Source organism: Sinohyriopsis cumingii, chromosome 1 (genome assembly GCF_028554795.1).
Source record: "Sinohyriopsis cumingii isolate HCF-2022 chromosome 1, ASM2855479v2, whole genome shotgun sequence".
NCBI classification, from domain to species: domain Eukaryota; kingdom Metazoa; phylum Mollusca; class Bivalvia; order Unionida; family Unionidae; genus Sinohyriopsis; species Sinohyriopsis cumingii.
Genome location: NC_142961.1, coordinates 178,889,959 through 179,034,137, shown reverse-complemented (window position 1 = coordinate 179,034,137; position 144,179 = coordinate 178,889,959). Strand labels below are relative to the sequence as shown.

General features: G+C 36.2%; 3 protein-coding genes across 7 annotated transcripts; 2 read left to right on the top strand and 1 right to left on the bottom strand.

Moving 5' to 3' along the window:
• Window positions 1-28,469: 28,469 nt before the first annotated feature.
• LOC149808471 (3-hydroxyanthranilate 3,4-dioxygenase-like) lies at window positions 28,470-83,651 on the top strand. Of its 2 annotated transcripts, none has more exons than XM_089977712.1 (10): window positions 28,470-28,603; window positions 36,097-36,178; window positions 40,747-40,830; window positions 44,695-44,801; window positions 49,731-49,832; window positions 53,618-53,661; window positions 59,693-59,853; window positions 68,592-68,660; window positions 71,450-71,532; window positions 77,496-83,651. In XM_089977712.1, the coding sequence occupies exons 1-10, from the start codon at window positions 28,512-28,514 to the stop codon at window positions 77,572-77,574; spliced, it is 903 nt and encodes a 300-aa protein (XP_089833838.1). In that variant the 5' UTR covers window positions 28,470-28,511; the 3' UTR covers window positions 77,575-83,651. The 2 variants fall into 2 exon arrangements, with proteins under 2 accessions (XP_089833838.1, XP_089833846.1); XM_089977720.1 differs by lacking the exon at window positions 77,496-83,651 and adding an exon at window positions 72,188-73,647.
• Window positions 83,652-86,385: 2,734 nt separating this feature from the next.
• LOC149808470 (transmembrane protein 229B-like) lies at window positions 86,386-100,555 on the bottom strand. Its single transcript, XM_089977733.1, has 3 exons — window positions 100,487-100,555; window positions 94,817-94,943; window positions 86,386-92,697 (listed from the first exon to the last, which is right to left on the bottom strand). The coding sequence occupies exon 3, from the start codon at window positions 92,675-92,677 to the stop codon at window positions 92,156-92,158; it is 522 nt and encodes a 173-aa protein (XP_089833859.1). The 5' UTR covers window positions 92,678-92,697; window positions 94,817-94,943; window positions 100,487-100,555; the 3' UTR covers window positions 86,386-92,155.
• A 33,840-nt stretch (window positions 100,556-134,395) lies between these two features.
• Window positions 134,396-141,318, top strand: LOC149808469 (uncharacterized). Of its 4 annotated transcripts, none has more exons than XM_089977702.1 (3): window positions 134,396-135,044; window positions 136,179-136,581; window positions 140,150-141,318. In XM_089977702.1, the coding sequence occupies exons 1-3, from the start codon at window positions 134,793-134,795 to the stop codon at window positions 140,170-140,172; spliced, it is 678 nt and encodes a 225-aa protein (XP_089833828.1). In that variant the 5' UTR covers window positions 134,396-134,792; the 3' UTR covers window positions 140,173-141,318. The 4 variants fall into 4 exon arrangements, with proteins under 4 accessions (XP_089833828.1, XP_089833813.1, XP_089833820.1 ...); XM_089977687.1 differs by having other exon boundaries at window positions 138,910-141,318; XM_089977694.1 differs by lacking the exon at window positions 140,150-141,318 and having other exon boundaries at window positions 134,396-134,601; window positions 136,179-137,564.
• Window positions 141,319-144,179: the final 2,861 nt, after the last annotated feature.

Below are 144,179 nucleotides of genomic sequence, written 5' to 3'. Positions count from 1 at the left end.
TGTCTTGTCCTTTCACTATTCATTTCACTCTCAAACCGAGGAGAACGATGGAAGAGACTACCCAGATGGAACGTTTCGTCAGAGCTTTGCGAGGGGTCATTAGAAAATTCTCTTCAGACCAGCCGACGGACTACTCTCCTTCCTTTCGAGATAAGAGTCAGGATACTTGCTATATCTGTCAGAAGAAAGGGCATTGGTCTTCAGAGTGTCCAGACCGTCAAAAGAGAAAAAAAACAGGGGCTAAAAAAGACAAAAGTCAAGATACCTGTTATTATTGTAAAGAAAAAGGACATTGGTCTCCAGATTGCCCAAAAAAGAAACAAGAGGAGTCAGAAGAAAAGAAGGATTCTTCAGAAGAAGAGAGGGATTCTTCGGAAGAAGAGAGGGATTCTTCGAAAGAAGAGAGGGATTCTTCAGAGGAAGAAAGAAGACAATTCTATTTAAAAGAAGCAAAGAAACAGGAGAAGAAAAGAAGAAGGGAAGAAAATGAGGAAAAAACGGTGAAGAAATTCAAAAAACAGAGAGACTAAACAAGGAGAAAGAAGAAGTCAATGAACTTTTAATTAAAGTGTTCTGTGGTGAATTGTGAATTGGATTGTAAAAATGGATAAAAGAATACATGAATGATATAAGGTAAGTGTCTTTGAGTTTTGATTTTAAAAAAAGAAGCTACACTCACGCACTCATACACAGACACGTACGATAAGGGTAAAATGGGTGGGGTTTATTTTTGAGTTATTGGCAAATTGAAATTGTATTTCTTTTCGAGAAATGTGGGTGGCCCTGAAAAGGGCCTTTTTATTTTGGTGTAGGGGTGAGTTTAACCAATCAACTTTAACTGCCTTAAGCCTTTGCCACGGCCAAGGCCTACTTCTGATGATTGGGTTGAAATCACTAAGGGTGGTACGACAGGCTTAGTCACAGGGTTGGCGTGTTTAGCTCGGGAAGGTCGTATTCTCTTCGGTCGTGATAAAGAAGTCTGATACATTTGTTTCAGACTTCTTAACTCCGCTAAAATGTCCAACAGTACCGTAGCCGTTTGATTTTCACCCTCTTGTTTCTTTGCTGCTACTTCTTCTTGCTGTTGTTGCTGTTGTTTTTTTCTTACCTCTTCTTGTTGCTGTTGCTGTTGCTGTAGGAGAAAAGCTTGTTCCGCTTCCTTTTGTCGTTGCATAAATTTCTCCAATTCTTCTTTCTGTCTCTGTCTAAAATTCTCCACTTGCGGTAATGAAGAAGGTAACGAAGGTTCCGGAACAAATTCTTGCGAGGTAAGAAAATCCACAAAATCCCAATGTACCTCTTCTGAAAGTAAGTCCGGGTTCCCTTGGGCAGTCTCCCCTGCTGGTGCACCCCAATGGATCGTTTTCTGAGTTTCCGTCATGTTGAATCACTGTCGCATAGATTGACTGCACACAAGCGCTAGCGAATCTATATAGACCAACTGACGTCACAGACTACTCTCTTCGGATTGGATGCGGGCTGACTGAATTTTGTAACGCGTGTTTGGATTGGTGAATGAACTCAATCCGTTTCAATCCTGCCTCTACCTATAAATAAGCGCAGTTCAGTGCATTGATTCACTTGTTCTCGTCGCTTCAAGATGTGGACCGATGTGCAATCTTCTACGCTTGTGTCTTCCATGATGTTCCGGACGGACATACCCATGTATGTCCGATCCAAGTGGACCGTTGTCCACAGGACAAACACCAGCCTGTGGATACGTAGGATCTACGTAGAAAGACAAGGATGCCTGAAAAGAGTGCTGATTTACGGACCAACAGTGAGACGTAGCCTAAGGACAAGAAGAAGACCAATGCGGTACCATTTATGTTAATGAATACATTAACATAAACCCAATGGCCCTTTTCAGGGCCAGCCATATTTCTCGAAAAGAGATAGCCTTTCCATTGCCTACCCCTTTTTTTAATATTTAAATTTAAATTTAAATTTAAATTTTAAAAAATTTAAAAAAAAAAAAAAAAAAAATCCCAAAAGCCCAAACTCTATTCCCCATGTTAATTTCCCTTGTCCCTAGACAGACCCAAACTCTATGTTAAATTCCCATTGTCCCTAAAGTGACCCACGATTTCTCTCCATGTTAAATTTCCATTGTCCCTAATCTGACCCAGGGGTCTTTTTAATGCTAAGTCCCATTGTCCCTAATGTGCCCCACTTAACTACTAATAAATGAATGGCTTCCGGGGAATAGTGGGTGTACTGAATGGTACTTCCCATAGTAAAATAAGAGCACAGAAGGGTTATGCCCAAGCATCTGTGAACAGGGAAAAATATAACGTCATTCCATAAAGCTATAAGCTGTGTGCATTGCTGATATGGTTTTACACACTACTTTTCAGGTTTCCCTGGTAGTTGCCATGATGCAAGAGTGCTTCCAATTCCAGATTTTTGGAACAGTGTTTTACAGGTGTGTAGTAATAATCGCATAATTGCTGATGGTGCCTGCCCATTGCGCAGATGGCTACTGAGACCATATAGAGATAATGGTGGTGTTACTCCAGATCAAAGAAATTTCGACCACTTGCTGTCAGTAAATAGTCGTCATTGAACGAGCATTTGTTCTGCTCAGGGGTAGATTTAGAAGACTCCAAAACCTTGAAACAGTCTTAGTGGAGACAGCTGTTAGTATCATAATGACATGTTGTGTATTATATAATGTGTCTTATGCATCATGATGAAGTAGATGACTTTCTGCAGGTAGATGAAAACTTGGTTTATAAGCTTCAATAATCATTCGTCAAGTAAATAAGCTCTGCAAAACGTACAGTTGAAAATATTAAAACAGTTTCACCTTGATATAGGTCTCAGTTTTCAAATGTGTCCTTGGCCCAAGTAACCCCCAAATTTAGGTTTATAAGCTTCAATAATCATTCGTCAAGTAAATAAGCTCTGAAAAACGTACACGCCATAAAAACTCTGTTTGCAACTCTACAATCAATGCACGGCACATTGTTTTCTTTATCAGTACATTTTAAAAGTAAATTGTACTCACCCCCCCCCCCCTTCTGAGCAATTTAAACAACTAAATTAATGCACATATTATCAAATAATTCAAGCAAAACATTATATTGGTATCAACGAATCTAATGAATTTGACGCATATACTTTTTGTGCTTTCAAGCGTTGTTCGTTCATACAGCCAAAATTGTGTCCGTCGACCTTCCAGACATCCGGTCCCTTGGACAAATGTTTTACGAGAGAATTTCTTCCAAACTGACTCTCGGGGTACCCTGTACATTTACTCTTGCAGCAAAGCTTAGACTAATTAGATTTTTCGATGGGGTAGCATTTACAGCTATGAAATTTCGTGTGGGAAACGCCCCTTATTTAGCGTAACCAATTAGGATGAAATATATTAACCGCCTTTTATAACTAGGCGCCAAAATTGGAGTCAACTTTAGTCTTCGAATAACTGCTTCTGGATTTTTCATGTTTGACAGTTCCACTATGAAAACGAAGTTAGCCGTGTCCCTAATAGTCCGTTTCGCGGATAAGTAAACGTATGCTTAATTTAAAAATCTTTACCTCTACCGACCAGACATTAGAAATCACTGCAGTATAGCGATTTAACAAGCGCCTGTCCCCATAAATCTAATTAATTGTTCTCCGGCCCCAAACTAATGTACTTTTTGTAGATCGACAGAAATTTGCCCACTCACATAGGCCACTCCTTGAAAAGTAAAATCAGGGATTTTACTCTCTAAATGTTTGGAGATCTAATCTAATTCATTAACACGTCCTCAGGTGAACCCTTAACCTCAGACGTCCCTAGTCTACTTAAACAGTCGGCCCCTACATTCTCATTGCCCTTAATATACCGTACCTGGACTTGGTACTGTTGTAGAAATAATGGCCATCTCATTAATCGTCCATTTGATAACTTAGCGTGAGCTAAATAGGCGAGTGGTTGGTGGTGGGTTTCTAAATTAATTTTCGTCCATACAGGTAACGATGGAATTTAGATATCCCAAAGATAATTGCCATAGTTTCTTTCTCAGAGACCGAATCATTGCGTTTTGCAGTTGACAATTTCCTGCTACTTTATGCAACTGGGGATAAGTTTCCGTCTTGCTCTTGTAATAGCACTGCCCCAAAACCTCTATCACAAGTGTCAGTACGTAAGACAAAATCTCGTGTCACATCAGGCAATTTCACTACTGCTTCTGACGCCAGTCTGTCCTTCAACGTCTGAAATGCTCGTCTACATACGTCTGTCTATATAACTTTCGTCAGAGCCTTTTTCCGAGTCAGTCAATGGGCTTGCAATAGTGCTGAAGTTAGCAACATATCGACGATAATACCCTGCCAGTCCCAAGAAAGATCGTGTTTTTGGCTTAGTGGTCGGTCGTACTGCGTACCTAAGTTGGTTGACTTTTGAACTATCTGCGGATAACGTGTCTTCGATGAGGGTATGACCTATGTAGGTTAGTTTCCTACACCCTATATGGAACTTAGATGGTCGTGCGATCAGTCCCGTTTGTCGATATCGCTCTAAGCTTTGTTCGCTTCTACCGTCAAAATTGTGTCCGTTGACTTTCCAGACATCCGGTCCCTTTGACCAATGTTTTACGAGAGAATTTCTTCCGAATTCAGTCTCGGAGTCCCTTATATTTTCACTCTTGCAGGAAAATTGCAGACTGATGAGATGTTTCGAAGGGGGCAGTTTAAAACCCAGATAATCGTATGAGAAACACACCCCTTATTTAGCGTAACCAATCATGATTAAATATATTTACCGCCTTTTATAACTAGACGCCAAAATTGCGGTCAGCATGACTTATAGAATTTCAGACAACAGTTCTGGAAAATTTCAAATCTGACAGTTCCGATATAAAATCGAAGGTACCCTTCCCTTTTCAAATCGTCTAACGGCTAAGTAAACGAAGGCTTCATTAAGAATCACTTCCTATCCCGACACAGACATTATAAATCATTGCAGTAAAGCGATTTAACAAGCACATGTCCCCATAAATCGAAATAATTGTTCTCTGGCCCCAATAAACGTGTTCTTCATGGATCGAGAGAAATTTGCATCCTTACAAAACATACTAGTAGCTCTCTTATAACAAAGTTATGCCCAATGAGTCTTCTGTAGTGATTGGGATCAGGGTCAATACCCATTATTCTGGCAACATGTGACCAATCGGCTATACAATTTACTGGAGCAAATATGGACTTGAATTAAATAGGAACTGCTATCAAAGTAATATTGAAACTTGTGTCTGACTCCCTTTAAACCTGGAAATGGGACCCCAGTTAGTTCTAAAGAACCATTGGGTATCAATTTCATGGAGTTATTTACCTTGCTACCAATGGTAGTGGAAATTTGGTAATGTGATAGAGATGGTTTATTTTCATTCTTATTAACAAATAAAACAAAAATTGTTTAAGGCATAAATTGCATCAATAGAAAGTAAAATACCTTCTGTCCATCTTATGTATGTTTAAAAGCATGTGTTTAAAATAAATATACAAGGTAAAATAATAATAATAATAATAATAATAATAATAATAATATTGAGGATTTTGTATAGCGCCTAATCTTTAGAAGCTCAAGGCGCTTTACAACATAGACAACACCAAAAACATAAAGAAACATATAATGATATGATTACAAAAAAACTGCATGAAATTAGAAAACATAAAACATGCTGAAGATATTTAAGGTAGGAAACATTATTAGGTCTTTAAGTTTGTTCATGCAGTCAAAAATAGGTGAGTTTTAAGAGCACTCTTGACTGGGATCACTGTGTCTTTGTGTCTAAGTTCAGTGTTCAATTCGTTCCACGTTGCTGGGCCTTGGTATGCAAAAGAACGTTGTCCATATAATGGTATCAAGTTTAGTCCCAAATCTAGGTTGTTGTGTCTTTTTATACTGGTAAAGAAATGAGTAAAGTGCGCAAACAGGTACTGTTAGGTCATGTGTGAATTTCGTCGAAGTCCTGTGACACAACTGATAAGTACAAGTATATGCCAACTTATTGGGAAGAAGAAGAAAATAAAATCATTAGTTTTAAATGTTTCTATTCTGGGATATGTCTCTTTAGAAGCCGATGACAGTTCCCTAATCATATCTCGTTTCCTGAAGGTTCCTATCAATAACGTCGGTGGCGTCACTTTCATCGTCTTATAGGGTCGCTAACACCGCTGTTAGGTCTGTCATACTCAAACTTGTTCCGAAACGCTCGAGTCACTAAAAAACAACAACAATGGTACACTTCCGGAACATGTCCGAGACGTTCGTTTCACCGATGTTCTGCCCTTGGTCTAGAACAAGTTCTGGACAGCCAATCGAGCATACCAACTGACCTATCGCCAGTTGTCAATCATTCTGCTCGATTGACCAATCAGCGAGCGCTATTATACACACCTCCAGGCACTGTTTACGTCCGCCATTATCCTCCGACAAGCTGCTTCTGTCGATATCGACTCGGCTATTGTATATCAATATTTTTTTTCAGTTCTTCAGTTGAATGCTTCCAGATCATAATTATATCATCTAAAAATCTGAACCAAAGAGATGGATTAAACTTTTCGTTTTGAATAAAATCCTTTTCTAATTCACCCATGAGTAGTGAATGGGGACACTTTACGTACAATGGGAATTAGCATTAAAAACACCCTTGGGACACTTTACGTACAATGGAAATTTAACATGGAGAAAAATCGTGGGACACTTTACGTACAAGGGGAATTTAACATGGGAATAAATCGTGGGATACTATACGTACAAGGGGAATTTAACATGGGAATAAATCGTGGGATACTATACGTACAAGGGGAATTTAACATGGGAATAAATCGTGGGATACTATACGTACAAGGGGAATTTAACATGGGATTTTTTTTTTTTTTTAAAAGTTTTTTTTTAAATTTAAATTTCAATTTAAATTTAAAAAAGGGGTAGGCAATTCAAAGACTATCTCTTTTCGAGAAATATGGCTGGCCCTGAAAAGGGCCTTTGGGTTTTCTTCTTCTTCTAATTTCTTCTTTTCCTCCACCAACTTCTTATTTTATCTCCAACACTCTTTCTCTTCTTTTTTTTCTCCTTCTCTTCTTTCTTCTCTTCCTCCTCTTCTTCTTTCTTCCTCTTCTCATTTTCCTCTTCTTTTTCAATTTTTTCGTTCCATGTTCTTATTCTTATCTTTTCCTCTTCATCCTCCTTCTCCTCCTTGATCTCTTTCATGACACCACTAATCTTGTCCTTTGCTTTCCTTAAATTGTTAATTTCCATCTTTACACGATGGGGACTATAGGAATAATGGTCTTCAACGAGTCTTATTAGCATCTGTTCCATTATTCCTAAGTTGTCTAAAACGTCTTGCAAGGTTTGTAATTTGTCCATTTGGTTTGACGCCATCTTCTTTTTATTCTTTGCAGAATGGTTTGAACGACGAATACTGTGGGTTCTTATACGAAAAGCGCGTACGTGAAGGAAAACATCCCCCTAAAACATAAAATGGATGCTACCTAGATGATGACCCAACATCGCGCGGACGTGAAGGAAAACATCCCCCTACTTTCTCATTTCATATAATATAACCCTAACTATACTCTCCACATTTGCTAAGAAACCCATAATCTACTATTCACACAAACATACCTGAGCTCTTACAAACACACAAACACATACACTTCCACTATTAATAAAGAGTTAGTCTTTATTTTCACACTACTCTACCTACACACATTGGCAAATTAATAGTTATTTCTTTTCTAGAGTATTGGGTAGCCCTGAAAAGGGCTGTTTTTTTGAACTCCTGATGCACCTATCTAATGGTTGCACCGTCCTGGCCTGGCGCCACACACGCATCTTCTTCCCCAGTCTTCTTTCACCTTTCTTCTGGGGAGCGCAGAGGGAGGATGATTCGCTTCAGCACCCCAATCCTCTGTTTCAGGAATATTAAACGACATCATCTCTTCTCTTTTCTTTTCCTCCTCTTCCCTCTGTCTTCTCTCCTCTTCTTCCTTCTTTATTCTTGCTTCTTCTACGATAGCCTCCGCTGATAGTTCGTTTACTATCCGCCTGGCATATTCCAGGTGCATCTGGAGTTCTAACAGTTTCACTATTCTGCTATTCATTCTTCTGGGCTGTGTTGATCAATCAACAAGGGTAGCTGGACTGCCGAACGAGTTTCAATTTATACTGAAAGCGCGAACGTGAAGGAAAACATCCCCCTAAAAACATAAAATTCATCTTACCTAGATCATGACCTAGAGACAACAACAACGCGCGGACCTAAAAGAAACACTCGCTCACTTTTTTTATGCTACCCATCACTTCAATAGACTATCTACATACGCAAAGCAATCCAATCTAACCCCAAATATACACCTCAAACAGCCCAAAAAAAACAAACATCATTTTAATCTACTATCCACACCAACCTACTTTATCACTTACAAACACAATCACACAAACACATACCCTCAAAATTTTTAAGAAAGAGTTAGTGTTTATTTTCACACTACTCTACCTTCACACATTGGCAAATCGATCGTTATTTCTTTTCTAGAGTATTGGGTAGCCCTGAAAAGGGCTGTTTTTTTTTTTTTTGTTTTGCTATGGCATTCTTTTTAGTTTCTAAGAATGCGATGTCCTCTGAGGATAGACTTTCTGGCGATAGGTCTGCTTCTTCGGAAAGAGAAGAAGAATTCTTTGGTGTCGATACGACAATCCACAAAGCCTCTGTCAGCTTCAGGTTGCTGCTGCTGCTGTTGCTGTTGTTGCTGCTGTTGCTGCTGTCTCTGAAGTCTGTACTTCTCTGTCCATTCTTCTTTCTCCCTGTTCATTTCTTCTCTGAAGAGCTCTTCTATCAGGTCTTCAGTGATTTTTAACATTCTCACATTCTCTATTTCTTCTGGCTTCGGTATCAGACTGTGTCTGACCCTATGCAAATTCACGTAGGCTTCGTTGAGCTTAGCTAGTTTGGAGCACATCTTCTTAGGAGGATGAGTCGACAATGGATGGCTAGACTGGGAACAACCTGGTTCTTAAAGTTAAAGCGCGGACGTGAAGGAAAACATCCCCCACACGGTTTTCGAGCCGCAACGTTCATGAGAGGGATAGTAAGAAATGAAAGAGCATCAATCCAACATTCTTATAGCTAAACAAACCACAAAGGCATTTTTTTTCAAAACACAACATTTTTTATTCAAAAATCACTTAACACTAACTAACAACAACTCTAACAATAATCCAACATTATAACATCAAACAATTTTTTCAAATGACAAACATTTTTTTCTTCAAATACAATCTACTTTAAACAAGGCTGACAACGTTGTGAATGAAATTGTGATTTCCACTGTTGGAAATCATTAGGCCATTGATTGACACTACGTTTCCTAGCTTGAGACAAAAGATAAGCATAATGGTCACAAAACCATCGATCTACTTTCACATCGTTTCTAGCAGAAGAACGAGGATCGAAATGAGTCACTAAATGTTCTAAGGAATAGCCCAGGCTGCGATGATGCAGAAAATACACACAGTACTGTCCACACACTAAGGAATCTGTGCCTTGTAATTTCACGTTATTGAATCGGGTGGTCTGAGCATTTCTTCTCATAAAGTCGATGATATCGTCTTCCAAAGGGGGCAATCCGTACGAATCGAAATATTCCACACATCCTTCTTGAGGAAAGTAGACGGCTACCCAGTGGGTTCCTGGGAGATGACTATCGTCCGTGTTGATCACGTAAGCTTGATGGTCTTTAGGTTTGCGATGAGGGAGTTCATCTTTAGCACAGACGACGGGATTCCAAGAAGACGTATACGAACTGTGGTTCAAAAGGTAATAAAGTTCCCAGGTATCCATTTTTTGTGTTTGTTTTCTTCTTCACAGGTAATAATAAGTCGTCAATTCGATCCTGACTTTTTGCTTGAAAATGTCTGACGAATAAACGGTTATTCGTTCTGTTTCCTCACTCTGATTCAGGAGAGCTTCGATACGATGGATCTCTTGAGTGGTTAATGCTGGACAAGAATGTTCACGCAAGTCTTTATACCACTGGTGCAACACGTCTTTGTTCGAGATGAGACTCCAAGCTTCGTCCAGATACTCGTCCAATTTTTCTTCTTGACTTAACATCAGGCATTTATCGTGTTGAATTTGACTGGGATGATCGTCTTGACATCCATAGCAATTTTTCTTGATCAATTCCGTCATTTTGTCGACCAAGTGTTTGGCAAAACAGGAGACTAAATGGGCTTCTTGTTCTGGCCATCTCGACTTCATCATGATATCTTCTTCGTCTTTGTCTTGAGATTCTTCTCCTTCCACGGTCTCCTCACATTCCATCTCCAAAGTTTCTCCACTAGGTAAAGAGGGATAACAGTCTTCCATGGCTTTCTAATAATCTAGAATGACTTCTCTCAAACTGTTGATTTCTATGGTATTGTCAAATTCTGCATACAGGATGACGTTCACTGTGTGCCCTGCTTCCAGTGGACTCGCAAACTGAATTTCCACACGCATCTGGCCAGATTTTATAGGGTGGAAATGTCCCTCGTCGCTACCTTGGTCTGGAGTGAAATCGAAAGCCCACAAAGCATAGCCTTCTGGATAATCGTCGTACGAAATACCATGACTGGTGTTGGTCCCTAACTGTCCGGTGGCTTCGTACAGGGACAAGTACGATATCAAGTAATTCTTGTCACCAAACTTCGGCTCGAAAGGTCGGGTACACAAGGCCTTGCCATCGCGACTGACTTCGATCTTGGACACATTGTAATGATGAAAGTTGAAAGGATTTTCGTGGTAGGTTCCGTTGATGGCTGAATTCTTGACGATACCAACAATCAAACGTTTGGGTAACTGTCCTTGGAATAGATGATCTTCGATCATGGATCGCTGTCCAGCAGGAATGGTGAAGGTTTTCACTTCCACGCGTCGGATCGGATACTTGGCGGTCGTTCTGCTCAATGTCTGACTGATGTCGTTACCTACTTTAGGTAACACTTCTACGCGACGCACGTAGAGTCTGGCTTCTTCGATTTTGGTTTTGTAAGTGGCATCATGAGCAGCCATCAGATGGAAAGCGACACTGCTACGATTCAGTCTCAAGCGGATATCCACCCCGTTTAGCAAATACTTTTCTTGTAACCACATGTCCAAATGCAAGCGATCCATCAGTTCTAAACTACGACTTCCAGCAATTTTCTTTCGTCGTTCTACAAATCCCGTTGTGTTTTGAGCATCCCCAGCAACTGTAATGCTGTTGAACCTAGTCGTTTGGTCAGGTTTCCATACCACGCAAGCATCCAGATGAGTGTTCTTGGCTTCTTTTCCATACGTCAAGAGATTTTCCAGGTAGGCTCGATAAGGGTAAGTATCCATGCTGCTGCTGACCAGTTTGTTATTCAAGTACAAGTCCACTTCACTGAACAAGGAATGCATGAAATTATTGACGGGAGCTACTACATCATCATCGCCTAGGTCAGTGTTGGGTGGTTCCAACACTTTCACTTTCAAATACAGGTAAAACTGCTATTCAGATCGATGTAATCTTCGGGCTATCCTTTGATTTCAAACTCGATGGGAGCGGAATCGGTCAATGAGGAGATGGGATGAAATTCCACCCATTGGGATTCTTGCATGGTCATCATGGTGGGGGGCATGGCAAACAGATCCAGTTCCGTCTTGGAACAGGCGCAAGACTCTCGGTGCATCATTTTTGTTGTTGCTGTATTTCAATAATCGAAAACGTCTAAGTCTCGAACGGTTCTTCTTTTCTTGGCCTTTCTTGCTTGAAGTCTGGTGAAAGGGTGTTTTCTTCTTCGTCGTCTCTTTCTGCCTTGTCCTTGCTGAATGCTTGACTCGGTAGCGTGCAGGGCATTTATAGGTGTGTCTCGTCGGCCCAAAATGTCTTTGCCCGCTTGCAGCAAGACATTTTTACCTGCCCTCATGAAGGCTTCTTTAGGGTTTTGTTTGTCGATGATGACATTTTGGAGAAATTCTTTGCCTTGTGTCAGTGCCGCATCTTTCAAGGCGTGCAATCCGCGTGTCACCATCGGTTTCAACACCGGGGCCACCGAACGAAAGGCCGATTTTAACATGTCTCCTAAACCGTGTCCTCGCTGTCGAGCCACCCCTTGGTACACTGGATACATGACTTACGATTCGTGAGAGAACCGTTTTCGAAAATGGAGTTTCACCGTGACTTTTCCTTTGGTGAATGGAATATTTTGTCCCAAATCTCCTTTTATAGTAATGTTGACCGTGTCCAAATACGACTTGCTGACCGGCAAATAGTGAGGATGGACAAATTCGCGGTGAACGTGATAAGTGTTTCCACCTTCCTCGTCAGCGTTTGTGGCAGAATCCACTTTGAAAGGAATGACACGCAGTAACGGCACGGAGGTGTGTCCCACCACGTTGTATTCCACCACATCGGAATACACAAAGATCAAATTCAGTCCTTGGTTCAGTTCTACCGGGAAACGAAAATACCTCGCAAAAATATCGTTGTCGGAAATGACTGGCAATTCGTTTTTCTTCATCATGACCATTCTCATCTCCGTGTCACCGCCCAATATGTCAAACAGTTCAGGACAAAAAAAGAAAGACATGAATTTTTTGGACCCCTCAGAAAATTTCATCAGAAAGCGACGAGCTATTTTGTGGTATTCCAGGGTGACACTTTTTTGGACATTACTCAAAGCTTTATGGAACACGCCATTAAACCTGGAGGCTATGGCGCTGACCAAATGATGACCACTGAAATAATAGCCTGGGAGAATGAACAAGTTGTAGGTGGTCGTTTTAGTTTTGTCATCATAGGTTTTATTGGTAGATGTGCCAATCCTATCCAACTCCACTTGCAATTGTTGGTCATGAACTTCCACCTTAAACCAATTTTGCTGGGCAGTGATATTGTGGACTTGGGTCGGGTGAATCATTTCTACTAAAGCCACTTCCCAATGGGCTTCGTGATCTAACTGGATGGCTTGAGGTAATTTGGCCGTGTAACAGCACAACGTGTTCTTGGGAAACACCTCCATGGAACTGTCACTGGGTAAGGTTAAGTAAAATTGGTTTTGGTGACTCATAATTCCAGAGTTCTGTGGCTGTCCGAGGGGTTAGTGGATGTCAGAGGCGTGTCTCCGCCCAAAATGGGGTTCTGGTTGTGGTTGTTGTTGTTGGAGTGGTGACTGGCACTGGCACTGGACACAACGTTCCCGTTCGAGGAGAATTTCAGGGAGGGATTGGGAAGTAGGTAACCGATGCAACTGCTCAATAAAATGGTCCACAATTGTTTGTCTCCTTGTTGCAAACTCAAATTGGCAATGGCTGCCCCGATGACACAATACACCACGAAGATTTGGCAGAAAAAGACGATTTGCGTTTTAGGCACACGTTCTCCGCACCACACCCACAAGGGTTGTTTTTGTAAATCTTGCACAGAAGAACTAGGGGAAGAAGGACTGGTCGACGTAGCTGCGTCTGATGTGTGAAAGGGCATGATGGTCACTTCTTCTTTTTATAGTCGATGACTTGCGAAGCGTCGATCCAAGAATCGAAACTGGGTGGATATCCTTTCCAACGTACTTTGACTTCTTTGACACGTCGTTTGCCCACTTTACGGGTTCTGCGTTCGAGAATGCTTTCGATGTCGTACACGTCGTCTTCTTTTTTGGTGACACGTTGTAACTCGGGCAAATAAAACGTTCCTTTGAGTACTTCTCCGTTCATGTCTTCCAATTTATAGACGGCAGGATGACGGCCATGTACTCGTCCAGTGACGCGAAACAGTTCGGTCGTCCAGTTAGGTAAGTAACCTTTGTCGAAAGTGCGTTTGGTTTTGCCAATGCGCACCCAATCTCCTACGGTCAACTCTCCACTTTTCTTGGGGACAGCCCTCGTCGGGGACGTACCGAACAGGCGCTCGAACACCAGCACTTCGTTGTCGGGAGTCACGTCTTGCGGGGCACGTCCGATGCTTCGATGGTAAGATTGGTTGTACGCTTGCACCAGGTGCGGTAAGATGTCGATGTACTTCAGAGTGTGGTGATGCGTAAAATATTTCCACATGCGTTCTTTCAAAGTGCGTTGAAAACGTTCCACGATGCTGGCTTTGGTTTCGGGATTCTCGGTGGTAAAAAAATGAATGTCACGTTTCTTTAATTCTTTTTGGAAAGCTTGGTTCAGAAATTCGGTGCCTTTGTCCGTTTGCCATCGAAGAGGGCGACGACCACTTTGTTTCAACACCCGTTGCAGGGCTCGCACTAACTCGCTGCTGGATTTGGAAGTCAAGGGTACGACCCAGGCAAATTTGGAAAAGACGTCGATGACACAAAACAAATATTTGTAACCACGATTGTAGCTGGCCAAATGAGAGACATCGGCTAAATCGGCTTGCCATTGATGATCGATGCCTTCCACTCGGGTACGACTTCTGGCAAACTTGCGTCGAATGGGTTTGTGTAAAGTGTAGGTAGCTTGTTCTTGTAACCATCGTTGCACTTGAGGTAAACGGAGACTTTTCAGTCGCGTTTTGGCAGCACGATACAATTTTTGAACTCCTGCGTAACCTGCAGGATGCGAGGGATCGTAGTAAATGCTGGCTAAGACTTTTTCCATTTTTTATTTTGTGTTGATTGGTGTGTTAATAAGTCACCCACTCTTCGGTGATGCTACTTTGGGTGGGTCGAAAGGGTGGTTTGGAAACGGATTTACGTGTCCGATGGGCTACGGGAGTAGAAGTCGAAGGTAGTGGTGGAGGTGGCAATGGAATGGCTTTGGTTTTCTTTTCTTTTTTCGCTTCTGGTTTCCCTTCTTTCTTTTTCACTTCTGTCGAAGGAGGCGTGGACATCATCTTTTTAACCCAAGCTTTCATTTCTTCTCGTTGGGGTGTGGGGGACGGGGTCAATAAGGATGCTGCAATCTTACTCGAAATGGGAGCTGCTGACGGTGTTTGAAACACTTCGCGCGTTTCTTCTTCCTCAGGTCTTTGTGAGGTAGCATCTCTGGTGACGGTTGGGGATGACAGTAGTGGTGGTGGTGGTAATGATGATGATGGTGCTGGACTTTTCATCAAGGTCTTAAAATCTTTTAGAGTGGGTAAAGCTGTTTCGTCTAAAGCTTTCTGGTGAAAGAGTTGCAGTCGTTGCAAGAGTTGACCGTACTTTTGCGATTTTTCTGTTTCGGACAAATCTTGGCGATCCAGCAAGGATTGCAATTCGTGTTGTAACTGGGACATCTCGCTCAAATTGGGATTGGGAGGTAAATGCGGGGTGCGTTGTTCTTGCCACCGATGGTATTCCATCCATCGTTTGTAAGGCACTAAAGCTAGTTTTCGTCCTTCCATGGGGTTGTCAGGGGTGAATTCTGAGATCTTGGGACTTCCGAAGGCCTTTTTATCTTGCTCCCATCAGTCCTCCCAACATGGTTCCCAAGACTCCTTTCAGTATGGGGCCTAACAAGAGAGGTAAAATGCCTCCACGTTGGACCAACATCTTCTTTTTTTGACGAATGGGAATTTTCTTTTGAACCATTTTCCGAAGAACGTGACGATGTTTGCCTAAGCATTGTTTCTGGTGTTTGGACAAAGGGATCGTGCCTTTCAAAACGTTCAAACAACATTCGCACACGGTATCGATGACCTCTTTGGAAGCCGTTTGAATGAGTTTTTTTCGTAGGGGTGGAGAAGCTTTGGACAGGACAGATAACAGGTCCCCATGTTTGGCTAAACGTGGTGGTAGTCCTTTCCTTTTCTTTCCTTGGGGTTTTCTGGAGGGTGACATCTTTGAGTCTTTAGGAGCACCTAAAAACACTGATACCCTACTCGGTCACAGGCCTTTTTTATACTGGAACGCGTCGCCACTGATTGTCTTTACGTTTTATCAGTTTGAGGACAGGCATGACACGTCGTGCAGGGGTACGTAACGGACTAAATCGAGCCAGTTCTTGTTTGGACAAATCCAGTAAACTTTGTAACATGCCCGATCTTTCTTGGACTTTGATTTTGGGAGAAGGTACTTTGTGAGCAGCAGCCACTGCCGCTAAATTGGAAGGTCCTGCCACTGGGGAAGTTCTTTTGGGGGTCATCAACGGAGAAGTTCTTGGTGTGATCAACGTCTCCAAGTACTCTTCAGTTCCTGGTGACATCAACGGAGAAGTGGACAAACGTGAGGCTGCCGGAGACGCAGTCACCGCTGTGGCAGGTCGTGGCTTGCGAGTGTAAGGTTGCGTCCTGGCCGAAGTGCCTCTCTTGCGACTAGTTTTCTTCTTCTGTGGACTTTTCTTTTTCTGGGGACTTTTTCTCTGTTTCTTTTTCTGGGGGCTTCTTTTCTTTTTCTGGAGTGGTGTCTGGTAAGAGGAGGGTCCCGCCACTGGAGAAGTTATTCTTCTTGGGGACCTGGTCTTTTTCTTTTTCTTCTTGGGGCTTCGTTGAACTTTTGTTTTAGGGATAACTTTGGGGGCATTAGGATCCCATCTTAAGAGTGAGCGAATGATGACCCCTCCTAGAGTACCGCTCCCTCCAGGTTTCAAAATGATTTGTTTTTTGGTTTGAGTGTCGATGCGGGGATCGGCCAGTTGGACCAAAGCGACTTTGTTTCGATCGAAAAAGCGTTGGGTTTGATGAGGAATCTGAATGATTCCTTGGAGTATTTGACATGCCGTCACCGTGAACCATCGTAAGACTTCTTTGAGACTAGCTTCTAAGACACGGGCTCGTGTTTGTGGATCTTTTTCTCGACTGATGCCATACAAGGCACGAATCAATTTGACGGGAAGATGCGACTGAAGGGACGTCATGTTCACACTGTGTGAGACAGACGAAAAAGGGTCTGAGGTTTTTATAGATTTTTTTCATGGGGAGTGAAATGAAGTCGAGGACGGAGACGTGTACAGGACAGGCCCTCCGTCTTGGCACCAGTGGTGAAACAAGTGGGTACGAAATCGCAAATCCTCGGGAGTCGTAGGTTTCAAATCGACGAGTAAATAGGCGTGTGGCGTTTGAGTGGCATCGTCGTACGCCTGAGTCAGCCAAGGCGTTCCTAACTGTTTGGCTAAGACTTGCACTTGCGATTTATCTCGAGGGCTTTTAAACAAGACCACGTAATGCGCATTGAGACTGATGGTGCGATGGGCTTTACTTTGTTGAAACAAATTTTGGGTGATGTAAATGACACTGGCATTACGGTGATGCCCTTTGCGCGTGAACCAGTTTAATTTCTTCTTCGTCTTCTCCTAACATGTCGTCGAAAATGACCAAATGGGTTTGACGGGAGTCAGAGACGATGCCGTCGTCTTCTTTAGGAATGCCTTCCACAAACACGATGGAATCGCCTTGACTTTCTCGCAAGAGGCTGTACGCCGATTGCCACTCTTTGTAACACCACACGATCCGTTGAGGGGGCCGATCGATCAAATGATGTTTATGTTCGATCAAACGTTTGACGAATTCGGTTTTGCCTGAACCGCTAGGTCCAGCAATGAGCATGTTAAAGGGATGGCGAAGATACAAAGCCTCCCAACTGGTACGATCTAAGTGTTCGTCGATGACTTTGACAGTAGAGGAAGAGGGAGCAGAGACAGCAGAGGTAGCCATGGTATGAGAAATGTCACTTGTGACACGAAAAACAAACAAGACAAGAGTTTATATACTTTTTTCAGAACACGTTTATTGAATGTTTCAAATATGAACACGAAAGACAAAAATACATACAACCCAAATAGTGATGTACAGGAATATAAAACACAGCAAAGCGATCAAAGTGGAATATAAACAAGTGTCTGTACAACATGTTTTGGTTAACCAAGATGTCCTAGGGACAGTGTGTAATGTTCTTACAGTCTCTACATGAGGTATTGTCACACAAGTGTCCTCCCGGAATGACCTTTCAGGCATGTCCATGACAGTCCTGTCCTGAAGCGAGTGGTTGTTCTCGGTGACGGGTTCTTCTGGCACCGTCACTAACACAGGTTGAAAAGTAACTTTTTTCCTTGAACAACTCTTGTGCATACTGGGCCACTTCTTGGGTCCAAGCCTCAAAACCCCCCTTTTTCCAGTCACGAACATCTGTCCAATGGGGATGTAAGTCACAAGCTACACACACATCGTCATACACGTCTTTGGTCGCTAAAAGTTGACGAATCTTTTTTTCCTGTTGAGGTCGAGAAGTATCCAGATGAAATCGCAAGGCTTTGAGCAAAAGGAGTTTTTCGTGACCATTTAAGGCCATGGAGGTGGTAAGTACTGATCGTAAAGAGTCCACAAAGAATCGGCTGGTAAACGAAATCCCAGAAAACAAGTCACTAAGACACACACCACTTGTCGTCCCAAATTGAATGGATAAAGTTCTTGTAATAATCGATGGTAATGATCCACGGTTTGAATATTGTCATTGAGTTCCTTCCACGGAATCTGTTGGATGACATACGACATAAGTCGTGGCATAACTGCCTGTTTTTATAGTCTCTTTGTTTCGAAAAGAATACACGTACTTTCTAGCCAGTGATGTTCGTTTTCCAGTGGGGAATGTAAATCTTGCATACTGTAACCGAAACGTCAGAGTTCGATTAGAAGTTTCCTCTTCCGCTAAGTAGATTCCACGTAAAATATGTTGGTAATCCTTTACCTCGTCTTCCTCAATGGGTTGCTCTAGGTGAATCTCGAAGTAACCAAAATGATCAACACGTGAATCATCGGGGGCCTGGAAGTATTGAACAAGGTCTGACCACTGAAACAATTTCTGACGAATCAGTTCTCTTATACCCTTCAGGTACCAGTGGTTAAAGATCTGGTGACGTAACGGATGCAATTGTTCTTTACGTTTCACTTGTATTTTCACCAGCTCTCGGTAAATGCGTTCTCTCAACTCCACAGGCAAAGCACGAATGTTCTCTTGTAAAGTATCCATGAATAGGTCATACTAAATCCTCTTTGGTCTGACACAAGAAATGTACTCTTTGCACAAACATGGTTTCACTTCAGTGTCGAATTTAAATCGTTGAGTCACTAATCTACACATTACAATTCGTTCAGAAGTTTCCTCTTTCACCAAGTTGACATTGTGTTCAAGATGTTGGTAATTCGTTAACTCTTCCTCTGGAATTCGATGCAGTACGTTTACAATGATGTAACTACAATCGTCCATACCAAACCAATCCTTTTTAAAACTAGAGGATCGTTGATCAATGTCTGTCCAATGGAACACTTTCAATTGAATCAGTCCTTGTATAGCCTTCAGGTACCAGTGGTTCAAACACCGGTGACGTAACGGATGCAATTGTTCTTTACGTTTCACTTGTATTTTGACCAGCTCTCGGTAAATGCGTTCTCTCAACTCCACAGGCAAAGCACGAATGTTCTCTTGTAAAGTATCCATGAACAGATGATTATGGTAAAAAAGTTACTTCAATGTCTCGGTCCCACTAAAGGTAAGTAATGACAATTCGGTGACCATCGAGCATGTTCTACGTAGGCCGAATCTTGCGGTTCCCAGTGGTGAAGTGACACACCGCAACTGAAGCACTTGACTTTATCTCCTTCGCCCAAGTAGAAAAATCCGGCTCTGGCTAATTCTTCGGGGGTCGGTCCTCCCAGATACTTAGGCCATTTTCCTTTGAACGATTGAAGACGATTTTCAAAGTCGCAGTATTCCGACGAACGCACAGGAAACGAATATTCGTTTTTCACAGGTTCGTTTCGATGAGGGTTGAGTGAAATGGGCAGGAGTTTGCTCAGGGCTGGATGACATCCGTAGGGAGGTAAACGTGAAGGTCGACATTCCCCTTTAAAACGAAACCCAGTAAAATATCCAAGAGGACGAGCAGCATCGCTTTCGCATCCCACAGGTTTGACACGCACAGCATCACTTTCCATGATAGGGGTAGGGGCACTAAAGTTCCCATGATGCTTTACGGCATCACTCAGGTCACAAGGTACAGCATCGTATCCATCGCAAGGCTCACAATCGCATTCCACTTCCGAAGCCTCAGACTTGAATTGTGCCCTTCTAAACAACTTGTTCTGTGTTTCTCTGAAAGTATTCATCTTGTTCGCTCGGTCTTGGTAGTCACAATGAACTATCGATCTTGACCATAGCCCCCTTTTTATACTAGTCGCAATGCAGTCTCCAGCTTGTACATCTTTCCTTTTTTACGTTTTTTATGTCCTGTTCTGGAAGGTACCGTCTCTAAGGTACCGTCAACATTGTACCGTAGTGTGATGGGTGGAAAGGCCATAGAAAGGTAAGGGCAGTGCGGAGACCATCGAGTATGTTCCAGAATAGCTGAATCTTTATAGATACATAGATCCATTCGTAACTTCAGTCCGCAAGCGAAACACTGTACCTCGTATCCCAATCCTGACTCAGGTCCCAAGTAGACAAATCCTGTTCTAGCTAAAACATGCGAAGAAGGTAATCCTTCCCTATCCGTAGGCCATTTCTGAAACGTGTCCAATCGACGGGCACAATCACAATAGTCAGGTAAGAAGACTGGAAAATGGTAGGGTTTGAACTTGGAGTTCTCATCGGGTTTCTCACTCGATTCTTGCTGTGGCGAAGTCATCTTTCTGGTGGGGTAACTATCCTCTTACAACCAATGTTTTATACCAACGTGTCCATACGGTAAGGTGAAATGATTGGGAAGTCGAACTCGCTTCTGGTACACGATTTGATAGACTTTTTCCAGGGGTCGACTGACGATGTGGTGAGTGGGTAAACGTACAATCTTGTTCGGTTGGTGAGTGGTCACTTTAAAGTTTCCATCCTCTCCCGATTGCAAGGCTTCTTTCAATACCCCAAAGTTGACCACTCGACTGGTACGATAATTCAGAGTCAGTCCTTTCACTTTGCACGTCGTGTGCACTTCTCCTTGTTTGTCCCGGTATTCGTAGCCGTAATTTTTGGGACCGCCACTGACGAAACTTAGAATCTTGTCGTCGGGATGCTCGTCTGTCCAGGCTCCTAAACGGTCTCCTTCGATGTTAGGGTGATGTTGAATCGGGTGATGGATGTAAATGCAACTGTCCGTGTCAAAGTACAGGACGCGTTCTTCTAACAGTTCTAAAGCTTCGTACAATTTTAAGCGAGCATGAGCTGTCACGTAAGCCGCAATGATGACATTTCCAAAAGGGTCGTCTTGTACAAAGTCCAGATCTTCTTCGTAATTGACCAAGATCAAATTCTCTCGAACGACGTCCACGTGTTTCATGTATTTGGTTTTGTCGTGAATCATCTGGAAGTAGCGGGAAGGTTCTGTCAAATATTCCGTCTTGGGTAAACACGGTCGTTGTGCCATTTTACCCCACAAGCAATTTAACATCACTTTGGCAAACGATCGCCTGCCTTCGTTTTTCTCGATGTGGTCTAAAGTGATGCCTTCTTGTTCGTAGTATTTCTCTTTGAATTGTATTTGGTCTTCGGGAGTGTGACACCAGGAAGGATAGCCGCTGGCTTCTTGCTTCAGTTTCAAAAAGGCATCCACGTAGTCTGCGAAAATGCCTTTCTGCGTGGGGTCACCCTTGCGGTATTGTTGTGTCTTGGGAAAGTGGCAAATTTCGTACACTTCTAACAGTTGGTATCCCATGTCCAGAGCTTTGAACAATTCTACGCTGACCCAAGTTCCCGTCAAGGCACGTTCTTCCTGGCTGTGATGGCAAGGTTGGTCTTGGTTGCACGTTTCGGCACAAGTACGGCACAAGGGAAACATCAGTTTGCCTTGACAATGGTGAGGTAAGACGGGATAGTATAGGTTCGTGGGAGGCAAAACTTTGCACTTGATCAAGCCTTCGTATTGTCGAATGTTTTTCAGGTCGATGTGTTCCGTCAGCAATCGCGGGTGCCCTACAGGAAAGCGACAATATTTGCACACGTAGGGATACAGCGAACACACATCCAAGTATTTGATTTCTTCTCCTTTCTCTTCGTCGGCTTGGTACAGCAAACAGGTGGCATTGGTCCTTCCTCCGTACAAACTATCCCTCGGGTTCAGCGGGTCCATGAACTGGTAACTTTCCACGAGGCGTTTAAACTCGGGATCGGTTTTCATACGGTGATCGTACTCGTGTTCCCACATTTCCACCACTTGGTATCCTTGCTGTTCTAACTTTAGGCGTCGCTGACAAGTGTCCTGGTACAAGTCTTCCATGGTTCGTTGTAAAAACTGATTTTTAGTGCCACGGTCAGGGTAACAGACGGGACATCCGTGAAATAAGCAACCGTTAAACTCGTACACGATCTTGGGGTTTTCTAAGTCCCAGCCATCTACCGAATACGTTCCGATGGTCTTTTCGCCCCCTCCGTTGCGGGCATGCTGAATCCACTTGTCTTCCTTGTCGCACAAGTAATGTAACCAACGTAGGGCTTTGACCGAGTATTGACGTTTGACAAAGTGGGTCGTTTGAGGGCTGATGACAGCCACGGTGTTTTCAGGCATGAATCGTTGTCGATACACTAGGGAACACGCTTTGGCAATGGTGCAAGCTTCTTTCAAAGGATCGACCCCTCCGTGTTCCATGAACAGTTCTCGAAATTTTCCACAGCAACGTCGTAAAATGTCCACGTCGGAACGACAATACTTTAGCATTTCTTCCTGAAAGTCGAAAGGGTCCGAGGCGTGAGCCTGGTACCAAGCGTAGAAAGCTTCTCGTTGTTCGGTACGCATGTTGTCGGGGTCGTAATAGTGAGCCTCTGGTAAATGGGGTAGAACGGCGTGTTGGTTGGCTTCCGTATTGAAAAAGTGTGGAAAGTACCCTTTAGCCATTTCTGTCATTCCAAACGTTTTAGGCATTCGACTCAAAGGCATGGCCAAATAGCTCATCGAATCTTTAAACTGTACTTGTCCCACTTGCATGAAAATGATTTTGGCTCCGTTCAAAGTGACTTTAGGACGTTCGGTGCCATGTTCCGTATAGTACCTCAAAAGAAACTGTCCATCGTATCCGGAGAAATTGTGAGCCATCACTGTGGCATGACGATGACAATCTCGGTAACGTTCGATGTCCTCTTTGCTCCATGTCTTGTCGATGGGGTCTAAGACCCATTGGGCAAAATCGGCTAACGTGTTGGGTCCCCGAAAGATTTTTTCACGCCCTCCGGGTATCTTGCTGCAGTGAGGGCAATGACTGAAGATAGGTTCTTGAATGCACTTCTCGCACGCTCGATGAGCCACGCAGAAATTAGGAATGTGAATGCCGGTTTCTTGCATGCATTCGAAATCGAAAAAGATGAAATTGCCTTTCTTCTTGTGACCGTCCTCTTTCTCTGGTGGGGGTTGGTATTTTTGCACGTAACATTGGTGTTCCAAGTCCACGATGTGGTGACAAATGTGACATTTTTTCTTTCCTGAACATACGTGTGCCTTGACACTATTGGTACGTATGCCTTGTCCACACGTAGAGCACAATCTCAGCAGTTGACAAGCGCATTTCTTCTGTGAACCTTGCGTTTTCAGATGTTGTTGGTAACAGGTAGGGCTGACAAACGTGCGCAGACAAGTGGAACAAGGCACTGGTTCTTCGCTCAGACAGGGTGAAGAGGCCAAACATCCTGTGCATTTCCATCCACAATGCTTGTGTTGCTCTCGGTTGTTATAACCATGGTCACATTTCTCACAGTAATAACCGTATTTCAGGAATCCGGTGATACTGGTAATGGTATCGAAATGTTCATCGTGATAATAGACATGAATGTATTTTCCGTCCTTAAAGTCTTGGCCTCGAAACAACAGAGGTCCGCGCACTTCTTGAGGGTGCACTTTCAAGGTGTAGCGTGGAGCTAGGGCATCTTGCAATTTTTGCATCTCAGGAATGCCACAGGGTGTGTCTTTGGACAGGCCAGCTTGTTGCAACAGGAGTTCTGCTTCGTTTCGTTGCTTGGCTCGATGGGAACGTTGAATAGTGTTCCAGGTTCTTTTCCATTCTACCGTGTCGTTCTTGTCGACATAGGTTCGTCCCACCACGATGGCACGGGCTAAACACATCTGGTCATGAGAGTTGTTAATTCGGACGAGACTCTTTTTGGTGTTGCGAAGGTCGTCCACCAATAACATCGTTTTGCGTCCTGTCCCTTGAGGAGGAGAGACGTGGGTCATGTCCAGTGTGGCTTTACCATCGGTGATGTCAAACTGATCATTAGATTGTTGTACGTGTTGAATCTTGTCCATGACTTTGGAAGCAGTCAATTCTGCAGGGGTGCTAAACTCGATCCAAACAGGGGATTTCAAACCGTCGTGTTGTATGGAAAGTCTCAAACGATCGTCTTCTTTGGGTTGACATTGTCGCTTGAGTGCAGTGAGCAAAGAATCCCACACCTCAGTGATGAACACTTCTGCTTTCTCTAACGGCACTTCAGCCTTGAAATCTTTAAACTTCACCGTGTATTTGTAAGCCGTGGTTCTAAATTTTCTAGAGGAGCGCTTTTCCGTCTCTCGAATGGAATAGTACTTTTCAGGGTTGACTAAGGGTGGTGAACTTGTTTTAGAGGGTTCGGATTCTGGTTCACTCATGTCCTCTTCAAAATCACTGGCATGAATTTGTGCCAAGATTTCAGCCCTGGTACGAGGCGATAGATCACGTTTCTGCCTCTTACTTTCTTCTTCTTTCTTCTCGAATGAATGGGATCGTTTCATCTTGAAAGCAAAAAGTCAAATGACTCAAGTTCAAACACCATAAACTACTTTATAGTCATAGCAGACCAGCGTATATAAAAGGGTGTGTGTCTTGTCCTTTCACTATTCATTTCACTCTCAAGCCGAACACAACGATGGAAGAGACTGACCAGATGGAACGTTTCGTCAGAGCTTTGCGAGGGGTCATTAGAAAATTCTCTTCAGACCAGCCTACGGACTACTCTCCTTCCTTTAGAGATAAAAGTCAAGATACTTGCTATATCTGTCAGAAGAAAGGGCATTGGTCTTCAGAGTGTCCAGACCGTCAAAAAAGAAAAAAAACAGGGGATAAAAAAGACAAAAGTCAAGATACCTGTTATTATTGTAAAGAAAAAGGACATTGGTCTCCAGATTGCCCAAAAAAGAAACAAGAGGAGTCAGAAGAAAAGAGGAATTCTTCAGAAGAAGAGAGGGATTCTTCAGAGGAAGAGAGGGATTCTTCTGAGGAAGAAAGAAGACAGGTGAAGAAAAAGAAACAGGAGAAAAAAAGAAGGGAAGAAAGCGAGGAGGAAGAAGAGGAAAAGAGTGTGACGGTGAAGAAATTCAAAAAAACAGAGAGACTAAACAAGGAGAAAAGAAGAAATCAATGAACTTATTATTAAAGTGTTGTGTTGTGAATTGTGAATTGGATTGTAAAAATGGAGAAAAGAATAAATGAATGATATAAGGTAAGAGTCTTTGAGTTTTGATTTTAAAATAAGAAGCTACACTCACGCACTCATACACAGACACGTACTATAAGGGTAACATGGGTGAGTTTTTTTGAGTTATTGGCAAATTGAAATTGTATTTCTTTTCGAGAAATGTGGGTGGCCCTGAAAAGGGCCTTTTTTCTTCATGGTGTAGGGGTGAGTTTAAGCAATCAATTTTAACTGCCTTAAGCCTTTGCCACGGCCAAGGCCTACTTCTGGACTGCGTAATGATGATAATGATTGGGTTGAAATCACTAAGGGTGGTACGGTAGGCTTAGTCACAGGGTTGACATGTTTGGCTCGAGAAGGTCGTATTCTCTTCGGTCGTGATAAAGAAGTCTGATACATTTGTTTCAGACTTCTTAACTCCGCTAAAATGTCCAACAGTACCGTGACCGTTTGATTTTCACCCTCTTGTTTCTTTGCTGCTACTTCTTCTTGCTGTTGTTGCTGTTGTTTTTTTCTTACCTCTTCTTCTTGCTGCTGTTGCTGTAGGAGAAAAGCCTGTTCTGCTTCCTTTTGTCGTTGTATAAATTTCTCCAATTCTTCTTTCTGTCTCTGTCTAAAATTCTCCACTTGCGGTAATGAAGAAAGTAACGAAGGTTCCGGAACAAATTCTTGCGAGGAGAGAAAATCCACAAAATCCCAATTCACCTCTTCTGAAAGTAAGTCCGGGTTCCCTTGGGCGGTCTCCCCTGCTGGTGCACCCCACTGGATCGTTTTCTGAGTTTCCGTCATGTTGAATCACTATCGCATAGATTGACTGCACACAAGCGCTAGCGAATCTATATTGACTACGTGACGTCACAGACTGCTCTCTTCGGATTGGATGCGGGCTGACTGAATTCTGTAACGCGTGTTTGGATTGGTGAATGAACTCAATCCGTTTCAATCCTTTCTGTCCCTATAAATAAGCGCCGTTCACTGCATTGATTCACCTATTCTCGGAGCCTCAACATGTGGACCGACGTTGAATCTTCAACCCTTGTGTCAACAATGATGTTCAGGACGGACATGCTCATGTATGTCCGATCCAAGTGGACCGTTGTCTACAGGACCAACAGCAGCCTGTGGATAAGAAGAGTCTATATAGAGAGACAAGGTTGCCTCAAGAGGACTCTGATGTATGGCCCTGCTGTAAGACGAAGTTTGAGGAAAAGAAGATGTCGCAAATGCCCTCTATGTTAAGGGCATATTAACATAAACCCAAAGGCCCTTTTCAGGGCCAGCCATATTTCTCGAAAAGAGATAGTCTTTGAATTGCCTACCCCTTTTTTAAATTTAAATTTAAATTTAAATTTAAAAAAACTTTTAAAAAAAAAAAAAATCCCATGTTAAATTCCCCTTGTACGTATAGTATCCCACGATTTATTCCCATGTTAAATTCCCCTTGTACGTATAGTATCCCACGATTTATTCCCATGTTAAATTCCCCTTGTACGTATAGTATCCCACGATTTATTCCCATGTTAAATTCCCCTTGTACGTAAAGTGTCCCACGATTTTTCTCCATGTTAAATTTCCATTGTACGTAAAGTGTCCCAAGGGTGTTTTTAATGCTAATTCCCATTGTACGTAAAGTGTCCCCATTCACTACTCCCATGAAAGGGAAGATTATATAGCAGCCATATTAATACCCATTATCTGTATGTAATTCGTATTATTAAATTGAAAATAATTATTTTCCAAGATAAGTTTTTATTATTTTACAAATATCTTCGCTAGATAGTGTGCTATTATTAGGATTGTTATCAAGAAAATATTTGCACGCTTCAATACCATCTGCATGCAGAATGTTGGTATATAGTGATGTTACATCTAATGATACAAAGATTGAGTTATCACATAGATGTGGAATAGACTTCGACTTTTTAATGAAAGTAGTTGTATCTTTAATGTATGAAAGAAGTGATTTCATTAAAGGTTGTAAAACACTATCAATAAATTTGGATAGGTTTTCAGTATATGAATTACAACCTGGTATAACGGGTCGTCCTGGAAAATTTAAATGTAAATTATGGTCATGATTTGTATGAGTTTTGGGTAATATGTAGCATTGAGGTGTACGAATGTTAAGAGGGAAAGTATAAAATTCCTCATATACGGAATTATTATTTTTGAGGTGTACGTATGTTAAGAGGGAAAGTATAAAATTCCTCATATACGGAAATTATTATTTTTGAGGTGTACGTATGTTAAGAGGGAAAGTATAAAATTCCTCATATACGGAATTATTATTTTTGAGGTGTACGTATGTTAAGAGGGAAAGTATAAAATTCCTCATATACGGAATTATTATTTTTGAGGTGTACGTATGTTAAGATGGAAAGTATAAAATTCCTCATATACGGAATTATTATTTTTGAGGTGTACGTATGTTAAGAGGGAAAGTATAAAATTCCTCATATACGGAATTATTATTTTTGAGGTGTACGTATGTTAAAAGGGAAAGTATCAAATTTCTCACGTACGAAATTATTATTTTTAGCGATCTCACTAATGCATGTTGAAAGTTTTTGTTTAATTTCTAATTGACGTTCAACTTCTTTAACATAATTATCTTGATTCACAATAATAATATTGTTTGACTTAACATCCTTTTTAATCACTATACTGTCGTCATTCATTAGATTATATACAGACTTAATTTCGTCCTTATAAATATTACTTTGATATTGCTTTAATTTAGTTAATATCTCTTTTGTGATCGCGTATATATATATATATATATATATATATATATATATATATATATATATATATATATATATATCACGTAAAAGATGACTTAATTCTGTTATAAAAGGTTATTTGGGTGACAAGTTTTGGGATGACTTTTCCAACCAATTGGGGCGACTTCTCCAACCACTCTGGGGCGACTTCTCCAGATACGTGGGGGCTAGTTCCCCATGGGGCGAGTTCTCCGCATACCGACGTAACTTAGAGAAGTGCAAGCAATGGATAAATGCTCTCGCTTTCTGTCTCTGTCTCAATGTTGTTTCATATGGCAAATATTGCTCACCAATATCGTCTGGTATGTCTTTTAATGTTATCACGCCCGCCATTTTCACAGAATGTTTGTCGGAGGTTAAGAGGTTGTCAAGTCACGTGTTCGGTAGGCGGAGCGATCTACCTTCTGGCGTAAGGTAGCTTAGACGTATCAGCACTAGATAGAATGGCGTTGACCGAACCAATTATAACGAACATTGACGAATGGCTCGAAGAAAATAGCCAGTATTTTCTTCCACCAGTGTGCAACAAAATGATGTAAGTGTAGATCACCTTCCTGTATGTAGCCATCGTAAGGCCATTATGATTATTTTATTAAAAGGCTAAATCCCAAATTTGTCCTTGAACAAAATGAAAGTAATCCGCAGTGTATAATGGATGAGTGTAATGTAAATAAGACCTGTTTAAGGTCTGTTAGAGTTTTCAAAGTCCAAAACAGACTGATTAATGGGATGGAATACAGCTAGAGAAACTGACATATAATTCAAAGTTTTATTCTTTTTTTTTTTTAAACCCCTCAATCGATAGAGCGCATATATACTATAGACTACATTAATCATGTTGTGGGTTTATGCGTCTGTGCCTATCTGTGGTTAAATAAAGATTTTGTTTAGTTGTTTGTTTTTTATCACTTATATTTCCTTAGTCCTTGACAACATACCCAATTCACTTCATATCTGGAATACTGGAATAGACCAATTTCATTTGATATTCCTGTGCTTCCAAGCTATGCCATAAGGTATGGTCAGATATGGGCCAGTGTTGCAGCCCTTTTAAAGTGTATTTATATCTTCACGTGCAGTTACGCATATATGTATATGGTTTTAAGGAAAGGATCTTAATAGTTCCCCATGCAGGCCCAATATCCCCCCCCCCCCCCCAACTTGTTTCTGCTAATCTGATCAACCCAACTTTTCGACTAAAAAAAAAAATTTAAAAAAGAAAAGTTGCAAGATTGTCAGCAATTATTATTTGGCACATACAAGAAAGTATACATTTTGTTCATGCAGATATGGTGTACTTAAAAAAAATGAATACCCCCACCTACCTACACCTTTTGGTTTGCAAGGTGATAGCAGAAACATTTTTTTATGTGCCTAAGGTATGAGCCAATGGCAAGTCCCCTACTTCAGGGTCATGACTCTTAACCTGTGATGGATACATAGTAAATTTATGTGTCACTACCAGTAAATGTGTGTCTGATGGAGATCCTTAACAGTATACAAGTTATGACCATGGGGCAAGTCCTCTACCCAATGAACATAACCCAAGGCATATGTTTGATGCACATGTAAATTTATCTTTTTATATCCATGAAACATCTGCATGGTTATCAGTTTGAATAACAAGTTTCCAAGTTATGTCTTGGCAGTAAGCCTGATACCCTACCCTTGGAATGACCTAGGATCTGTATTGGATACATTGACTGAAAATACAAACCTGTTGGTATGACTCAAAATACAAACCTGTTGGCATGACTGAAATTACATAGCTGTTGGCATGACTGAAAATACAAAGTAGTTGGTATGACTGAAAATACAAACTTGTTGGAATGACTGAAATTACAAACCTGTTGGTATGACTGGAAATACAAACCTGTTGGAATGACTGAAAATAAAAGCCTATATGTATGACTGGAAATACAAACCTGTTGATATGACTGAAAATACAAACCTCTTGGCATGACTCAGTGCACAAACCTGTTTGTATGATTGAAATTACAAAGCTGTTGGTATGACTGAAAATACAAACCTGTTGGCAAGACTGAAAATATGAATGTTGGCATGACTGAAAATACAAACCTGTTGCATACAAACCTGTTGTCATGACTGAAAATACAAACCTGTTGTCAATACTGAAAATACAAACCTGTTGTCATGACTGAAAATACAAACCTGTTGGCATGACTGAAAATACAAACCTGTTGTCATGACTGAAAATACAAACCTGTTGGCATGACTGAAAATACAAACCTGTTGGCATGACTGAAAATACAAGCCTGTTGGCTTGACTCAATTTTTCAAACCTCTTGGCATGACTGAAAATACAAGCCTGGTGGCATGACTGAAAATACAAACCTGTTGGCATGACTCAAAATACAAACCTGTTGGCATGACTCAAAATACAAACCTGTTGGCATGATTGAAAATACAAACCTGTTGGCATGACTCAATGTTCAAACCTGTTGGCTTGACTCAATTTTTTAAACCTGTTGGCATGACTGAAAATACAAACCTGTTGGCATGACTGAAAATACAAGCCTGTTGGCATGACTGAAAATACAAACCTGTTGGTATGACTGAAAATACAAACCTGTTGGCATGACTGAAAATACAAACCTGTTGTCATGACTGAAAATACAAGCCTGTTGGCTTGACTGAAAATACAAACCTGTTGTCATGACTGAAAATACGAGCCTGTTGGCATGACTGAAAATACAAACCTGTTGGTATGACTCAAAATACAAACCTGTTGGCATGACTGAAAATACAAACCTGTTGGCATGACTCAGTGTACAAACCTGTTGGCATGACTCAATGTACAAACCTGTTGGTATGATTGAGTGTGTGTGATTTGGATTTTTAATGTAGTTTTAACAATTTTTCAGTCATATCGCCACGATGTCTGCAGTATGGCAGTTTATAGTGATGTCTAGCACTGGGGCATCATGCCGCAGACATGTAGCATGATGTCCCACCCAGTCACATTATCCTGACACCAGGCCGACCAGTCCTAACACTAACCTTTTAATGCTGAGCACCAAGTGAGGCAGCTGTTAGTACCATTTTTGTAAGTTTTTGGTATGACTCGGCCGGGGATCGAACCCACGACCTTCTGCATCCGAGGCGGTTGCTTTAACCACTAGGCTACTGGAGTGGTCTGGTATGATTGAAATTACAAAGCCGTTGGTATGACTGAAAATACAAACCTCTTGGTTAGACTCAGTGTACAAGCCTGTTGGAATGACTGAGAAAATACAAACCTGTTGGCATGACTCAGTGTACAGACCTGTTGGTATGATTGAGTGTGTGTGTGTGATTTGGATTTTTAACGTAGCTTTAACAATTTTTCAGTCATATCGCTATGATGTCTGCAGTGTGGCAGTTTATAGTGATGTCTAACACTGAGGCATCATGCCACAGACATGTAGCATGATGTCCCACCCAGTCACATTATCCTGACACCAGGCCAACCAGTCCTAACACTAACCTCTTAATGCTGAGCGCCAAGCGAGGCAGCTGTTAGTACCATCTTTGTAAGTTTTTGGTATGACTTGGCCGGGGATCGAACCCACGACCTCCCGCATCCGAGGCGGACTCTCTAACCATTAAACCTCCAGAGCAGTCTGGTATGATTGAACTTACAAAGCTGGTGGTATGACTGAAAATACAAACCTCTTGGCATGACTGAAAATACAAGCCTGTTGTCATATCTGAAAATACAAACCTGTTGGCATGGCTGAAAATACAAACCTGTTGGCATGACTGAAAATACAAACCTGTTGTCATGACTGAAAATACAAACCTGTTGGCATGACTGAAAATACAAACCTGTTGTCATGACTGAAAATACAAACCTGTTGGTATGATTGAAATTACAAAGCTGTTGGTATGACTGAAAATACAAACCTCTTGGTTAGACTCAATGTACAAACCTTTCGACATGACTGAAAGTCCAAACCTGTTGGTATGACTGAAAATACAAGCCTGTTGGCATGACTGAAAGTACAAACCTGTTGGCATGACTGAAAATAAAACCTGTTGGCATGACTGAAAATACCAACTTCTTGGCATGACTGAAAATACAAACCTGTTGGTATGACTGAAAATACAAGCCTGTTGTCATGACTGAAAATACAAACCTGTTGTCATGACTGAAAATACAAACTTGTTGGCATGACTGAAATTACAAACCTGTTGGTATGACTGAAAATACAAACCTGTTGGCATATGTGAGAAAGCTTGCCAGTAGCTTCTTGTGGGTCGGTGGTTCTCTCCGGGGTTTTCCCAGGTTCTTCCTCCACCATTAATACTGGCCGCCATGTATAGCCTATCGTGTGCTGAAAAATGGCGTTAAACCCTACAACAGCAACTACAACAAACCTGATGGCATGACTAAAAATACAAACCTGTTGGCATGACTGAAAATACAAACCTGTTGGCATGAATGAAAATAAAAGCCTGCTAGTATGACTACAAAGATTATTTAAATATTATTTTAATGTATATTTTTCTTATTTTAAGTAAGATTTTCACATTTTTTCCATGTTATTAGGGGTGGATTTATAAGATCCCAAATCTCCTTTCTCTCATAATTGTACTATTACACCCCAAGTGTATGGGGTCATAGGGTCAAATAGTAGGATGCCTCTTGGTAAATTGTTATGACTCTGTGATCTTAAACTAAAAAAAGCAAAAACCAACAAGTTTTGGAAAATTAAAAGAATAATTCATATCCCATGAATACATAGTGAAAAATGAAAAAATAAAGTTTTGTGAATGAAATCCCAAATAGTCCTAAAAGTTCATTCACAAGTCCAAAAGTATAGAGTATTCCAAATGAGTTCCAGTGGTGTTCTGAATAAAGTCCAGTTTTGAATGTACTGATGTGCCACTAGTCTTGAATAGTGTTGATATGCTAACAGTTTTGATGTATCTCAATGGTATCAGTCCAGAGTGTTTTTAAATGAAATCATAGTAATTCCAAAGTAGTGTTTTAGTGTTAAAGTCTTTGAGCACTTTGTAATTTCAATGAATAATGGGCATAAATAAATCCTCTCAAAAAATAATTGAACCAAACTAAATGATATTTAAGATGGGAATAAATGATTCAATTACTCGCTAACTTATATAAAAAAAAACTAAGACACAATTTCAGAATTTGGATGAGGCTCATAAGTTCATTTCTAGAACATTACAACTTGTCAACAAGGTCAGGCCCTTTCAAAACCAACCAATCAGAAATCAGGTGATCTGGTTTTTCAAAGGGGGAAACCAATGATGGGAACTCAAATCCCATTAAATTCATCAACAAGATCACTTCTGCACCTTCGAAGGTCCTTTTTGACCACATACATATGTTTACCCAAATTACAAGTTCAACCCACTATCCTGAAGCTATATGATGTATTTACAGAAATGACTCTTTACAATCCTCAAACATAAATAAAAAATGAAACACATAACAAAGATGTACATGCCAATATTTTGTTTCCTTATAATAAAAAACTCCTCACACAGTTAATTTCATTAATGGAATACTATATAATTCCACACGTCTCATTATCCCAATACTACTGCTGACCCATGGTTATGGCCCTGAGTTGGGGCATGTGGTCAAGATGTTGTACACATTTTTATGTCCACCATAAGGTGGAGTGCATCATTATACTACGATGCTGTCTGTTTGCCCATCTGTTACCAATTTCATTTATGTACAATAACTTAAATTCTTCAATTTTATGGGGGGCCCCAAGTGGCCGAGTGGGTTAAAGCGCTCACACCTTTTGGATCATTGCCGTCTCACCTCTGTCTGCATGGGCTCTAGTCTAAGATTCGGTCAATGTGGGTATGTGAGCAAACTTGCCAGTAGCTTCTCGTGGGTTGGTTTTTTCCAGGGTTTTTCCGGGTTCTTCCTCCACCATATATACTGGCCACTATGTATAGCCTATCTTGTGCTGAAAATCGGCGTTCAGCCCTACAAGAACATCATCAACTTTACAGTAAAATGGTAAAAAGTCAAGGTCACTGACTCAAAGAAAAGTTGGTTTCTGAACAGTATATTAGTTCTGCAAAACAGACATGGATCAGTATTGGTGGATGGCTTGCAAATGGGTGAAGAAAAATGCCTATTGGTTCTTGGGCACAAAAATCAAAGGTCAAGGACACAGTGGCTGTAAGAAGAAAAATGTTTTTTGCAAAATAATATTTCTTTTAATTTACAGACCAGTCCAAACTTTGTGAATAACATGCACATTTAAGGAAAATGATTTTTGATTTTGGTGTTATAAGTTACAAAGTCAAGGTCGAAGTAACTGAAAAAGAAAAATGGTTTCTGCATAATGACATTAGTTCTGCGTAATTGTTTGGACCAATGTTTGTGGATGGCTGAAGCAAACTATGTTGATAGCTTGCACTTGCCATAAGAAAGTTTGACATTAAATGATACGGTACATTATGACTTGTTATAATATTTCACATACATGTATGATAAACATCAGACTTTTCCTCAGTAGAACTAGAATTGTATCCAATAAGAAATGGTAGAACTGTAATGATTTTTGTATTTTTCGTCAGTTACACTGGGCTAAGTTGGTGTTATGATAATGTTTAGGCCGATTCTTGTACAGTTCATATGTTGAAGTTTTCAATTATCAGTTTTTGCTGCATGTCAGTAATCTTATAGATTTCATAAAATAAATCGGAAGTTTAATGCTTTTGCAAATCTAGTGTTCACAGATTTGTTCATTTGTATATTATGGAAGTTTTCTAGTTCTTTTATTATCAGTGACATCCAGGCTCAATAACAGTAATAGATTCATCTGAGTAAATTACAGTACATAACTTTTGTCATCAACGGATGGTATCTTCTGTGCATTTAAATATTAGATCTGTTGCTATAAATTGGATCTTGTTTACAGAGGTTCATCTAGATGATAATATTACTGGTAATGATCTTAAGTCAGAAGGGTATGAAAGAGCTATTACTTGTAATCGGCCATTCTATGTCTACGTCTTCAGACTTCACGGACGAATTGAATTTCATCGCTGCTTCTTTTATTTTACATAGTCTAAGGTCATAGAGTTGTCAAGATAGAGTGAGATATGGGTGAGATAGGAAGTTGTCTCACAAACAAAAATGCATATTAATAGAAATCCAATATAAAGGAGGTTTATCTAACTCCCATTAATAGGTAATTCATCCATGATTAGGTTGTTAGAATCAGGTCCAAGTTTTGCAAGATGTCTAGATTTGATTGTGAACTCAATTACAAAGTTTGTCCTTTGAAGAAACTTTGATGAAGTTGAATTCATAGTGATTTTCAATTTTAGGACTAAAAATAACTGACATATTTTACTGCAAGGAGTTTTTATCATGTTAATTTTTACATTAAATTTACAGACCACTCCGGTGGCCTACTGGTTAGATCATTCGCCTCGGATGTGGGAGGTTGTGGGTTCAAACCCTGGCCGAGTCATACCAGAGATTTATACAAATGGTACTAACATCTACCTTGCTAGGCACTCAGCATTAAGAAATTAGTATTAGGACTGGTCGACATGGTGTCAGGTTAATATGTCTGGGTGGAACATGATGCTACATGTCTGCAGCATGATGCCCCAGTGCTAGACATCACTATAAACTGTCACATTATGGACACCATAGGGACTGACTGAAAATTTGTTAAAGCTACATTAAAAATCAAAATCACATACAAACTCACATTAAATTTACATCTTATATGATGTAACTGAGACATAAATATTATAATGTTTCTTTTAAGTAATGGGATCTTGGACTAGAAATTGAATTTTCATAAATTAAGTGTTTTTTTGTTGTAGTGTGTTGGATGGGTGTCAATTAAAGAATGAAAAATGAATCTCTGAACATGGTACTCCGATTTAAAGAATTTGCCTGAAAGCATGGCCGGCTTGCTAGCTTTTATAATTATTGTGGATTACACCAATAATTCTGTTAGGATGTATTTTAGATATATGCACAATCCATTGAGACATGTATCATCATTGTAGGCACAAAGATGGTCAAATGAAGTCATTTTTTGTTGGAGGACCAAACCAAAGGAAAGATTACCACATTGAAGAAGGGGAAGAGGTACGATATTATGGTTTACTGTTCATAAATTGTCCTCTTGCAAGATGAACCAAGTTTGTCAATGACTTTGTCTGATGTTACATTTAATACAAAAACATGACGGTAGTAGTAACATCTGTATTTCAATACTTCAGCATCATGTATTGTGATATTGTGATATCCCTTTTTGTCTGTTGACTTGTCTGTCTGTAATTCCATATCCTCTTAAACTGCTGAATGAAAATTCATGAAAATGTAGTGTTATTTAGCAGTATGTGGCCATGTAGGCAATCCTTTAAAAATATGCATCTTAATTTTAATACTTGTTCCATTTTTCTGTATTGCTTTCTGATGATGTTTCATGTAACTACCACAATATGTGACTATGTTATTTAACAACATTGATATAACCATGTTATAAAAATGTTATTAATGTATTGTAATAATTTTGTTGGATTTTTGTATAATAAATTCTTCTTGCGTAAGCAGCCCATGCTCTTAAGTATTTTATCTGTTTTGGCACCCAGCCAAACAAGGTTGGATACCTCGGATTTATGGTATTTTAACAAATTATCTTTAAATGAACAAAGGGTCTAAATTAACTGCAGACAAGTTAATCACAAATTGATTGGGAGATGGGAGGAAAAATTTGTTGGTTTTACATATCCTTATGGAATGATAAGTTTCTTTGTTTCTGCATTGTTACGGTTGGCAGGGGGCAGGGCAAAAATGTCCAATGCACTGTTGAAGACTTTAGGACTAAAGTTTGTACATGCAGTCATAACAGGAAGGCACATAATGTTTGTAATGGATTATGATTTTGGATTTTGATATGTATTAAAAAATCAGGATTTCCCTTAGTCAGCTAAGGAAATAGCTCTAGGGTATGTTTAATTTTGCCTAAAGGAATATAACACTCCTCAGCATTGTAATTATTGTAATTGGCAACAAATTTTTAAATATATTTCTGACACATCTAACTAAGGTGTCCCAAATGTTCCAACTTTCTTGCCTTTCTGTTGTGAAAGTGGATATACACACTTTTCACCAAGGACCTCTCCATATAAAAACACAGTTACAGTAACTATACACGTATCAAAAGTAGGTCTAATTGATCTATTTTCTAGCTGGACTGATCCCTCCAAATATAAAAATCAGAATAACAGGAATCAATACAGTTAACTAGTTTCTTGACTTACTGTATGTAATTCATGTAATTCTTTGTTTCCTTCATATTTGCAAACAGTTGATCCATACAAAATTACAGATTTTTTCACACGAGTTCATTTAATTTTTGACAAATTTTAATTCTTAAAAAGATCTGCGTGCTTTGAGAATTAAAGTATATTTGTGAATATTGTTAAACAATAGCAGAAATAAAGCAGAATTTTACTGAAAATCTGTTCTAGACATCTGATTAGTTGCATTAAATATTTAGGTATAATTTTTTTAATTTTATTACTTGAAGGCCAGTTTGCACAATATGGTTATATCTGTATTTAAAAGAATGTACATTAAACTGTAAGAATGTTCTAGATAATTAGGTATTAGTCTTTCCAGTCATCAGAATGTTCTAGATAATTAGGTATTAGTCTTTCCAGTCATCAGAATTTTCTAGATAATCAGGTATTAGTCTTTCCAGTCATCAGAATGTTCTAAATTAGGTATTAGTCTTTCCAGTCATCAGAATGTTCTAGATAATTAGGTATTAAGTTTTTCCAGTCATCAGAATGTTCTAGATAATCAGGTATTAGTCTTTCCAGTCATCAGAATGTTCTAGATAATTAGGTATTAGTCTTTCCAGTCATCGGAATGTTCTAGATAATCAGGTATTAGTCTTTCCAGTGATCGGAATGTTCTAGATAATTAGGTAGTAGTCTTTCCAGTCATCGGAATGTTCTAGATAATCAGGTATTAGTCTTTCCAGTGATCAGAATGTTCTAGATAATTAGGTATTAGACTTTCCAGTCATCAGAATGTTCTAGATAATCAGGTATTAAGTTTTTCCAGTCATCAGAATGTTCTAGATAATCAGGTATTAGTCTTTCCAGTCATCAGAATGTTCTAGATAATTAGGTATTAGTCTTTCCAGTCATCGGAATGTTCTAGATAATCAGGTATTAGTCTTTCCAGTGATCAGAATGTTCTAGATAATTAGGTAGTAGTCTTTCCAGTCATCAGAATGTTCTAGATAATTAGGTATTAGTCTTTCCAGTCACAATAATGTTCTAGATAATTAGGTATTAGTGTTTCTGGTCATCAGAATGTTCTGGATAATTAGGTATTAGTCTTTCCAGTCATATGAAAATGCTCACATATCAGCAACCTTTGTACACAGCCAAAATGTGGATGAAGTTTTGACAGGTATTGACAGTAGTAGTTTTGTGCATTCCATTTTGAAAATCTTAATGCAGTCATGATGAAATAAAACAGTCTCGTAGTATTTATGAATATAAATCATATGATAAACAATTTTTTGTGTGCAACAACTTGAGAAATTCGTACATTTCAGCTTTTTTTATCAGTTTGTCATATAAAACATACGAATTAGTGAAAATAATCAGGACATGATAATCTAGGTAGTATATTTCATTGGACGGGGGTGAATTTTGAGTACAAATACATAAACTTGTTGTCTTGACAACAGTTCACATCAGTGATCACATGATTCTAGCTTTAAAAATACTGTAGGTATCCTAATAATCTTAACATTTCTCTTGTATCTCACCCTTTTTCACAAATTTAAATCAGTTAACACTAATCAACATACATATTTGGATTTTTCTTTTGGGACATGTGCTGCTTGGTTCATATTTTCAGTCTTTGTTTCATTTAGCAATGTGTCTCTATTATAATGTATATGGTATAGTGTATACCCGTGCTGCTGTTGTAAGTTTCATAACTAGTGACATCCTTGTATTCAATAACAGAATATAAAGCTATAAGTACACTGGGCATGGTAGAGATAAAAGACCCATGTGATAGTACTTACATACAGGATTCAACAGGCTTGATGCCCATTTCCAGTCAGTGAAAACATTTGGTTTACTCGACTCTTACTCTTTATCTTGCCTTACAAGATCCTAATTTCATCATCATAGAATTTCTCAAAATGAATTTTGGAAAATCTTGGGAATACATTTCAATATGTTATTCATTATAAATATTTAGTTTTAAAACAAAAGTATCAGACTAGAAGGATTTTCTTCACTAACAAAGACAAAGGTCGAAAAGAATAAAATCTGAGTCAGTCACCTACTCAAATGAGTCAGATAGTGATGTTTGATTGGTTGAATGCCAGTGATGTCAGATCAAAATTATCAAAACTGGCTAACTGCAGGAAGTCTTTGTGCACATACTGCTAAAGGTATTCTTTGGAAGGAGGGGACCCCGACTGGCTGGTGGTCTAAAGCACTCTCCGTTACAGATCACTGCCATCTCACCTCTGTCTGCGTGGGTTCGACAGATGAAAACAATTTCAAACAACAAATTGTTCTTGAGCATAATTTTTTTAGGACAGTTAGGGCTGGATGCATGTGAATTAATATATTTGATGATTGTAGAGATGTTTTGGTCCATCTTTATGTTAGTTTTTAACGTTTTGTTCACAACCGCTTCTCAAGAATGATTTAAAAAAAGATTATTGTCATGTTTGGAAAAAGAAATTTGTGTATGAAATATTAGATGAAATTTATTTTATGCTAAGCAGTGAATTACTTGATTTTCTAATTAAAATAATATTGATACTTCACTGTAGTGAAAAGATAACAATATTTTTTTCACTACATGAACTACTTTTTTGGGTCAGAACATACTTACCTCCCATTGATTTTGCACATTAGCAGATTAATAATTAATTATTAGCAGATTAATAAACTCTGTCTTTTATCCTTGAAACTTGTAGTTTGTTATTCTGGAAATATCAGTTAATTTTTATCAATCTGATGTGGAACTAATTTTGTGCGCAGGTACACATAGCACAGCAGAACATGTACGGTAAACAGCTGACATTACCGTAAGAAATCTTCTAATTCACTGTTTCACAAACTTTAGGTAGCCAATGTATGTGGGCATAAAATAAAAAGGAATATTTTCTTGAATAACAGATACATTGCATCTCGTCGGTGAAAAACTCTTAGTATTTTCACTCGTGGCTTCCACAATCATGAATATACTGAGTTTTTCATCCACTCGATGAAATATATCCGTTATTCACTCGTTTCAAGTAAATATCCTCTATATAGTCATCTTAATCCAGTTAATATATACAAGATTTTTTCAGAGTAATTACATGCACTTGATCTGTTCTGTTTTCTAATGTATCTGCTACTATACTTGCCAATTATTCTAATTTTAATAATTCCATTAAATCCTGTCAGTCAAGAAATGGAAGAAGTTTGGATACTTCTACCTGTTTGGTAGAGGTGACTGTATCATTATTACGAATATATTGTATGGTAACCAACTTGCATTAGATTTCTTTGGTCAAAGTGGCACTAATTCACAGATTCTGATTTTTCCTCATTAAAATTGAATTGGTTCTTGGTACACCATTTCTTGTCACTAAATGTCATAATCATATTTTGCAGTTGTTCTACATGCTGAAAGGTGACATGTGCCTCAAGATTATAGAGAAGGGAAAATTCAGAGATGTTACAATTAAAGAGGGAGAGGTAAAATTGAACCCTGCAGCATGTGAAATTTGTGTTAAGTGGAACATGACATTGTCAAAATGTTATGATGCGAAACTTAAAATTCATAAAAGTGTAGAAGTTAGTTCAATCCTGTATCCCCCAAACTATTATTTAGTATTGGGGATATATATATATATATATATATATATATATATATATATATATATATATATATATATATATATATATATGGTATGTAAGCTGTATCTTTGATATACCATGAGATGTATAACTGTTTCATTAAAAGGAAACAAGGCTTGCCGAGTTTCTTTTTAATGAAACATTTATATGTTTGCCGAGTTTCCTTTTAATGAAACATTTATACAAATGGCATATCATTTATACAGTGTACATACTTTACATATATTTTATTTATATCACATGCAAATGCATATATTTAGCCCTTTCAATGGAGTTGAGATTTACTACAGGCAGCTGTTTATTGACTGAGTGAATGAACTCAGATCCACAAGTGTGTCAGCTGCAGAATGTAGTTCTGTGGCTATTCACAATCACCTTTGCATACTGTTACATTGATTGTTTTCTTTTTTAGTTTCTTCTTTTCTTCACATTGATTAAATCATTATAATGCACTGTTACGATTTAAACATAAAAGATGGTTTTAATGATGAAAGTAGAGAACTGCCAACACTTGGTTAGCAATGCCATTTACATGAACACTAAGCCATTCACATACCCGCACATAGAAATTAATATGGAACAGAAACTAAGCAAAATGATGAACCAACAAGAGGTAATTAAAATATTTTAATATAGTTACAGTTGATCTAAGTCATTATTCTAGTTTAGTAACAATATCACCGACCATAAACTCTCTGTCTCTGGTCGGTTTGACTTCAAAACTCACTCTCTCTCTCTCTGATTGGTTGGAATTTAAAACTTACTCCTTCTCCCCCCTCCTCTCTCTCTCTCTGTCTCTCTCTCTGTCTCTCTCTCTCTCTCTCTCTCTCATCCTTTGTTTGGTCTGACTTTTACCGTCATTCATAAGTCCAGAGACATCGTGGGATGACACAAACAAAAATCCTCTACGCTCATCATTTCATAGATTTTAGCCTGTATCTTGCTAAGATGGGCCACAGAGGTAGAGAGAGAGAGAGAGGCCTTTGGACATTTTCATATTTAATAATATTCGATGTTTAGAACATTATAATATGTGTAAGAAACAACAAGAACAACAAAACATTAAATACATCACAGCATGTATACCATGTGAAATTTACTGTATAATATCAACATAATTTGCAACTTTGTTTCATTGATAAACAATGTCGATAAATTCCAAGGAAAGTGCACACATATCATTACAATAAACCATATTCTTGTAGGTTGGTGTAATTTCTATGTCAAGGTTTTTATCCAGCCCAAATTCCTTTTCTCTCTCACACCACATTTCTGCGTAGTTTATCCATTATGCATGAGAGGGGAGGGTGAACAGAAAGCAGAAAGGATTGCAATGAAAATGTGTACCGTATTAAATTCATTTAGAATGAAGCCATTATTAATACCCTGTTTTGTTATTTTCATATGTCACTAATGATTAATGTGTGGATATTGATTATTGATCTAGAATCAACTGCACGCGGTCATGAGAATGTTTATATAATCATATTAATGCGCCATGGGTGGATCACAATTTGATATACCAAGAGAGTAGCAATTGTATTGTTCATTAATTGAGAAACTATTACACTTATGTCAAAGTAATATGATAGAAAAATATTCTGTAATATCATGTTTTTATAAATAGCAAGTACTCTGTGCAATATCGGTAGGCATGAGTTGATGAGGAAAGGAACACGTTTGCGGGAGAGCAGAAAGTGTATCATAAAGAGTGCCTACTCCAGAAAGTGTATCATAAAAAGTGCCTACTGCAGAAAGTGTATCATAAAGAGTGCCTACTCCAGAAAGTGTATCATAAAGAGTGCCTACTCCAGAAAGTGTATCATAAAGAGTGCCTACTCCAGAAAGTGTATCATAAGGAGTGCCTACTCCAGAAAGTGTATCATAAAGAGTGCCTACTCCAGAAAGTGTATCATAAAGAGTGCCTACTCCAAAAAGTGTATCATAAAGAGTGCCTACTCCAGAAAGTGTATCATAAAGAGTGCCTACTCCAGGAAGTGTATCATAAAGAGTGCCTACTGCAGAAAGTGTATCATAAAGAGTGCCTACTCCAGAAAGTGTATCATAAGGAGTGCCTACTCCAGAAAGTGTATCATAAAGAGTGCCTACTCCAGAAAGTGTATCATAAGGAGTGCCTACTCCAGAAAGTGTATCATAAAGAGTGCCTACTCCAGAAAGTGTATCATAAAGAGTGCCTACTCCAAAAAGTGTATCATAAAGAGTGCCTACTCCAGAAAGTGCCTACTGCAGAAAGTGTATCATAAAGAGTGCCTACTCCAGAAAGTGTATCATAAGGAGTGCCTACTCCAGAAAGTGTATCATAAAGAGTGCCTACTCCAGAAAGTGTATCATAAGGAGTGCCTACTCCAGAAAGTGTATCATAAAGAGTGCCTACTCCAGAAAGTGTATCATAAAGAGTGCCTACTCCAAAAAGTGTATCATAAAGAGTGCCTACTCCAGAAAGTGTATCATAAAGAGTGCCTACTCCAGGAAGTGTATCATAAAGAGTGCCTACTGCAGAAAGTGTATCATAAAGAGTGCCTACTCCAGAAAGTGTATCATAAGGAGTGCCTACTCCAGAAAGTGTATCATAAAGAGTGCCTACTCCAGAAAGTGTATCATAAAGAGTGCCTACTCCAAAAAGTGTATCATAAAGAGTGCCTACTCCAGAAAGTGTATCATAAAGAGTGCCTACTCCAGGAAGTGTATCATAAAGAGTGCCTACTCCAGAAAGTGTGTCATAAAGAGTGCCTACTCCAGAAAGTGTATCATAAAGAGTGCCTACTCCAAAAAGTGTATCATAAAGAGTGCCTACTCCAGAAAGTGTATCATAAAGAGTGCCTACTCCAAAAAGTGTATCATAAAGAGTGCCTACTCCAGAAAGTGTATCATAAAGAGTGCCTACTGCAGAAAGTGTATCATAAAGAGTGCCTACTCCAGAAAGTGTGTCATAAAGAGTGCCTACTCCAGAAAGTGTATCATAATGAGTGCTTACTCCAGAAAGTGTATCATAAGGAGTGCGTACTCTAAGAAGCAAAAATAAAAGTGAACAAAACATGTCAGTCCATTCCAGACTTGAACCCTTGCAGACTGACAACTGTATCTGCTAAGCTTTGGATACTTATATGCATTACAGTGACAATTTTTATTAAAGTAAACTGACTTTTAAAAAAGGAATTTTCACAAAAAGAATTTTAAGGAAACAATGAACATAACCCATGTTCTTGTAGACCTTGTGAAGATGCATTTATAAAATCAATAATTTGGTCACACGAGACATGTATGTTAGGCTGGTCACATCAGATATATCTGGTATTGGTGCAATCTCTCCTAAGACAGGCCTGTTAGGCTGGTCTCATCTGATATATCTGGTATGGCATAATTACAAATAAGACAGACCTTTTAGGCTGGTCACATCAGATATATCTGGTATTGGCATAATCACACATAAGACAGACCTTTTAGGCAGGTCTCATTTGATATATCTAGTAATGGCATAATCACATGTCTGCAGCATGATGTCCAAGTGCTAGACATCACTATAAACTGCCACACTGCAGACATCGTAGCAATATGACTGAAAAATTGTTAAAGCTACATAAAAATCCAAATCACACACACATGGCATTGTATCTAAACAACAGTCTGATACGAGAAGTCACATAAATACCTAATTAGTTTATTCTTATTTTCTATTTTTAGATCTTCCTCTTGCCAGGATGTACAGCTCATTCGCCACAACGTGAGGCAGGTACAATAGGACTTGTCATTGAGAGGGAGAGAGCAGAAGATGAGCTGGATGGTCTTAGGTAGTGTAGAAACTCATAATTTCAAGAAACACATGGTTTGTTTTCATTTGTTTTATATTGTAATAGTGTTTTCATTGCAATGGGCTAGGAAGCAAGAAAAAGCAACTTCAAATTTAGGTTTCCTCTGACATTTTGAGATATATCAAAAAACACAAATGCTGATAACTCTCTGCAACTAGTATCACATTTACTGTGAGCTTCTTCAGGCAGAAAATGTTTTGAAAAAATAGATGACATCTTTATATTTTAAAATAACAAATACGTCATTGATGTAAGGTCATAAATGATATTCAACATCATGCCAATTTTATATGTATAACAGGATCAAAAAGATAACGAGTCTCTAATGAAAACTGAATCAGTGAAATAATAATGTAGAGACAAGCAGACATACATAGAATTATATATTCATATACAACATATTAATCATTTTATTAAAATTTTATACAATCTTTTTTTACATTGTTTTGGTATTAAGGTCATTGCGATACAAAATATCTAACCTGTGAATTCATTACCTTTTTTAATCATTCTATTCATCTCTTTATGCACAGTATCGAAAACAAAATTGCATGCGAGTGATTATTTGCATTAAAATATATTGATGCATTAGATGAGAACTGGGGATACATGTAATTTTTAGATAATGACGATGATTATTCATTCTCTTATAAAGTTGTTGAAGTGTTTGTCCAACATATTGCATATTATATTTTTTACAGGTTATCAGATAAATCACATGAGTTGATATGCAGTCAGTGTAATAATGTAGAGAAAGCTCTTCCTTTGTATTGGAGCTACTAAAATAAGTACTTTCTCTTATATTTTTGTAAATAGAGAGCACTGTCATCTGTTACATTTAGATAATGAAAACATGGCCTTAATACCAAAGTACTGCATAAAATTGTATACAGTTTTAATAAACAAATTTATATGTTGTGTATCCTTTAGAAATATAAAATTTTATGTAGGACTGTTTGTCTCTACATTATAACTTCATGGTTTCCTCTGATGGAATCAATAAAGAATTTTGTATAATTATATACATGTTTATACAGATTTTTAAAATGTACTCTCCCAACTCAACATGGCAAATGAAAATTTCAGGCAGTGAAATGAATTTTCCAAACACTCACCTGATCTGAAAAGAGATGATTCAGTGCTGACCAGTGCTTCTCTTTATTTCAAAGGATGCAGTGTCAAGAATATTGCCAGCTTTGTTCATTGAATGTTCATACTTGCTAATAGAAGTTTGTCTTCTGTTTCATTTTATCAAGCCCTTTTTTTTGGTCTTTAATACAAATAAATGTTACTACATCAGACTTGTCTAATGTTTAGTTGCTTAATGGTGTTAGAAGGGTTGAATAGTAATATCAGATTTAGATCATTTGCATTGTCAGCTTTGACATTTCCGTAACAGGTAAAGTAAGTTTATTTTTAGTGAGTAAAATATTTACTACTTGCTTGACTGCGGAATTAGATTTCAACCCCCAACATAGATTCATATAGGTTTCATACAGGGCTTCAGCCTGAGGGTTCAGGTAAGTGTTTCCCATGTATTTTCACACATTTAATTAAATTATCATTATTCTTACATGATCAGTTATTAAGTATATATATATTATATAAGAAATACCTACAAATGACAATGTTTGCAACATGAAATTACCTGTACTTGAACAGCACATGCAGCTGCACTATTTCAGTATGGACTGTGTAAAATAATTGCTTGTATTAAACAGGTAAAAAAAAAAGCAGCCTAATTTTGTAAGAATTTGTAATGGTTTTTAGGCTCACCTGTGTTTATTTCTTCATTTATTGATATCTCTTTGACTCTTGCCACTAAATACTTAATGATAGTTTATCTTAAACATCTTGGAGGTACAGTCCCTTGGGAATAGTAATACTTCATTAAATAAAAAGAAATGCCAGTGACAATCAGGGGTGGAAATTTTTTTTAAATGTATGGTTGCCAACTTGACAAATTACTGTAAAATCTGGTTGCCCTACAAATTTGCTTAGTTGTCGATTCAGAAATTTTCAAACACTTTTCCAATGTTAATGATTATTTAGCAGTAAATCACCAGTTATTGTGTACTTTTGAAAGAATGACGTATGTAAGGTGAAGTTGTTTGCATTTAAAACATGCACAATAGAGAGAATGTTGGCATACCTCTATGCTACATTAATGTAATGTGGAATCTGTTTCTTTGGATATTGTACTTTTGGAAATTGTACATGATCTAAGCACACTGCTAACTAAAATGACTGCTCCCTTGTGTTAAAAAATCAGTCTGAATTAGTCTAAAGTACACTATCTATAGCAGCTATTAAAATAGGGAAAATGAATTTTGCCAGACTAGACAATACCAACTTCTGAAAGTGCAATTAATGAATTACCAAATATATAAAATGTAAAAAAAAGCTATCAGCTCTTTTTTATGCAATTTACCTCTGAAGTTCAGGAAGTGAAAATGACCAAGTGGAGGAAGCACATTTTTGAAAGGTGCACACCTGGAGTAAGGCCAAGCTGTATACTTTATAACCCATATTACACCCATCAATCATACACAAAAAAAAGGGAATTAAAGGTTCTTTGTATTATACCTAAGATATACAAGGTCTTTTTTAAATAGCCAGTATAACCAGTGAGGAAAGCCATGGAAATTCTTTTTCTTTAAAATTCTAACCCTATGCAAAATGCAAAACTGTAGAGCGCCACCTTAAAACAGATATAAAAATGTATGCAATTATTTTTTTAATTTTCATATCATTATGTATTATGTTCTGAATAAAATGGTACATTAATATTGATGTTAAGCATGAAAATAAGCTAATTATGCTCATTTTACTATTGCTTACGTAATTTGCCATGAGGTATGTTTGTGTGAGTAGTGACCTTAATGATGAGGAAATTAGAAATCTTAGAATATAGGAATATAGTCAACTTAAATTTAAAACTGTTGCATAAGTCAAAGAAATATATAGTGAAAATGATGAGAAAGCAAATTCGCTTCTTCCATATTAAACATTAAGCAAATATTTTACCCTTTGACCTTTATGAACCTGATCTGTTCCATCCCTTTTCAAACTGGAATATTTATTGTTGATATCTCAGAAATAATTCTGGCTAGTTTCATGTTCAGCATAACATTGGTTGCTATGTTGACAAAATGTAATGTGCATTTTTAAAATAGCTCACTTCTTATCATCGGGGGCTGGATTAGTTAGAGACTCTGACACTCATAAATACTGTTCTGTGTGGGGAAATGTACAGGAGAATTATTCAAAAGGACTGTTTTGATGCTTGCAACTTAAATGTTTCAGCCATATGGTCAAAATTAAATCATACAATAATACCTATGTTCTCTTTAAGGGGGTGCTCACCAGTTATTATGTACTTTTGAGAGAGTGACGTATGTAAGGTGAAGATGTTTGCATTTAAAACTTGCACAATGGAGAGAATGTTGGCATACCTCTATGCTATATTAATATAATGTGAAATCAATTTCTTTAGATATTGTACTTTTGGAAATTATTTATGATCTAAGCACACTGCTAACTAAAATGACTGCTTCCTTGTGCTAATAAATCAGTCTGAATTAGTCTAAAGTACACTATCCATAGCAGCTAGACAATACCAGCTTCAGAAAGTGCAATGAATGAATTACCAAATATATAAAATGTAAAAAAAAGTTATCGGCTCTTTTTATGCAATTTACCTCTGAAGTTTAGGAAGTTAAATTGACCATGTGGAGCTAGCACATTTTTGAAAGGTGCACACATGGAGTAAGGCCAAGATGTAAACTCTATAACTCATATTACACCCTTCAATAATACACCAAAATAAAGGGAATTAAAGGTTCTTTGAATTATACTGGCTATTTAAAAAAGACCTTGTATATCTTACGTATACTAAGATATACAAGGTCTTTTTTAAATAGCCAGTATATCTAGTGAGGAAAGCTGGGGAAATTCTTTTTCTTTAAAATTCTAACCCTATGCAAAAATGCGAAACTGTAGAGCACCACCTTAAGAGAAAGTCACATTGACATGGAGTTTTCCTATGGTTCCTCTTGTTGAATGTATGGTCTTATTGATATTAGGTTTTCACTTCTTCTGCTGTCTAGTTGTTCATAAATGAAAATGATGTCAGTATGAGGTCCAGTCAACACCATTTTTGCTATTCCTCCTGAGGTTCCACTGTACAGTTTCATAATTTGCATAAGGTTTAATTTTTAAAGAAAAAAGATTTCCCCTGATTTTCTTCACTGGTAATAATTACTATTTAAAAAGACTTGTCCATCTTGTGTTTTGATAAAAGAACTTTTAATTCCCTGTTTTTTGTATGATTGATGATTGTAATTTGCGTTGGAGAGTATACAGCTTGGTTTTGCCTCAGATATGAACCTTTCAAAAGATTGCTTTCTCCACTTGGTCATTGTTTCTCTTCTGGGACTTTAAAAGTGAATTAGATAGTTTTTATATGTCTTTTACATATTTTATAATTAATTATTGCACTTTCAGAAGCTTGTATTGCCTACTCAGGTAAGATTTAAACAGTACTAAAGTCAGTGTACTTTGACACACCTGGTGAAAGTACATTCAGTGGATTCTTTGTATTCTAGTAATAGCACTTACAAACCATAACTGTCAAGATGTCGTTGCCTGACAAGACTGTGACTGAGGCATTGGGTTGCCTAAAGCTAAATTTTAGTTGTGATAGTATGAAGAATAGTCTTTATATTTCTGCCAGTAATTAACTATGTATCTGTCTTTTGATTTATCTAACTCCTGTCTATTTGAGTTTTTGTTTTGAATTTTTACAAGCTTCTAATTATTTTGTTCAAGTGTTTTTGTCTTTGTTATTGAAAAGTAGTTGTGTCAACTAATTGAAAAAGGGATTAGTCTCAAAGACATATATTTCAGGTACTTTATGGCAGAGGATGGGAAACCCATTATGGACTCCTTATATGAGGAGTGGTTTCATTGTGAAGATCTGGGCGAGCAACTTGGGCCAATTATCAAGCGGTCAGTATTAGTGGCAACCAGTATTGGTGTGGCAATACCTTATTGCCAGAACAAAATGAGCACAATCTGTTCATAAGCCTGGCATATGACACAAAATCTTATTTTTTCTTTTAACATTAACTTACACATGTAAATAAGTAAATAAATTAATAAATAATTAAAGTTTGGAAAAATGTTGATGTTATGCATAATGGTTGTAAAATGTTGATATTGTAGATGATGGTTGGAAAATATTGATGTTATAGATAATGGTTGGAAAAAGTTGATATTGTAGGAGATGGTTGGAAAATATTGATGTTTTTGGTAAAGGTTGGAAAAAGTTTCTTAACAGTTTACATTTATATTGTGACAGTAATGAATTCAATTTGACTGCTCTGGCAATTTTTCATTGTGATTGTCATTACATAATGCCCTCACATTAGTATTGGTATTGGCTAGTATTAAATGTGTTGATGTTTAACAATGTTCATAAGTATCCATTATAGACCTCTGTTGACACTTCCAAGTGTCTTCCTGTAGGATTTTTATGAGAATTTATTGACCTTGTTTAACCCTTTATTATATTGTTCCCCAGTGTTAATAGAAAACTGGGGATATTAAATTGGGCCTCTCCATCATTCCATACTTTCATCACTTCATCCAGTCCATTCTTCCCACTTTTATTTCATCACAGTAAGTCCAGCCATTATTATGGTGGTCCATATGCTTGAATGATGTCAGAATTTTCTACTCAGTTTATACCAACAAACTTAGAAGAACCTCAAGCTTCCCTTCATAAAATTAGCACCAAAACTTAAACCCCAGTGAACATGTCAAGCTTATGGAATGGAAGTACGAAAACTTCATGCTTAGAACCATCACTGGTCCAGATAATATTAATACATGTCTGTAATTAGAGTATGTCAGGTTCTATCACTACATACATGTAGGTGACAGAAAACTTGCATTTTAGCCTTACTGCTCTGTATGTGGCTTTATTAGTAGGTGATTATGAATGTTTTCTTTGTACAGTGATGTTATTGCTGTATACCGCTGTACAATAATGTTGTTGCTGTATACTGTTAAAACTGCTACCATAGGCTTATTTGGAAAAAATGAAAGTTGAAGAAGATAAAAAATATGGGAGTACCAAATATGTACCCTCCCCCCCACCCTCAGCTTAGGGGTTGCAGAAATGGTTCAGTGCTCTAATGTAGGTCATGCTATTCCAGCTGTAAGGTTTTTACAATTTTTCAAAGAGTTTGGTTTTAATAAATAATATTGTATTTTAAAGAATTTTGTTTTTTTTAAATGCCTTTTTCAGATATCTAAACATTTTTGTCACTGTGTAGCTGGCATTGTGCTGATGTGCTGTTAAAATCAATGCTTGCATGCATATTAAAGGGGGGAGGAGCAATAACTGCCATAGTTTCTGTCAGATTTCAACCAAATTTGGTATGCAGTGTTTGATGACACCATGGCTGAGTTTGTTTTTTCAGTGTTTCATCTTCATCATCGGTTAACAGAATTATAGCAGTTGTTGGATCCGCCCACTTTTAAAATAATTCCCTTATTTATAATGAATTGCAGTTTGATATTGTTGTAAACCATGGAAGAATTCATTTATCAGTATTCTAGTGAATTAATGACCACTTAATTTTAGATCCACATATTATTAAGTGCTCACTTAATCATGTCTTTTTATTTCAAGCAGGTTTTTTATGCAGTGTTTTTTTATGAGACATCAGTTGATTTTGATTGTCAGTGTTTTGCATCATCTTCCTTTACAGGAATACCTTAATTTTTTTTCGCAATATTATTATCATCACCAAATCCTTTCTTCTTCAAAACTCTACTCCCCTAATTTGAATCAAGAATTGGGGAACATCATTTCCTGCAATTTGCATGCTTTATTTCATCTTGGGGAAAAAGCAGATTAAAAAAAAATAATGTCTAGGAAGTTTAAAGTAACTGAGTACTTTTTTTGAAAATCATGCAGCAGAAGGAAAAAAATAGGTTAATGATACTAGACATCCGTTTGTAGCAGAATTGAATCAACGGCTTCATTTCATTCATGCCTAGGGTTCAATTCTGTTTTTGGTGTAGAAGTGCATACAAACTGTACTATTACTGAGGAAACAGTAAGAGGATTAAATGCTATTGTACTTATTTTTCTGTAAGCATATTACCATATATACCCACCTATAAGATGAGTCTTACTGCACACATCATAGCACATGTTCTGCGATAGCATAATGCACCTGCAGATCAGGGTCTTTGTTTTTTGTTCTGCTGATTACTTGTAACAAACTGCACAGACCCAGAGCTGCCGGCACATTATGTGACGGCAGATCTGGTTCCGTGACATTTGCAGTTGGACTTGTCTTATAAGCAAGTATACGTGGCAGTTTTTGCTCATTAAGTTTCATTTGGTTGCATTGACTGGTGCATAACACATGGTCAAATGGGAAAAGAGTAAACAGTGATCTAATATCACATACTGTGCTAACAGATTATGGTTCATATTCTTGATTCTTTTAATTATTTGCATGCAGCAAAAAGCATAACCTTATCAGGTGTAATATTAGGTATACCAAATCAGACTAGAAATATTGAAACTGTTAAGCTTGAGTTTGGGCAGATTTTGTTTTAATTGATCGCAAAGTGTTAAATTTTTGAAAGCTCATTTCTGTTTGACTGATAGTGGAAACTCAATCTCACACTTGATCAATCACAAATGGTGTTACATTTGAAAGCTCATTTTCAATATGCTGATAGTGGAGACTGAGTCTCAGACTTGATCAATCACAAATGGTGTTACATTTGAAAGCTCATTTTCAATATGCTGATAGTGGAGACTGAGTCTCAGACTGTTATGATTTCCAGGCCTATCTTTATGCCGTTTAAAGTGGGACAAGTGATTTAAATAGGTTTAAGGATTTTTTAGGTCCAGTTTTAATATAATGTTCTTGTTTGCTTTTAGGCATATTTGAGAAAGTTGTGTGAGTATTCTAATCTTTGTTAACCAGAATTGTTGCTTAGTTCTGAGAGATCTATGCTAAATGATGTCCTAGTAAAAAAAAGTTTTCCTTGTTATTCAAGAATGAGATTCTTCTAATGTTTTAGAAAAGTGCTTTGGTTGTTGAGGTGAAGCAGGGTAATTATGATGAAGAGATGCCATGTTTTGCATAGAAATTGACAGATTGAGACATGCTTCCTGTAGCTGTATCTCTTTTAAAAATGATCTTGTTAATATATTGTTAAGCTTACAATAGAATTCTGACTTGAAGGCATACATAATTTATCTTCACAGATATTGAGATAGAAAGAAATTGCTTTATTATTTTGCTTGTACAGTTTTGACTGACATACCTTCTATCAGTTAACACTGGTAAATAAAGCATTGTACTAGACTTTCATATGGGACATATGTCATAGTGCCACATGAGAGTCTTACTGAACAAATGTTTTCTTATCTGATCTTCATGTTGACTTCTTAGCATTCATTCCAAACAATTTATGCAGTTATTGGGAGAATTAGTCAAGTGAAATGCATAACAATTTAATTTATATAAGCAACATTCTTCGTAAATGGCATTTACTTTTACCAAGACTGTTGGGTCAGCACCTTTTCCACTATATTAATATTTGGGTGAAGAGAAATTTGTTGCATGATAACATCAGTTAGATTATTTCCAAACATTTCTTCTTTCTTTATCAAAGTTAACTTGTGTGTCATTCTGTTGTACATATGTCATTCATTATACATGCCATTACACTCTTCCATCTTTTTCTCGTATCTTTAGGTTTTTTGCATCTGAACAGTTCAAGACTGGAAAACCGATTCCAGGTAAAATGTGTGTCATACCTTGCTGCAAGATGCCTCACTATAACATAGTCCTTTTAAAAAGGTGGATATAGTCATAGATCCCATTACACTGTGCAATTGTAATACAGCATTTTACAAAGTGGATATGTCATAGATCTTATTGCACTGTGTAATTGTAATACAGCGTTTTACAAGGTGGATATAGTCATAGATTCCATTACACTATGTAATTATAATACAGTATTTTACAAGGTGGATATAGTCATAGATCCCATTACGCTATGTAATTGTAATACAGCATTTTACAAAATGGATATAATCATAGATTGCATTACACTATGTAATTGTAATACAGCATTTTATAAGGTGGATATAGTCATAGATTGCATTACACTATGTAATTGTAATACAGTATTTTACAAGGTGGATATAGTCATAGATTCCATTACACTATGTAATTGTAATACAGCATTTTATAAGGTGGATATAGTCATAGATCCATTTGCATAATGTAATAGTATTATTGTTTTATGAGGTGGATATAGTCATAGATCCCATTGTACAATGTAATAGTATTACACCTCTCCCTCGATAACTCGCACACAATGGGGTCCACAAACATAGACCGTACTATAAGTGAGGAGCGAGTTACCGATGGACCACCAAAAATTGAAGAAAAAAAATCACTTTGACATCGAGAAAACCATAAGGGGGGAGCAGCGTTAGAGAACTGGGCTGTTTAGTGACTGAATCCTCATTTTACAATGACGATGATAATAATTTTTAATAATGCACTTTTTCTAATGAAGTTGTTCGTTATTTTGTTTAAATAACTTTTTTTATTCAAAATATCCAACATATGAAAGATTGTTCCAACTGGTTTGAACAACCATCACGTGTACGCGAAAAATCTGTGTATTACATCACTGCTTTTTGTTTTCTTGATCAGTCTGGTTCCCGTACTGGTGTTTAATAGTATCTTGCCAAATCGGTAGTCCATAATTTGGGAACTAGACTAACTGCTGATACACCACCAAACAAGATTCCTTTTTTAAAAAACACACGACATTTATTTTGTGACACGTCTACGTCGAAACTCAATTTTTTATTGTTCAATTAGTACAATGTTAATGTCGTGATTTCAGTGGAAGTAATAATGAAATTTCTTATCAACCCTGAGGATATCTCTAAATGCCAGTTAAAGAATTTTCTGAAACTCACTTGCCTACAATGGTCCGTATCTGTGAAATCAAGCTCTATATTTTATGAAGTATTCATTTCGCTTGGTTGCCTTGTTATGTTTGATCACAGTTATGAAAGAGTCGGTTAATTTAAGGTAGTTTTTTTACATACACAATAACGCTTATTACAGTGTTCGATTGATCAAATGAAGTGAGTTCACCCGACATACGACCGAGGCTGCTAGATTTTAAGTTAGTCCGATTTTTGTGCCTTTTAACTTTTCTTTTATTCCACCTTCTTTTTTGTTATTCAAAAGACATAATTAACGTGATAATACAAAAGAGGCCAGCTTTTAATTCAGTGCAACAATGCAACAAATACTTCCACAAGTCAGTTATCAAAACACGGTCGGCACTTAATTAGGTTCTCAGAGAAACGCATGCGGACATAGCTGTTATGGTAGATTGACGCATTTTACGTTTAATTACAAGAGGACACATTGCATTTATGATGATTACACTTAAAAGGAACTAAAAGATAGAACTAGAACACAAATTTCAATTGAAAAAAATTAATTTAATTTGTATTTATTAATTACAGTACTACCTCCACTCGGCGTAAGTGACATTTTCATTGATCAAAATTTCCTTACATATCATTAATTGCGGTGTACTTGGAATGTCGTTTGGAAAGAAAATGTAAATTGTATGAGCTATTTTTAAAGTTGATATTTCATAGTGTTGATTAAAATTTCCAAGTCCTATCTACCGTTTTCAATGATAAAACGAGCAATACATCAAATTTTCCGTTACCAATTTTGATCTCGATTTTCTTCAAGTTTAACAAATAGCGATAAATTTTGGGGGTATTTTTGGGTTTAAAAAATGGGATCCATGCCTGACACTGCGTTATAAGTGGGTTTACGAGTTTTCAGGGTGCGAGTAATCGAGGGAGTGGTGTATTGTGTTTTACAAGATAGATATAGTCATAGATTCCATTACACTATGTAATTGTAATACAGCGTTTTAGAAGGTGGATACAGTCATAGATCCCATTGCATAATGTAATAGTATTATTGTGTTTTACAAGGTTGATAAGTCATAGATCCCACTGCATTTTGTAATAGTACTACTGTGTATAACCTCACCTAATATAAGGCAACTCATATATAACAATACATTTTTATGGGTTCATGAACAAAACATTGTGTCCTTTGTGAAAAGATATCTTTTATGAAGACATGAGATATGAAAGTGAAAATCAGAAAAGAGGTTGATATATAGGTCTCTACATCAGCAAGTGTCTTCAGTATGAATGTGTCTGCTATGAACAGATTTCCTTTACGTGGAGGTGTTGCTGTGAGGTGTAGTTATGAGCAAAAGTCCTTAATATGGAGATGTTTGCTATATGTCGTCTTTCATATGAAAGGACTATAATTGGGTGTTTGTGATATGGATGCGGCTACTTTACTTAAATGCATTCATCTGGAGTTTTGTTTATAGTTGTTGATGCTATGAGAAGATGTTCTTGTAAGAAGATGTTTATACTTATTTGCTACAAACAGGTACCTTTATTTGGAAATGTTTGCAATAAGCATATGTCTTTATATGGACTAATTACTATCAGGAGCTGTCCTATGTGTTTGCTGTTAGCATGTTTTCTTTATTTGTATGTTTGCTATGGACATGTGCCATTATATAGAGGTGTTTTCTATCAGCAGTGGTGTTCCATATGGAAGTATGTCATAAGCATGTTCCTTTATAAGCAGGTGTTTATCCTAAGCATATGTCTTGATATGGAGACTGTATATATTGGGAGTACGTTATGAGATGTTCTTTATCTGAAGGTCTTGGCTGCTGTCAGCTGTATGAATGTATTTTATGAACAGGTGTCCTTTGAGTGATTGAATGTTTTGAGCAGGTGCCCTTTATATGGAGATATCTGCTATATACAGATATTCTTACATATGTCAGCAGTTTTGCTTTATATGAGGGTATCTACTATGCACAGGTGAACGTTTCATGGTAGTGTCAGATAAGGCAGGCATTGTTTATGAGGTTCATCTAGGGTGTTTGCTATGAGTAGTGTCAGATAAGGCAGGCATTGTTTATGAGGGTGTTTGCTATGAGTAGATATACATTATATTGGAGTATGCTGTGGTTGGTTGGATTTAATTGGTAGTTTTTGAGGACATGATTGACTATATTATGTAGAAGAAATGCACACTAAGGCAGTCCCAACCTGTGCTTATGTGGGTGGGTTTTGAACCTAGGGCCCTTGGATTATGAGTATGACTTTTATCCAACTAAGCTACTATGGTTCTTCCCTTTACATGGATATGTCTGCTATAAGCAGATGTCCTGTACATGGAGGTATCTGACAAGAAAGATTGCTAGTGTTCATGCATTTGTACATAGTAAAATTTATATTATTCCAAACTTGAATTGTGTGTGGAATCAAGAATTCACTTGTCAGTCAATTCCTCTCTGCTTTTGTCCATCTGTCTTCCCCATCAAACATGATACTCTTCTTTAAATTAGTCTGTTGATACCAAACCTGCAGTGTGAGCACATATTGTGTTGAGTCATTTGCACCTACAAACTGAGTCTTACCTTTTTTGAGACTGAATTTTAACCTATTGTTTCCAATAAATTTTACCTGCTACCATCACAATTATTACATAATTTTAACCTAGGATAAACATTTGTTACACAAAAATATTTTGTCACTGTGACCTACTTTCTAGGGATTTATTAATCCTTTCTTAAAAATACTGCTTGAGCAAAAATGGGTTAACTTGTGAACTCATGCTTGCAAGCAGTTCTAATTTGAGATTCCTGTACAATCCTTTTTTTATTGATAGTTTTGGCATATAAAATTATCATATCCATTGGAAGAGCTTTGTCTGGAAGAGCTGTCTTTGCCCTTGTTGATTCTTTGCCACTGAATGAACAAGGTTCATTCTAGGTTGCATCCTTGCACCAGTGATTCTCTGAATATTTGGGGAAAGAAAGTTCCCTCCATGCCACCCATACAGCACTTATCCTAAAACCCAAAATAATACTGGTTGATGTTAGAATGAACTTGTGGTTTAATAACATATATTTTGGTGACATCAGGTTAAAGTAAGTCTTACTATTTAATACTTCAATCTATTCCATATTCTCACTTGGTTCATGATCTTTGAGATGGTTAATTAATTTTGTATTTAAATTATTTTTGACACAGTTTGTACCAACCAGTGGTTTTCCTGATTGTGGTTTGCAGAGTTTGCGCATTTTTAAACTCTACTGATCATAGATCAGAAAGTATTATGGGATGGCCTATTGCCCATTGTTTGTCATTCCATTATCTGACATCTGTTTATCCATCTGTTAGCATGAGTTTGTTATCACTACTAATCCTATACTACTTTGAGGATTGCTATGAAACTTTACATACACATTCAACCCATGGTAGTTGTTCCTAAATTTAAAAAAAAGCTGCCACTCAGAGATTCTGTATGCTTCCCAACTGCAGCCATCTTTAAAATCTTACTCCTACTCTTCTGGAACGGAAAGTCATATCAACATGGGTTTTTCACCACAAAAATTCCTATGATGTCTGTTTGGTCCTAAATGAAAATAGTTTTGCTCAAACATCCAATATGGCCACTGCAAGGGCCATCTTGACATTCACGACATTGATGTTATCATTACCTCACCTGAATCGATTGTTTTGTCAATAGAGTCTTTTCACAAAGACTTTTTGTGATCTCTAGTTGGTCCTAAATAGAGATGGTGCCAGTCTTAAATCCAGTATGGCAACCACAGCACCATCTCGAAAACCTTTTTATTGGTACTCCTCCTTGATGGATAGTCATATCAACACGAGGTTTTCACTGAAAGAATTCTTATGATTAGCAGTTCATCTAAGTGACAATGATGCTGATCTGGAATCTAATATGGCAGCCATCTTGAAAATCTTGTTATTATATTTAGCTACTCCTTCTTGACAGAGTCTCATATCAACATGGGGTTTCAACCAGGAGACTAATATAACTAAACACAAATTATGGCAATCTGACATACCACAAAAGCCACCATGACAGCCATCTTGAAAATCATATTATTGCTACTCCTGCTGTAGTCATGGGATTAAGATGGAATTTTCACCTGATTATGGTTTATGTTTTTTCATGATGAAAATGGTGCTGATCTGACCTTAAATATGCCTGCCACAAGGAAATTTGTGAAAATCATGACACTGATTTCCCTGAATTGGATGGTCATAGCGACATGAGTTTTTAACAAAAATCTTCTCATGGTGTCCTAAGTGAAAACAGAACATGAATTTAAAGACCTAGTCTACCAAATCCATGAATTTAAGTACATAATTGGAGGAAAATGGAAAATGGAAGATTTTGCAAGCATAAAATATTGAGGCCGACCAAAACAAGTTGAGGGTGGGGTGGGTGAGTTTGCTTTCTTTATGGCACTATCAGCACATCACTGGTTATATCAGGGGTCTCAAACAGGAAAAAAAAGTGGTTCTGTTTGACATGAAAGGAATGAAAGAAGTGCTTTATGACATTGGATAATATAACATCAAAGGAATAAAAAAGGTCCTATATGATATTAAAAAGAATAAAATGGGTCCTGTATGATATCCTGAACAGAGAGGTGATAAACTCTCTCAACCTTACCCTATTCCATTTTTCTTCTTCTAAACATTGCAGAGTTAGAACTGTTTTACTGGCTACAGGTAAAGAAAGAAAGGGTAATATTTAACTTGTACACTTAGAGCACTTTTAATCAAATACATGGCAATTAGGTTGAAATTTAATTGTTCATTCATTGCCTAGGTTCAGTTGCAATTTATCATATTTTAGGTAAAATTCCTGAGAACCCACCCGTCAAGCTCAACTTTGACATCTCCATCCCCAGCCCCTTCAACCTTCATAGTTGGATAGAAAACAACAGAGAACAGCTTAATTCGAAAGGATTCCTCAAGCTATTCCCTGATCTGGATAACTACAAATACCAGTTTCAGGTAAAGGTTAAGGTTTTTGTTATAGAGATTAATTGCAATTAATTGGATATGAAGCCAGCTAGTTATGAAAGCAGCATTGCATATTTATCAGGTCTTGACAGTTATGCAGTTTGAATTCTAAATTCTATTTGGATATTAGGGTTTCATAATATTATCCCCAAAAAAGTCTAATAGACTTTGATAATGATAGTTCAGGACTGTATTTCTCCATTATCACGGAGTGCAGCATAGGAAAATAACAAGAAATGTGTGTATATATATATATATATATATATATATATATATATATATATATATATATATATATACACACACACACAGATACATGCATACATACATGTGTGAGTGTGTGTGTTTATCATATATGTGTAAGAGTTTGTATGACTGATTTAAAGAATTTTATTTCAAAAATAAAGCTCTCTCAGATCAGTGATACTTTTGTCTTTTACCAGTCAGTTTCTAATTACAGAGGAAAGGAGATTTACAGAGTATAGCACTTGTATAGAACTATGTATTTTCAATACATGCACATAAAGAGGAAAATACAGTGTTGTGTATGATAGAATTATATTTATTTTATGACAGGAGTGTATTTATTTCTTTTTGACAGGAGTGTATTTATTTCTTTTTGACAGGAGTGTATTTATTTTATGACAGGAGTGTATTTATTTCTTTATGACAGGAGTTTTTTTTTCTCTTTATGATATGAATGTATTTATTTTATGACAATAGCGTATTTTGTGACAGGAGTGTATTTATGTATGATAGGGCTGTAATTATTTCTTTATGACAATGTTTTTATTTTTTACAGGAGTGTATTTATTTCTGTGTGACAGGAGTGTATTTATTTCTTTATGTCAGGAGTGTATTTATTTCTTTATGACAGGAGTGTATTTATTTCTTTATGACTGTTTTTATTTTTTACAGGAGTGTATTTATTTCTTTATGACAGGAGTGTATATATTTCTTTATGACAGGAGTGTCTTTATTTCTTTTTGACAGAAATGTATTTATTTTGTTATGACAGAGTGTATTTATTTCTTCATGACAGGAATGTATTTATTCTGTTATGACAGAATGTATTTATTTCTTTATGACAGGAATGTATTTATTTCTTTATGACAAGAGTGTCTTTATTTCTTTATGACAGGAGTGTCTTTATTTCTTTATGACAGGAGTGTCTTTATTTCTTTATGAATAGTAGACAGAGGGTGATAATGCCATATTCAAATGGAATATCATCACCAAGAAGACTGGAACTTGCATTTAAATTAAACTGAATATCACATGTATCTCCTAAGAATGACCAATGTCACATGTATCTCCTAACAATGACCAATATCACATGTATCTCCTAACAATGACCAATATCACATGTATCTCCTAAGAATGACCAATGTCACATGTATCTCCTAACAATGACCAATATCACATGTATCTCCTAACAATGACCAATATCACATGTATCTCCTAAGAATGACCAATATCACATGTATCTCCTAACAATGACCAATATCACATGTATCTCCTAAGAATGACCAATATCACATGTATCTCCTAACAATGACCAATATCACATGTATCTCCTAAGAATAACCAATATCACATGTATCTCCTAAGAATGACCAATGTCACATGTATCTCCTAACAATGACCAATATCACATGTATCTCCTAACAATGACCAATATCACATGTATCTCCTAAGAATGACCAATATCACATGTATCTCCTAAGAATGACCAATGTCACATGTATCTCCTAAGAATGACCAATATCACATGTATCTCCTAAGAATGACCAATATCACATGTATCTCCTAACAATGACCAATATCACATGTATCTCCTAAGAATGACCAATGTCACATGTATCTCCTAACAATGACCAATATCACATGTATCTCCTAACAATGACCAATATCACATGTATCTCCTAACAATGACCAATATCACATGTATCTCCTAAGAATAACCAATATCACATTTATTTCCTAACAATGACCAATATCAGATTTATTTCCTAACAATGACCAATATCAGATTTATTTCCTAACAATGACCAATATCAGATTTATTTCCTAATGATAACCAAATTCAAGAGCAGTGTTTTTACAGTATGATCTTAAAAGGTATAATAATGTTTCTGGATGCTCATACATAGTAAAGATATGTTGCATACCATATTTAGCATATATATTGGGACATGATAAAATAATTTTTTTTTTCCTGTACCAGAACTTTTTCAACCTAGGTCATATTTCCCAAGACTTAAGAAACAAAATAAATTGGTATTGAATTTGCACCCCCCCCCAACCATTGCACATTGCAGAAATCAAAACACTTATTTGACAATAAAATGAACTAATCTAACCTTGTATTGGTATCATTTAGTCCTCTCTTTTTTTCATCATGAGCATTAAACAATAAACCATATCCACGAACTCCATATATATATATATATATAATATACATCTATACTGTAGTGTGTATCGCTTATGTCTGACAACACATGACACATTGTTCATTGACGTGAACTCAAAAGTTTCAATATGTTATCCGACTGAAAAATGGATCTAACAAAAATTGCAAATGAGATGAAAATAATCAACCGATTGCATGAAGATATATGCCCTTCACGCGTGACTAGGTGTTAGGTGCAAAATAACCAACATTTAATTTTATCCAAGTCAGCTGTATGACACTATCTCACAAGCAAAAATCATTATTCGAAAATACATTCACTTGAGTACAAATGACAATCTTTTCACTAGCATGGGTTACAAAAAGTATCATTAAAGCAAGTTATTGCTGTGAATACTATTTACCCAAAGACATGAATGCCTGTTTGTATTATTACTACATGTGCCGAGCAAATAGAAGCTCATGTTATGAATAAACAACTGGCAGTGAGCAGTGAACTCATTGTTTGAACATAACCATCAGGGCATCAAAGACCAGGGTTATTTTTATTACAAAGCAAGCCAACCTCAGACGCCAACTTTGGATACTTTTAAGCTGAACATTTTTAAAGGATGTCAGTACAAACGTTATTTTATTGCAAAGCAAGTTAGCTGTGGAAGCCAACTTAGGTTTCTTTTAAGTGTGCTGATATTTTTAAAAAAAATCTTTTAATATACAAAGTCGGTTGAGCTATGGAAGCTAACTTTGTTTCCTTTTCACCAGTATTCAGGGGAATTAAGATAGTAAATTAAAACAATGGAACAATTTTTAAAGTGACTCACTATAGTGCTTTGTGCATCGACATTGCGACCCAGCATCACCCAGAAGATATGGGGAAAATAACATCATATGATGAATTTATGGAGACCAGAAGAGAAGATGATTTTGCCAACAATATGATCATTAACATGGATGAAAACCTAGTGTACTTTGATCTCATTCCTGGATGGACTGACATTAAGATGGTGATTAAAAGTGAGAATTAGAATGACTGGTGCACATTTTTAAAAACTCTGACTTTTGTCCGTGTAGTTTCCACTTCAGGAGATGTGTTGCCTCCAGTGATAATTTTTCATGGCATGAGAAAGCTAAAAAAATATTCATGCAACAAAATGGATTGTATGTGTGCATGAGAAGGATTGTGTTGAAGAAATGATGTTGCAGTGTATTAAATTGTTTTATCCCAAGTAGACAGCTTTATATTTCAGTGGAATGCATTTTCCAACATGTAATTTTTGAATGATTAAAATGATGTCCTAGAACTTACGACTTGAAGAAAACAATGTGCCCCAGAACATACAGTGCACAAAAAAATTACTTCAAAAATTAATTTTTTGTGTCCCAACAAATACGGTTACACAACATATATGGTAAATACAGTACATTTTCATCTTTAGCAATAATTGGTACAAATTATCTAAATGATAATTCCATATTGAAAGCTCTGCAGTCCTGTATCATTAGTAATCTTGAATGGGGGACAGATTTTTTCAGTTTTGAAGTTTCTATGGTAATTCTCTGTATCTTTCCAAAAATGTTTTAAAAAATGACTGACACATAATCATGTTTTCTCGGTACATCAGAGTATTTAATTACTGGTGTATCAAGCTTTTGCTGATATTTTATGACATTGACACAGTTGGAGATAAGAAAATAATAAAATACATAATCTGATAACATTATTTAAGGGAAGAATTTTCATCTTATAAATTTATTAAGAGAAGAAAATCTGAAACATTAAAGATATATTTGGGGAAGTCTGTCTCATAAAAAAAATCTCGTCACTATTTCTCCTAAATGAATGGTTATATTAGCACGGGATTTTCACCGAAAGGCCTTTCTTGACATCTGGTTGATTGAAAGGTCTATTAGTGCCTTCTCACAACTTTCATTTATATTATAAATTTAACCGTTATGAAGCGATTTGTAAAGGTGTTATGTTCTATTAATGAAAATAATGACTACAGAACATTTAATTTTTTTTATCGTTGGAGGCAAAATGCTCCTAGCTGATTACACACTCAATAATTTCCGTAAGGCAAAGCGGAAGTGACGCAGTGTAGGGAGCACAGCTTTCCAATTTTCATTGTAGTTATATTCAACAAGTGGAGCCGTGTGTGGAAAAAAATGGTAAAAAGGTTTATTGCTGGAGGTTGTAGCAATACAACACAAGAAGGAGTGAGTTTTCACTCATTTCCTACTAATCCTGTTTCAAGGAAACAATGGATTAAGCAGATACAAATGAAAAGAAAAGACTGGACTGAGCCAACTAGTGACAGGCAAGATAGTCAAGTTATCTTGCGACCACTTCAGAGAAGATGATTTCAATCCCGCCTCTAAAATGAAACAGTCATTTGGGATTTGGGAATTAAGACCATTAGACAACTCCTGCCAAATACAGTTCCAAGTGTGTTTTCTCACCAGAAAACCCAGCGTACATGCACACCAGATCAACAAAAATCAAGGGTTACTGCAGGCCTAACAACACGTAGCCCGAGAGGAGCATTTTAAAAGCGAGAGCAAATATGGGTAAAAAGTTTATTGATTTTAGCATGCTATATTATTTTGTTGTCAACCCTACACTCTTGCCATAATTATACCTAGCTTACAAACGATTAATGCAAGAGGGTGGTTTTAGTGGGAGGGTGTTTGCAAATCGTAATAGGTCCACCCTTACCCCCCCAAAGCAAGAAACCTGCTGTATCATGATCTCTCTGTGTTTGTATGTGTGTGTACAATGGTGAAAAACCTAAATCAAAGGGACAATTATATATATATCCCCCGTATTGTTTGGGCATCACGCTAGAAAAAATATTTGTGGATGCCATAGCTTGTTTCCTGTCTTTAGCTTTTTTCAACAATAATAATAACGATATATCACAAGTGCTCTTCTAATGCTTAAACGGTGTGAATAGTTGGTGTATTGATTGTGTTTAATTGTAAAGACTAATTAGTTCTGAGGCTCTGGGAGTAAATTACCTTCCTTGCCTGGATATATGCTATTGTGTCAGTGGATCCTGGTCTAGGTCGGATTCACACCTACAACCCATTGATTGCAAATGTGAAGAGTAATGATAGCATACTAGTAAATCGATAAAGATTTGTCATTATTTATTGCAGAAAAGCCCTGCAATGTGTTGGTTACATGTCAAACATTATGATCAGCCATATTTTCTATAAGTAACGAAAGAGGTTTGATGCATTTGTCATTTATTGTTCAAACATACATAAAACTTAAAGTATAACCACTTTATCTAATTCAAAGGTATTCACTAGACTTTGGCAAAAACATTTTTCATGTATTGCTTTTGTTTCAGAGACTAGACACACCATCATGCATCATTGCTGTTGAATGTTAGACTGACAGGATACTTAAGAGATCCAAGAGAATCAAGCATTAGTGAGAGGAAAACAAACTGATTTTGGTAATAACTAGTTCCTTGAATAAATGCACACTCCACAACGAGATATTTCAACTCATCAAGTTTAGTAATATCTTTCATTCATGCTGTGCATGTGTACTATTGTAATTCAATGATGTAAAGTGACTCAATGTCATAATCTCAACATTAAAAATTAACAAGCAAATGACACAGGTAACATTTTAGTATCTAAGTTCACTATGATTGTGTAAGCAATTGTCTCAGTATGCCAAACACTTGTTCACTTTTTGCTACTGAGCAATAATACACTGATAAGAATATTCATGAGAATGACTCATCTGTGTGAAAACCATGATAAGTACAAGTCTCTGAATATGTGTACCTGACACTTTCACTTAGAAGTTCCACCTGATCGCATACACTCAAAATGATGGCAAAGCAGCTTGATTTAATTTATTTTAATCAAAACAAAGTCCTGGATTTTAATCAAAACAAAGTCCTGGATTTTAATCAAAATAAAGTTGATGCAGATTTATATTTGTAGCACATATTCAAAATCATATATTGTAACAAAATAATTATACATTCAAATACTATTTATGTTTGTTACAATGAATACCATTTTAACTTTTATTCCTATTTAAAAAGAATTGTTATAAAAAATTTTCAGCGTGCATATAGGCAGTGGATGAAATTCTTCCTTTTTAAATTATGCTGGGAAACATTTCTTCTTTCAGAATATGTTGAAGAGTTGATGGCAGCACTGGAGGAAATGGTAAGGAAACCAGTCAGTTGATAGTTGCCACCAACTCTATGCAGCCAATCCCAGAGGCCAGACAAGTTGATGGCTGTCCAGGCTCTCACATCAAGAGTTGCAAGACAACTACAAGTGCTTGAAACCTGTGTAGTTACCACCTTCACTTGGGAACTTCTGCCTACTTGCATCTACTGCACAGGATGGCAAAGCAACTCTGATTTCACGGCCAAGATATCCCCAGCACCATCTTACCAGCTGCCTGTATGCAGTGTATCTATTACGACTGAAAATAGAATATGCAACATATTTTAGACTTGAATAAAGTTACATTACGTCACCTATTCGAGTTTTAACTTATTTATTTCAAGTTTTCTGAGTCAGAATCTTTAGCATAAAATTAGATTTTACTATGACCAATGGTAGGAAGCTAAAAATGAATCTAAAGTGAATAGGAACAGACAACAATATGTTTTGAATGTCAGAGTCTGTTCAAGAAATGAAATTATTGTTCGATTGAAGTTTTTTCATTATAATTTACAGCGTAACAGACAAATGATGCTAGCAAAGTTTATTCCTGAAAGGTTGGGTGAAAACTCCACATAAGAAAAATGTCACATTTTCTCAGTGAAGGAGGGATTTCGTGAATTTATGAGTGACTTTGTTTTATATTTATGTGTATACAGTAATCACTTTTCCCAAAAGGGACCTGATATTGGCGCCATAACTATTGTGAGAACATTTTGCCTATAATTGTTTACGTACTCTGACAGAATTTCCTTCTGATTTCGATACTACTGTCTGTAGGCATAGTATGCTGCTTCCAGGACATGTTCATCCAAGCACACTGTCTGAAATCCAGGATGATTGATGATACAATCCACACTGAGCCCCTCTGTCTTATAAAAAATCACATTGATCTCTTTAGAGCATCTACACTCTTCAGCTGTTTCTTTACTGCTGCAATTTCCACACATACACCTGAATAAATCAATATACATGGTAAATATACTCTATCATAATTATTGTTAGACAGCAGACTTGTAGCTATTGCATTTCAAAGTGCAGAATTTTCTTTTGATTCATGAAGTTGGCTATCTTCAAGGTGTTCACCTTCCTCAAACAGCAAAGATGAGCATGACAAATTTGCCATAAATTTGCTAGTGTCTTCACTATCAGCCATTATCATCACGTACACTAAACTTGAGGGACTTCCCGACTGTGCATCACTTCCGGAAATCCAATTTTTCACCGGAAATGTATAAATATTTCCAGAGCGTTTTCCGTGAAACATCAATGTATGCTCAAATAATCTTAATTTTCTCCTCTGTGAGTTAAAACCTACGTCTAAAATGCACATTTCTGAGTTATTTAGTGAAAAATGAACATTATGATGTATAATGTATATTTGACTCTAGTAGACATTGAAAATGAAAATGGTACCAATCTGACTTCTGACATGACTGGCACAATGTCCATCTTTAAAATCTTGTTATCACTGCTTCTGCTTGATTGCTCATAATTTTTATAGATTGTCCTGTTCAACATAGGACTTATGATGTCTGCTTGGTACTAAAAGAAATGGCATCAGTCTGATATAAAAAAATGTGACCACTGTGGCATCCATCTTGAAAAACTTATTGTTTCTGGAGCGAAATGGAAAACCATACCAGCATGTGGTTTCTACCAGAATGTAAGGTTTCTTATAATGCCTTATATGCTCAGAATGAAAAGTCTGCCAGGTAGTCATCCAGTATGTCCACCACAGCAGCTAAATTGGCTATCTTCTTGCTGCTGAAGAATATCAGAGATGATTTCAACACTCAGCAGTTAAAAGGAAGAAATGGTCTTATCTTGAATTCCTGAGAGAAGAAATTGAGCTTGAAGATTGTCAGTCCCTTCTGGAGATTCTTCTCTTGTAAAGATTTTAAAAACAAAATGTAAAAAAAATATTGATGAATACTTTATTGAATGGTTCGGAATTCTTGATGCTATACCACATATATGGAAATCAGCTATCAAAATGTACAGTGATATTGCAAGGAAATTGAAAAATACAGCCAAGATTTTTTTGAGTCTAAAACTAATATATTCATTCTATCTTAAGAAAAAACTAAGTTTGATATTTTTTATTATTCAGGTGTATGTTTATGGAAAAGGAGAAAACACAGGAAAGTCGGATGTAGCAGAGACTTTTATTTGGCAGCTGGTAAGTCCAGACATCATCAGAATGCCTTTTAGTATTTGCCTTTAACCAACTATCAGTTCCTCTTTTTCTGTTCACACTTTGATACCCATCAAAGATCTATCCCCCGTTACACATGAATGGATGCCATTTGTAGGTGAATAGCCCATGATGTGTATGTACCTTTTCAGGTCATATTCTGATGGAATTGTTGCCTTTTTCCATCAGTTTTATAAATCCTCTACATCAGGATCTTGTACCTACATAAAAATATAATTTGATGGGTTATGTACTTGACCAGGTTATTACGTCATTAACATTAACTGTTTTAACTGGAGTGGGAGCATACACATTTTTCAAACACAAATCTAGTTGGATGTCCTGCAGTGTACATTTTCAGTGAGGTTTTTTAAAATATAAAATGATATACATTATCCTAAAAGCTGTATTGAATGTAGATATAAAGATAGGTATCAATCCTCTGGTTTTATCCTTACTGGTAGAATTGTTGATGGATACATACTGTTAATTAAGTTTCAAAAGCTCACTCAGTCCTTGTTGATAGATTGCATGCAATCTTTTTGATTGATGTCTTCAAAAGTTCATCCATGACGTGTGTTGGTTAGGGTTTTCATTTAGTTCTTTTTTTCATGTCTGTTACTTTTCGAGTCCTTGACTTGGAATATATGTGTTTCATGAGAAGACCTTCAGCCATCAGTGAAAACAAGGTCACTGTGACATTTTATATTTAAGAGATTGTGCATTCCTTAGTTTTCATTAAACTGAGTTTCTCCTGACTAGGGTTTGTGTTTACCTCAGGTTCTCTGATACTGTGGCCAGCATTGTTATGTTACTTGGTATATGGATGTGCCATGAAGAATTCTTCACTCTCAATTCAAAACTAGGTCATTATGACATGTATTTCTTACTACATTGACCTGCATTAACACTTTTGTTTAGCCTGTTGTTGCTTGATTACATAGATGTTTCATGAGTAGTATGTACATACCACACACTTTAGTCATACCTAGGTCACCGTGACCCATATTTCACACTCCATGATCTTTGTTACCTTTGCATTATGTGAGTTTCTTAGACGTCAGTGCCACATAATGATGTAACTTGATAGGATTCATCATAAAAAGTACTACACCATTTAGACAAAACAAAGCTTTAAAATCTGGCCTTGCACAGGTTTTATTTGTCATTTACATGGAATATGTTTCTTTAAAATTTGCATAACAGCAGAACAAAGATCAGTACATTATCAAATGACAAAAGAAAAAGCCTCCCTGGAATTTACTTTAAACACACAGAATTCTCTGCCTGATCTGTTTGTAAAGTCTCACAATATGGACTGGTCTTAATTGCATTTGATATATTCAGTGATACTCATATAGCCTTACCTGAGATTAAAATCAGGCAATATAGAACATCTGGGATAAAATGGAATCACTTCATCAAGTAAATTTTTTTGCCCCCTGTTCTGTTTAAAGATAACATGGAGACTGTGGTCTTGCACATTTCTCATGTATGTGCTGATGACCTTGTCTTAATTATGTTCATCTACAATTGTATCGTTTAAATAACAATGTTAAAGTTAGTGTCACAACTGTTAGTTTAGCATTTGAATTACACTTGCTTGTCTGCAAGACGCCTTAGAAATGATTCACTACTAAATATGAAGACATCCACTATATATGGCATGCACCAAGATATAGTGTGAGAAATGTTAAATACACTTAAGTACTTATTCAAGTAAGATTCTCAAAGAAATGCCTAAGATGTTTAGAACTGTTAACAAGAATTGAAACAACTTTTGATAGGACATGAGTAGTTTTTGTTGTAAATACAGTAGTAACTTCACTTCTTACAAAATTCTCTTTCTGCCATATATATTGGCTTGCACCTGATGTATTTTAGAGTCTATTCTTGGACATATAATTGCAGAATTCATTCTTATTTCTAAATGATATGCATTTGCAGGTCTCTAAATGATATACATTTGCAGGTCTCTAAAGCACAATTCCTGTTTATTTTCAAATGAATTGTGTGGGGTCTGGCTTTCCCATCATACATTTCAAGTTTTTGAATAGAACAATCATCACTAGCAAAGGGTCATTGATTCACATCACTCCTCATTAAACCTTGGCATATGTAGCTAGACGAAATGCTATCTGCTGCTCCATTATCAGGTACAGCTGAAAGTAACTGATCCAGTCGGATTTCTTGTTACATTTACCTTTGCAATAGTTTGGAGCAATCATAGCAGATGACAGTTCGCATGTGAAACCTTTGATAAATGTTTTGTTTTCTAGTTGGGGCACGTCAAAATCATGTAAATTAACATATTGAAGTAATAACTGATCAAGTAACGAGCCCTGCTTTCTATGGACAGTAACTCTTGGGTGACAAGAGGGCATGTTTAAAAAACTGTCTTGGCTAGTGGTGATGGAATAGACCCTTGTCATGCCTATATGGATTATGTCATCACTCATGATTAAGAGTTTCTCTTTTTCTTTAATTATTTATAAATATTATGAAATTGTCATCAAAGTGAAATTGGTTAAATAATACAGTTATACCTCTGTAATGATATCAGATCTTCACAGTTGTAAGGTGGCCTTATAAAAAGAATTTTTTTAAAAAGTAAACTTATTTGATATTAGATGAGGTGGCCTTAGATCAGGTTGCATCATCTTTTCAGAGGACCGTTAAGAAGGAGATAACTATATAATGCATCAATGCATATGTTGCACATGTACACAGATAAAAGCTATTTTAACAGAAGTTAATATTGCAAAATCTTTTAGGAGGGAACATCAACAGTTACAACCAATAGCAAGAACTACACACTGAACAAGGGACACAATATGCTGATCGGAGTTGGACAAGAGTAAGTCTCTATTTGTTTCTCTTATTTGTTGTACAGTCCGAGTTGGACAGAGTAAGTCTCATATTAATTTCTCTTATTTGTTGTACAGTCAGAGGTGGACAGAGTAAGTCTCATATTAATTTCTCTTATTTGTTGTACAGTCCGAGTTGGACAAGAGTAAGTCTCATATTAATTTCTCTTATTTGTTGTACAGTCCGAGTTGGACAGAGTAAGTCTGATTAATTTCTCTTATTTGTTGTACAGTCCGAGTTGGACAGAGTAAGTCTGATTAATTTCTCTTATTTGTTGTACAGTCCGAGTTGGACAGAGTAAGTCTCATTAATTTCTCTTATTTGTTGTACAGTCCGAGTTGGACAAGAGTAAGTCTCATATTAATTTCTCTTATTTGTTGTACTGAGTTGGACAAGAGTAAGTCTCATATTCATTTCTGTTGTTTGTTGTACAGTCAGAGGTCGACAGAGTAAGTCTCATATTCATTTCTCTTATTTGTTGTACAGTCAGAGGTGGACAAGAGTACGTCTCATATTCATTTCTATTGTTTGTTGTACAGTCAGAGGTGGACAGAGTAAGTCTCATATTCATTTCTCTTATTTGTTGTACAGTCAGAGGTGGACTAGAGTAAGTCTCATATTCATTTCTCTTATTTGTTTTACAGATATGATTATGATCTCTCACCTTAGCAAGACAATATTATGACACCTGCCATCTCTCCTGAAATTTGGCAAAACTTGGTATATAGGTTGCCCATACTGTAAATGTCTCAGAGTTGTGTATGGTTTACAGCCCTCGACCTGAAAACCATGATAGGATAGCAAAGATCATCAATACAGAACATTTTGAAATATGCAGAAGTTGCAGTTACAGTGTCATTGTAGCTTATGGTTTAAGTTTGTTCTTAAGGTTTTGATTAAGGTTCATAAACAGAACATATCATTTAATTTCACTTTTGTGTGTTAAATAGCATGCCTTAGATTTTTATTCAGCAATGGAGATGATGATGATGATGGCAATGATGATGGTGCTGATGGCAGTGATGATTATGGTGATGATTATATTTTATTGGCAAAGACAACTGTAAAAATAGGTTAATATGACATGTTTGACAGTGGGATTGGGCTGCAGGCTGTAAGCCATATAAATACCCTGTTGTTGTGGTGTGACTATAACTTTCATGAATGCAGGCTGTAAGCCATATAAATACACTCTTGTTGTGGTGTGACTATAACTTTCATGAATGCAGGCTGTAAGCCATATAAATACCGTGTTGTTGTGGTGTGACTATAACTTTCATGAATGCAGGCTGTAAGCCATATAAATACCGTGTTGTTGTGGTGTGACTATAACTTTCATGAATGCAGGCTGTAAGCCATATAAATACCCTGTTGTTGTGGTGTGACTATAACTTTCATGAATGCAGGCTGTAAGCCATATAAATACCCTGTTGTTGTGGTGTGACTATAACTTTCATGAATGCAGGCTGTAAGCCATATAAATACCCTCTTGTTGTGGTGTGACTATAACTTTCATGAATGCAGGCTGTAAGCCATATAAATACCCTCTTGTTGTGGTGTGACTATAACTTTCATGAAATACAGTACACAAAAAAGAACAAAAATGATTGAAAAGAGGAAATACTAGATTATAGCATAGATTGGTCGACAATCAAATATGCGCTACAGCTTATACTGTAACTTAGGAGATCATTCACATACAATTTAGTTAAACAACACGTCAGGTAGTAAGCAATAAATATGAATAATAATATGAAAGAGAGAGGGAGAGAGGGACTCGGACAGATATGGGGAAATTAATGAGCATTGTCAGAAGAGAAATGAAGATTAATATTCTAATGATTGATAACCTTATGTTGAATGCTTCTTTCAGGTCACAAGAAAACCCTAATATTCCATTGATCAGTAACCTTATGTTACATGTTTCTATCAGTTCAACTGTTATGAGAAGTGGAATGGATCAGAAATAATCTTAAAACAGTCAGGCAAATATCCACATTAAAACAGTCAGGCAAATATCCACATTAAAACAGTCAGGCAAATATCCACATTAAAACAGTCCGGCAAATATCCACATTAAAACAGTCTAGCAAATATCCACATTTTGAGAATCAGTCTCATGATAGATACCTAATTGCAAATCCATAAGTTGAAGTTTCCCTGTTTCCTCCTATTCTTGCAGTGTTTAAAATAATATCATTCTAGCTTGAAATGCATTTTTGCTAAGAGCACCACATGAGCAATTGGATTTCATTGATAATTGAAAAGGTCAGACATATGGCATTTCTCAACTGATAACAAATAATTCTTTGTTTTCCATTTCCTTCACATAATATTTTCTGTGATTACATTTATATGAAGTGATCTTATAATGCTATGCTAAGAAATGGTTCTGTGATAGTCATTGCAGAAGTTATTCCCGAGTTTGATAGTGGAAGGGAGACTATTCATTTGAAGCTATTTGGGATACTGGATAGTTTAAATTGACTTTTATTATATGGATTGGTGTTACTGTACTGCTAAAGTCAACAAAGTTTTATAAATACAAGTGTTTTGCTGTTTCACCATGTCATATTTTGTACATCAAGATAAGCTTATGATTTTCTTTACATTTTTTTTATGGATACCAAACCAAGCTTAATATATAAAGTAGAATCAGGGTACCTCTGTGCATTCCAGTAATTATTATGCTAGTATCAGTTTGTATCCTCTCTGAAGGATCATTTTCATAGTTTGAAAAATTACACCAGATTAAATGGGCATATTCAAACACAGGAAAAATAAATCTAATACAAATTTTCCCAATACGTCCTGTCATAGCATACATATATAGTATTAGCATGGGAATGATAAGTAAAGCCTAGATCTTTATGTGAGACATCTTTCACATCCTCACTGCCTAATCAAAGGAGTGAATTTTAATCACATGAATAGCAGAGATTTACTGTCAGAAGCCTTGCAGTTTATACACCAATCATTAGCCTAGGATGATAGTGATTCTTTATTATCATCAAGGTTTTATGTTGAACTATAAAGATTGTTGGCAACTGCAACATAATGATACATCATCAGCAAATCGTTTGATATTAGTGTCAGTTGATGGGTGCCATCCTTAATATATGAGAAGAAAAAAAGAAACCCAAATATGGAACGTTTTAGTATTTCAGCATTTGTTTTCCACAGATTAAGGTTTTGTTATTTCTTATAAGATCGATCTTTGCATTTAAGTTTCTAATTTTTTCCTTGTTTAATAGCATGTGTCTAATATTTATTAATTGCTTGTCTAATATTTATTAATTGCTTTTACCCCAACTTAATTGATTTTGTTTATACACCCACCATATTATGCTGTTCATTGGTCTCTCCATCAGTCTATCTCTGCCCCATTTCATTTCCACATAATAGCTCAAGTTATCCACTACCTAATTTTACCAAATGTGTTATGGGTGGCTTGCACTTTTGGTAAGGAAGGAGCCTATTGAATTCAGGTTGGAAAGGTCTAAGATCGGTGTCACCATGAAAGAACAAAGTAAGTTTTCTGCACAATGCCATTAGTTCTTTATCACATTCCTTAGCCAGACTTTGAGGATGGCCTTTACTTTGAAGTAAGGAAAAAGCCAATTGATTTTGGTGTAAAATGGTCAACATCAAAATAACTTCGACAGAAAGAAGGATTTTTTAAAATTTTCTTCACAAAAAACATAACTTCTGCATCACAGATCTAGACCAGACTTTGTGTTTGCATTGTGTTAAAGAGGAAGCCTTTTGATTTTGGGGTCAAAAGGTTAGAGGTCACAGTTGGTGTGGAAGAAAGAAAAATGATCTCCATTGAACTTTGTGGATGGCTTGCACTTTAAGTAAGATAGAATCACATCGATTTTTTGAGTCATCAGGTCAAACATGACTGATTTTGCAGAGACATTTCAGTTCGCTTCTATATATCTTCACCTTTTGTGGAGGACTTATACAATGGGTAAGAAAGATTTTTAGGTTTGTTACTTTGACTCTGAGAATAAAATGGTTTTTGTATAATATTAGTTCAAAACCATGGACAGTGAGCAGAGTTTGTGGAGGACATGTGCTTAAGGTATGGAAAAATACTTATGATTTGGGAGTTTAACAGTCAAAAAGTTTTTTTCTTCTGCATAATAGCTGTTGTTTTAGGGTGGGATCTTTGACCAAACTATCTATATTGACATGGACTTAAGGTAGTAAAGAGACCTATAGATTTGAGGGTTTAAAAGTCAAAGGTCATAGTCTTGTCAAGATAAGTCTCATAAGAAATAATTTTTTCTGCATTGCAAGTTTTAGTTCAAGATCACATACCATGACCAATGGTCCAGATCTATAAAATCCATTGGTTAGTAATCACCCTAGTCAACCATGGCTCACCAGTGTTTACATAGAAGATTATTAAATGGAGAGTGGGTCTATATTATGTTGATTGCAATTCATTGGATACAATTTTTATCTAAATTTTATTCTGTGTAGATGTATGTTTTACAATTAACATGGGGTTTCCACAGAAAGACTTCCAATGATGTCCACTTTGTCCTAACTCAAAGTGGTGCTAAGATGACCTCCAGTTTGTGTACCACAGCATTTTACTTGAAAATCTTGCTGTTGTTTAAGAATATCAGACATGGTTTCAGCACTTGACAGTTGAAAAAGAGAAATGTTCTGATCTTGAATTCCTGGTAATTCTTTTTGCCCAGTGGAGTGTCTGTTCTTCAAGGGACTCTTGTTATTACCGTGTTTAATGAAAGATACAAGCTTCAAAAAATTGTTTTTGTTTACGATCTCTATTCAGAGTTGAAAAATCTTCTTGCTAACTTGAAGCCAACTTTTTGATTTACTTTTAAAAGACACAAAACATTTTGTATGATCCACAATCAGTGTAGAAGTGGCATATATTACGAATCTCATCTGCCTGCCTGTCTGTGACTGATCTATCTATCTGTCTGCCATACTTTCATTCAATTTTACATTACTTCAGGTCAGTTTATAAGGTAATCTCATTTGTAGGGCCTTTCAGTCGAGTTTTGGTCCAACTCAGAGAACTAAACTGGCCTGCCAAATATGTCACCTGACAATCTAACCTTTTACATGCCTTCACTCATAATAAAATAGAGATCATTATAACTTTGTGGAATTTTAATTCTTCATCTGGCAAGCTTCTTCCTTATCTAAGACTTAAAAATTTGTGGTAGGTAAGAAAATTATAGAAGGCACTTTACATGTAATTATTTATACAATTCCAGGTAAATAGTAGAATAATAAAGCGAACAGCTGCTAAACACATTTTTCAAAATGTCTTTTAAAATTGTTGAAATGTTTAAAAATTCTATAAAGATAAAATCTTCTTGAGAAAATGACTGCAAGATTTATTATTAGTGACAAAATTTTGTCATCAAATTTTTTTCTAAATTGCCAATAATAAAATGGTTATTTCAGGAAGGTGTACAAGAAATTTTAAAAAAAAAGTAAATAGGTGATTTATTGTTGACTGGATGCCCATGGAAAAATGTGTAGTGCTGACCTTTTTCAAAATAATTTCTGTGAAATAATTTTCACGTAGATTTGCTATAATATTTTTCCTGTCAATTCAGGAAATAGAAGTAGTTACTTCATACACTAGGTTAGTTAAAAATTCCAGCATTGAATAATTAAAATGCAGACATTACTTAAGTCAAACTTGGTAACACGTAATTATGAGAAACAATATTGTTGTCATATGTTTAGCCTGTAGTTCTGTGAAAATCAGAGTCATAAATTGACCAAAGGAAAGGTTTGTTTACATAAAACTTTGGTCCTCTGTTACAAAACTTTTAACGTACCTATGTTTTAAAACAGTTGCTTACCAGATCTTTGTAGACTTTGTCTCATAGAATGCAGTTTACACCTGTATGTTTCATCAGTCTTTGCATGCACTCATTGAAAAATGTTTTTCAGATACACCGCAAGAAGACTGGAAGGTTCTGTGGCCCTGATTTGCTACCAGGACCCTACACTGAAACAGAAGGTGGTCTAGAAGGACAGTAGACTGTCTTCCCATTATCTGGCTTTTTATGAAATATACCAACAACCAGCTGCATCTGGTTTAACAGCTCAGCTTCTAAAGTATTTGCTTGGTATCAGGAAGGTCCTGAGTTTAAACCCAGAACTAGCCGTGCACACTTTCTCCCTGTGGCATTTGTTTTAGGTGAGGAAAATGTATGGTTAGATTCGAGTTGGACCCAGGACCTTCCTTACACATGTCAAATGAAAGTTCTGATAACACTGCTTTTAAGAATAAAGATTCAGAACCAGTTGATTACTTATAAAATTCAGTGATGTCTAATCTAATGACATAGTATTTTTTTATCATACCTTTAATATGTAGGAAATATACTAATTTATACACACCAAAATCACATTACTGTAACTGTGTTTGTGTCCTAGATTGTATATTTTGCTGTATATGTCAAGAAGATATATTCTAGTTATTCAGAATGCAGAATTAGAATCTTAGATGTAGTGAAATGATTTGGGAAAACTTCTACAAACTCCCCATGTTTTAATTCTTTTGAATACTTGGGCTCATAGTATAATTTGGCATTTTTTTGCCTTCACTTAAGTCATTCACTGACAAATACTTGTTTCCATGTAGAGATAGCTATGCCACTAGGTGATATTAAAACTTAAATATTGTATTAATTATGAAGTATTTCTTTTAAAAGAGAAATTATTTTTTTGTATTTTATTGAGATTATACATCAGAGTAATATTTATTTACTTTTTGAAATTAGGTTTTGTTTACATCTTTAGTGGCAGCCAATTGATGGGTTGAAAAAATAAAAACTCACCTCATTCAACTCGGCATCTGTTATCAACTACACAGATCTAGAATTCAGTTATAACCTGGATTGTTAAGCAGGGGCCATGCTATACTTTGAATCTGCTTACTTTTGTAGGTGCCAACATTTTGTGGATTCAAAAAAAATTATATATTTTTGATTTGGGAAGGGGTCCTATTGCACTCATCATTATTGAATTGGGTTTTAAATTTGCAGTTTGCAACATAAAGTCAACGAAAATTGGTACCCAGTTAAAAATAATTCACCGTACATTATTGCCTTATATCAAAGATAGTACATAAGAATTCTAGAGAATGTCATTATTTTTTTGCAGTAAAGCATCATTGTACTATACAGCAATACAATATAGAGCTCTTTAAAACTGTGTTGGATTTGACTTGTAATGAATTTAAACAATTGCATCAAACTTGGTTCCATATCGTTTCAACTTTTTGGAGCAAGAAAATTATCAAGGCTTAAGTTCTGAAAACTGCAGTTTTACTTGGACCAAGTAATTTTTTAAATCCTAAAACATTGTGGGTTGTTTCAGATTTGGTTCTTCTGCAAGCTTATAAATTCCATTGAATATAATTTAAGTATCTGACTTGTAATGTCATGCTTAAAAAAGATGGAGACAGAGATATATTGTTTTTTCATGCCTCAAAAGGTTGTAAATTTTTTACTACATATTTGATTATTGCTGTGGATGTAGTCACTTGCATATAACAAGTTTTGTTGATATTCCAGGTTTTCTTGAAATATTTCAAATGTGTTAACACATTTTTAAATCTATTTTTGGAAGTGTATTGTTTAAACTTACTGAACAAGAAACTGGAGCTCAAGGTCAGATTCAGAAAGTCAGATATTTCATATTACTGAAATATAGCAAGCTAAGAGCTAAGAAATACCAGTGTTAAGAAGATCCATACGTCATTCTTATAAACATTATGGCTGTCAAGAGCTTTTGACATCCCTCTAAGGCAAATGGCACAGTATCCATTCTCTTGTGTCAAATATAGTTGTATTTCTGATAATAGTAACAAGCATTAAAGTCTAACTAAAATTAGTAACTGGCTTTTATGTCAAATTTATATGTCAAGGAAGGGGAACTTAATTCTTGGTATCTAATTCCTGCCTGATAGTAGCTATCTTCTTTGGATATTGTTTCACAGATGGTACAACTGGAAACAACAGTAGAAAATGCTTTTTAAGGAAATCAGTCATTTCTCAAATAATGTTTCAAATGTTAATGTAAATTCTCTAGTGACTTTAAACAAATCTAAACAGATAAAATTATTTACAGCAGTATGCTTATGATTGGAAAAGCAGTATATCTGGAGTTGTGTTCTTCCATCTGATCTTAAATAAATTAGTATTACTACAACCCTCCAAGTCAACCATATTTTCAGTACTTTTGACTGGACTTTGAGCTTTTGTTTTGTGTTGAAAAAGGTGCAAGAATATAGGGTCTAATTTTATCCTAGAATAATAATATAACCAGAAATGTGTTCATGGAATGTGCATACCTCAAGACAATGCCTGAAAGCTAACCTAAGTGGAAAATGGAAAACCTAATGCAGATGTGAACCAGCCTGAAAGAGAGTAACATTTCTGTCCATTTAATTGGACTCATCAGATGATGATCATGAGGAAAAAAATCTGACTAACCTTTGGGGAATATAATGTCCATTACAATTAATGTGTATTTGGTATTTCAGAATTTTCTTTTGGAATAACTTAAGTATTTCAGTAGCACTTTTAGATGAATCAGCAATCAGACTGAGATGATGAAAATAAAGAACAGTTTATGGAGATTTCTGAGTAAAACCAGATCTTCAAATTGTCTTTTAAAACTAGTCTGAAATTTTGACTTTCCTTCCATGCTGACTTTATGCTAAAACTTCTCTGAAAAAAGCATCAATGTCCCTTTGCATGTAAAAATGAAATAATTTGATCCATTAACACAAAGTGATAACAGATATCACAAGAGGCCTATTAAAATTAGTCAAATTTGTATCGTTTAGTCTGGTTATATTTTTTGCTAAAAGGCACTTCACATCTGTAATCATGGCAGATACTTTGACACTTTGTTACCTTCATACATGTAAACCAAGTCAGCTAAAATGTTTTCAGTGAATATAGAGGGGCATTACCACAATAATTATATGCATGTACTTTAATTCTCTACATGTATCTTCTATTATTATATGCTGTATATTCTGTCTTGCATTATTCTAGTTGCATTTTGTATTATTATACTGAATATTCTGTTTCGCATTTTTTTGTTTGGCATTTTCTATGTGTGTAGGATGCACATTCTGGTTGGACTCTTTACATCTGACAATATTTATTACCGAGTTTGTTATGTATGATATTACAGTACTACAGTTTTGTGTTTTCATATTTGTGCAGTTTTACTATTACAGACATATTCTTGTGTCTTTTCAACTCTCAGTTTTCTCTTTGTGATTGACAAATTTCACTTTATAACACTCTTAAGTATTACACAAGTAAAACATTCACATACTGAAAGTTACAATGTAGCACAACGAAATTTGCCAGATGGCTGTTGACATGACAATGAAACTTGCCAGATGGCTGTTGACATGACACAAGATACAATAGATCAATGACTCATTATTAAAAAAGACATTATCATGATAACCAAATGAAAATATTTACATGGATCTGACATAATACATTATTCTAATAATGGAGGACCAAACTTCAGATCCAGCCTGCCATGTATTGACAACAATGTAGTATTTTTCAAAAGTAAGACATTTATAAATGCTTTCTTCTGGTTTTTTTTAATTTTTATTGAATACTTTGTCTACCAGTGAAGAACTGAGAAGAAACCACCTTTACCTTCTTCATCCATCAGTAGCTTCAACACAACCTCTTGTTTTAAAAGCTTTATTCTGTCCCCAATCCTCCAAGTGATCAATCTCTCTCTCATGTTTGCATATTAAGGCCGGTCTAAGGCATTAGCCTGATGTGCTGAAAAGTGGCATTAAGCCCACAACAAAGACATATTGTGGCCTTTCAGTATGTATCTATATGAAATTAGGGATATATAGGATAGGGATTCATTGAAATAAATGGTCAGCGTGACAACAGTACTAATAAAATGCATTTGACACATTGCTTGGTCAAAAACATACGATTTTATTTATATAAGCTTGTGAACCGTTCAGACGGTCTAAGTGGTTAGAGCATCCACCTCAGATGCAGGAGGTTGCAGGTTCGAACCTTGGCCAAGTAATACCAAAAACTTACAAAAATTGTATTAGCAGCTGCCTCATTTGGCATTCAGCATATAAGAGGTTATTGTTAGGACTAGTCAGCCTGGTCTTAGGATAATGTGACTTGGTGGGGCATGATGTCCAGTGCTAGACATCACTTTAAACTGCCACACTGCAGACTTCTAGCTATAAGAATAAAAATGTTAAAGCTACATTATAAATAATAAAAAACCACAAAACACTCTACAAGTTCGTGCCAGCTTTGCAAAACAGTCAGTAACTTCATATACCTATAAATACTCTAAATCATCCATTCAGACCAAACAATCCATTGAATTTGTGTGACTGATAATGTTAATAACTTAAGAAAAATACATCTCAAAAATATTAATGACACAAAAATATTTAGGTAATTAGTTTATGAAAATAAATGAACACTTAACAGTGTTCATATAGTTTTCATTCTTTTTTCATGGTTTCAAAATATGAAGAAATAAAAATTAGATCTTACTTCCTACTCAGTACTACGATAATCATGCATAATTTCTAAACATCTTATGTTTCACAAGACATTTAATTTAAAAACGATCCTCTAGAGACATTATTGATTTGTTCAAGGACGTTTTAATGGTAAAATCCGCACTTCAAAAACTGTTTACATGAACAAAACATTATTTAAATATTTATGAAATGCATAGCATCACACACATACACATACACAGAGTGAGAGCTTGGCTAAAAAAAAATCTCCAGGACTCTGTGAATGGAAAATGAGAAATCTGTACCCCTCAATGTATTTTGCAATACCAACAATGTATGAAGTAAATTTGATGATTTTCTAGTGGTAATTTAGAATGATCTGTATTTACAGACAGACATATAGAAGGTGGGAACCATTAAATCACAGGACACTGAGGTGTGTTCTTATGGAGGTGGATTACTGCCATAGTTCTTTGCATGTATTTTCTATTAGTGTATGATGCATATTTTTTTCTGCATTAATCTGTTTTGCATTTTCTGTGTAAAATTCCCAATTAGGCTGTTTAGAGAAATAAAGAAAGAAATAAAACATGTTAAAGTGTGTGCCGTATGCCAATATAGTTGGACTGAGATTGCTTAAACAATAAATAATAACTGCTCACTATCTCTCTCTGTTGCGAGATACAATAAGTTAACCAAAGCTTGTTGGTGGAATAGGGGCCTCTTGGCTATGTCATCGATGCTTCGAATCTGCAGAATACTGCCTCATCAGTAATTAATCTTACAGCTCCATCTGTTATGACAATGGGTCATTATAATAGTACCCCATTGTGAAAGTATATGGTGTTGATTACAATATTCCAACTTGGGTTATGCTAACATCTTAGTTGTAATTTCACTGCCCTATATTTTATTATGCTGATGTGTTAGTTGCAACTTTCACTGGGCCAAATTGCAGTGATTAATGTGCAGTCAAAATAGAATTTCAGAATGCAATGAGATAATTAGAAATGGAATAATACATTGTAGAATGTTGACATGATATTGAAAATATGCACATTTGAAGATATGAAATGACAGTATTCAAAAACATATCAAATGTAGATAAAACTAATGGCAAATGTAAAGATGCAATCTTGAGTGTTAATCTTTGACACATGGAAAATGCCAAATAAAATAATGCAGAAAAGATTATACATCATATATTAATAGAAAATATATGCATACAATCCACCTCCATACATGATAGTCATTCTGCATTCAGTATATGCATTAAAATAGTTCTTTGGTATCCAGCCATACATGTATCAAGTCCGATATAATGTGACAAAGTTCTGTTGCCACCGTAAAAGGGTCTAGTTGTTTGAATCTCTTTGTTAATATCTCTTTGTTAATGCAAATGATTCTACATAATGTTGATACAAGTTCACTATAGTGTAATATTTTATATTTTTGTTTTTGCATAGAAAATTTCCAGTCAATTTAATATTTATATTACTCAGATTTGTATCAGCAGAAAGAGAATATTAAATTTTTTCAAAATCCTTTTAAGGAGTTTATTTTCTCCTTTTTTTGAAGTTTGTGTTAATAAGCTATGATTTAATAGGTGATATTGCATTTCATTGACATCCTCCACAGGGGCCCCGAGTGGCCTAGTGGTCCAAAGCGCTCTCCATTACAGATCACTGCCATCTCACCTCTGTCTGCGTGAGTTCGAGTCTTGGATTCAGCCAATGTGTGTATGTGAGAAAGCTTGCCAGTAGCTTCTCATGGGTCGGTTGTTCTTTCCAGGGTTTTTCCTGGGTTCTTCCTCCACCATTAATGTTGGCCGCCATGTATAGCCTATTGCGTCCTGAAAAATGGCATTAAACCCTACAACAACAACAACAACATCCTCAACAAGAAGAAATTTCATAACTTTGGATTTGCTTCCAAAATAAAAGCGTATCAGCCTGAAGCATGATTGCCATGAACCTTTGCACACATTAAACAGAGTTGGTTTTAAATGAAAATGATGTCAAACATTTATACCATCTTGAAAATCTTTTTATCATTACTCCTGAATCGATGGATGTATCGTCATGGGGGTTTCAATAAAAGACACAACATCTAGTTGGTCCTAAATAAAAATAGTGCCCATCGCCGGAGATCTGACAGATATAACTACAACAGTATCAGGTATAACTATGATAATATAAGGTATAACTACAATAATATCAGGTATAACTACAATAATCTCAGGTATAACTATGATAATATCAGGTATAACTACAACAATATCAGGTATAACTACGATAATATAAGGTATAACTACAATAATATCAGGTATAACTACGATAATATCCAGCTTTAAAATATTGTTATTGCTACTTCACCTTTGTGGATTGTCGTATTGATCATGTAGCTGAAATGTGATGCGAGTCGAAGAATGTCAAAATGAGTTAAGTATTTTTTTTAATGAAACAAAAATGTACTTAAATTGAAGAAAGCAATTAGATACATTTGTTTCATTAAAGATATTTATCATCCCTTATGAATATTGACACTAGTACTTGTGAAGAAAGTTGGTTGTTGATGAAAACAAATCAGACCTTCACCTTGAGAATCATTTATCACTACTGTTCTAGTTGGTCCTAATAAAAAAAGAAATGGTGCTAATCAGTTAATCTCTTTTGTGGCCATATTTAATAAATCTTGTTACCGCTTCTTCTCCAGAATGGATAGTTGTAGCCTAAATGGGTTTTTCACTAAACAGTAGTTCTTAATGCAGATGGTGCCAGTCAGATCTGCATTATGGCTGCCATATTGAAAATATTGTTATAGCTACTTCTGATAGATGATAATCAAAACGTGTTTTTTTAAAAATATTATCTAACGGTCTTAAAATGGGGCCAATATTAAAACTCCTTTATATTGGTTGGTTTTATTCACGTGGGATTTTGACAACTTTTTCTTCTCTATCTGTACCTGATCATAAATGAAAATGATGCCAAATTGTAACCTCCTAAAATATAATAAATCTCACAACAGCTACTTTCCCTGAAAGAGCAGGCATAAAAACATTATTCTTTCATATTAAAAAATTTCTTAGGATTACATGTATAAAGTTATTCCTGTTTTGAATGATGTGGATCAGACTTTAGAAACGGCGTGAAAATATTTTTACAGCCACTACTCCTACAATGGTCCACTCTTATTGATGTGGGGTTTTCACCAAAACACTACAGCACCATCTAGCTGGTTCTGAATTAAAATGGTTCTCGTCTGTCTTCAAAGATGGCACTATAGTGGCCATCTTGCCAATCTTAATATCACTACTCAGTCTTGAAGAAATGGTGGCACTGGCAATGGATTTTCACTTTTAAAGAATTGATAAATGGACATTTATTTGGACAAGCTTGAGAGATGTGTCATGAAAAGAAAAAAAAAAACAATTTGGCAGTAATGAGCCAATATGTATCAGAATATGCTAATTTCAAGGAACAGCTTACTACATCTGACGCTGGATGAGGAGTATTCTCGCCTTCTTTTAAAACATTTTGGAAATAATTACTTAGAATATCCTAGTCCAATAATAAGCCATAAGTTTTGGAGAAATTTTCTTGTCCAAAACTACTGGTCGTGGGGGAGAAATACTGAACATTTTCTCAACAGTTTACTGTCAATCCCACATTTATGTGAAGTGAGACGCATCGGTCATGTTTTTTGGCCAGTGTCAGTGGTGTTGTCATCAGTTTTGTTAAGAATTTGATTACAATCTTTCATTACCAGTAGCATGTATTTACCAAAAACCATGACAGATTCTCATTATGCTTAGCATGAATAAATAGCAAGATGAGATAACTAAATTTTGTGACAAGCTTGCTGAGTGGGACAGCTGTTGATTATCAGATTTTTTAAAACTCATTTATGTCATTGTCAAAATTATAATAATGTGACAACATTTGGAAAGACATCTCTGATACATTAAGGAACAACATGTCAGTCCACAGATCCAATAACTTCATCCATTTGCAGGTATCGAAGTCCAATTTAGTTTTAATATTATACACATAATATGCATGCATGTTATGGGGATTGTGGATATGATATAGTCAGTACTTCTATAAAGACATTCACATCACATTTTCATATTGCTAAACATGTAATGTTATGGCTCAAAAATAAAGGTATTACTATGATCTATTCTTATGATACAAAACTAAACCTTACACAACCATAGAATATGTAAAATGTGCCCTAATTTTGAACTTGAACTGAAACACAATAAAGAAAAAGACCTGATGCTTGAATAATTTTATTTGTAACCAGTGTTGAAATATATAACTTTGTCAAAGACAATTTAAATAAATACAGAATTCAATTATATATACGTGGACATTTATTGCACAAAATCTTTAAAATCACTTTTAAAACAAGTAAATGGTCCTTATTCACAGTGTAAAGAAAATACCACACAGACCTTTCTGTTTGAACAGAACTAATCTTTGGATCTCCTGAGTTATACTGGTGTGATGAATTATTTTAAAATTAAATTAATCGAAATAAGAAAAACAAAATATGAACTGAAAAATTTTAAATAAGTCTAAGCTCAAGTCATGATTTGCTTTAATTCACTAATGTCTGATGAATCATTATTGATGTGAAATTAATTTTAATTAACTGTTAAAATTAATCTGTTTTGGGATAAAATTTGTCATGGCTTGGCAAAAAAACAACCATTTGTTCTGTAGTTAAATTCATGGATTGCAAAAAAGAGATGTGAAGATATTGTTCATTTCATTTTTAAATGTTTTTTGAACAACTAGAGCCTTGAACACTGGTGCTCCATACAAACAGTTAAATTATTCAGATGTACTGACCTGACCCACTTGCACTAAATGAATGTCCATGTACACAAAATTCAACATCATGTAAAAAAATAGCTCACTACAAATTATCTCTAACATGATGTTTTGGTAAAATATAGATTAAAAGTCATAATAGGAATATAAATGTAGGTTCCCTACCCCCTGCTTTGAATTGGCAGTCAGGGAGAAAATAAAATGGGGGAAGAAAACAGACTGAGACCAAAGCAAGAGAAAATTGATCTCTAGCAGCAATCCAAAAGGTTTTAGTCCAATGTAATAATAAAAGACAGTCTTTCTTCAGGTTATAATGTTTTCATATTTAAAAGATTTTAACTTTACATAAATTTATTTTTTTGCTTGCAATGATGTTAGTATAATCATAATCCTTTGACCATATATTGTTAGATGTCTTTCATATCCTCTGCTACTCTTTTGTTTGCTGAATTTGGTAACAGTCAGTTTATTGTAATACATAATACAACTGTTTCATTAAACTTTGAACAATTTAGCTAATTTGTAAAATAATTTGTTCCATAACCATGACCTTCTATCATCCACAATCTTTGTTCGAAGCAAACAGGCAAATTTGGTTGGGTCTGATGCCAACCTAAACCACTTCAATGGTCTAGTGGTTAGAGCGTCTGCCTTTGATGCGGGAGGTCGCGAGTTTGAACCCCAGATGAGTCATAACAAAGACTTATAAAAATGGTACTACCAGCTGCCTTGCTTGGCACTCAGCATTAAGAGGTTAGTGTTATGACTGGTCGGCCTTATGTCATGATAATGTGATGGGGTGGGACATCATGCTACATATCTGTAGCATGATGCCTCAGTGTTAGACATCACCATAAACTGTCACACTACAGACATAGTAATGTGGCTGAAAAATTGTTAAAGGTGCATAAAAAATACAAAACACATACCAATGGCAGTGTAAAGACAAGTCCTGTTCTATTTTATAAATATCTTCCGCAAACCAACCAATGTGACCGTAACCTAGTCCAATAAATTAAACTACCAAATCTGTGTTAATACTGATGAACAATGTGTGGGTGTGATGTCACCTGTTCACTAAAATGTGCAACTGTTTGCAGAAAAAATCTGCAACATATCAGTGTACAATTTAGACACTTTCTGATATTTCTCACATCTCTCGAGTTGCTGTCGACTGAGGGTTTCTTTTGGCGATATGTACAAAGCATTTCCAGATCAAACTGTTTCAAAACTTGTGAATCCATGTGGAATAGCACAACCCTATATCATATGTCCAGTTTGAAATTTGCAGTAGATATGGCTGTTATGAAATACCAGCAACTGTCTAAATTGCATACAGGTGAATTTTTGAAAGATCTGCATCCAACAAAATTGTATATTTTAATGAACAGGTGACATCATACCCACCAATCATCCGTCAGTATCAACACAGATTCACAGGTTTGATTTATCAAACTAACCTTGACCTTAAACCATTTCACTGCTAAATCACCCAAGATTCTATATCCCATTAAAAACTACCTTAAAGCAAGAGTAGATAGCGTCACAGTCAGAAACACTGACCTCTGCCTTCATTACCATTCAATCTCTAGAAATGTTGACCTCTGCCTTCATTGCCATTCAATCTCCTTGTTGCCAGTTTTGGCAAAATATGATTATACTCTACTAATGCAGACTGTAAACTATGATATACTGACCTATTAATGAAAAACAACTCCCAAAACAAAATTTAGAAATGGATGAATGGTTTATATTGTAAATGATTTATACTGCCTTCTGTGCCATTTATCATAGACAAGATAAAACCAAAAGGGTATTGTTTACAAATGGTTTCCTTCTTGAAATTTTGGCTGGGAAAAATGTGTTTACAGAATACAGTAACATCAGAACAAAGGAGACCATAATACGGTATCAAGATTCTGGAAGTGCTGCAAAGGTGAAAGCAAATTTACAATCCTACTAATGATCACTCAGTTTTTCCCATAATTACGCTGTTTGGAAAATCAAACTTGTGCAATTAATTAATGGTTGACAAAGTCACATAATAGCCTTAAGTTAAGAAATCTGACATGGTCCAATTTCAAAACTATTCCTGCCACCTATACAAACTTGCATTCATCAATCTAAAACACTGTAACGCAATACTGTTGATGATTAGTTTTAGCTATAGCTGAGAACAGATAAACATCTGACAAAGATCAAGCACAGACTATTGATCAGCATGTTGAATGCTAAATTTGCAGATTTCCAATATTTTACACCATCAGTCGCTATCGATTAACTTAGGCTTTCACCCATGCACTTTTATTAACTTGTTTCATAGAATTAAGAAGTAAAGAACAAAGTGTCATCAGTTTAATGAATAAGTAAAACTTATTAAAATCTGACAGGCGAGCACTGCTAATGTGACAGATCCACAGCTAAAAAATCTTTGGTCCTGGACCTTGTACTATGGTAGGTTCCATGGCCTGGTTACATGAACGTTTTGCAGTGGATTAAATACTTTTGTAAAAAAACGAGATCAATGATGCTGATGACCAGAATTTTCCTCATGGTCTAATGCATGTATGTATGTATGTATGTATGTATGTATGGTCCTGGACCCTGTACTATGGTAGGTTCCATGGCCTGGTTACATGAACGTTTTGCAGCAGATTAAATATTTTTGTAAAAAAACGAGATCAATGATGCTGATGACCAGAATTTTCCTCATGGTCTAATGCATGTATGTATGTATATATATATATATATATATATATATATATATATATATATATATATATATATATATATATATATATATATATATATCAGTAATGAGTATTCTGAAAGCAATTAAATGAAGACAATAATATTGGTCTTGACTGTAATCTATGACCAGCAGAGCTAAAAACATCAGCAACTATTACTGAATAAATATGAAGAGTAAATAAAATTAAAAAATTGTTGAGAATCGTATGACTGCAATATTATTTCTATAGATTATGTACATATTTACAGAATACAAACGACTTGAAAATTCAAAGGATACTGACAAGTGGATCAACTAGAGCCATTAGACAAGCGTACACCACAAACAGCACTACAATTTGCTCCTTAAAGTTTTAAACAGATGAATATCTGGTGGGAAACCAAGGAAGAAGATGCATATTCGGTTACCATAGTTGCCTAAATGATGATGTGACATCCAACAACTTCTGTGACTGATCATCACTTGCAGCATCTGATGTCAAAATTTAAAGTTGATTGACATGGGCCTTAACTGTCCAATGTGGAGGTGACGAGACAAAACCCATAAAAGACCTGAAACAATGTCCTTACCAAAGTATTTAAACATATGACAATAAATGGTTCTTACCAAAGTCTGTCAAAATATGACAATAAATGGTTCTTGAGCTAACTTAGCACATGATGACAAGAATTTGCTTGACAAGGGGCATAAGTCTATCTAAAGTGAAACTGACCAGACTTGATTACTGTGTGTGACTAGGATTTTTAACATAGCTTTAACAATTTTTCAGTCATATCACAATGATGTCTGCAGTGTGGCAGTTTATAGTGATGTCTAACACTGGGGCATCATGCAGCAGACATGTAGCATGATGTCCCACCCAGTCCCAGTATCCTGACACCAGGCCAACCAGTCCTAACATTAACCTCATAATGCTGAGCACCAAGCAAGGCAGCTATTAGTATCATTTTTGTAAGTCTCTGGTATGACTCGGTTAGGGTTCAAACCCACGACCTCCCACTTCCAAGACAGATGCTCTAACCACTAGGCCACCGGAGTGACCCAGACTTGATTACAAAAGATGTGAATCTGAGAAAATGATCATGCCAAATTGCATAAAAATATGTTCAGTGCTTCTTGGGTTATGTGAATTACAAACAACATACGATTCAAAGATACAAGCTTATTATCAAAAGGGCCGTAACTCTATTAAAAATAAAGCTGATGAGACAAAACCCATTAGAAGCATATCTGGGTGTATGAAAAACGTTCATACTAAACTCCATCAGAATAAGTTGAACAATTATTGAGCTATGCCAACTGTTAACTGTCAAGGAAAAACTAAAACCAAACAAAATTCAAGTGACATAACTAAAAGCAAATTAGAGCTGACAAGACATTAAGATCTTTCAGAGAATTTTCACACCAAATCACATTAGATTATGCTGACTGATTCCAGAGATATGCTGATTACTAAAATCTGCTGTATCAATTTAAAATTGACAGAAAAAAGGCACATCTGTTACGCAACAGGCAATTTGTCTACAAAATGGCATCCAATTATGTGTAAGGGACGTGGAGCTTTTTTGTGTGACTGGACAGACAGAAAAGCTGATTGCTATTGGATTCTTACGTCATCGTGTAGTGCCCTAACTATCACAACAGTCTAAAAAACAACAATTTAAATCTTATCACATAAAATATTAAATTTACCAAATACACAAATGGTGAAACTGAACAAGAAAAATATACAATAAAATGTCTTACAGTTTCAACACAGCAAATTTATAAGACTGCTACTAGGTCTAAATTATTTACTTACATTCTAAGTATACCAAAGCACCTGTTACATATTTTAAGCAACTGTTTCACACAAAACGTAATGCATAAATTTCTTGAGGGCTCACATGTGTTCCTTATTTTAGAACTATTCATGTGGCAACATAAATAATATTAAAACACTTTTTGCTGGTCCCAAGAAGTTGTTTATTAATAAGTTTTACTGCACAAAGTGTCAGAATTTAATTGGTACTCAAAGTGTGAATAATATCTAAAAATCTACTTTTTTACATGACAGGGATTTCCCAGGATGATAAGGCAGGACTTGCATGTCAGACAGGTGCTTAACACCATGTCCTAAAATGTATTGTCCAAATTACAAAAATTTCAAATAGTTTACTCCTTGCTAAAAAATTACTCTTATTACTGCCTGAAAGGCTTTCAGTAAAATGTATACAACAACGAGCTTCAGATTTGGAAAAAGGGATATTAGATAATTATACAGGGGAAGAGACACATTAGTCCAAAGTATCTATGATACAGATACTCTCTACAGTCACCTTTACCATGGAAAGGCCTGCATGATATGCAAATATTATACAGGATCACCTGAGCAACATTAAGTCTTATCAATCTAGATAAATAGTATAGTTTTATATAAATAAAACAACAACAAAAATCACAGATTTGGTCATAATCAACTGGTCTTTTCTTTGAGATCATTCTGTGACTGTGGAATGTCATCTTGATCCATTGCTGGTCCCCAATACAGCTGTCTAGTGTAGGTTATAACAAGCTTTTCCAATATGATACCTGCTAGGAACCAGAGAGGGGCATACTCTAGTGTGATCAGCCCCATGAAATCCCCATGAAATGGGGTGTAGTCCCATGGACAGGCATTGAACTGTTTTAGAATAAAACCAGTGCTAAACTCCCAGACATATGTCCAAAAGGTGTATATCAATGCCCTCAGAAAGAAGTGAATTTTGTGTTCTGCCAGCTTCATATACATTCTTTCAACAACAAGACCTGACAACCCATAGATGGGTACAACCCATATGCTGGTGTTTCCAGGAAATTTCCAATTGAAGTTGACAACAAATTCCCACGTGGCAGTGAACATGACCTCTGTTGCATATCCATGGATGGCATATATGTAAAACCTCCAGAAGACTGAAACAGGCCTAAAAACCATCTCCTTCAATGTTCTGCTGTACATTTTTATCCACTTATTTTAATCTGAAATAAAACCAACGTCGCACATTAGAATCTTAGCTATTAATAATTACCTGCAACAGATCTCTTATCAAATAAAACTGGCAATTCTTTGTCCTATTTTGCCCAAATCTTGATTTGTATGTGCCTAGAGGCTGTGTTTTTTGTCAGGATATTTTCTTAAGTGCATGCCATCAAGGTCTATGTTTGACTAGCAATGGCCGAAATTGCAAAGGGAATAAAAACTGTAAGATTGCAAATACTGTAGTATCATTTATTATTGTTGAACTCAATTTTCATGGTTTTGTAAAAAAAAAAATGTAATTTTTGTGGGTACTTAAATTCATGGTTTTGCCTGTCAAAGTTTTCATATCAGCAGGTATTTAACTTCATGGTTTAACCTCTACAAATACCCAAAATAAAGAATACAAAAGAATAAAACTATGCCGATACAAACGGCGGTCAATTTAATGTTTCAAACAATACTGCCAACAAATTAAAGACCTGTCAAGTTCAATACTTAGTGTTTTCGACCAAGTGAATAACATGTCAAAGCCGATGCAGCCAACAAAACTAAAATAATACTTCCATCTCTATGAGCGCAAATAGAACATCTGTCAAGATTAATCACTTTCGCCAAGTTTTTGTTTAAGTTCTCAACATCAAAGGAAGCCGACGCAGCCAACAACACTAGACAAATCGGTTATTAAACTACATATGAATGATCTCTTACTTAAACCACCGTCCATCAAGTTGCACCATCAGTACTTTCTGATGATCATGATGTTAACCCAGTGGCTTAAGATTGGTAAAATTCAAATTAGACCCTCCTGAATGGATAATTGCAGCTCAAATGACAATGAGTAAAAGGACTTGTTTAATTCAGCAATTTGGGGATTATTTACCTGAGAAGCATTTGTAAGTACCATGATACTTGGCTGACACAATATTGATACAGTGGCTTTGTCAAAAAATGTGAAATGTGAGCTTTAATACTCTGCTGTAATTAGTGTATATACATAGTGTTTCATTATTAATAGTGTTTTAAGAAATAGTTATAGTATTTTACAGGGCTGTTGCTCTTTTGGATTAAAAATGCATGGATAAAATGAAATGTGCTTTCAGAAGGATTTAAATGTTTCAACAACAGTTGTACTAGAATGAAGGATCGATCTGAATAAGTATTAAACTTAATTTTCATAAATTGTTATTTTGTATTATTTTTCCTTTCATTTTCAGCATTAATATTGTTTGAATACCTTATGCTTTTTCTCTATTTTCTCTCTATCCATACTTACCTAACATATCAATTTAAGGCAGTGAGTGTAAAATTACGGCTATCGGATACCTTATCGAATGTGTGCATTGAAACAATATAAAATGATTTATAATTCTTGTTTCAAAGGTTGAAATAAAAAAAATAAAAAAACACATGTAAAAGCTAATATTTAATTACCAGATTACAGTATTGACCTTGATTTATCAAATACTAGTAGCTGTGTTAATCTCTAGGAATGAAACACTGTAAGAAAATGGCAGGGGGGTGGGGGTGTCATCATCCTATGTGGCTCATTTTTCATTGGGGATTTAAATTCATGGTTCGAGGCAACAATGAAAACCACAAAAATTGGTCCCCCATGAAAATTTATGGTACTACAGTAGCATCCATTTGAAAACAATGTATCTGCATGACAATCAAAACATTCAAGGTTTGTGGAAGTCTGCTGAATTGCAATGTAAAGCCTTTGACAGCCAATGGTGTTATAAATTTTCAAAGTTGTAGATATACCTATAGCAATGATGATTTAATGTACTCTGAAGTTGAATTAATGGCAAAACAAACTAAAATTATGCAAATACACATTTTTTAATTTAATGATCAATTTGAAAAGAAATATAATCAAGAAAAATGGAAATTATCATAATAAATAAATGTTGAAAAATGAATTATCACTAAATTTAAATAGGACCATGATTCAGACTGGAATTCCAAAATGTCACTTTTTTCTGCCGAACCACATATTCCAAAATATTACCATAATGTTTTCACCACAGTTACAAATGTATGTGTCCAAGAAAAAGATCACATTAAAGTGCAGACGAAGTTAACATGGCACAGCTGTCAAAGGAAAAAGAAGATTACCTTTTGTCATTTAGCACTACTACAATACATTAGGTATCATCTATTATCCAATGTCTGCTTACAATATGTTCCCTGCTACTGGAATCCTGAGTGTGACACTGCTGTTACTGTGTAATTTTGTGATACTCTGAAAAGGAATCAAAATGTGATCGTAATGGAAGTTTTCCAGCATGTAGTACTTTATACAAATGATTTTCTTAGGTTATCAAGTTAGTTAAGTAGGTTATGGTTGATAGAAGGGTGACTTGAAATGTTTAATGTCAAGAACCATAACCAATACGTTGTTCTCTGGCAATGTTTTCTTTCTTTGAAAAGATGGCTACTACTATGGCCAGTGATACAAAGTAACAGAGAACAATTTCATCTTCATTTCATTGTGAAAACACTTTCAAATTAGATGTTATTATCCTTATAAAGTTAAAAGGAAAGTGATTTAAATAATTATATCAACACTCCTAGTAGGCTGAAACAAAAATAACTCCAGAAGTATTTTACAGAAGTACCTTAATAAGATAACTCTGTAAATCATTCAGTAAATTTACTTATTCATGTCCCATACAATGACGATTTAAATTATGATGTACAACCGGAATGTAATAACTTTGGTTCAACCAATATTCAAAATTAAGAAATATTAAAAAAACCTGGACAATAAACTTACACATCTACAGCCACAGGAAAAGAATGAGTTAAAGCAGCTAATATGGTGAATATGAGCACTTGTTCCCAGATGTTCCAACTTGAACAAACAAAATCTACCAGGATGTTACCCTTACAGGATGAATTCTCTCAAGCATGAATGTTTTTTGAAGAAGGCAGTTGAATATTTGTTGGGGAATTTATTTATTGAACCAAGTGAAAGTAACTGGAGTTCACTCTGTATTCTTGAGCCAAAACCAGATAATTCTTTCCGAATGTGCACAGACTACAGAAAAGTGAACAGTGTCACCAAAACAGACTCATTTCCGATACCTAGAATTGATGCCTCTATGGACTAGATTTGAAATGCAAAATATGTCACCAAGTTTGAGCTCTTAAAAGTATTCTGACAGATTTCACTTACAGACAGAGCAAAAGAAACTTTGGCTTTTTCAACTCCAGATGGAAAAATACTCCCTCTACATTCCAGAGCTTAATGAACATGATAACATCTGGTATAAATGGCTGTGATGCATACATTGACTTGTAAAATTTGCAAATTGAGTTTCTTAACAAATTTCAAAAAATGTTTATTGAAAAACTTACATGTACATACACTGACTTCAGTATACATTGATTACATTATATTTATAATAAAAGATAATTACATATTTCAGTGTAATAAATGTTGTCAATTACAACTGATACTAAACACATATCATGTAATTTGGATATGAAACTTTTTCCAAAGGTGAAAAATTTTATTAACACTTTGAAGGTTTTTTTAAAATAAAAATTTATTTACTATTTCTTTTTGGTAATGCTAATAGTAACTGCACCATCACTGGGTCCCAAGTCCCGAGTCTGAAAGCAATAGGGCTATGCATCTATTTCATGGAATATATATACTGATATATATCAGAGAGGCAAAAGAAATAGGACTATTGTATTACAGTTCTCATTTTATAATAATTTATCTGCCTTTCTTATATATATATATATATATATATATATGTATAGTATGTATGCTGTATCAATGATATACCACCAGATGAATAAATTTTCTACTACAAGGAAACGAGGCTTGCCGAAAAATTTAATATGAGTGGTATATCATTGACACAGCATTATCTTGTAACGAGGTCAACACAGAGAGAGAGAGAGAGACGGAGGGAGGGAGGGAGGGCAGCCTCTGGATATTTTTATATTTAATTAATAATAATTGGTTTTTAGAACCTTATAATAGGTTTAAGAAACAATAACAACATCAACAAAACCTTAAATACATTACATATGTGTACCCTGTAACTAAGATATTTACCTTACTGTGTTGACTGGCAAATGCAGCTTTGTATCATTGATTATATAAACACTTGTGAAAGGTCCCAAGGGAAGTGTAAGCTTACAGTTATGAAGAATGTTACTGTAGGTTACTTGGTGCAATTTCAGTTTCAAGTTTTTATTTTATCCAGCCCAATTTCTTTTTCTCTCTCACTCCAGATTTCTGCATATTTTTCTCTCTTGTGCATGAGAGGGGAGGGGCAAACAGAAAAAGAAAAGACTGTGAATAAATTTTGTACCATGTCAAATTCATTTAAAAAATGGGGATTATTATTACTTATTTTCATTATTTTCATATGTCACTAATGATTAATGAATGGAATTCATCATTGATGTATTGGAATACACCCAACAGCACACAGTTCCAAGAATTTTTATGGATGCATATTATTGTGCCTTGGGCAAATCACAATTTGATATACCAATAGTATCAGTATATCAAATTACTTTATAAGCCATGTTATTTTTAATGCATGTGGTATATACAGATATACATATATAAATATATATATATATATATATATATATATATATATATATATATATATATATATATATATATATATATATATGTGTGTGTGTGTGTGTGTGTGTGTGTGTATTTTTGACTTTGTTGCAAAGAATCTGCCTTTTGTCAAAGTGATCTTTCTATTTGCCTTTGGTATAATACACTGATATCATTATTAACTGTTATTACATATATTCTTACATTAAACTGATGCAATATATTACTTCATATTATTATTATGTGTCTCACAATAATAATATTATTATATAAAATAATTGTATCTGGCTTTGTCACATTGAATCTACCTTTGTCATACACTGTGTTATATGTCAGTCATTCTCTAGACCAACAAATAGGTCTCCACTTTTTTTTTCTGCCGTCAGAAGAAAAAAAGCAGAGACCTACTTGTTGCTCTATGTCATACTCTATCTGCTGTTGTTCCATTAAATATCTGTATTATACTTAAGCAGTATAATACTGTCAAAATATTATATATTTCAATGGCGCTTGTACTTAAATCTACCTTGTGCTAAAAATAGACCATAACATCATTGTGCCCGGCTGCCGCCATATTGTTTTCAGACAAAGAGACACTTAGTAACACATAGTAATTCGCGACATATATGCAAAATAAAGTTGTTTTTATTTGCACTTCCCTCACTATGTAATGTTTTCATATATTCAAGTATAATATATGAGTGTCTACAGTAATAATTTTGTACATTTTATTTCTTAGTCTTTCATTTGTTTTGTTTTCCAATCTTCGTTTAGTAAAACTCTATGTGCACATTAAATGTGTATATATATATATATATGTGTGTGTGTGTGTGTGTGTGTGTGTCCCAAATGAAATGTGTCAAAACCAATAATATTTATTTATATCTATTTTGTTTCATTTTCAGTTAGTGTTTGTGTGTAAAATGTGTATTATTTTAAAGGTGGATGTGGTCATTAAGGACAGCAGCTTTTGTATTGCTGTTTCCATCAATACATACATAAAATTATACCTCCCGACAAAATTTAATTGTATATATCTTTTAATTAAGGAAACTTATTATCCACGTAGTATAAATATGATCAACCAGTACTGCTCTTTTAAACACCATAACTCTAATGAACATAATGCATTCTTATATGTTCTTAAACTGTAATTTAAAATTATGATTTATTTGTAAAACTGACATAGAAATAAACATCTAAATTTTCTCTCGTCTTTTATTAACTTTGTTAACGATTAACACATCACAATCAGAAAAGGTTAATAAAATCACTAATGCAAAATACCAACAACACAAAGAAACAAACAAACAAATGAAACCCCAAAACACACATTGATGCATTGTTTTTAAAGATATGGAATATCTATGTAACATTTCTAGATTATACATGCATATCACATCAAATAAACAGTGTAATTTTATGCGCTAAACAAAATATAAGAACTGGTCACTTTGCTACATACTCCCCTATCCATTTAAAACATGAATCACATATAAGAATACTTCATCGACATTATTTAACGGGGATGGGAGGGCTGGCAGTTCCTTTGGAATTTTCATTTCAAAATATTCAGGGTATATCTATCGGAGATGAAATGGAATCAATCTGTTTATTATACTGTTCTAGAAAGATTCATCAAAATTGATTATATGTTTTATAGTCTGCAGGCTTAAGCACCACTGTTACTAAATACTGGAATGCACATCCATATTCAGATTAACACATTTAACGCCTGGTACATGGTTTTCAGTAAGAACAATAATACGAACAATAACACAGAAAAGAACACTGAACGCCATTACACCAGTTTGCCTTGTCTGAATGGCTATATTTAGAAACTGACATCACTGCATGTGATGTTTCACAGAGGCAAAAAGTACAAGCGCCATTGTAATGGATTGTGGTAGGTTCTGGTATTCTGTGTAGTCCTACAATGTAAGACACATCACCTGATATTTTTGTTCTGGGAGGTAATGGGTCTTACAGCCTAACAGCGCTGTGTAGCATGTTTTGATGTCAACTAATAGTATAACGAAAGCCAAATTTTCAGAAATATTACACACAACTGGCAACCAATAATGATGCTTTCCTACAAAGCAAGGTTATAATGTTTTTGTCAGACTTTACTTACCATGATGTCTTTTCTCTAATAAATTCAAATTCTCAAAAAAGAAATGGACCTGTTTTCAAGTTTCGTTGGTCTACATTTCAGTTGGCTGGAAAGCCGGGAATGCCGAAATCAGGTTAAGTTGAAATATTATTCTTTAACGAAATGAATAAAAATATTTTATGCCTACTGGAACTGTAAAGCAACATTTCATTTTGTTCAAGAAACATATCCGCCACATAAACCTACTTAAACATACTTCAGCATACCCCGACTATAGTTGCACTGCAACAAATTCAAATGTATGTCAACGGAACATGAAAATGCATCCATTTGCAAATATCATATTTTGATTCTGCCAGGATAAAGACAGCACAGTAAGTATATTAATTACACATAAATTTGTGCAACAGTTTCGATATATGCTGCCAAATGTGAGATATTCCTAAAACTTTGACTACTCGTTCCGATGTCAACGACATCGGAACACGCTATATGAGGCAGTTATTTGGATAGTAAGACACAGCACTTAAACAAAAACAACATGTGCTATGTCGTACATTGTAGGACTAGTATTTTGTAGAATTTTTATACTCAGTTGTGGTAGATTGTGGCACAATGTACATTTGTAGTGGACTGTGACACTAATACTGGTCGATTGTGGTACTTATACGCTTAATGGCATAAGACTGTGCTCCATAGCAGTATTTTCATAGTAAATTGTGGTAGACTGGTAAATGTTGACGCCCCTTAGTCCTATGACGCCCCTGTGATACAACATGAAGGACGAGCTTATCCTACGATATAATCCGAACCCGCACTCTTTCGGTTACGAGTCCCCATATTCACAATATCTACTGCCTTCGCTAGTTACCTCTTACGAGATGCAGATAAGTCCATCGAGCCTATTTTACATCCCTGAACCTAAACTTAATGGGATACTGAGTCTCGGACTCGATTGAATTTTCAATACTCCAGGTGTACATTTACATACCTGAACTGTATATAGGTCTTTCTGGGAAAATTAATAGCTAGAACTATTAAAATGTATATAACATTCATCAGTAAAACTTACTTTTACTTAAGGAAATCAAATTTGGCAGCAGTGTATTTCGATGAATTGCTACGGGTTAGTAATTTTCTATGATACCTTCTTTGTAAAGAGTAGCCGTCTACTAAGGGGAATAACTCAAATACCATGCTCCGAGGGCTCCATGTGAGACAGTGCTCTCTCTCTCTCTCTCTCTCTCGCATGGTAGATAATGACACAACTATTCTAGAAAAAAGTGTGTGTGTGTGTATGTGTGTGTGTGTGTGTGTGTGTGTGTGTGTAATAAAATAGAAGAATTATAAAGACTATAAAAATACCATAAAATAAAAAACATAAAATGACAAAGGTCCATAGAAAGAGCGAATCCTCACGGAATGACCTGGATACACGTGGATAAATAAAAAAAAAAAAAAAAAAAAAAAAAAAAACCACAAAGGAGTATTCAATTACTTTGCAGCTCATTTGGTATTAATTTATTCATATGATACAGAAGACCCTTATTCGATAATTAGAATCAGATGCACGAAAGGCAACTCTTTTGTAACTTTGCGGGTCTAGGTAATCAGCTTAAAAACATTTCTTTTCTTTTAATGTTCAGCTTTTGGGTATTTGAGATTAAATTAGATGATTTCTGTTAAAATGAGAAAGGAATTTCAACCGTAAAACATATTTTGAGTTGTCTTGGCGTGTTTTCGTGAGTTTTCGAGTGTCTTGATGTGTGATTAGTCGCTCCCAATAGACCATTTGTAATTTAAAGTAAGACTCATTAGCTCGTTGGAGTTGGTTTACCTACTGTAAATAAATAAAACAATCGAATCGACAATCAGTTATATAGTACTTACGACTATACGTTTTTTTTTAAAAACAAAAATTAAATGTTAAATTTTTTAAAAATTAAAAAGGTGATAAAATACACATTGTTAAGACTGGTCTAAACACACTTAATCTATTCCTCTCTCCCAATTTGTAATCTCTGATTAAAAATGCAATGCAGGGAATGAAATTTTCATGAATAAATTATACTCTACGTTTACATGTAGTATTAAAACAATCTAGTCAATACAAACTTAAGATAACATTTATGCATAGTGATTCAGCACACATGTACGATAGAAAATCAATTCATAACCATGTGTAAGCGACACAAGCCAACATTTAGGCAATCAATACTTTCAAGCATATATACAACATTTAGGACAATCAAATAACTACGAACAAATGAAAAACTGGAATCTGAAAATCTAAGAATATTGCCAGTAACATAGCAGCAGCAACTTGTTTACTTGTGTTTACATATACACAGCAGGCTCCAATACCAGGTCATCAATGTGGATTTAAAACTATTAAAATCTGAGAAATCTGAGGGTGTTCGTAAATTACTGGGGAGAGAATTCCCTAAGTTGTTGATGCATACCGAAAGGATTGTAACCCATAAATAGACGCTCTTACCTTTGGGATCTCCTGCACAGTGTTTACATACCTAAAAGAGTAAGAAGATTAAAAATAAACAGATAAGTTTCATATTTAAAATTTTGAGTAATTCAAAGTGGCATGTTCTTCATCCTTAGGATATGGAGAGTTGATTTACTGCCCTAATTTATTCCGTTCCATTTCTGGGGTCACTTCCATGTTGACTAATTTATCAGAATATTCAGGGAAAAGTTAGTTGAATGCGTATAACATATGTGCTTCTTTAATGAACTTATGTGATGAATTAAGTAAATGTAGTTTTTTCTTCAGTTTTTCTGCCACACCTCCGATATCCTAGTCTTTTGGAAGATTAATTTCATTTTTCTAAGCGTCAAATAAACTCGTTCAAATTAGCTTGGCAGTCTGTTGCTTGTGCATCAGACATTTATATATAAACGGCTGAAGCGTGCCTTCAATTTACAAATTTTCTATGTCAGTTTGTAGGCATTCCTGTAAAAGAAAAGATTAATACACGGCCTCCGTTACGATCAATAATGTAGTCTTGGCAGATAAGTCTGCCGTCTGTGTAAATTGATCGCTACCATAGGCTTGCCTAAAAAAGAAATTCCTCTGCAGGATTTTGCTTCTACAATCACAGAATAGTATGAAAGGTTAGGTTTTACCGTTTTTTTGGGAAACCCTTTGGTGGCAGTTCCATTAGGGCGAGACTCTACCTCCATGACTGGATCACTTACGTAACGTGGGTGGGGAGCTTAAGGCCTGCATACAAAATTAACGTACAACGGCCGCTTAGGGACTAAAAATGTCATAGCAGTTGAGGCGATGACGGGTGAAATGACCCCAAAGGAGATAAAAGTGGGAAAGTTCCACTTTCATACTACTTGAAGATAGCTCGCTTGCGTATTCTCCGTGACTTTAATATTATGAAATTACTATGGAAAAGGAGTGCAATACTTTGATTTACCAACAATGAAATGAAAGCAAACCCTGATATATTCCAAGCCCAAGCTACTGCTCTTGAAAAGTAAACCAATGGACACCTTGAAACTTTCTCCTTCAAAGAGATTAATATACCATGCTAAGATTGGGTAAAGCTTCACTTTGGACTTAATGCTACGCTTTAATGAGCAGTTACGAGAAATTTGTCAGAAAGAATCGCAACAATTAAATGTGGTCAAACGATTTGCAAAATACCTTACAACCGAATGAAAACTTGCTGTATATCCCTCTTTGATCATGGCAAACTTCAACTTCTGTCCCCTAAACCTGGCACTTTAGCATTCTAACTTATATGAAGAAACTTGAAAAAGTCTATAAAAGAGCTCTCGGATTTATCGTCAAAGACTTCAAGAAACTTTACTCGGAACTCCTGGATTGAAGTGATTGCAGTTTCTATCCTGGTAAAATGATAAAAAGCAAAAAGAATCAAACAAACCACTGACAAAATTTCATTTAGAAAGACGCTTCACCCTCCCCTTAGTATAATTATGCCTACATTGCCAAAGCTAATACAGCTCTGTAATTTACTTGCTATGTCGTATGAGGCAAGCAGACATACCTGAAATATTAAAACCCATATTTGTGCTGAATCGACAACAATTACCACAACCAACACAATAGCCACCACCACCGGTTGTCATTGCAGGAACAACAACAACAACAACAAAAAGCCAACGAAAAATAAACAACCATAAAACAAAAAAGACAATATACACGTACATAATATCCGAATACCCAAAGGCGCAAGAACAACCAACATCCTTGCAATACTAGTATGAACAAACCCATCTTTGTACTGAGAATGAACAAAAACGTCGTCTCCCTTCTGTTATCGCTACTGTAGCGGCTCAGTATGTTTGTGTGGAAATACACATCAATCACAAATACCAGAAGTCAAATTTCAGAAACGAAATCGTGAGTTTGAAAATCACGGGACAATTTTCCCATCCATATATACACCAGACAAAGACGTTAGACAACTATTGAAAAATATGATTCCTGGAATCGTAAGGGTGTTACAAAGCTTTGATCAAGCTGGGGTGAAAGCATACATTGCTCAGTGCCCATCTGGTTATGCCACTTAGTCGTGACAGTAATGGATTTAAAACTACAACAACGTAGATTCAAAGTGATCCTGAGTCGCAAAGACAGCAGCGCTATCAGTATTGAAATTGACAGAGGCATTGAAAAGATTATCGAAACGCTGGAGAAATGCACAAATGCATGATGGACTATCGAAAGATGTTCTCGAGTCGAGACACATCTTTCACCGTATCAGAAGTTTCGTGGATCAAGTTACAAAACAATACCAGATTGAGTCCCTCAAAGGTCAGTGATAAACGTGAAAACTTTGACAATCGTTGTTTTAAATGAGATATTTTGTCCGCGATATACCCGGTTAGTGACAATCAAGATTTGCTTCGAAAATATCAGCAACACTTGGGTGAACTCAACTTTGGTGATGTGGAATTTCCCTTGCAGGTTACCAAAGAAATCAGAAATCTGAAACAATTAACACAGGTATCGCTGTTAATGTGTTCGCTTATGACAAAGGATTTTATCCGCTTGTATTATCTCCTCACGGCCAACACAGACAAACCCAGATTGATTTGTTGCTGTTGAGTGCAATGAAACAATCAGAACCGATAAAACATTACTAATGGATAAAGAATTCTGGTCGAATAATTAACAGATACAGCAAACACAATGGAAAGAAATATCCATGTAGACACTGCATGCACGTCTTTAACACTCAATATCTGCCAATCAATCATGACTTTTACTGTGGAGGTATTATCGAAAAATCACAGCGCACAACCATGCCAGAGCCTGGTAATCACATTGTTAAATTAACTGCAATACAACGAAAAATAAAAGTCCCGTATATTATCTGTGCGGATTATGAACGGTTGAATGTTTCAGGGGAAAGCTCTGCTTTCATTGTCATAAATTCATCTAACATCGATAAAAAGTACATGTCGTTGAAAAATTATATGCGGGTTTTGTTATGTAATAGTATGATGTGATGTATAAACAGAGCCTCCAGTCCTTTATCGTTCCCAGAGTGCAAGTTTGCAAAACAGGGGAGTTATTTCTCAGATAGATAGAAGTCAAAGCGACATGGATTCGACAGCAGCTCGATTCACCGGCGAAAGCAATTATGATGGATGACAACATTTGTGAGTTTTATGCAGCCACTCATTGATTGATTTGTGAAAAATCTTTTACTTCCAGTGATGCCGCAGTTTATGTCATTGCCATATTACTGGTGCATACAGATATGCAGCACACTACGCGTGTAATTCGAAACCTCTAATCTTTCCCAACAAAACCAAAATCCATGTGGTACTTCATAACCTGAGAAGGTACGATGTTCACTTAATAATTCAAGTAATAACCACAGCATCAGATTCGCCTATAAGCGTGATCCCAAACAACATAGAAAATACATGACGTTTTGTCTGGGACAATTGCAGTTCACTGATTCATTACAGTTCATAAATTGGTCCTTGTACAAGTTAGTAAACAATCTGACAGTGGAAAATTTCAAAATCACTCGTTGATACTGACCACTGGGTGCAAGTATCCGAAAATAAAGACCAGCTGACGAAAAAGATTTTATTCCTACGAGTGCATGAACGACTGGAATTTTCCTTTTTGAAACTCAGTTGCCACCGATTGAAGCATTTTATTCATCGTTGTAACGTGAAGGTATTTCATAAGAAAATTATGAACATGCAAAGACAATTTGGACAGAATTCGAATGCAAAAATCTTGGTCGACCATCGCGAAATGCATACGCGCACGGATGTATTGTTGTTAGCTGATATGTTTGAGAAATTTCGTGATACTGACATGCACGTAGATAAGCTAGATCGATCCTGCCCATTACTTTTCGTTCGGGATGCGTTGTTGTCCAAAACCAAAATACAGATGGAATTGCTCACTGACATTGTTCAGCATCTGTCAATCGCGACCAATCATGTAGTGGTGGAATATCCATGTCAAGTCACAGATACGATCATGCGAACAACCAAAACGTGGACGGATATGACCCCGATGCCCCGATGGCCCCAACAGTTAATTCAGGTATCTAGATGCCAATAATTTGTACCATAGGCCATGACGCACCCACTTCTGGTTAGTGGAATTCATTGAATTGATCTCCCGTACAATGATCTACAAAAAGACGTGCACGAGCACAACATCCTCGGCGATCACGGATACTTCTTTGAAGTTAATCTTGAATATCCTGAGTATTTACAGGAGGCACACAACGATTGTCCGCCGGTCCTAGAAGCGCTGTCGGTGCCTGATTCATCGTTGTCCCCATATCAGTGCGCCATCATTGGTACTAAGTCTTCGAACCAGACACAGTTATGTACTGCACGTATGCTTGCGTTTGGCTATGTGTGTAACCTAGATTCATCGAGTGCTTGTATTTCGTCAGGAACAATGAATGGCTCTGTACATTCCGATGAATACGGACCTACGCAAAAAGGGCAACCAATGACTTTGAAAAAGACTTTATCGAACTCATGAAACAATGCCGTATTTTGGAAAATCATGGAGAGTCTGCACAAACGAATCTGTGTTGATCTTGTCCGCGATAGTGAGCAAACAAATTTCGAAGGCTTCTCGCTGACCCGGTCTTTGAATCCAGAAAAAAAATCTTTAATGGAGGATTTATTGCCGTTCACAGTAAAAAAAAATAAAAACTCAGCCTGACAAAACAAATCTATGTCGATTCGACCGTGCTGCATTGGTCTTAGCTGCTCATATAAGAGTTGTACTATTACAAGATCAATCTGTTTTATCAGGATCGGGTCTAATTTCTATAAACCGACAATGACTTGCTGCTGAGTCATATCACCAATGACGATGTGTACACAGTTATGACACAACCAATATGGCGCTCTACAGTTTATTTTTTTTGTGCATAGGATTAGATTTTTAAAGGAATAGAAGTTTTCCGGTTTTCCTCGCTGGTTATACTGTCTATTTCAAAAAATGACCTTGTACATCTTAGTTATTATTTCAAAGAACGTTTAACTCCATTAATTTGGTGTATGGTGTATGATTGATGTGTGTATTATAGGTGTATGATTGATTATATGTGTTATATAGGTTACGGAGTATCCAGCTGGACCATGCTTCAGATGTACGCATAGGTGCTCATTTGGGAATGCAGTCGAATGGAAATTAGTTTGCTAGCACCCTCAGAGACAACAGTTGCTATCGATATAGCTCCAATAAAAATTAGTAGACAATGGGGCGATTGAGGGACAATGGGACCTTAATGTTAAAATAGCGAGTTTGGAAACGAAGGACAATGAGATTTTAACATGGGTTGGTCTGTCTAGGGACAAAGAGAATTTAACATAGGGAATGTATAGCGACAATGGATTGGATCTGTCTAGGAATGTATAGCGACAATGGATTGGGTCTGTCTACGGACAAGGGGAATTTAACATAGGGAATATATAGCGACAATGGATTGGGTCTATCTAGGGACAAGACATAGGCATACATAGATTTATGGACATAAATCTGTCACACAAAAATCGACTAAACATTTTTGTAAGCAAGAGCGAAAATGCATCTTTTCGAGACCGGTGAGGGGTCTTGAAAAGGACCTTTGGGTTTCTTCTTGTTCTTGTTCTTCTTGTTCTTTTTCTTCTTCTTCTGTCTTCGTTTCCACCAGTTCCTGATCTTCACTACATTTCTCGTCTTCTTCTTCTTTTTCCCCTCCTTTTCCTCCTTCTCCTCTCTTCTCTTCGTTTCATTTTTTCTTCTTTTCAAATCTTATCATTCCATCTTCTAATTTGCTAATTTTCTTCTAGATTCTCCTTTTCTTCTTTTACCTGTTTTATAAGCTCCCTTAATATTTTCTTTCCTCTATTTAAATTATTGATTTCCATTTTCAATAGAGGGGGGCTAAAAGACTAATGCTCCATTCTGACAACTTTAACCATTTTGTCTACAATATTACTTTGTTATTCAATGTTGAATGGTAACGATTCAATCAATCAATTAAATGATTTAAGTCGTCTACGTAACTAGTGCTTGCGCGACTGGTTAAGTCTCGAAGGTCGAGATTTTCAATTGATCGGAACCGTAGGAATGGAGCCACTACAGTTCCACTTTTATTTGCGAATGTCGCACTTTTTAATTCATGAACATGTCCTACCTAGAAAAGGAGGCAAGGGTTGCGCGGGACGCGAAACGCCACAGGAAAGCATTACGCCCAGAAACAGCAAAGCGCGTAAGATCAAATCAAGTCCAGTTGTACTAGTGGACAGAAATCTATTCCAATGGTGTGTAAGCCACTCGTGTATTTTTCCTAATCTTTTGAGTTGTGTAATTTCATTACTATTTTTAATTAAAGTTGGAATTTGGTGTACATGGTGTACTTTTGATTTTCCGAAATGTTGTCAATCAGCTGGGTGTCTGCACCCTATACATGTTTGGGTCACGCTGTGTTTACTTTCGTTTTTCACTTTTGATGGTGGTCTACAAAGGATCGAGTTACGGTTCTGGGAATACAGCTTTTCTCGAAACAGGTCTTCAATAGACAAATGAAGAACCTCAAATAAATTGGCAATTTGAAAGCCGATGTCAGTTTTCTTCTTAACTCCTTCATTCTGTCTTGCCCTCTTTCTTTATTCTTCGTGTTATTGTGGTGCTTGGTGCTTCGCTGGCTTGGCCATGTCAAAAGAATGGATCCAGGTCGCATTCCCAAGGACCTGTTATATGGGGAGTTAGCAGAATCTGCGCTACAAAGATGTTTGCAAGAAGGATATGAAGACGGCAAACATCAATGTCAACAACTGGGAGAGCTGTGCAAACAACCGTTCCAGCTGGCGCCTAGCTGTCAGGCAGGGAGTTCAAAACGCAGAGGAAGAGAGAAGAATAAAACAAGCTCAAAAGAGAGCTAGAAAGAAGGATAGACAAAAGCTTACTTTGGAGCTACGCCATCGTCTCCCGTAGACGGACGGATGCCAAGAAGATTGTGGTGCTTGGCTGTTTTGCTAGCGTTTGCTGTTCTGCTTCGACCCGACTTCCATTGCCTTAGATCTTGAAATTTGTGACTGGTCTTTTATCGCATTGATTCTTTGTTTAATAGCTATATTGAATTTGGAGGTATATTGTGTCCCTTGTTGTTGTATAAATTAGTATGTTTGGTCTGAGTATCAGTGATGGATTTACATGTCGTGTTAATAATTGGGGATTGTGTTGTTGTTGTTCTTTATTTAGTTCCGCCTTGTGTGTGAGTGTGTGTGTGTGTGTGGGGGGGGGGGACTGATGACTGGGCTTAGGTCACCGTATAGTCTTAAGATGGTTGGGGCCTAAGAATGTTTTTGTGTTTATTTATATCTTACCACTCTTGTTGTCGTGTGTATCTGGGCCTGATGGCGGGGGTGTGCCACCTTTATAATATGTATACATAGTTATGGGAATATATGTTTTGTTTGTCTCAGGCCATGATGGTTAGTATTGTTAGCTGCATGCCTACATGCGGGAAAAAATAACCCACACACAACAACAACAACCATGGGCTTGCGCTTCTGCTAGCTGTCTTACCTTACTGCTTTAGCTTTTCTATTAATTGTTATTATAATTACTTGTGCTTGTGTGTATATGTTGCCTTGTTTGTTGATTTGTTTGAGGTACATTATTATGTTCATGTATGTGGTGGCGCGATTGACGAACGCTATGCTTTAAATACCTCAAACACGGACGTGAAGGAAAACATCCCCTCTCACCAACTACCCATATCACATACCAAACAATCTCATAGTGATTTGATTGCTAACCTAAAATCAATTTTTACACAAAAGCAACACACTAATACTAACAAAACCCACGATACTTTCTATCAATACATAATTGAGAAAGAACGCATTTATTTACCAAACACATCAGCAAAGGAGTTAGTATTTATAGTCATACTGCTCCACATTCACAGAACACACTCATGAGTGTAGGGACAAGGGGGTTTGTTAAGTAAGAAAAGACACACTCACACACGTACGCGCACGCACACGCACACACAAACAAAACTATACACACACGATTACACACACACGTACAGAAATGCAAATAAAAAGACACACACGTACGCGCACGCACACATACACATACACACAAGTACTCATATTTTTTGGCAACTCAGTCTTTCTTTTCTAGAGATCTGGTTAGCACTGAACTCCAGATGCACCTGGTTAATGGTGACACCTGCCACCACAGACACAATGTTGACTGCAATAGTTTTCCCAATTTATTGTTGTAGCAATAGAGTAGCATGTCTTTTCTGGATTTTTAGGGAAGCCCTGAAAAGGGTTGGTTTTTGGTGGGTTGTCGCAATCTCTTTTCATCTAAGATTGCGTCCCCGTCTGGCTGAAGGTTTTCCCACAGGATACGACTTGCTTCTTCGGAAGGAGAAGGGCAACTCCTTTGTGTCTTACTCTACAGTCCACAAACCCTCTATTTCCTGCTGTTATTGCTGTTGCTTCTCTCTCTGCTGTTTCTGGAATCTGTACTTCTCGGTCCGTTCTTCTTGCTCCTTTTTATTTCTTCTCTGAAGAGCTCTTCTATCAGGTCATGTGCTACTTTCAGCATCCTGACATTTTCAATCTCTTCAGGCTTTGGCATCAGGTTTTGCCTGACACGATGCAAATGCACGTGGGCTTGGTTCAGCTTTGATAGTTTGGAAGTCATCATCACATGTTGACGAATTAACAATGGATGGCCAAACTTTGATTAATTAATTAGACGGATAAAGGTCGCATTCGCCCACTTGGGCATGCGCGACAGTTTAATGCCCCCACGGGTGGGGTGGGGGTGGGGGACTAATTGATTTTTTCAAGACGGACGGAATGGTGCCACATTCCCCAATGCATTTATGTTTGATTTAGCCGACAGGTCGTGGAACAATAAGTCCCATTCGAGCTTTGTGCAAGGCTATCATGAGTGGGAATGGACCAAACATGTACTCAGTGTAAATAAATGTATGTTTACTGCAGGATAAAACGTCTAGCTGGATTGGGTACTACTCTTATCACGTCACCCCGGCTCCGTGCGTACACGCTCTACAGGGCACCTGTTTTATAGACGAGAGGTAATCGGCCCACACACTCGTCTTTTAATGTCCGAGTTGGCAGGGAGGAGGGGGACTCGGAAGGAGAGACCAAACGCTGCCGGAACTTTCCATTTTGTTTCCTTTTATCTTTATTTTAACAGGTAATGATAAGTCATCAATTCAATGTTGACTTTTTGTTTCAAAATCTCTGTAAAGTAATCGTCTCTTTGCTTCTTCTCCGTACTCTGTGCCAAGAGATATTCGATGAGATGGATCTCTAGGGCAGTCAGTGGAGGGGAGGAATGATCACCCAAGTCTTTATACCACTGATGCAACACTGCTTCTGATGAGATGAGACCCCAAGCGTCCTCCAGATAATAGTCCAATTTTTCTTCTTGTCTAATCATCAGACATTGATCGTTTTGAATTTTACTGGTATGATCCTTCTGACATCCATAACAACGTTTCTTGGTCAACCCTGTAATTGTTTCTGCCAGGTTTTTGGCAAAACAGGAGACTAACTATTGTTCTTGTTCTGGCCATCTAGACATTACCATCACCTCTTCGTCTTTGTGGGTGGTACTGCTTCCAAGATATCTCCCCATTCCATTTCCAAAGAGACTCCACCACTTAAAGAGGCATAAGAGTTTTCCATAGCTTCTAATTGTCTAAAATGACTTCTCTCAGACTGTTGATTTATATCGTATTGTCGAATTTGGCATACAAGATGACGTTGGCCGTCACAGGTATAGCTGTAGCAAACGGAAGTTCCACAAGAAGCTGACTAGATTATTTAGCTCACAAAGCGTAACCTCCTGCATAATCGTCGTACATCGTACGAACTGACGTGACTAATGTTGGTCTCTACTGTCCAGTAGCATCAGGGACAATGATGACCTCAAGTAATTCTTCTTGTCAAAGTCAGGTTCGAAGAGTGCAAAATAGTCTTGCCATCGCTATTGAATTCAATCGTGGACACGTCGTAATGCTCAAACTCAAAAGGATTTTGATCTGGGGTTCCTTTGAGGGCTGCGTTGTTAACGATACCAATGATTAAACGGTTCGGTAACTGTCCTTGGAACAGATGATCGTCGATCTTGGATTGGAGTTCCGCGGCAATGGTGAAAGTTTTCACTTCTACTCGTATCGTTCTACTCAAAGTATGACTGATGTCGTTTCCCATTTTAGGTAACACTTCCACGCGTCGCACGTAGAGATTGGATTCTTCGATGTTTTGTAATTGTCATCATCTGCCATCAAATGGAAAGCGGTACTGCTGATATTCAGTCTTTGGCGGAAATCCACTCCGTTCAGCAAATACTTCTCTTGTAACCACATGTCAAAATGCAAAGATCCATCAGTTCTAAACTCTGCCCATCCTTGATTTTGTTTCGTCGGTCGTTGAATCCCACATTGTGGCTTGGTTCTTAATCTGTAATCAAATCGGTGTCTTTCAATTTGGCTACCGTGTCAGATTTCCATACCACGCAAGCATCCAGATGAGTGTTCTTGACATCTTTTTTGTACGTCAATATATTTTCTCGGTACGCTCGGTAAGGGTAAGTATCCATGCAGATACTGACCAGTTTGTTATTCAAGTACAAATTCACTTCGTTGAACAAGGAATGCATGAAATTGTTGACGGGAGATGCTTCCTTAATGCTGTCTATAGAATTTACAGTCGAATCGAGAACTTTGACTTTCATGTACAAGTAACTGCTATTCAGATCGATGTAATCTTCGAGATGTCCTTCGATTTCAAATTCGATGGGGGCTGAGGTCATCAAAGAGGAGATGGGATGAAATTCTACCCATTGGGATTCTTGCATCGTCATTATAATGGTTGACATGGCAAACACATCCAGTTCTGATTTAGAACATTTGCAAGACTCTCGGTGCATGATTTTTACTCTCTGTTATTTAATAATTAAAAATGTCTAATTCTATGACTGTTCTTCTTTACTTTGTCATTTTAGCTCTGTGTGTGTGTGAAGGCATCTAGAAGGGTGTCTTCCATGCGGTCTTTTTTCTATGATGTCCTTGCTGTGGCGTCAGGGAAGCAGGAATGCCTGACTGGGTAGCGTACAGTGCATTTATAGGAGTTTCTCGTCGGCCCAAAATGTCTTTTCCAGTTTGAAGAAAGACATTTTTGCCTGCTGTCATGAAGGATTCTTTGCGGGTTTGTTTGTCGATGATGACATTTTGGAAAAATTCTTTGCCTTGCTTCAAAGCGGCACCTTTCAAAGCGTGCAATCTTCATTTCACTATCGGTTTCAAACGGGGGATCACCGAATAAAACTCCGATTTCAGCATGTCTCCTAAACGATGTCCTCGCTGTCGAGCGACTCCACTGTACACATGATACATGACTTAAAAGTCGTTAGAGAATCGTTTTCGAAACTGTAGTTTCACAGTGACTTCCCTTTCGTGAATTTAATATTTTGTCCCATATCTCATTTTACAGCAATGCTGTCAGTGTCGAAATACGACTAACTGACGGGCAAATAGTAAACATGTACAAATTCGCGGTGAACGTGATAGGTGTTTCTACCTCCCTCGTCATTAGTCGTGGCAGAAATCCGCTGTGAAAGGAACGACTCGCAGTAACGGTGCGAAAATTTCATCATTAGGCGACGAGCCACTTTATGGTACTCGATGGTGAGACTTTGTTTTGTTTTGTCCAAGGCTTTGCCCAACAGCACATTGCATTTGGAAGCAATCGTGTCCACCAGATGTTAACCATTATAAAAATAGCCTGCTGAAAATTTCACCAGATGGATGTAGCGTGCAGCATACGGTGACTATTGTCGTTTCACAGAGGCATCTACAGTTTCATTTTCATTCAAATATTGTTGGACTTTGTGGTTCAAAACTTCGACCTCAAAAGTGTTCTGACTTTTAGTAATGTTTTTGACTTGTGCAGGATGAATCATTTCGACCAAAGCCACTTTCCAATCGGCTTTGTGATCCATTTGGATGGCCTGATGTTATTTGGCCGTGAAACAGCACAAAGTATTGTGGGGAAACACATCCATGGAACTGTCACCGATAGAGTATTTCAGGGAAGGATTGGGGTGAAGGTAACCGATGCAAGTTCTCAGTAAAATGATCCACAACTGTTTGTCTTCTTCTTGCAAACTCAAATTGGCAATGGCAGCACCGATGACACAATACATCACAAAGATTTGGCAGAAAAAGACGATGTGCATTTTAGGCACACGTTCTCCACACCACACACACAGGGGTTGCTTTTGTAGATCTTGTAGAGAAGAAATAGGAGAAGGATTGGTTGCTGTGATGGTTGAGGCTCTGGACCTGAGATATCAGTTGTTAGATGTGTACGAAATGTACCACTTTCCCAAGACAGGACAATTCCACAAAGGCGACGAGACGCAAACAAGACTTCGTGATCGCCTTTCTGAAACTAAACCAAGAAGTCAGCGACTATCCTTCCTGGTGCCACACTCCGGAAGACCAAAAGAAATTCAAAGAGAATTACTTGGAGCAGGAATGCATCACTTTAGACCACATCGAGAAAAAAAAGGATGGTGATTGTTTGCCAAAGTGATGTCAAATTGTTTGTTGGGGAAAAAAGGCAGAACCCAAAACGGAGTATTAGACAGAACCTTCCCGTTACTTCCAGGTGATTCACTACAAAACTAAATACATGAAACTCGCGTGAGTAATTCGTAAAACTTTGAACCTGGTCAATTACGAAGAAAAACTGGAATTTGTACAGGCCGAGGAATTTAGAAATGTCATCATTGCGGTCTACGTGACAGCCCATGCTCTTAAAATTGGACGAAGGCTTACACCAGTTAGGAGATCGCGTGCTGTATTTTGACACGAACGTTTGCATCTACATCGATCGCCTGGGTCACAGTCAAACTGACATCGAACGAGACCGTTTAGGATCCTGGACGGACTAGCATCCCGACGACAAGATTCTAAATTTTGCTAGTGGCGGTCCAAAAACGTAGGCTAGGAATACCGGGACTCACAAGAAGAAGTGCACACCGAGTGTGAAGTAAAAGGATTGACTCTCAGTTATCTCACCAGTCAAGTGGTGAACTCTGGGTATTGAAGAAGCCTTGCAGTCTGGAGAGGATCAACATTTTAAAGTGACCACCTACGAACCTCACAAGATTGTACGTTTAGCATTACACCAAATCGTCAGTCGACCTTAGGAAAAACTATCCAATCGTGTACCAGAAGCAAGCGCGGCTTCCCAACCACTTCACGTTACCTTACGGACACGTCGATATTGGTCAACATGTAAAACGAGAATGTCCAAGACCAATAGTTTATTGTGACTACAATTGCCAAGCGAGAAAGATGAATCCTTTTTAACAGACACAATTCAAGTTCGGTGATTCTCAAGTGGAGTGCGATTTTGTGCCTTGAGATCACAGGGATGTTTTACGTTGTGACGGCAGCGATTAAGTACAACATCATGAGAACTTTGTTATAACTACTACTACTACTACTACTACTACTACTATACTACTACTACACTGCCATGGAAAATAATGATGTGCTTGACAGACCTGACGGACGAGAAAGCGATGCCACTCGTTATCGTGGACTCTTTACTGTTTTTCATTGTCAATGTCATCCTCAACGTGAAACCTTGCGGCCACCAACATGCAGATGTCATCCATACCTGAGCAAACTACTGTGGGATTCACCGTGCCCTCATCGAAATGAGACTGTGAAAGACATTTGTTCCCTGTACGTTTGTCTGAATACTGCGACTTTGAAAAGCGTTTCCAAACCTTCCAATAAAAGTGGCCCAAATTTCTGGGTGGACGTACACCCAAAGAACTAATCAGAGCCGGATTTGTCTACTTGGTCGAAGGTGATAAAGTCAAGTGTTTCAGTTGCAGTGTGTCACTTCACCAGTGGGAGCAGAAGGATTCGGCGTACATGGAACATGCTCAATGGTCTCCGCACTGTCACTACCTCTCTTTAGTGGGACCGAAGTAATCACTTGATGAATATTTTACAAGAGAACATTCGTGGTTTGCCTGTTGAGTTGAGATAGCATCCGTTACGTCCCCAATGTTTAAACCACTGGTACATGAATGCTACAAGAGGACTGATTCTGATGAAAGTTTTCCTGGAGTGAAACATTGATCAACTACCCAAGGACGAGTAGGATTAGTTTAGCACTGATTCTGTTGACTACAAGGTAGACTTATTGCAAATAATTCCAGACGAAGAGTTAGAGGATTACCAAAATCTTTTACAACGACAAAATATTGTCTGTAGAGGAACCTTCTGTACGGTGTGTGGTGTGCAAATTTGTGACAAAACAATTTATTTAGAATCGCCAATGAAGTATGATCAGCTCTGTGCAGAAACTACCCTTATTTCCTCAAACAAAAGAAATACATTGCTGTGACTGTCTAACTTAGAAGAGTACATGCAGAATCTACCTCCGGAGTTGAGAGAACGCATTTACCGAGATTTCGTCAACATACAAGTCAAACGCAAGTCAAACGCAAAGAACAGTTGCATCCTTTATGTCACCGAAGATGGAACCACTGGTACCTGAATGGTATATGAAGACTGATTCATTTCAAAGTGTCGAGTCTTCTCGAAAGTTTACAGAAACTCACCTATTGTCTTCAAAACGCTGACCGCAACATTGTACTTTGGTCGAATTTATTGTCTTAAAATTGTCCTTCACATGATAGCTTTTTAATTTAATGAATTTCCTTGTGCGAATCTCTCCTGTAACCTCTATAAGAAAAAACAGTATGTGACTTAATAACTAATCACATGACATCAAATAAAAACTTTTTTTGTAGGCACTGTAAATCAGTGATTTTTCTTGAAAATGTAAAATCAAATGAATCCCATTGTTTTATTTGTGACTGCCTTCATCTTCGTCGCAAACGGAAGTTCTTCATGTGGAAATCCATTTATTTTCACGAAACAAAACAAAAACAAACGGAAACTCTTTATGTGCAAATCGATTTATTTTTGACGAAACAAAAAAATGGAAGGTAAATCTATAGTTTTAATGGTAGCTATTAGGTCTATGTCAATGTACCAAATAATAGTAACGTCTGATGCATACAATTTAATCCTCTAAATATTCTCTCAAATCAAAACTAAAATTCACTCTACCATTGCAACTAAGAGGAAATGAAATGTGTGCTTTACTTCTGGGATAAGTCGGAAGAGAGAAAGATTAAAATTGCTCCAAAAGTAAAGAAACAATTAAAGGCGTAAATGCTCATTTTAATCAACCTATATTCCAGGCCGTATATTTCCACTTTCCGTTCTTCATAATCGTTGTATGTGTACAACCAATTACTCATCAATAAATACACTTTATATTTCGATACAAAATAAAAAAATTGGATATAATCACAGTGTTGATTCTGAGATAGAGACGTCAATATTTATACTGTTAACTCACATTTTAGATAATACAGGCGTATATAACTGTAATTATTTTAGAGGATTATAAGCATTTGACATCCACTAAAATAAAAGGTCCATTACTTATATTTTGGACATGTTTTGTGTTTTCTGCGTGTTTAACTTCTAGTAGTCGAATATGGACAATAAACCGTTTATGGCTATTTAATAGAAGGAAAGTGATTTATCTATTTAGCAATTTAGTCTGTTGATTCAATTGATTATAACATAGGCTTTTGGCCAGGTAACATGTTAAGTAGAAGAGTTTAACCCAGACTCCATATTTTTGTCATTTTAAAATAATGTTTGCCAAAATGAAAATGATAATTTTCAAAATTATTTTATCTTTAATACATCGTCGCACTTGTCAGTTACAGTGATGTTTAAAATTGGATTGGTTTCTTAATCGAGGCATGACAATGAGTACATAGCTTGTGCCAAGTTTCAAAACGATATAATGTGTTGTTGTATGATGTTATTATATCACTATAAATGACATATGACACCACTTAATTCATTTCAAGACAATCTTATACAGAAATCGGTGTCACCTTCTTTTCCTGGTCTGATGCTAACAAACAAACAAAAATCCAATAAAGTGAAATTGGTATGCAAAAACTGATGTATTGGTACCATCACTCTCATCCCCGTATGTGGATAAGATTCTCTAAGCCAAAGATGATTGGAATTACTTAAACTGACACAGAGAAAAGTATAGTAAATACATTCGAGAGAACATAGATATATCCAGAAATATAGTGTAGCGTATTCTTACGCCTTATGCGGTGCCTCATAATTTTTAGATGCCTTTTCTACGCTATAAAAGTAGTTATAGGAAGCAATCAAATTAAACAAATATTGTTTATAGATATATAATAAAACCTGCTAAATCTGTCATTAGCATTTGTCATCAGCAGATCATAATCGACGTTTCGAGTCTCGTGAGATCCGTATATATCATACACATACACAAGAAAATAGTTTTTCCGATCATAGTACTATACTAATAATGGTTTTTATCGGTGTTAGGCACATCTCTAAGGAATTAATAGGGAATATTTGGTACCACCGTCGTTCCACTGAGACGTGCACATTGTACAAAATTGGATTTAATAGTTGTATCGCTTTACGTGAATTAAATTTTATGAATGTTAATGTTTCTCGTTCGAGGACGTCCAAAACGATTTATGATTTTGTGACAACCTTTCGTACAAAAAAATCCCTATAAAAGGCTATAGCGTTGGAATTTAGCTAAGGTTAAATATACTATACATGCATAGCTGCATACACATTGTGATTGTGGCTATAATATTCAAGGAAGAGCATAAACAAAGATGATATAGTTCCATCCAAACTTATGCATATCCCCTCTCGGATGGGATGGAGCTCGACACAGTTGAGAGTCTCGTTTATACAGTTGCTTTCTCTAGCAACTATTCGATATGTGCAAATTAGAATTGCCACACGTTTTTAGAAAATTCCAAGATGAAAGCGTACTCCTGTAATCACCTGTACAACTATTTTCAATTTCATTAAATGTTTGATAATTTGTTGCACTTAGCTTAGTGCGTTGCATAAGTAGTATATGCAATTCATAATATATATACACAAGTTTCAACACTCTTTATAATTCAATATTGATCGTTAAACTTTAAACTATAACGTGGCATTGCAATAATATTCCTGCAGGGAAGCATTCTGAATCACATCCATGATAAAATGACTTAAAGCGTCCTCACTCTGTGTCGGCTGGAATAGATAAGCTAATGGAAATTACACATACTTACACATACAGATATCTATCAGTATAGTGGTTTATACAGTACAATATAATAAATATTATTTTTATGACAAAAGTGTGAGCGTGACCTTTTCAAACTAAACCAGAAGTTGCATCTTCCCTCATGGTTACGAGACCATTCATCACCCCATTTCATCAAGGTCACGAAATCATTCATCACATCATTTTCTCACGGTCACAAGACCATTCATTACATAATTTTCTCACGGTCACAAGACCATTCATTACATCATTTTCTCACGGTCACAAGACCATTCATCACATCATTTCCTCACGGTCACAAGACCATTCATTACATCATTTCCTAACGGTCACAAGACCATTCATTACATCATTTCCTCACGGTCACAAGACCATTCATTACATCATTTCCTCACGGTCACAAGACCATTCATCACATCATTTTCTCACGGTCACAAGACCATTCATCACATCATTTTCTCACGGTCACAAGACCATTCATCACATCATTTTCTCACGGTCACAAGACCATTCATCACATCATTTCATAATGTTTGAGGCCATTCATAGCTCTTATTAATATTGAATTATGTCTCTGACAGAGTGGATTTTATTATGATGTACTTAAACGACTCTGCAAGATGCATAAAAACCAAATGATCTATGCTATTGCAACTCTTTTTTAAAAAGAAAACAACAATGCAAATTTTAAAATGATACCAAACTCTAGGAAATTGGCTAAGATTAAAGACCTTTCATTAATCTCGTTAAGGTCTTCCAGTTTCATGTTGCTTTATCCGTTTCGACGAACGTTTCACAGTACATTTCGCCCATCGACATACACCTTTTCTTTCTACATAGTGAATCGCTTTCCAGTCAACCTCGAATGATATTTCAAATGCCTATTCAACAATAATGGTGAGGACATGATGCTGTAAGGCATCATTACCTGTATCATTCGAGATTAAAATGCATACCTTTGGACTTGTGGCAAAAATACCCATTGTTTAAAATACTTGTCGAATGGTAGAAAAAAACCCAATGAGAAGATACCAAACGGTCATTTTCAACCTATTCCTGCATTTGACGAACCATTTATGATAGACTGTCGGTCCCGTACCTACGATCCAATCAGGCGACCAAAACTAGTTGACCGTAATGTGTGCGTCCACAATATTTCCAGAGGCAATTAATTCGAGGACTATTAAAAGAAAAACTTAGTAAAAGCTTTGATAAAGAATTTAAACATCATGACCTTTCCAAATCCGTCCAATCTGATCATGGGTCAAATTTTATATCTGGAATTTTCCGGCAGGTTATGCATATATTTATGCATCCAACAATTTAATTCTTCTTTCTACCATGCTGATTTGAAAACTTTGATTCAGCCATATTGCTTTTATACCGGAACATATTGGGACTAAGATGTTCATTTAATGTTGTTTGCTGTTAGGAAATCAGAGTAAGGATCATTCGATTATCGTCCTTTTGAACTAGTATTGTATACTATTCGTACATCATTGAAATAATTAAACGATAAACTTCTTTCAACTGAATATTCAGAAATTAGTCTTCCTATCGTTGTTTCTTTCAAATATAAGTTGTGAAGTTTGATGAAGTTGCAAGAAAAAACATTCACTTTGCTCAGTAAATAATGAATTACGGTATGACAGAGACACAACTGGAAGGAGTCTTCATCCTCTCTTACCAATACCTTTAACCTCTCATCAGAATAAGTATTATGACCCTTATAAAGATGAAAAGAAAGTAGGTGACTTAAGTTAGATCATTAACAATACTGGGAGTGGAAACAAAAACAACGTTGCCATATCAATATGTTAAAACAGTATGTTGATAGAGATAGTCTTGTTATTATTCAGTTAATGTAGTTGTACCTGTTACCCACAGTGAGGATTTAAGTGATGGAATCAATCGGACTTATGAGATTTTGGAGTAATTAATCCTCCGAGTCCACAAATATCGTTAACTTTGGAACAGTAACTTTCACATATCACGAATTATTTGAATATGAGAACTTATTTCCCGATGTTTTTGAACAAATCAATCCATCGTGACGTTGAAATTGGAGTTTCTATATCTGCGAAACAACATCTATATAGGATGAATCCTCTCAGACAAAATGTTTTGGGGGAAACAAATCAGTATTTGCTGGAGAACTATTTCATGGAATCAAGCAAAATTGGCTGGAATTCACCATGTACTTTTGTGCTAAAGCCAGATAATAATTTCCGCATGTGCACTGAATATAGAAAAAAGATTAGTGGCACCAAAACACATTCATTTCCACTACGAGAATTGATAACTACATTGATAAAATTGGAAATGCAACATATATCACTAAATTTGACATTTTGAAAGGATTGACAAATTTCACTAACAGAAAGGGCAAAGGGATTTTTGGCATTCGTAACGACAGATGGATACGCTTGCATCGATGACGTCATCAAGTACAAGCAACAAATGGAAAAAATCACTTGGAAACCATTCGGAAATTCTTTGATAAACTCCGTGATGCAAATTTGACAATTACACATTTACTATAAATAAACGTTTTACCGTGTTTGTGTTACATTTTCAAGGCATATTATGGCACACAGTCAAGTTAAGTTAAAGCTATAGAAGTTAAGGTCAAGGCTGTCTCTGAATTCCCTGTGCTTACCAGTTAAATGCAATATTTGGGTTTATTTTGTTCCAATTTTTCCATAATTACTGAACTCTGACTAATTTATTAAGAAAACAAAGTTTGATTGGTCTGAAAAATGTCAGTTGGTCTTTAATAAATTAAACGACATCCTTAAGAGTGCACCAGTCTTTTGAGCTCCAAATTCCAATCAATCATTTGAAATGTCTGTTGATGTAAGTGATGGACTTCATTGCAGTATTGATTCAAGAAGACAAATTTGGTGTAGGTTTTGCCGGTGTGTTAATTTTCTAAAACATTTAACAAGCACCAGAGATATTATTTCAAAATCGATATTTGACTTTGATATTGGCTTGGCAACATTTTGAAGTAGATATTAAGTAAACTCGTTCTTCGATTGTTGTATTCAGTGATTTACAACTAACTTACTTTCTTTAGTAAGATAAAAAAGAAACATCAGAGATTATTTAAGTGGAGTTTGGTGTTGCAGGAATATACTATTAACATGAGGCACATCAAGATAATATAGAATTTAATCGTAGATGCAATTTCATGTTTAAAAAAGTATTATATACTTTCATGTATATTTTGCGTCATACATAAGACATCAACTTATGTAATTTTATTGTTTCATGTATATTTGATTAATGTGTTAAACAACGCTTTATTTGTATGAATTTTTCCTTTTCTTTATTAGAAAGGTGTTATGTATATTTAATTTATATTGCTTGTTGCCTTTTATCTATGATTATATGTTATGTATATATGGATTTTGTAATTTATCTTAGTCCAAAATCAAGATAGAGATTTACCTCACTAGCGAGATTTGTTTTGCAAACAACACTACATAGCTAATATTTGTCAATCGTTGCAGGTAAAGTAATAAGATAATTATTGACAAACATGTTATTACGTCAGATTGAGTTATAAATGCAGTCTCAATTCTGACCCAAGAATATTCGAGAATCTATTGTTTTCATTAAGATGACAGAGTATTTACAGAAAATAGTAATTGAGAGTTAGATAAAGTGGAGGAGTATATCGATTCGCTTGCGTCAGGATTACTTATTCATTCCATAACATCAGAAATGGACTCAATGTTATTGCTGTGAAAGATTTTAATTTGATTTGGGCGGATTTATTTGTTTAAGTTATTCACTGGAATTTCAGAGTGCTCATTAATACTTCTTGGATTATATAATTAATTTGGAGTTATAGTGAATTCATTCAAAGACATTTTGGATATTATTGTGATACGTCAAAAGAATATTAACACATCACCACATTCCAGGCAATTGGCACATTAGCACATTCGGGACTACAGGCACATCAACTCATTCAATATTGGAACTTATTTGGAACACCACTGGGATTCAGTTTGAACTTTATTCATTTGGACTAGTGACAGAAAATTTAGCACTATAGGGATTTAACTCATAATACAGTAACTTCTTTAAAACTTTATTCTAAGGAAATAAATTATTGTTTCAAATTTACACAAGTTAGTGTCTTGGGCCCATATTTGTTTACTTTCTCTCTCTCTCTCTCTCTCTCTCTCTCTCTCTCTCTCTCTCTCTCTCTCTCTCTCTATATATATATATATATATATATATATATATATATATATATATATATATATAGTGCAAGGAAAGAAAATTTTATTAATACAGTAGATAATATATAATGAAACTGTATATATTTTTAATAAATTATATAATTGTAATATAATTGTAGTATAATTATTAACCTGATGCTACACAAATATTTTAAATTACACGTACTCTTACATTATATAAATGGTACTCGAAACTAAGTTTATTATTTTCATTTTCATCAAAAAAGCCCCCATGTTGTCTATTATATCAGAGTTCTAGGAATTCGCCGGTTTCAAAGTTTGCCATTGGCGAACAAGTAAATAAAGACGCTGACCTTCAAGATATTATATATATCTATGTGATGTTCATTACTCGATATTAATATGCATTTAATTTAAAATGTAAAGCAGATGATTGCGTGAAAAGACTAATAAAGAAACGTCGTGTAGATTCTAGGTCATGAAAGGACTGTTACTCTGATATTGCAGTAATACCGAACAAATATTTTTTGAAGGATGGTATATACATATCCTAAGATTGGGAACTTGATCTATATGTTGCACAAAGTGTAAATGAACCTGAAAAATGGACGATACTTCTACGACCCTCATTCTGCCACATGTGCCCTCCACCAACATAAACTTATCACAGAGAATTAACGCAGTGCATCCGCAACAACATGTGACGGTGGAGTGGCGCCAGGACTGTCGGTGAGATAGGGCCCACCAACATGAACATGAAAGTATATATGTCGTTCACTGAATGTTCAATTTGATCCATGTGTTCTAAGAAAAAATAATAAATTGTGTACAACAATTTTTTTTAAAGTCAAAGCCTGTCAATTTTGAAGGCCACCAGAAAACATCACATTAACATGCTTCACAATTTGACTCTTATATGCCACCATTGATTCAGTCTCTTGGTTCTTGTCAAATGCGGTAATCATGTGATCTGACTTTGCATAACATCTTTAGACATTATCACGACAAAAAATGGGTAACCAATTTGTTGCAGTGATATCAATTTTAAGAAGGTATCGATTGTATTTGAGAACATGGGGTGTAGCTATGTTTGAAACAATGATATTCATGGGTGTATTTTTAAAATTGGGTTCTCGCCAGTAATCCTGACATTTTCCTGCAATCAGCTGTTGATGCAGAACTAGTAACTTATGGTCATATAGGGTACGTAAGATAAACACATGATAGGTAGTGCTATGCAGAAAAAGAACCGAAAACTTCGAAACCCGCGATACCTTAGATTCAGTGATATTGTAGGAAGTAAGTATACATTATCAATAACACTTTAATAAATTAGTTACTTAATTATCTACCCGTAAAAATGTTTACCAAATAATATTAGTCACAGTGTGCATAACATGACAAGATAATAAAAATTAGATTTAAACAATGAAACAAAATCGAACTATTTATCCGTAAAAGAACACTTATACATATATATTTGCAGGCTTGTTTTATTAATATATAAATGTTATGTTTCTTTATGTTACAAATAAAGAAAATTAAGATCGTTAAGTACATATAAGGTTAAACCATTTACATGAAAATGGCAATATGGTTACAAAAGTGGAAAATATCGAATAAAGACACAAACCAAAGGTCTTGGAGAACAAGCCATTGAGAAACAAAATGAAACAAATAAAACCAAACATTGTTGTAAAATTTGGTTAACTATCACTAAATCAACAAAAGAAATACAGGACACAGTATGTGGATTAACAAATAGAAATGTCCAGTATAAGCTGTCTAGGAAAAACACGAAAGGATTTACTCAGTGAATAGTCCAGAGAGCTCTTGACAGAGTTGATGCATGGAACTAATTTGATGTATGGCAGTGAAATTAAGAATGACAAAGTTTTATCGCCATCTTGGACAATTTTTGAAGCTGACACAACTAATAAATCAAATAAGTTTAATTTAAGCATGCTGAAGACATTTCCGTGATAGTGATGATATAAATAACGATAGTCATCATCATATCATAGAAAAGATGATTAAAGATTCGTACTTACTTCCATATAAAGGGATATATTAAAAAATTAATTAGTTAAAACTTAAAACACTTGGTAAAATACATCGAGACTTTTTCATAATGTCTCACATTTGATGATTATAATTTGATAAAGCAAATTCCATTAAGTCTTTCAAAAGCTAGTATTATGATAAGATCATATTCAAAAGATGATGCAACCGCTTTAACAACCAATATGCTATGATTTAAATATATTTGCTAGAAAGATGATAGTGATAATGACTTCGAAAGAATTGAAATTACTCTCATTTTCAACCATTGCAGCTGGTGATATACCTGTTACTGGAGACAATTTCAGAAATGTTGTAAAACCAGATATATAAAGCGAAATCACTTATAACATAAAATATATGGTTATGCGAGACAAAAAGTTCTTACTACTGGCGACAAACAAACATCGTTCTCCTTGCCGTTATATCGTTTATGCGATATATGTCGTGATATAAATGTTGTATTTCATCGAGGCAAACACTCCATAATTATATATATAAATCCAACTGTGCAATATATTATCATAAAACAGCTGCAGTTGCAGATCTAGAAAAATATAACATTAATCATATTCGTTTGTGGATGCCCAGAGTTGATCTGTCGTTGTCTTTGGGAAGTGAAATTGAAACACAATTAGTTGCTGGCTATACCGAAAAGATGTATTTGTGAACACATGAAGGTATAGAGACAACACTATAAACAAAATGCCATAAATCCAATACTGATAATCGTCACATAAGTGCATCAGAACAACTTTCAAGACAAGTGTTTATAGCTGTTTAGATTGTAAATGTAAGTAATATCCAAGATAAAAAATAATACGTAATTTGATATTGCAAAATTTAAGAGGAAGTTGAACAAAATAATTACTGTTCAATATTTTGAGGTCATTCCAGTGCAGTTGTACTGAAAATACAAATTATTAATGAACCTATATGTATATCATGCTGCTTTAAAGTACATAACCTTGACATTGGCAAAAATATAAATTTTTTGTTTTAAATTTTGGAACCCAATATTTTGTTTTGATGATGAAAAACTATTGTTTCAGGGTTACCCCGCGAGTTAGTGGATTTTCAAAGGGAAATAATGTTAATAATTAATTAGGAAAGGCAAATATGTTACTGCTGATAATTTCTGTGTAAAATATAAATAAAATTAAAAAACATAGCAATACGTAAACAGTAAACATCTGACATTATCGTGCGGTTACAGTAAACATTTTCTGCTTCAGTCTGCTGCACACTTTAGCTTGACTAAAAATCAGATAGATACTTTGCATATTTCTTGTGAATAACGGATTTACATGCACTTGATGAAATGTTTCCCTTATTCACTCGAAACACGGACAAAACTACATTTGTGTTTTATTCTGTGTGGTCGGCAAGAACGAGTTTCAGGCTGAGACGTATGTTTCAACGCCGTATCAAACGAGTTTTTCCGCCTACTAGGAACAAAACACTTGTGTTTTTACATTTATTAAATATCCCCTTTTTATTCACACATACCTATACAGTTTCTGTTGCATCGTTGGTCTGAATGCTTTGCAGATATGGATTTACTTTTTAGTTTTAAATTTTAAAAATTGCTGTATCGGATATATGAATGGATTTAGTCTGCAGTCAAATGTCAATACAAGACTTCAGTAGCAAAGTACTGGTTCTCTCTCTCTCTCTCTCTCTCTCTCTCTCATGCTTGATGTTACTATTTAAACCAGCTTTATATGAACTCGTTGCCAAAACATTCTGTCCTAAATACTGTTGAGTACCTCAACTAATTTCAATTTCTCATCCTAGATACTGTTAAATACACAATAATTATTCGTCGCTACATACAGTATACTTCCATTATTCCAGGCGGCAAAAGCGACCATTTTCAACTACTATGACAGCATTTCTAAAAACTACAAACGTGGGATTCTTTAAATAATATAAATGTATAGCAATACATCGTTCGTGTTACTTTATAAGTGGACTATTATTGAATATTTCAAATTTTAAAAATACTTACAGGCTGAGTGTGTGATACGGAAATGTTAGGTGCGAGATACTGATTCACAGACAGAACATCTGTATCTAACGCCAAATCAGCCATGCAGATTAAATGGGTATACAATAAAAGCAACTGTCCTCTATATCATGAATTCCGGTGACATTCAGGTTACAGATTAGCTACGTGGTAAATATCCAGCTGTCATCACGTCTGATTGCTATTGCAAGTTTGTTATCTTCAATGACCTTTACATTGAGTGCAATAGAGAAAAGATATCAATGTTTCTTATATCAGATATACGGAAATACATCATGAGTGAAGTGAAAAAATTGTATTGTGACGAGTGGCGAAACCACGAGTAAAAATAAGGCTGTTTTCAGGAGTGGCGTATTTCTATATATCTACTGAAGAAACGTAGATTTTCTTTTTAATATATATATATATATAAAAATCGCCAGTTTGCATGGATTTTCTCCATTTTACGTCAATGCAAATGCCAGGTTAGAAGTTCTGAATTGTACAATAATATTAGGACAACCACGTTTAACAAGTTCAGAGTCAACAATTAATGTATAAAATCGTGAAGTTTGTCAAATAATGACTGTATTCGTACGAAAATAAAGAGTTTATTGTTTTCATTCATTGCTTGAATGAAAGTATTGACACAGTTATGGTTGCGTTGGCCTGAAGTAGAAACATTACAGAGCGTATGTGTTTGATAGCCTTCAGAGTGTAAAATTTTAAACAACATATGTTAATAAATTTTAGTTAATTCTTGTAAAGATTTTTGTTGTTTATTTTCTTCATTTATACATTCAAACTTGACTTTTTGTGTGGCTTTAGCTAGCTTGTAACCTAATTCGGTAGCTGACCCTGTATTCAATTTTTCAGATTTTCACTTAATTTCGGTTACAATGAACACTACCACTGCCCGAGTTATCCATCATTTATTCAAACACTATTTTGATGGAAGTCAAAATTGCTGCTCAGATAGGTTTATTACTATATTTAATCACCATTTCATTTGTCATAAAGGTTTACGGATGTCGTGTAGTTTTGCAGGTGTTCAATACTGTATGGATCACACATAGCAACAGGTAATGCAAGTTCAGTCACTGACAGTTATCATGATTCATGTAGAAAGATAGTTATAAATTAGGTAATACCAGGAGGTGATATGTTGCTCTTAATTTTTAGACATTTCTTGATGGTACTTCAAGAATTGCGTACGTTTATGCGAGAGGGTTTACAGCTGGCACTTTTTAAGATCTGTATATCATGGTTTGGAGTGAATAGAAAATAGAAAAATGAATTAGGCCTAAGTATGGAAATTTATATTTGAGTACCACGGATAAGGACTGTTATATTTCCGAAATGGGGAAAAAGTAATTCCACATGCCCGTCAAAGTGGTGGCATCGCCACGCAATATAAATTTTCTATCACTGGTATATTTCAGTATCGCACTATCAAATATTTAATAAATGTTAATATCACTGTTATTTGTCTTAACATATATTAAAAGAAGTTATAACAAAGTTTTGGTATAATTAACCAAGTTAACAACAACAAAATTAAAACAATTTAATTATTTAAGCTAACACAGCCGAAAATAATAATATTTAAAGTTAACGAGAAAGGATGTTATGCTTATTTTATTCTGACTAAGACACAACTACAGAAATTTAGTTCGGAAACAAAGAATACCACCTTTTCGAAAATAATTTATACGAAAATTTGCTTAAACATTAGGGTTCTATCTTTCCCGCTTTATACCATTTGTAAAAGGAAATATAATGCCATCTTTGGGTTTGGAAGCTGACACAAGTGCGGTTCATGGTGCAACAACAAACGTAACCAAATATTCTGCTTATGTTTACAAAGAGTTTTGAAATAAAAACCCATTTCAATATGTTCGTTTTGGACGTTGATCACTAATATATTTCATCGTGTGGAACAAAAATATTGATAATGTAACTGATTGCGTAGCCATGAGTTAAATTATATCGTTGGTTTGGTGCATCAAATTGATGAAATGTATCCAGTATTTACGCAGGAAAAGAAACATTTTTATAATTATGTAGAGCAAACTTGCTCCAGAATTAAAGCTTAGCATGATAAAACTTTCCCTGCTGCTCAACACCCTGCCAATTTACCTCATGTTTATTGGCTTATCACACAGATATCGATGACTTAAGAGAGCGGCAGGATTGGGATGACATAATCTATCGCAGTAAATTACTTTTGTGACAATTTGTAAACTATTTGATCACATTGACCACAAAGCATGTCCGATTCTTTTTTGTCAAGGATGTAATAACTTTATATAAAAGTGAGTGGCGACGAGTCAAATTTCTTCACCAAAACTTAATTCCACTGTCTTATGTGTAATGCAGCACTCTGCACCACAGTCGCTAAAAACGTGACTCTGCTATCTAATGATTTACTATCCAATTTTGGATATTATCCCAGCGCCGACTAAACCTGAGTTCACATCTGTATATTAAGAGCAACAAATTAGTTCCAAACACGTGACCCTATTATTTTGCTAATTTTCATGGCTTACTGAAGCCAGTCTAAAGCATCTCTTTGAAGAAATTTAAACTAAGACAATTCTTTTTTCTTTATAGTGTTGATATGTGTTTTTGCGAACGTAACATTGCAGATACTTATTGGAACACTTACAGTGTCAAATCTTCATTTTCGGAGGTACGTAGTTTTGCACATTGTAACACTCTTCATTTTCGTATGTAATTAAATAGGACAACACGAGTCCCAGTTTATAACAATTTGATTAGTTATATTAAAAATGAAATTAAATATGACAGTTGAAGGATATAGGTCTCTTAGAAAATATTTATCAAATTTATAAAAATGCAATTAGCCGTTCTGTTTATACGGATATGACCAATTGTATCGTGAAGCTCAGTGAGCGATCGAACTCAATTGTCCAGCATGGTTGCATAACCTGGTTGGAGATATTTCCTTTTTAAATTAGAAAAATAGGCAAGATAAATATTTTGTCAGGGTTTTAATTTGGGGATAGAACATTATCCACTATCTCGTTACTTCAGATAACGTCATATCATAACTCAGACATATATTAATGGTAAATATATGTCTCCAGTTCGTAGACGTACACTTCATAAGGAAACATAGCTCAGGAAGATTCATTTATCTCCCTTATGGGTTATTCGGTATCCCAGTAATCCATAACATAAGCTAGACAAAATAAACCGCTACGCCTGGTCGTGAACGATAAATCCTTTATGGGATTAAATGTTGATTAGCAGGAGTACGATTCTCGGTTAAAAGAGTTCACATGCTTATTTTCAAATATTAATTCTCGCTGTAAAGTTTATTCTTGTTATATGATGATGCCCTGTTTTTGTTTGTTTTCTTTCCGTTTCTATATTGTTCTCGGAAAACATATTAGGAAAGGTAGCAAGATTAAGCCCTTATTTGGCGATAATTTGGTTAGATTTGATGCAGGGCATGTATGTGAGTCTGAGAGAGAGAGAGAGAGAGAGAGCAAATACTTTGCCCCTGAAATATCGTATTGAAAGTTTACAAATTCTAGACTAACTGTACATACAGCATTTGATGCAGGGCGTGTATGTGTGTCTGAGAGAGAGAGAGAGAGAGAGAGACTGTTGTTGTTTCCTGGTCAGGTCAATTCAGCCGCGCATAATATTCTCTTCGAAAATACGGAAACCTATGGAAGTTGTCAACCGCAGGGAACACATCTAGCATTGAGATGTTTCATTTGGCGACAATACTTCTCAACTGTAATCAAAGTAAGATTTACATATTTGAAAGTTAGTCTGCTGATTTAGCTGTAGAATTGAGCACGATACGCGTGATGTCTTATTAAACGCTGAATACATCAAATATGTCATGCCAGTTTTGAGCAAAACATTCGTACGATGTTGAACAACCCCATTTTTAGTGACACTGTATATTAATTAAGTCTGTGTGCCAGCATTTAGGGATCCACTAAAAGAGTAAACATTGCAAGAAGATCTGGACATGTTTTGAGACAAATTTGTCATAGAAATGACCTCAACGTGTTAGTTCGATCTTTAATTGACTTCGCCACACAATTATTATTTTGAAGCATAACAAGCGTCTACAAATATTACTGATTTTTTTAACAGTTTATTCATATTAAAATTATTGAATAAAATATACAATACATTTACAGAGTTAGATAACAGTTAAAGTCTACCCATGAATTGAAATGTGATAATATAATAATCGATCATTGTCGAAAGTCAAATATCACGTATCACGATGACACTTACCGATCATTCAGGTCGTCAGATTAACTCAACAACGGAATTGTTACTTACTATCTTCATCTGCGCGTCAGTAGCTGACGATTGTGAGCTAGCTCACCCTAATTAATTAACTAATCGCGATCAATTTTATCAGACAATTTGTATAAACAAGATGAAACAACGAAACATTTACCCAAAAAAATCGAAGGTGTTTTTTTGTTTGTTTGTTGGAAATATCTTTTCAAAGATAATAGAAAATATAACTGGAACAGCTCACAAAGTAACACCAATCGCGTTAGACCCGTCAAAGGCTTATGCAACAGGAGCCGCATTTGCAGCAAGAACGGCTTTCGGACAAAAGATCGCTGATATAACCAAAGGTTGAGTGCCAAGTGGTTCGGATATAAAACATTATTTCTCAAATAGCTCCACCATCAGAAGCAACACGTGCAATGATAAAAACGACCAAAAAAATGTTGTCTCCGGCCAGAGAAGAGATTGTTAGGAAAATAGTTTCGTGAGCTTGACCAAAACAACATACTGCTGCGTTTTAGTTGATTGTAAAATAATCACAATTTGGTCTGACGATTACATTAAAAATTATCTTGACCTAGTTGATGAGATAACCGTAAACGACTCTTCAACAGAGTTCCAGTATATTGAATATATCGACGAAAACTACAGTAAGCCTAACCAGACCGTTATCAGAACATTTAATACTAGAGAAGAAGATGTGTTTCTTGCTTCCACAGATGGTGATATAGGTGCTGGTGCACTAATGTGAAATTATGGGTGCTTTGATTATTTGAAACTTAACCAACTTTGTCATGAAATGTGCCAACATTTTATATGCCATCATTTTTATGTGCATCGAGCTCTAGCAAGATAGGTTAATAAAACATAAAATATAAGATCATACAGGCAAGCTGCTTTTTCTGAAAATGTCTTTCTTTACATAACGTTACATTACTTTCAATATAACAAAATTACAGGTAATAAAGAATTCTTCACATGAAAATATTTATGAACAGGCTAAGAATATCAGGAGTGTTTCAACTGCAGTAGCTTCACAGAGAGTGAGACATGGCACATGCTGTATCATCCGTCCTGAATGACATATGAAGTGACAATGTTTTTGTTTCCACAACAATCATGTAAAAAATGCAGTTTGACATCTAAAGAAATATCTTTCTTTAGTTAAGCGTTGGGGAGGGGGCATTTTTAGCCAAGTTCTAATTTTAGGCCCTTGGATATATATTCATCAATACGCGTGAAAAAAGAGATAGTAAAAAGGTAATTGGCTTTATTCAGATGAAATTGCCTATTACAATCCAAGGTATACCCATCGATATGTAATTGTTCTCAGTAAGGACCATTTTGTCACGGTGCGTTTAATAAAAGCTAAATATAATGCGCAGCATGTACGTATCTTCGATTTTAATTAAAAACTCATTGTAAGAGAAATGCATCGGGATTAAATAATACATTGCATTGAAGTGTCATATTTAGTACAAGGTATGACCCTTCTATCATGGTATCCCGTTAAATATGATGCAGATGTAGGGACGGATGTTAATCAAGAATATGCATTATTCTTTTTTGTGTTAAATTATTTTTGGTGCGCTCGAAATACCTTTCCTGGCAATTGAAAAAGTATAATAGCTACATTTCTTTATTAGCATACTAATCCTATCAATGACCAGACCCACAGTCTGTTTTTGGCATTTTACTTTCAACACGTTCGCTAATTGTTGCTTATTTGAAAGAGTATTGCATAACAAGGGCTTAATAATACATTCTGTCCATCAGAGGCTACATTTGTATTGGCTCATGGAGCTGATTACTCAGATAAAAACTATATTTTCAACAACGGTAAAAGCCGGTTTTTTGATCCAAGCTTACTGAAAGGTTGTTACGTCCATCAGGTTTTAATGGTAGTAAATAAATAAATTGGCTTTTATATCAAAAGTCCTAAAAAAATTAAATTGCAAACTGATCGCCAATTCGTATCAAGAAATTATAACATGTTCTCTTCGACAGTATAGACAATAGTGCTCTTTATTAATGTTTCATTACCTTTTCTCAGGGTGGAAATTGTAATGCAGAAGTGTAATCAATAAAACTTTAATCATTCCCTCAATAATTAACTTTGTGAGCAGAAAATTAACATATTTACCATTATCCATGTAAAATACGCGCGAGCTGTCAGATTGTTCGATGAAAGTATTGGCATCTAGCGGCGACCGAAACACAACACAGATCCCCCTGCACATTGATTGCAACAGAGTATTTCAGTACGAGAACCCGTCGTTTTAAAAATGATTTGGACTCTATATCCCTCTATTTTCCGGAATATCATACTGCGAACTTCTCCTTTTGTGTCATTGACGCGGAGGATCAAACTTAGAACATATATAATTAAGTATACTAAAGTTGATACAACATTTTGTGGAGACATATCTTAAGAAGGCTAGATTCGTTCAAGAAACCAGATAATTTTATCCTCCAAAAGTGTAAATTTGGTTACTATATTACCCTTCGCTGGTCATGTGAATACCTTTACTACCTAGAAGACCTAAATCTCACCATGAGCCACATAATGTTCAGGAACATAAAGGCGGGAACTTCTTTTCTTTATACAGGATAATTAAAAACTATTTGCACTAGTGCAAGGATATTTGTGATGAGAGGTGAATGGGTCGTGTTATGCAATTGAAACAAAGCAAGATTGACCATTGGGGGGCCAGCTGAACCCAGGAATGAGGTCACATGACTCGTTTAGCCAATGGAAGATAGTTAAGGAGTATGAATATATGGGTCAGCATCCTTAGCGTCACTTGCAAAGAATTCTTGGAGATACGGGTAGTATATTTAGAGATCATAAATTTTACATTTTTCTTTCTTTTCCTTTCGATCCTTTTAATTGTTCTTGTTTTATTGCACAATTATTTCTCATAATTCTGAGGATCATTTTCTTGCTCGCACTTTGGAAAGAAGAAGGTTAGTAGAATTTTCTTTATGTACATAGCCATCGTTTAAATTTTGGAAAGACAATGACAAAAGCAATCATTATGGGCCATTCACTTTGTAAATGGTTAGATCGGTATTTGAGGTCCGGGACGGATCTTAGACTAAGTCCGTCTTTTAATGTAATGGAAGCTGGTAATGTAAACATGAAGGGTATCGGGGGGCGCACAATCGATAAGTGTTTGCGCCTTGACATGAATGAAGTCCGCTTAAGAAACCCCGATATTGTAATTCTTCTGATTGGGGACAACGATGTAAACGCAGAGACATCGCCAGAGGTAATTGCACATAAGATGGTCGCATTGGCTACGCTTTTACATAAGAAATATAAGGTTAAACAGATCGTTCTGTGTCAGCTTATGCCTAGATTCCCGGCAACGTTACACCAAGTTGGGGTCGCGGGAATACTAAACCATAACAATGAAGCAGCCGATAAAAACTATAAGGAGATGTACTGTCACTTAGCAAAGGAGGTCAATGATATTGTGCGATCTGAAGTGTCTGCTTATCCTTATTTAACATTTTGGAACCATAATAGCAAATTTGCCTTCGATAGGCCTCATGTGAGGGAGAAGTTTCGCTCAGATGGCATTCATTTGTCCCCTAAAGGACAGTGGCACCTTTATAAGTCACTTCGGGGAGCTCTTCTCAATGCATGTTATAAAATAACGCACAATCATTCAACGATAACTAGGCTAGGTTAGCTCTTGTACTAATTTTGCTTTCAATTTTATTTGTATCTGCCCACAAAGGGAGATATCAGGCCAGGTCCCGTACCTGTTCCTTTGTTTTTCGTAAACAACCTTAGTGTCTGCCATTGTGGAGGCACTGGGTCAGGTCCCGTACCTGATCCTTTTGGGACTTGTTCCTGGCAAGCCACTCAGTTCTACATAATAGGGGTTCCCCTTAATATATTTGGTGCCCCCCCCCCCCCGTTAAATGATTATATACCAAATCCTTGTTCGTAAGTATTAATTATTTCACAAGGGGTCCTTTTTGAGTGGCTTCCTGGAACATGTTTCAATATCTTTTGTTATCTGCTCACTTTGGGAGATAACAGGCCAGGTCCCGTACCTGTCCTCTTTTTCTTTTGCACTTTTGCATCAGCCGGTTGGCCTGATAACAGGTCTGGTTGCATACCAGACCGCCACCTTCTATACATAAGCCATTTTGCTAAGGACAAAGGGTTTATATATATATATGTATATATATGTATGTATATTTGTGTCTATCAATGAAGAAATTATATCAGGTAACCTTACATGCATTGGTTTGCCAATGATAATATGTTTGTGCAATTTTCATTAAATAATAACATGCCTTGTGCATAGGACCATACGTGGTAGTCCATTTTACTTCTTTCTTACTATTTACTATTATGTTTAATACATTCATTTTTCTAACCTAACCAGATCATGCCACCCAAGCGCAAAGCTTCAGCAGGGGTTGAACAGGCTGTAAAGAGGGTTCAGTCATCTGGTTCACGGATTAGAGCAGTTGATCGCCAAAAACAGCAGCATGGAACGGGAGCAACACATGCAGATACAGTAGACCAAGCTACCATTGACCGGATAGCACAGCAGGTAGTACAGCAGATTACACCTGTGATCACTGTGCAAGTGGACAGAAAGCTGGACCACATCTTGGAGATACTGCATGGGACCACTAGTCCACAACAACCTGCCATGTTGTCGCAGGAAACAGAGCAAGGGCCATCTGCCTCCTCAAGAGCCCAAACAGAAAGAAATGTTGAAACATCCGTTGGGGGAAGCATTGCACAGGCTACCTCAGCCTTAACTGGAGTCTGTCATACAGGTATAGGTACTCTGAGTGATTTATTAGCACCTATTAACATATTAGATACACACAGTCAGTCCAACTTTGTAAGCACATCAATTGATATAACTGCCTCTATAACTGATAAAATTAAGCAGCAGATTTGGGCTGGGACATACATAGATTTTCAAAACCTCCTTTCGACATCCATGGACAATACATATAGATTACAGTGCAATATCACTTCAAACACATCTGAATTTAACCTAGTCCCCATGGCCAGGAAGTCCCCACTCTCGATCAATCAGTGGTTGACAGCATGGAACAGATTTGCTACAGTAATATGCATGAAATCCCCTAGGTTGAGCACAGTGTTATCTCACCACATGGAAATCGTCATGAAGTTGTCTGAGCGCAGGGCTCATTGGAGATACTATGATGAGCAGTTTCGTCGCATGATAGAGAGGGGAGAGGCAAAGTGGGGTTCCACCCACCTTGAACTTTACATGCGATCTGTTCTGGACAGCATTGATGACAGGACTGCCACCAGCACTGCCACATTACCGTCTGCAGTCTCAAAATCAAATCCCCCAAAAGGGGCCTGCTTTAACTACCATAAGGGGCTGCAGTGTTTGGCAGGGCTAGCTTGTAAATACCAGCATAATTGTTTCAATTGCTTGGAAGCCCATCCGTTCAGCAAATGCAAACTGCCCATTCAACACCCATTCAAATTGTTGCCAAAATATGCCCCAAAACAAGCTAGAACTGACAGCATGCAGCCCTTTCGTGGTAGCTACAAACCTACTCAGTCCCAAGGACCTACATCAAACTCCCTTCAACACAGCCAGCAAGGAAAAGGGGAACTGCGAAAACAGTAAGCTTCCTACTCCTGTTAAAGCTGAAAGGTTACAACATTGGTTGAAAGGGTACAACACTGCCATGATACAAATTTTGATACATGGGTTTACATTTGGATTTAAAGTGGGGCACGAGGGTTCTCTGTCCCCATTTCAATCACATAATCTGAAATCAGCCATACAAAATCCACAGATCGTGCAAGACAAAATAGACAAAGAGCTTGAGGCTGGCAGGTTTGCAGGGCCTTTCAAGAGCCACCCTTTCTCGCTATTTCAGATATCACCACTTGGCTTGGTTCCAAAGAAAACACCTGGTACTTTTCGCATGATTCACCATTTATCACATCCTCCAGGGTTTTCTATAAATGATGGTATATCCCCAGAAAAAAGTGTTGTTCAATATCAAACTGTGGAACATGCTATTGCAATCATTAAAAAACTTGGTAGAGGTTGTGTTATGGCAAAAACTGACATAGCTAGTGCCTTCAGAATTGTTCCACTTTGCCCGACTCAGTATCATATGTTTGGCTTCTCTTGGAATGACCTATATTATTATGACAAGTGCCTTCCCATGGGCTGTAGCTCCAGTTGTAAAATCTTTGAATATTTAAGCACTGCATTACAGTGGGTGGTGGGACACAAATTGGGCATTGGTCACATGGTACATGTTTTAGATGACTTTCTTCTGTTGGAATCAAACTATAACACCTGTAAGGAGAAATTAGACCAATTCTTAATTCTTTGTGCAGATATTGGGGTTCCCATGTCTGAGGAAAAAACATTTCTTCCCAGTACAACATTGACCTTTTTGGGCTATGAACTGGATACAATCAAGATGGAGGTAAGACTTCCCATAGATAAACTCCAGAACTGCTACAGTCTGATAACACTCTGCCTACAAAAAACAAAAATGACGCTCCTTAATCTCCAATCCATAATTGGTACACTCAATTTTGCATGTGCAGTTGTCCTGCCAGGCAGAGCTTTCTTGAGAAGGTTGATTGATCGGACAGTGGGTGTGTCAAAACCACATCACTTCATACGCATTACGAAGGACGTTCGGGCTGATCTGCAGCTGTGGTACACATTCCTAAGAGAATTCAATGGTAAATCTTTATTCCTCCCTGATCGCTGGCTGCACTCTGATGCCATTCATTTGCACACTGATGCATCAAGCACAGTTGGCTATGGCGGTGTACTAGGCAGCAAATGGTTCTATGGCACATGGAATAAAGAATGGCAAGCGCTAGATATCACAGTCCTTGAGCTATATCCAATTGTTCTAGCCATCAAAATTTGGGCTCCTCAACTTGCAAACAATTGTATTTACTTTCACACTGACAACAAGGCATTGGTTGATATTGTAAATAAGCAAACCTCAAAGAACCCTTCCATTATGTACCTTGTTAGAGACCTGGTCCTTGCATGCCTCAGATACAACATACTATTTCAAACCTGTCACATCCCGGGAAAGAAAAATGTTCTGGCTGATGCTCTTTCTCGATTGCAGGTGCACAGATTCCGGACCTTGGCTCCACATGCAGACCCAGAACCAGTGTCAATACCGGCACTTCCCAACTTGATTCACTAACAAACACACTTGATACGCTACTGGATAGTACATTGGCACGAATGTCAAAAGCAGCCTACCGATGCAGCTGGAACTTATATCGAGCTTTCACTGCAGAATATACATTGGAAACCTCAATCCCAGTCTCTCAGGCTAATATGGCACTTTTCATCTCTTATCTGGTGAACAAGCACTATGCCTCAACAACAATATCCTCATATGTATCTGCCATTGGGTTTGTACACAAAATCAATAATTATACAGACCCTACGAACTCTTTTCTAATACAGAAACTGCTGCAAGCATGCCACAGAAATAAAGTTTCTTGTGATGTGAGATTGCCAATTGATAAGTGTATGTTAGAAAAACTTATCCACGCTACAACTTGCACTATAACTTCTTGGTACAAACAGCTCCTATTTCGAGCTATGTTTTCCTTGGCATTCCATGCCTTCCTGAGAATTGGGGAGATCACAGTGCAGTCCCTGAGCCTCCATAACCCTAATCTGTTGCACATTGATCAGTTGGCTCTTGATCACCATTCCATCACTCTGATATTTAACACCTTCAAACACAGTCAGGGTCAGAAGTTCACTTTAAAAATAAATAAAAAAAAAAAAAAAAAAAAAAAAAAAAAAAAAAAAACAATAATACTGCAGTGTGTCCGGTCTCAAATCTCCAGCGATACATCCAAAAGCGAGGTATGGGTCCAGGCCCAATATTCATGTATCTTTCAAACACACCTATAACTCGGGCAGAATTCAATGCACAGCTAAAACTCGCTCTGCAGTTCTGCAGATTTGATCCAAAATGCTTCAAGAGTCATAGCTTTAGAATCGGAGCAGCAACAACTGCTGCTGCGCAGGGCTTGTCCGATAGTCAGATTCGTGAATTTAGGGCGATGGAAATCGGATGCTTTCAAACGATATATTAGATGTTCTGAACGTCACTCCAACCTCTAATTTCTTTTGGGGTTTCAGTTAAGTTTGCACACAAAGAGGTATGAGGTGTTCTCAGTTACATTTTGTTTAAAATCCATCTTCAAGTAAATTTTCCATCATAATCATAACCTGGGTAAATATCAGGTTCGCCACTAATCCCAACATTATATATAGATATGTTATATCACATTATTTTCATGTCACATAAATACTTGCGCAAACATTTCTTTCCATTTCAGGTCTAGTGGGTTCACAGACCTGAACACTCTGTATAATCACATTAGAATAGCAAGTGGGTTCACTGCTGATAAATATGACAGGAAAAGTACACACGATGAAACCTCGGCTGAAGTCAAGAACAATATAACTTAAACATGAATATAACAGCATTGATATTTGTTCACTAGGTGCAATCTTCACAGTTGGCACTTCTATCATTCTCATGTGGGAGTCACAAATGTTGGGGAGCAGGCTGAGAAAGGCACGGTTGATGCGGGCCACTGTCCATTTTGGGGCTGCACAGGCCCCATGCAAAGTGGGTGACTTGCATGGTTCCTGTGTTATGGCGGTCTCAGCTCCCAAATGGATTGTTTTTTGGTTTGATGGTTACAAATTTACATTCAGGTCTGAATTTAAACTATGTAGTTTATCACATACTATGTTAAAGTAATTTTGTAAATAACCTTATGCATGTTAGATCATATGAATATATTATTATTTTCAATACAATTGTCACTTATGTGGCCTGCATCAACAAATCGTTTTCAGTGTTATTCATTATGTTCAAATTCTTACTTTCCTCCTTAATTTTGTTATCCTCTCACACACACTTCATCACAAAACTATTTGCACTAGTGCAAGGATATTTGTGATGAGAGGTGAATGGGTCGTGTTATGCAATTGAAACAAAGCAAGATTGACCATTGGGGGGCCAGCTGAACCCAGGAATGAGGTCACATGACTCGTTTAGCCAATGGAAGATAGTTAAGGAGTATGAATATATGGGTCAGCATCCTTAGCGTCACTTGCAAAGAATTCTTGGAGATACGGGTAGTATATTTAGAGATCATAAATTTTACATTTTCCACCACCACCCCACCAACCGCCTTGGGTTATAGCTCCCTAGGTGGTAGTTAAATTTGATAAAATAATTGTAGACAGGTTATATCATTTGACGTAACTTGTTTTAGCGTCATATGAATTTTTCAGCAGTAGGCGGTCTCAGCTCCCAAATGGATTGTTTTTTGGTTTGATGGTTACAAATTTACATTCAGGTCTGAATTTAAACTATGTAGTTTATCACATACTATGTTAAAGTAATTTTGTAAATAACCTTATGCATGTTAGATCATATGAATATATTATTATTTTCAATACAATTGTCACTTATGTGGCCTGCATCAACAAATCGTTTTCAGTGTTATTCATTATGTTCAAATTCTTACTTTCCTCCTTAATTTTGTTATCCTCTCACACACACTTCATCACAAATTTATATTTGCCACACAAAACTCCATTATTATTCACCTATGCAATCTGACAGATGATTGTTTCCTATTTGGATAATAGGGAGACAATTGATTAAATTAATTCAAAAATGACTGAAGGCGATGCCGCAATGTTGATTGCATTTAATAATTGCACTAATATTAAATATAAACATACTTAAATTTCAGGCTGCGTAATTACTTTTTAGATATATAATACAAGCATATTTGAATTTCACAACAAGGAATATATATATAGAGACTTAAATATGGAGCGACAACGACGTCTTCACATGATTGTGTCAAATCAAGATGCAATCTCTTGACTACTGTATTGAACCTGATCAACAAGGTCCTGTAAATGTTATTCCGGTAGGTCATCATCTGATTTTAACATTTATACGACCATGTGTTAATTTATCTCCTGAGATATAAATGTGTGGTAATTCCGCAAAAAATCTCATTAAAAATGTTGTAGGATTAGTCAAATGAACAATATAAACAATACTATGAGCAGTTCCAATTTTAAAAAATTGTCGGAATAGAAAAACGAAACAAATAACAATCCCATGCCCAATTCAGAACAAAGATATGGATAATCGCAAACATAAAGGGATGAAAATTGTATGACAATTTGAAAATAGAGAGAAAATATTTTTTTTTGTTGTTTCTTAAGGATCTGCGGTGACGATACACTTACCCACGTGACTTTTAAGTTACATCATTTTTGATAAAACGGTGCTGCATGCCATCCATTTGCAACAAACCAAAAACAAAATATTTACACAAAAATCCGATAGGCTTGTATGCTAAGGAAAAATATGGAATAAAATAATGTTGACAAATAGTTCAACAATACGTAAAGCACGATAGTTAAGGTATCTTGTTAATGATTTGATCACGAATGGTGGTATCATATAGCCCAAAAATAGCAAAGGAATGAAAGTGAAGAACCTTTTCGAAAACAAAAACTGGAAATCTTTTGCAACTACCAAAACGGTTTATTTGGATTTTATTTGCAATTATTCTAAAATAATTTACTAATACACACCCTCAACACTTCTTTAAATAACTAAAACAAAACAATAATATTACCTCAAGATCAGCTTTCAGACTATATAGGTTATTTCATGATTAACAACACAAGCCTTTTGTGTGACAAACCTTGCATGATAAATAAAATAGTAGCTTCAGATTGCAGAGGCTAATATATCTTTGCAACATGACAACAAAATTCCAGTCGACGAGTTATATTATTTTTCTGTCACTCGGCTATCACATAATTTTGAGCCCATTCTAATTAAAATAGCCCTTCACGTTTCCATTATAGTGAAAAGAATTATTTATATTATTCATCAGGTACTATTATTTCCAGCCAATAGATGACATGGGTCATTCGACCTTGTGGTTTTAGTTATAAAATCTAAATAATCATCTTAGTAGCATTCAACTATATTTGCCACTCGTAAAACAACTACCACAATCAACACAATCAATTATTCAACAGTTATAATTAGTACGTGTCACACGTATTGCATCATTAAAGTCTTGAGCCACATCATGTTGTTTGGTATACACCACTGTTATGTGTATTTCATTTACATTATTGTTAGTTTTTCCATTTTTTTAAAAATTCATTATATTTTATTGTAATGTAACACTGTATGTGGGAAGTAATCATGTCCATATTAACTTTACTTTCTACTTGATCTGAATTATTGATTTTTTAAAAAAATTCTTTAAACAACCAGTACATAGCTAAATTATTCTCTGTGTGCATGGGTATAATATTAGAATCATTATTAATATAAATAAGCATTTGTACTTGGGTCTGGATCTAGACTACTGAGATACCCCTGGAGTACCTGACATATACCAGGTTATATATTATTATTTAGTAACATACCTTCTAATTATAACTAACATTTTATCTTGAAAATGATAATTGTGACCTGAGGTCATGTAAAGCACTATCAAATATTGTTGCTGGAAAAGTATTCATTCTTGCTTTAAGATCTAGCAGAATCAATTGTAGTACTGTTATGTGCAGTAATTCTTTTGGGCTTGAACATTTTTCTTCAAAATATTCAATTCAAGTAAAGCTTCTGAAACAAGCAATTATGAGTTTTGAAAAACTAACAGCTCATTGTCATTTGTTATGGTATCTACTTTGGTCACAAAACAGTCAAAGAGAAATACAAGTACTATTACATTCTCATTTATCCTACACATCAACACCCATGAGTAGATTATTGAAAATAAATGTAAACCATTATTCAAATATTAATATTCGAACTGTATTATCTTTAATGCCGAAGATAAGCTTTCTCTATGTCATGTCAATGTATATCCCGCAGCGACATCACGATCCGCAGGTATCATGTTCAGAATATACCACTAATTATTTGAAGATGTGACATCATTGTGATCCAAACATCGTACATCGTCTCAGCAAATCGGACACGAAAACTTTATCTGGGCCCTTCTACCACTGTCACTTATTCTTGCATTAAATTCATATCTGAACAATGTTAAAGGATCAGCTTAGATTGATCACGTCATCGTTGTATTTTGACGTCTGCTCATTTGCTTCCTAATAACATCATTAATCTTAATAATTATTGAAAGCAAACAATCGCATAAGCTCACTGTATAACATACTATATGAAGTCTACAAGACGCGTAAGAACACAATCAGTGCAATCCAAAATAAGCACGATAAGGTAATCACAGATCTCTGTTTTTCATGGACACTTTACTACCGAATTTATATGGTACTGGC

Coding starts and splice junctions, on each gene's coding strand:
- LOC149808469 (XM_089977678.1), top strand. CDS start 134,793: ATGACAAAAGCAATCATTATGGGCCATTCACTTTGTAAATGGTTAGAT. Junction 135,045..136,178: donor ACGCAGAGACATCGCCAGAG/GTAATTGCACAT, acceptor TAACCTAACCAG/ATCATGCCACCCAAGCGCAA.
- LOC149808471 (XM_089977712.1), top strand. CDS start 28,512: ATGGCGTTGACCGAACCAATTATAACGAACATTGACGAATGGCTCGAA. Junction 36,179..40,746: donor ACATTGAAGAAGGGGAAGAG/GTACGATATTAT, acceptor CATATTTTGCAG/TTGTTCTACATGCTGAAAGG. Junction 44,802..49,730: donor GATGAGCTGGATGGTCTTAG/GTAGTGTAGAAA, acceptor CATATATTTCAG/GTACTTTATGGCAGAGGATG.
- LOC149808470 (XM_089977733.1), bottom strand. CDS start 92,677: ATGTACAGCAGAACATTGAAGGAGATGGTTTTTAGGCCTGTTTCAGTC.